This window comes from Hyaena hyaena, unplaced genomic scaffold (genome assembly GCF_003009895.1).
Source record: "Hyaena hyaena isolate Hyena2069 unplaced genomic scaffold, ASM300989v1 scaffold_45, whole genome shotgun sequence".
NCBI classification, from domain to species: Eukaryota; Metazoa; Chordata; class Mammalia; order Carnivora; family Hyaenidae; genus Hyaena; species Hyaena hyaena.
This window is the reverse complement of record NW_024080677.1, coordinates 4,192,176-4,313,800: the sequence shown is the minus strand read 5'-3', so window position 1 is coordinate 4,313,800 and position 121,625 is coordinate 4,192,176. Positions and strand designations below refer to the sequence as shown.

At 43.0% G+C, this 121,625-nt stretch overlaps 3 protein-coding genes across 18 annotated transcripts; all 3 read left to right on the top strand.

Moving 5' to 3' along the window:
* Positions 1-1,033: 1,033 nt before the first annotated feature.
* Positions 1,034-32,507, top strand: ZNF660 (zinc finger protein 660). Of its 10 annotated transcripts, XM_039230337.1 has the most exons (7): positions 1,561-1,593; positions 2,916-3,456; positions 7,971-8,139; positions 9,636-9,733; positions 10,010-10,139; positions 12,378-13,790; positions 27,673-32,507. In XM_039230337.1, exons 2-7 carry the CDS (start codon positions 3,034-3,036, stop codon positions 28,521-28,523), a joined length of 3,084 nt encoding a protein of 1,027 aa, XP_039086268.1. In that variant the 5' UTR covers positions 1,561-1,593; positions 2,916-3,033; the 3' UTR covers positions 28,524-32,507. The 10 variants fall into 10 exon arrangements, with proteins under 10 accessions (XP_039086262.1, XP_039086261.1, XP_039086267.1 ...); XM_039230331.1 differs by lacking the exons at positions 1,561-1,593; positions 27,673-32,507 and adding an exon at positions 1,034-1,119 and having other exon boundaries at positions 12,378-13,950; XM_039230330.1 differs by lacking the exons at positions 1,561-1,593; positions 27,673-32,507 and adding an exon at positions 1,308-1,377 and having other exon boundaries at positions 12,378-13,950.
* LOC120230650 (zinc finger protein 197) lies at positions 27,797-59,447 on the top strand. 5 transcript variants are annotated; one of them, XM_039230325.1, is made up of 7 exons: positions 27,797-27,876; positions 37,132-37,262; positions 46,284-46,753; positions 47,974-48,130; positions 48,793-48,884; positions 49,105-49,231; positions 56,870-59,447. In XM_039230325.1, exons 3-7 carry the CDS (start codon positions 46,355-46,357, stop codon positions 59,185-59,187), a joined length of 3,093 nt encoding a protein of 1,030 aa, XP_039086256.1. In that variant the 5' UTR covers positions 27,797-27,876; positions 37,132-37,262; positions 46,284-46,354; the 3' UTR covers positions 59,188-59,447. The 5 variants fall into 5 exon arrangements, with proteins under 5 accessions (XP_039086256.1, XP_039086257.1, XP_039086254.1 ...); XM_039230326.1 differs by lacking the exon at positions 27,797-27,876 and adding an exon at positions 36,001-36,461; XM_039230323.1 differs by lacking the exons at positions 27,797-27,876; positions 37,132-37,262 and adding an exon at positions 38,052-38,149.
* A 5,540-nt stretch (positions 59,448-64,987) lies between these two features.
* ZNF35 (zinc finger protein 35) lies at positions 64,988-79,048 on the top strand. 3 transcript variants are annotated; one of them, XR_005528095.1, is made up of 5 exons: positions 64,988-65,072; positions 67,672-67,980; positions 69,464-69,608; positions 74,693-77,033; positions 78,680-79,048. XR_005528095.1 is itself a non-coding variant. In XM_039230340.1 (4 exons), exons 2-4 carry the CDS (start codon positions 67,792-67,794, stop codon positions 75,937-75,939), a joined length of 1,581 nt encoding a protein of 526 aa, XP_039086271.1. In that variant the 5' UTR covers positions 64,988-65,072; positions 67,675-67,791; the 3' UTR covers positions 75,940-79,048. The 3 variants fall into 3 exon arrangements, 2 of the variants coding, with proteins under 2 accessions (XP_039086271.1, XP_039086270.1); XM_039230340.1 differs by having other exon boundaries at positions 67,675-67,980; positions 74,693-79,048; XM_039230339.1 differs by having other exon boundaries at positions 74,693-79,048.
* Positions 79,049-121,625: the final 42,577 nt, after the last annotated feature.

The following is a 121,625-nucleotide window of genomic DNA, read 5'->3' as shown; positions in this document are numbered from 1 at the left end:
ATTTGCGAAAACTCTGCAGTGTCTTCTGATGTCTTTTTCTTGTCCTGGCTTGTGCAGGAAACTGAGGGACTCATATCAAGTCCAGAGGCGGGCCCAGAAGCTCTTGAGATGTTGGTAAAGCCTCGTTAGCCCAGGAGGCTGTTACTTTGCACCCTGTAAATGACCTACCTGTTGGGCTACAATAAGCTACATAAGATATAGCTAACTCTAGGGGAAAGGGGCTGATCTTATCTTCTGCCCTTCACCCATGGCCATTAGACCTAGAGGTTGTGGCTTCAGGGCCTACTCAGTCGTGGACCTGTTCACAATTTGCTTCTATATGCAAACCATTTTTCCAGGTGAAGACCACCTGGGTAAGTCCTGCCTCCCAGATACTAGGCTAGACAAAAGCATCTACATTATGTTGTCTCCATACCTTTCCACTTTTTATCTGCTGCTCCACACTCCCTAAGGACCTTTCCTGGGACAGCAGACTGCCAGGGCTGTTTTAGAAAAGAATAGCCACATCCATGGGCCAAAATATCATTCACTGGGCCTGTTTCTTCCTTAGCAAAATGGCGATGCCTGTTGCTTACCTCACTGAAACTCAGATTGGGCGAAAATGCCCTGGGGATCACATATAATGTAACAATAACTGAATGCTCAGGATATGCCAGGCCGTTTGCTTTGTCCTGTCTGTATGTTACTCCCGTCAGCCCTCCTAGCCCTGCGAGGCACGCCGTACGCTCTACATTTTTCGGATGATAAGACTCTGAAGTTGGGTCCATTTCCCAAGGTCAGCAGAAGGGGTCGGGGCAGACCCGGGGTGAATAGACTGAGAGGGGCAGGTGCGCAGCCTGAGCCCTCACTTTAGGCTCCGCCCTCTCTCCCTTCTGAGGTGGCCCCGCCTGGCTCGGGAGCAGCCTGTACGGGTGACCCCGGTCCCGCCGCGCCTCCCACACCCCACCCCCTCTTCTCCGAATGCAGGGAAGCGCGCGCGCCCACCTTCGCCACAAAGATTTCCGGGATCCTGGCGGGGCCGGAAGTGGGCCCTGTCCTTGCTTCCGGCTCTGCCATTGTTTTCGCTTCTGCGGGCCGCGGCTGTGTCGCGCACCCAGGGGTCGCCGCGACTGTACCCCGGTGAGCGGACCAGGGGCGGGGAGGGAGGTGCTGCCCGGGCCGGGGTCGCTGGGTTGGAGCCGCGGCCGCCCGCAGCCCTGATCGGCGACGCCGGCCCGGTCCACGCTTCGCCCCCACGGCCGGCGGCGCGGTCCCTGTGACGTGAGGCCGCCCGTTCTAGAACGAGCCTCCCCTTTGTCCAGTGCCCTTGAGCAGCCGTGCCTGCCCAGGAGCCGGGCACCTGCCCGTACAGCGCTTGACAAGGGCAGACACGGCCAGGTGAGCGGCGCCGCAGAAGCCCTGGTTGAACGCGAAATGTAGGTGGATGCTTTCCCAGCCGTGCACTGGAAGACAATAGGAAGCGTCGGAAGTGGGAGACAGTTTGGAAATTTCCAACGCGAAGTGTCACTTGGAGACTGAGAAGTGCAGATGAGATTAGCTGCTGAGCATTCGGAACTGTTAGAGAAGTAGGAAAATGATCAGAACCTTCTACAGGTGTGGGATTTCAGAGCGGAATTAACAGATTATTTTAAAGTTTTTTTTTTTTTTTTTTTTTTACTTACCTAAATTGAAGCCTAGAGAGAGGTAGCTTACCAGGGGTACTGAGTTGTATGGTGACTGGCCTACACGCTCCAGTTACAATGAAGGTGCTGATTCTCAAGAGTTTTACATGTATAAACTGGATAAAACTTTCCCCCCACTTCAGTATCAGCTAAATGAGTCACATTCATTTGTCTAGCAAATGTTAACCACTGTATGCCCTGTACACACGCCTATATACAAAGAAGACTGGGGAACAGTCTTGCCATTTGAGTCCTTCCGCAAAGTGGGGGAGACAGCAATGTAAACCACAAACAGCATGAGAGGTGCTCTACCAGAGGTTTGAATGAAAAAGGCGCTGTGGGCTCACTGAGGCAATACCCACACTTCGGCTGGAGAGATCAAGAAGGTTTTCGGGTGGGGGTGGGGTTGGGTAGGAAAAGGTCTTGTCATTTTCTGACTCCATTCGGTTTCTTTCCTTTCGTGGCTGTCTAGCAGGAGGGTGTGAGTGGAGGGAGTGAGTGACGAGTTGTGCGTAAACTAGTTAAAACAGCAGTATTTCACTGAGAAGTACAGAGAGGGAGGCTGCCAACTTTCTTCTTGCCTGGGGCAATCAGGAAAGCGTTCAGGAGAAAACGGTATTTGTTTTGGGTCTTGACAGATGAACAGCAGGAGTTTATCAAAAGTTGCAGAAGAAAAATCCAAACAGGGTAAGAGTATGTGTGATGTCTAGCTATGTCTCCAGAGCTGTGGTCTCACACAACAGTGTGCATCTCTGTCACAATAGAGAAGAGATTTGAGCATTCACTTCCAGCATAGGATTATTTACTCCCAACATAGGTTTACTTATAAATACATGTACTCTTTTACAAATTTCAATACACATAAAACATACACTAAGTAGAATTAAACAGCAGCTTACTATGTTCTTATATACTCTTTGGATGACCTTGCATATACCTCATTTGGAGATCATTTCAGCCTTTCTAGTCCGGGCATTTGGAGAGCATTAGAGGGTGTGGCTTGGAAAGAGGCCCAAGGCCGGGTGGTAAGGGCTGTGAATGCTAGGCATAGACATTTAGGTTTTATCCTGTAGGAGATGGGAGCCACTCACTGAAAGATTTAAGAAGGGAAGTCACTTGCAGAGATGCTTAGACTGCCCTGGTTATGTCCTTTTTTGTCCACCCTGGAGCTTTGGTTTTTAACCGTGGACGGTCTGTTATCAACCTGGGGCTGAACATTCTGGGGGTCTGATTTCTCTCTTGGTGTTTCTCTAGGTGACACCCCGTCACTCTATATCCCCAACTCTGAAAAACAGCTCCAGAAACCTGAATTATAGAGCATCACTTTAACTGGACAAACTGCAGCTGAAACCAGCTTCTCTTTGAGGTCACAATGGCCACCCAAGGCAGGGGGACTTTAGGCCTCATCCCTCGGGGTGCTGTTCTCCAGAAGCAGGAGTGGCGCCAGACCATGAAGCAGGAGCCAGGGGGCCAGATGTGGGGTCAGGCCTGCAATCTCCAAAAGAACCACCCTCCTGTCTGTGAAATTTTCCGGCTGCACTTCAGGCAGCTATGTTACCATGAGATGTCGGGGCCGCAGGAGGCACTGAGCCGGCTCCGGGAACTCTGCCACTGGTGGCTCATGCCGGAGGTCCACACCAAGGAGCAGATCCTGGAGCTGCTGGTGCTGGAGCAGTTCCTGAGCATCCTGCCTGGGGAGCTCCGGACCTGGGTGCAGCTGCATCACCCTGAGAATGGCGAGGAGGCTGTGGCTGTGGTGGAGGATTTCCAGAGACACCTCAGTGGACCAGGAGAGGTGAGCGGATGAGTCTAGAATGGCCTCTGGAACCATTCTCTAGTGCTTGAGTTAACCCGGGAGTAGTAATTCTCCATTCCCTAAGCTCTAGGCTGGTTTGCCCGGAGGATTCCTAAGCCAGTTCCATGGATAGAGAAGAAATAGTTTTGTGCATCAAGTGAAAAAATAAAAAATACACCTCCCAGCCAAGCTCTGTGCATCACTTTGTGAAATACCGTGTCGTGAGCCTAGCTTCGGCCTAGAGATCCACACAGTCCTCCTGGCAGGTAGAAGATCAGCACCCTGGTCAGGAAGGGGGAGTGTGGTAGGGAGAGGTAGATTTGGCGGTATGTTGACACCATGGGCCTTCATTTGATAAGTTTCTCACTGCTCACTTCCTCAGACTTCTTAGTCTGTTTATTTCTCTTGCTGCCTTTTAGGTTTCTTTTTTTTTTTAATTAAAAAAATTTTTTTAATGTTTTATTTATGTCTGAGAGAGAGATGGGATGGGGGGCACAGCGTGAGCAGGGGAGGGTCAGAGAGAAAGGGAGATACAGAATCTGAAGCAGGCTCTAGGCTCTGAGCTAGCTGTCAGCATAGAGCCCGACGCGGGGCTTGAACCCACAAACCATGAGATCGTGACTTGAGCTGAAGTCGGACGCTCAACCAGCTGAGCCACCCAGGCGCCCCATGACTTTTAGGTTTCTTATCAGAGGTGATATTTCAGGGCTTCATAATCATTTATTTCTTTTCTAGCTTTCCAAACCCAACTGGGGTCTCTCTCTCTTTTTTTTTTCTTTTCCTTTAATTCTAATTTTGGTTTACCCTATTTCCTAGGGTTCTCTCAAATTTAAAGCCAAGGGAATTCAGGTCAGAGGAAACGTTGGAGAGTCAGCAGCATGACAACAGCGGTGAATCTGGCGTCTAGGACCAGAGCTACTTAGCTCTGTGACCATGTGTATCAGTCAGGGCTTAGCCAAATATATATATAATATATATTTGGGCAATGACATTATTGCCACAAGATGGGTTATGTGGTTATGGGGACTGGCAGGGCAAGTCTGAAATCCATAGAGCGGGCTGTCAGGAAGGGGCGGCTGGAACTCAGGCCCAAGCTGAAGCTGCTGTCTCTACGTGCAGTGTTACTTTTTCATGGAACTTCTAGCTCTGATTTTAAGGTTTTGCAACTGATTGAATCAGATCCATCCAGATGATCTAGGATCATCTCCTTTACTTAGAGTAAACTGAGTGTGGATTTTGCTCACATGTACGAGATGCCTTCACAACATAGATTAGTGCTAAATAGACACATTAAAAGACTCACACATGAGTCTAAAATTTCTGTCTTATAGCTAACTGAGCAGGGTGGATTAGGGTCTCTTCTACTTTTACTCCTTTGTACTTAACCAGGGAAAACCCATATATGAAAATTCCCAAGTACCCAGCATATCATTTTATGCATTGCTTTAAAAAAAAAAATAGTTACAATATTACGGCCTAGGGAATCAATTCCAGTTGATTGGAGTCTGAGGACTAGACCTTTTTCCAAGAGTACCGGCCATGCCCATTTGGCATAAAATCTGTTGTCAACCATTATTTCTTTGGATGCAGAAGTAAACACAGGAATAAATCAGCCATCACCAGGATCTAGAGAGCAACTAGGCTCAACCATGGGCAGAGAGTAGTGGCTGAAGTGTTCTGAGTGAGGAGGGCAGAAGGAAGATTTCCTTATTTCCCACCTTCATTTGCTTAAGCTGAAGAGAACGTTGCTTCCATTAAAACTTAATCTTTTAGGGGCACCTGGTTGGCTCAGTTGGTGAAACGTCCGACTTCCGCTCAGGTCATGATTTCACGGTTCGTGGGTTCAAGCCCCGCGTCTGGCTCTGTGCTGATGGCTAGCTCAGAGCCTGGAGCCTGCTTCAGATTCTGTGTCTCCCTCTCTCTCTGACCCTCCCCTGCTCACGCTGTCTCTCTCTCTCTCTCAAAAATAAATAAAACATTCAAAAATTAAAAAAAAAAAAAACCTTAATCTTTCATCCAGGGAGCCCCAGAAAAAGGTGACTGAGTCACAAACTCAAAAGAGCATGACCTGAACACTCTTGGCTCCTGCCTAGGAGTCTTTGGATTCTTATTTCGTGCAGCCACTATTGTCAACTCATGTTTTCTGACAGGGAAGACATGAAAATGGGACTGTCTTGGGATGCCTGGGTGGCTCAGTCTGACTTCAGCCAGGTCATGATCTCATGGTTCATGAGTTCAAGCCCTGCATCATTGGAGCCTGCTTTGGATTCTGTTTCTTCCTCTCTTTCTGCCCCCTCCCTCTCCCACTCATGCTCTGTCTCTCTCTCCTTCAAAAATATATAAACATTGAACTTTTTTAAAAAAAATACAGGACTATTTCCTAGCATAGGCTCAGAAAATGTATTTATGTCTAGGTGAGTAACCAAGCTTTTTCATGGCATTTTGCCAGGAGGAGATTAAAGACTATTAGGGCAGATCAGAGTGATTCTGCACAGCAGGAGTGAGCATGTGCAAATGTGCACTTTGAGGTTTAAGAGGGTTGTAGAGTAATCCTTGATGAGCTGCAGAGTCATGCAATTTACAAAATGCTTTCATATCCTGTATCTTAATCCAGCTCCTAGTATGCTTACAAAATATGCAGAGAGTAATCATCTCCATTTCACAAGTGATGCAAGGACAGAGAAGTAATTGATTTCTCTAAGATGGCAGACGTAGTGAATGTTCTCTCTGTCCGTGAGATTTAGCCGAAGTGTGGTTATTGCTATTTACTGCCAAGTGTGGAAATCAGAACTTTCCAGCTCCCTAGGTACTAAGCCACTGGCTTTTCCCTAGTATCTTGCTGTTGAATGCCATCTTAGAATGAAAATTGGAATGGGGTTTTCTTGGCTACAGAGTAAAGAAACTTAGGAGTTTCCGAGTCCAACATAATGAACAGGAACTGGACCAGCATTTAATTGTTCGTCACCGTCAAGGTTGTATTATCACAACGCAGCTAGGTTCTGTCTTCTGCCAGTACCCAGCAACTGGATTTACGAGCTGGAACTCCCCTTTATAAGAGTGTCCAGTGGAGAACCCGGGAACCACGACTCCAGGGAGCCTCCTGGTTCTGTCACTAGGCTGGAGACAGATACGGCAAAGGAACGAGTCCCTTCATATTTCAGCAGCTGTAGCCCAGTGGGACAAATCCAACAGGGTTTGTGAAGAAGTTATTTTCCACTATGCACCTATGCTGTACTATGTACGTGCTAGCGCAAGCAAGTGAGCCTCTAAATGGGATTCATTTAGATAGTGTCTTAGGTTTACAGCTCCAAATGCTGGTGAAAAAGTAACCGTGAGATTGTGGGGATGGTTTGATGACAGTAAGCAAGGGTTAGCAATACCTATGATCTGAGGTATTCTCAAGGTCTCTAAAGATGGATGTTACCTGATCTTCTTTGACTTTTTATATAAATTGTTTTGGAAGGATAGTACATATTGAAAACTGGGTTTGCAGGTAACTTTAAAAACTAGCAGTAAGTATTGAAACAAGAAAGCATTAAGAGAAGGTCAGCAAATATTAACTGAACAACAACATTGGGTCAAGCATTGTTCTAGAGGCAAGTGATCACGACAAAATTCTTACCCTCAAAAGGCTTATATTTTACTGGGGGATAAATAGGCAATAAAGGCATAACATAACTAAGATAATTTAAGGATTAAGACATAGAAAATGTAACCAGGTAATTTGAGAGAGAGTGACTACCCTTGCTTTGCCGGTATGGTCAGAGATGGCCTCTCTGAAGAGGAAACACTTTCACTGAGAGAAATTAGAAAATCTCTCGAGGTTTGTCAGCACTACTTTGGGCCATTGCTTCTGCTGTCAGCCTCAGTAGCATTATATATGCACATATAGGTGCATACAACTATCATATTTTATTCCCTAGGTACTTTTTTTTTTTTTTTTTTAAAGTGTGGTTGTTTATGTTGAGAGAGAGAAAGGGAGCAGGGGAGGGACAGAAAGAGAGGGAGAGGGTCCCAAGCAGGCTCCAAGCTGTCAGCATAGAGCCCAATATGGGGCTCAAACTCACAAACTGTGAGACATGACCTGAGCTGAAACCAAGAGTCGGACACTTAACTGACTGAGCCACCCAGGCGCCCCAATTTCCTAGGTACTTCTGATTGGCCTCTTCTGTAGGCTAAGGTCACAGGGAGTGTACAGAATTGCTCTCATGACTCCTTTTTCTAGATTGTTCTTCATAAGCAAATTTGTGTCTGAAGAATTGACAAAATGGAAATCGTTTTATAATCTGGTCTTCAGGCTCCTACCAAGAGGTTCAACAGAGGGATAGCAAGCAGACTTGCATGCTAGAGATTGTGCTTTCACAGTTTTTCCCCCAGAAGGTGGTACTGTTGGGGATGGAAGGACATTGGCTCTTCTTTTCCCTGGCTTCTTTTTGGGGGTGTTTCTTAGAGGTTTTGGGTTCCATACCTTGAAAGGTACTCTTTTGAATCCAATTATAATTCTTTGTCTCTAGGTTTCAGTTCCTGCACAGGAACAGGAAATACATTTGGAGGAGACCACAGCCCTGGGCACAACGGAAGAATCTCTTCCTACCTCACCCCTCAGTGAGGGTTCATCCCCTGAAGCCTGCCGGGAGCCTCCTCATGATCCAGGGACATGCCTTCTCCACAGCGGGCACTCTGGTACTCAGCTCCCCAGCTGTGGCCTCCAGGCCTGCCTCCCTTTTCTCCTCAAGTCTCCTCTCCTTTCTCTCCCTGTCCCCCGCCCTGTCGGAATTCCTCAGTGCCCTGCCCTCTCTCTTCTTTCCCTGGTAACTTTGTTTCTATTGTTTATTCTCTGATCATTCATGTATTTAGCAAGTTTTGGTCAAGCACATGTCATGGGTAAGGCACTCTTGGGGACCAGAGAGATGTGGTACATAGTCACTGCTTTCACAGAGCCTGTTATCCAGTTGGCAGAGAGTGAGTCATAACTGCAAGAAGAGGCATTGTTGTAAGATACATTGAGCGACATCTGTTCCAGGCTTTTGATGCCATGAGAATCAACAGTATGGACATTGTAAACATTGAGAAAAATCACTGTGGGCTGGAGCAGATAGGGGAGGCTTCCTGGAGGAGGAAGCAGTGGGGTTGGACAATGAAAAACGAGGGAGCAGTTGAAGGGGAGAGAAAAGTGGTAGGTACCAGAGCAGAGGATATAAACAAAAACTCTAAATGAGGGCTCCTTGGACCCCACTGAAGTATAATGAGGAAGGACTATTTTTAAGCGCCCAGGGTCTGCTTATACAGGGCCTTAGGGTTGAGGCTAGGAAAATGTTGGTGGGCAAGGGTTGATGTGTTAGAAACAGTATTTCAAGAAGACTGTTCTGACATGTAACCATTGTGGATTGAATGGTAAGACCAATGGCTTAGAACCTCTGTAAGAGTTTAGTGTAGCAGTAGGGGTGTGAGGCAATCATTGAGCAATGTTGAGTGGAATAGAGATGGACAGATGTGACAGACATATGAAGGACGAATCAAGGAGACAGTGAAAAGGAGGGAGAATTAGGGGGTTTGGCCAGTGTTTGGATTCATCGACAGAACCTGGGAAGTCAGGAAAGGAGGATGATGAGAACATCTATTTTAGACTCAGAATTTGAGGTGATGAGGGACACCCAAATGAAATGTCCAGTAGGTAACTGGAAGCTTCTGATAGGAGTCTAGGAGAGAGCTGGGAACTGTGAAAGATGCGTTAGAGCATTAAGAGACGGTGAGAGCTCTGACACAGCAATAAGAGATGCTCTGAGGTCTGAGAGCCTGCAGTGTCCATAATGAGAAGGCAAGAGAAGGAGGTGACACCAGAACGAGGGGCCAGAATGTGAGAGGCGAGTGGGGCTGGGCTGATGCCAGGGAAGCCATGGGGAGAGAAAGCGGGCAGAAGTACAGCTTCCTTCAGAGAGGTTGCAGCGAGTGAGGGCTGGGAGGAACTGCCACGTCTCAGTTTGACCAAGGCCCCTCTGCACCTTCAGAATAGCGCCTGCACGGAAAATTCACAGCGCCCTCCGAAAATCGCCTGTACGGAAGAGGGATGAGAGGCAGCGTGTGGAGCCGCCTGGGCTCTCTTGAATCCACCCAGTGGGACACAGACCTTACTGGAGCCAAGGCCGGGCTTGTTCTCATAGCTTTCTTTCGTCCCTCAGGTCAGTGCGCCTCCCGGGTGCCCGGCCTTTCGCGAGCTGGGAAGTCAGGCGACCAGGCATCAGCAGCAGCAGCTGTGCTTCGGATGGTCAGGCCCCAGGTGAGCTTGACTGTGTGTTGCCTGAGTTCCCAAGTGCGTGGCGCAGGCACAGCGAGTGCTCATCTCGAGGGCTCTGGCCCATTCTGAAAGTGCTCCTGTGGTTTCCCGGCCTGACCGCACCCTCCGGAACTGGGTCCTGCCTGCTGCGTTCACGGACTCTGTTTCATCCCAGCTTCTCTCCCTCCACCACCCCTTTGCCCACCAGGGCGCCACCCCGCGCTCTTGGCACCCATCAGGCCGGGAATATCCCTGAGCAGTAGAAGCTTGTCATTGCAGGGTTCTGCCGCCGCGTACGAGTTCCTGTCAGTGGACTATACTGAGAGGAAGTGGAGAGGTCCGGACCTCAGTCAGAGAGCCGCGTACCGGAGCCTCATGCCGGAAAATTATCGCAGAGTGGCCTCATTGGGTAATGATTCTGTTCCCCGGTAACGTAGTCTGCATTCTTTACGTTTTCTTTGCTATGTGCTGCTTTTTCAAGTTTTTATGATGGAAAGTTGCAAAGGTAAGACAAAGTAGAGAGAAAAGCGTAGTGACCTCTCTGCACTCATCCCTCAGCTTTCTACCTTATCAGCATTGTCTTTAGTTCATTTTTAATTGACCGAAGCTGGTTTGGTTAGACTTTGCAGTCGTAAGGAATAGGGCCCACTCACCTTATTGTAAGTACTGAGCTGTGTTAACTTCCAGTAAGGCTGAAGGAATGGAAACCCTGATCGAACCTGCCAGCTAGTCCATCCTTGGGGAAACCGGGCTCATGGAGCCTGGGCCCTGACCCAGGGCAGCTCAGGGTCCTCAGCAACCACAGCAAATACTTTTTATGCTGGGGAATGTAGTATCTGTTTTCTCCTCGCGCTGCTGCCCGTTTTCTTCACTCTGAATCTTTTGTCCTCTCGTAGCGTCTTCCTGAGTAGACTTTCTGTTCCCCAGTACTTTCTGCACGCCGGGGCTCCTGATGGCTTGGCCTCTCTCCATGCCTCATGTCAGCTTAGAGCTCCTACGTGTTTTCGTTTTCTTTATTTTGCCCTATTTCCAGTTGCAGATTTACTTGGAGAGGGACTCCAAGGGTGGTTCAGCCATTCAGTCTCATCTCTATGTGGGCAGAACTTTGCTCGTGGCCACATCAGAGGCTGACGTGTGAGGTACAGAGAAGCTACACTTGGGGCTGGTGCCCTGGTCCAGTCAGTCGTGGTCTGAGATGTAATGAGACCAGTTACTTGGCCCAAAGCACGGCTGCCTCAGCTTCCCCTTCAGGCAAGACTGAGGCGGGACAGCTTCCTAGAAGGGGAGGTTTTGAGGTCAGGTTCCCTGGATGCACGTCTAGGACAGTAGTCCAATCTGAAGAGGGTGGGTGGGCTTAGGAGTCAAGGAGCCTGTTACCTATAACTTTCCATGTGCTGACATTGCCATTATGGGTTGTGTCCCTACCTCAGATGTGATTAAATGGAACCACCATTTTTGTGTTTAGCCATGACTGCTTGCTTGCTCCCTCCCATCTTTTCTAGATTCCAGAGGAAATATTGAACTGTTCAGTTTCCTATGATTTCCAGATTATCAAGATAGCAAAGACCTATTTTGATTCATATTTCAAATTATTGATCCCTTTATTTTTATAGGAAAGCAGTACTTTCGGTAGAGCCTTCTACCAGTTCAGTGTCCCAGGGACTAGGGGATCCCCACTTTTAGAGTTCTGGTGTCCCCTTCATTGCTTTTCTGAACCTGTGGCTTCTCTAAATCTTGTCATTGGCCTCACATAAGAATCACTTTTTTTAAAATCATTTAAAATGTATATTCATTTTTTGAGAGACAGAGAGAGACAGAACGTGAATGGCTGAGGGACAGAGAGAGTGGGAGACACAGAATCTGAAGCTGGCTTCAGGCTCTGAGCTCACGGACCGTGAGATCATCACCTGAGCTGAAGTCGGACGCCTAACTGAGCCACCCAGGTGCCCTGAGAATCACTTTTTTTTAGTACGTTTGTATCCTAATTGTGTTTACCCACACTGTTTCTCACATTTGACTTGAGGTATTTTCTACTACTCTCTCTCCTGTGTATCTCTGCGGAGAACCATACAGTGGCAGGGTGGAAAGGATGTTAGACTTCATCATTTTACTACGTGACTGTCTTTACAGTCTGCTCTCCTGCCCTCCAGTTGCTCTCCTTTTTTTTCCTTTTAAGTTATTTATTTATTTTGAGAGTGAGAGAGAGTGCAAGTTGGGGAGGGGCAGAGAGAGGGGGATAGCACATCCCAAGCAGTCTCTGCTTGCCTGGAGCCCAGCCCATGACTCAATCCCATGACTACAAGATCACAGCCTGAACCGATATCAAGAGTATGACGCATAACTGACTGAGCCACTCAGGTGCCCCTAATTGTTCTTTTGCATCGAATTTTTTTTTAATTGGAGCAATTAAGAGCTATCAGGACAGAGTCTGTCCACCCTCCCCCACCAATCATCCATTCCCTCTTCATCTTTCTGTCCGTGAAGAAAACTTGAGCTAATTTCCACTTTTGTCCTGTTCCTAATATGTTGCCTCTTAATGTGTCCCCTAATGTGATGGTTTTTTTCAGGTATGTAGACTCCTGATGATTCTGTTTCTTTAATAGGACAAAAAAATGAATAAAAGTTGTTTTCTTCTCTCTTTTGGCAGCGAGTGAGACTAGGATGGAGTGTCCAGATCTGTCTGCAAAGCAGGAAGTTTCTAAAGGCCTGGGGTTATCTGATGGAACATCGGGAGGCCTGTGTGGGGTGGTTTCTAGGGAACCAGAGGCAGGAAATGCCTGCGAAGGTGCTTTAGAGAAGCTGGAAGGGCCACCCTCAGATGAGGAAGGGAGCAGACTGGAAAGTGATTTCTTCAAAGTCACACACGAGGATAAAGGTAAATCCACAAAAGATGGGTGTGATGAATATAAGGAACCAAATCTGTCCTCTAGTGCTACAGAACATCAGAGAGTCCTCAAGGGACAGAAATTTTACCAGTGTGATGAATGTGGTAAAGCTTTCAATTGGATTTCACACTTTATTGGGCACCAGAGAATCCACACTGGAGAGAAACCGTATGAGTGTAATGAGTGTGGTAAGACCTTCAGGCAGACCTCTCAGCTCATAGTTCATCTGAGAACCCACACAGGGGAGAAACCCTACGAGTGCAGTGAGTGTGGAAAGACTTACCGACACAGCTCCCATCTCATTCAACACCAGAGACTCCATAATGGTGAGAAACCGTATAAATGTAGTGAGTGTGCTAAAGCCTTCACTCAGAGTTCCCAACTGATTGACCACCAGAGAACCCATACTGGAGAGAAACCTTATGAATGCAATGATTGTGGTGTTTCCTTTAGTCGGAGTAAAAATCTTGTTCGACATCAGGTACTTCACACTGGTAAGAAACCTTACAAGTGTAGTGAATGTGGGAAAGCTTTCTGTTCTAATAGAAACCTTACTGACCATCAGAGAATCCACACTGGTGAGAAGCCTTATGAGTGTAATGAATGCGGCAAGGCCTTCAGTCGGAGTAAATGTCTTATTCGACATCAGAGTCTCCACACTGGGGAAAAGCCATACAAATGTAGTGAGTGTGGTAAAGCTTTCAATCAAAACTCTCAACTTGTTGACCATGAGCGAATTCATACTGGAGAAAAACCTTTTGAATGTAATGAGTGTGGTAAAGCGTTCAGTCTCAGTAAATGTCTTATTCGACATCAGAGACTTCACACAGGTGAAAAGCCCTATAAATGCAATGAATGTGGAAAATCCTTTAATCAAAACTCTCACCTCATCATACACCAGAGAATTCACACTGGTGAGAAGCCTTATGAATGTAGTGAGTGTGGGAAGGTCTTCAGTTATAGCTCCAGTCTCATGGTACATCAAAGAACCCATACTGGGGAGAAACCCTATAAATGTAGTGATTGTGGGAAAGCTTTTAGTGACAGCTCACAGCTCATTGTACATCAGAGGGTTCACACTGGAGAGAAGCCCTATGAATGTATTGAGTGTGGGAAAGCCTTCAGTCAGCGTTCCACTTTTAATCACCACCAGCGAACTCACACTGGAGACAAACATTCAGGTCTGGCTCGCTCGGTTTGTTAAGACCTGATTTTCTACGGAACTTTGAATTGAGCTTTTTAATATGAAGGATGCACATCCTGATGTCTTAAAACTGCTCCTCAAAATGTGCCATTCTCTGCATACTTTCTGGTGGGTCATGAAGGTAGGAAAGTGGGAGTCACAGTGTAATCCTTTCCCACTGTTAGTAAAGTAAGGACTATACATTTCATGTACTTGTAAGTTCCTTTATTCGTTTGTCCATTTTTTTTCCATTTAATTTGTTGAGAAAATCCGGTTTCTCAGTTATGTATCCCATAATCAGATTGTGTGCTTCTCAAGGACAGAGATTCTGTGTTTCTTAGTGTACTATACCTCCTCCATTTTACCAACTACATAATTCATTTTCTAAGTCAGATTCATTTTTTCCTTTCTCTTGGCAAATTTCTCCCAATATATATTAAAAATATTTTTATGTTTATTTTTGAAGGAGAGAGAGAGAGAGAGCAGGAGAGGGAGAGAGGTAGAGAGAAGGAGACACAGATTCTGAAGCAGGTTCCAGGCTCCGAGGTGTCAGCACAGAGCCCATTGTGGGGCTCGAACTCACGAGCTGTAATATCATGACCTGAGCCCAAGTCAGATGCTTAACCAACTGAGCCACCCATGTGCCCTATCCCTATATAGATTTTAAACTTCCACTATAATCCATACCCTCATCACTTGTGTTCCTTACCTATAAAACCTTTTCTTCCCATCTGCTAATATATGTTCCTTAGGTCCTTCCAGATCCCTCTTTCTTGAAATGTCTTCATCCTTCTTAAATATATATTCATTTGACCTCACTGCTTCCAATTAGCTGGTGCAATTGTTGTTAAATTACCTTGTCAATTCTTCTCAATGTGTATGTGTATACTTTCATATCAACTTATTGTAGGCTCTTTGAGGCTAGGTATGGTATCTATTTCTTTTACCATAGAGATAATAATTTTCATATAGTAGTTTAATAAATAATTTTTTAAAATTCTGCTCTCTACGTGGACCGTCCTTAAATTGGGCCTGATATCCCTTCCTTACCCTAGCTAGACTAGAAGCTTCTAAAGATGGAAGCGACATCTCATTGTAGAATATCACTTATGGGGGCCTCATTGAGAACTTCTGCATGTATTCCTGGACATCTTACCACCGTTACTTCATTGTTGGTTTCTAATACTTTCTTGTGTTTAGGAAATTTCCTTGTATTCCTGCTTTTAGAAAAAGCAAGATAGTACTGTAGTTAAGAACACTGATTTTGGGCCTAGTAACCCTAACTCAAATCCTGACTCCATCACTTACTAGGGTGTTTGGCCCTGGGCAAGTCACCGAGCTTCCTTGCGTGTCAGTTCTTCCACCTGTAAACTACAGCTATGGTTGTGAGTATAAAATTAGTTCATAAGTAAGTGCAAGGCATTTAGAACAGCACTTGGCACATAGTACCCACTATAGCAATTGTTGCATGTAGAGTTGTTAAATTCTATTAAGTTTAAAAAAAAATGTTGGTATATGTCCTCTATTCTTTCTGTAATTCATATTTTTTGACAAGGTTCCAAATCATTGAAGTTTCCTTGAAGTCCTGGAATAAAATCCACTTGTTTGTGGTGATTTTTTTTAAATATAGAGAACTAGATTTAACTTAGTAAGGTTTTGCTGGCTTTCCAAAATGTATATGGAAAGTTTATTTCTCTTTTGTTTTTGGAAATAGTTTGCATAATACTGGAATTATTCCTTGAAGGCTGAAAATAGTGGCCTTTTTTGAGGAGGAGCTAATTGAGGGGGACAAATCTGTAGCAACATTTTGATGTCTTCAGTGGTGTAATCTTTAGGTTTCTCCCTGTGGAAATTTTGGTAATGTATATCTGGGAATCATTTCTACTGGACTGTTAAATAGTGGCATTAAGGACTCCCACTTTATTTTTAAAAATTAGTCTACATTTATACCCAAGAGGTAGTTTAAGTGGTCAGATATGATGTTAAAGGTGCTAGGAACTGGACACTTACCCTCTTACCTCATATGCACATTATCCTCTTACCTCTTATGCACAAAATATATATATATCTATACTCTACATCCCCAACCCTAATTATTCAGCTTTTAAATCTAGTAGGAAAGGTCAAAAGACCATGGGTACTAAAAAGTTACTGAGTAAGACAATACTCAGTACCCATTTCTATACTAAATGGGAGACATTTCTGTCAAGGTATTAACCTCCTGGAGTGTTACAAAGGATACTTTCATGAAAACTTTCACTTCATGAAAACCTCTAGTTGTTAGGGACAAATTGTGAGTATTTACAGGGTAGCTTTTGCTTCATGGAAAAAACATCCCCTGACCCTAACATCAGGACATTTTCTGGCTTGTGGAAGCACTTGTTCCAGCTGTGTAAAGGGAAGGTGTCATGTCAGCTGGCTCTGGGTAACTAATGGTGCGACTATTTGACCTAGAATAGGACAATGTAGATATTCCTCACTGAACCACAACAGTCTTCCCACTAATGTATGCACAGAGCCAAGTAAGATGAGGTATGGACCCCGTGTTAAGGCATGTGAATGCTTTACATGAAAACACAATAAGAAAGAACTGTATGATGACCCACCCCTTTTCTGACCTGTGGGTCTTCCTCAAGTTTTGCTTGTTTAGGAATTGTTGGCTCATTAAAAACAATTTTGTTGTTTTTTTTTCCCACCTTAGGTGGCCCGGTTATAGACTTAAAAGTTTCTAGAAATGAATGTACAGGTGACATTTTCTGATAATCTAACAGGCTTTTCTCCCAGATCCCTTCTAGTTGCATTGTCTTCTATATGAATGATACATTTACAGATATTCAGTTTCCCAACTTGGTCCCATATGGATTGTGTATGGAGATGCACAGAGCCAATAGCTACGCAAGATTTGGCTATAGTGAGATCATTAGACAAAGTAATCACAGGTCAATGTATATCTTCCTCAGACTGAAGAGGGAGTGGTAACCATAGCTGCATGTTCAGGGCCATGGGGCACAAATGTACATGCCCAGCCTTTAGATTGTATACATTAATTATATACTTTCAGTCCCATTTTGGAAGAAAATTGAAAAATGTTATATCCCTCTACTGAGATTCTTTGTTGCTGTCTATGTCTATGACTGTCTCTTTTGCTTCCCAAGGGTGGAGGGGTCAGAAAAATGCAATTACATCATAACTGTAGCGGCCGTGGCGAGTCATAGAGCATGTCCTGATGTCAAGAAGACACCACCAGTGAAGCTCTCTGGTCAGCATTTAGGCTGCTTGGGCAGTGAGCAAAACTTGATGACACTCAGGCTTTCCCTTGGGAACCACAACACTGGTGCCCCTAGGATTTGAGGCCATTTATGGAAAAGGTGACCATGACAGCTGCCATGTTGCTAAATATAAAACCACTAACAACTGGATTCTCTGAGCTGTATGTTTATTATGGACATCTATCCTAGTGAGCACTGGAGCAATGAGATAGTTGTGGTTTTTCTTTAAAAGACTTTAAAGAGCCACTTGGAAAGACACTAGACAATTCACCTCATCTCGGGTTCCCCAAGTATTCCTCTGAGAGTGAACGTGTGGGATACTTGAACAATAGGATCAGGCACAGCTGGGCAATTCTAACCATCTGCAAGAATAAGAGAAGTTGTACATCTGGTCAGGGACCTCTGATTTGTCCAGAGCAATATGAGAGAGTAAAAGTTAATGAACAGCTTGTACTGTAAGTATAAGGTGTGTCCTATCTGCCCTGTCCCAAACAAGAAGCTTTATGCATTCATCTATCAATAGCACATGTTTGTTTATTCATCCATCAATGCACACAGATTGCTTCCATTTCCTAGCTATTGTAAATAATGCTACAATAAACATAGGGGTGCATATATCACTTGAAGTAAAGTATCTTGATCCTTTCTAATAGCCTGAGAGACCTATCTTCACATAGATTGTGAATTTCCAAAGGGAAGCACTGCATTATCACTGTTTTGACCAATAAAATAAGACCTGACTAATTGGATCTTGACTTCATTTACCCAAATATGAGTTGGAATTTCTTTAGTTGGCAATGTCATGATAAAGATGGAAATTGCTGAATATTTAGGCAATTGTGTCCCTCAAAATACCCTGATTCTGAACAGTGATGTCATTTTGGACTGAATGAATAGATTTTTGTCAGAAAAAAAAAAAGCTTGTAGATAAAGGCAACAAGTTGAATGAGGGGCACTGAAATTTGTATTTTTTTTTAAGTGTATTTATCTTTGAGAAAGAGCATGCACTAGCAGGGGAGGATCATAGAGAGAATCCCAACCAGGCTCCACACTGACAGTACAGAGCCCAGTGTGGCACTTGATCCAATGAACTGTGAGATCATGACCTGAGTTGAAATAAAAAATCAGATGCTTGGGGTGCCTGGGTGGCTCAATTGGTAAAGTGTCCAACTTTGGCTCAGATCATGATCTTAGGGTTCATGAGTTCAAGCACTGCATCGGGCTCCCTGCTGTCATCACAGAGCCCACATCAGATCCTCTCCCTGTCTCTGCCTCTCCCACTTCTCAAAAGTTAATAAGCATTACAAAAAAATTAAAAGAGATGCTTAACTGGCTGAGCCACCCAGGCACCCCTGGAACTTGGATTTTTAACATGGGTCCAAGTGATTCTTATGCTTTCTAAAATTTGAGAACTGGGCTAGAATATTAATGAGTAATCATTATCTCCTGGGACCAAACTTGGAGTTAACATCTTGAGTCAGAATTAATGACCCTTCCCTCAAATAAAAGAATACAGGAAAAGCTAGACTTAATTGGTCATAACTGTCTTAATGTACATGAGTATTTTTCTTGAGTGTTTCCTGATATAGTGACAATAGTGTTGTGGACCTGAGTTCTATTTCCAGGATCAACTGGGGGTTGTAAACCTGTATAAGTCTTATCATTTCTCTGAATCTCTGTTTCTCAGTCTCCTTGAAATGCGGCAGGATTGTCCCACCTACATAAGCTAATGGTTAAGAGAGCTCCTGGTACACTCTTATTCCAACTGCCTGTTTGACATTTCCACTTGGATGCCTAGTTGACATCTTTGACTTAACACATCCAAAACAAAACTATTGGTCCTTCTCCCTAAAACCATTCTTTCAGACCACTCTATTTCTAAAAGGTAAAATTACTCTGGCTGCTTACCTCAGTGACTGTAGAGTCATCCTTAAGCAACAAACAATTCATTGAGCAAATCATGTTGACCATGCCTTCAAAATATAGTTGACCCTTGAACACAGGTTTGAATGGGTCTACTTACATGTGGGTGTTTTTTCAATAAATTTACTGGAAAAACATGGAGGTGTAGGGCAATTTGAGAAAACTCACAGAAGAACCGTGTAGCCTATGAATAAAAATAAATTAAGAAAAAATCAAGTATTAATGTTAAAGATTCAGTACATAATACATATAACATACAAAAGTATGAATTTACTTATCTGTGAGCTTTCTAGTCAACAGGCTTAACACTACTTAAGTTTGGAGGGAGTCAAAAGTGATATGTGGATTTTTTACTACACAGAGTCAGTGTCCCTAACCCGTGCATTGTTCAAGGATCAACTTTATACCCAGAACCATTTCTTGTCACCTCCATGATTTCTAAATTAATCCAAGCTGTCATTGTTTCTCATCTGGAATACTACAACAGCGTCTTAATCTCCCAGCTTCTACTCTCACCCACCTACAGAATGGGAAATTTCTTTTAATATTATGTCTGCTAGTGAAACTTCCATGTCAGGTTTTTGTCAGAATGACCAGGGACCAGAAAGAAACAGAGTTTGTAGGAACAAGTTGGTTGGCTTCTTTTGTATCTAATAGCTAATAAACGAATATGTGGCAAGAAAAGAAAAAGGTTAAGGTCATGTCACTCCTTGGTTCCAAAACCCTCCAATATTATTCGTGAAGCATCCAAAGCCCTCATGGTCTATAAGGACTGAAATGTGTGCCCCACCTCCCTCCTGATTACAAGGCCTTTGCTCCTGATGTTCCCTTTGTTAGGAATATTCTTCCCCCAGATGTATTTATCATTGCATCCCTTGACTCGAAAGTAAGCCTCATGAGGCAGCGAGTTCACCTTCACTACCTGGTCTGCAGCGTTTAAAACAGTGACATAGTAGGCACCCAACACGTCTTCTACATGGCCGGTAAGCGGTAACTGAACCTGGCTTTGAGGCTGAAAGGCACGGGATCTGCGGAGCGAACGATGAACGTGACTTCAGGGAGCCTCTCGGATGGAGAAGGGCTTCTCAGCTGATTGGTTCCCCTTCCCGCCCTCACCAAGTCTCTTTCCCTGGCCCCACCCCTTTTAGAGCCTTCTGGATTTAATGGTCTGAACTCTCCAAGCCCTTTCGTCCTCTGAGCCAATGCTTGGGCAAAAACTGGGCGGGAGGCGGGGCCAGAGGTCTCGGGAGGGGGCGGGAGGCTCCAGACTCCGGGGCACAGAGATGCGGAAACCTCCAGATGCCTAGAAGGGCCGGAGGGTAAGGATGGGAGTTAGCGGGGAGGCAGTGACGCAGTTCCTCGTCCCCTGTGTTCCAAGATGTGGGTCGGGCGCTTGCGGTGAGGGGTATGTGGCAGCCCGGAGTGGGGGTTCGGTCCGCGTTCTGGGGGAGAGTGGGGTCACCGCCCGGGGGCCGGGCCTCTCTGGTGGCAGCACGCTTCGGCGACAGGGAGGCGGTGTCCCCTTGGGTAGTTGTGGGCCTCTCCGTGGGCCTCACCCTCCGCTCGTTCGGGGCTGCCCCTTTGTCCGGGGTCTCCTCTCTCACCCCGCGTAGAGCTGCGCGCCCTGGCAGAGCCGGTAGTGGTTACCCAACTTTGTCATCCCCGCCCCTCGTCAGCAGGTGTCCCGGTCACAGCCGTCGAGGTCCCAGCCAGGCTCAAAGGACTCCTCAACCCCTCTTCAACCCGATTTGAATCGGAACACCGGCCCAGCCCCGGGACCGCTGTGTTCCCAGTGAGGAAAGGAGCTCAAGAGAGGAGGACAGGGTTTTGCCTAAGGTTGCTCATTCATTCATTCACTCACTCACTCACTCACTCACTCACTCACTCACTCACTCAACAAATCGTTATTGAGCACCTACCACTGTGGTTACAGTTGTGGACAAAACAGAGGTATTTTCTGGTAGGGAAGAAATGTAATAAGCTTGAAGGGTTAGAAGCCGAGTCTGGGAATCTGGAGGGGGTGAAAACACAAAACAAATTGTGAGGGCTAGTAATTCTAAGAAATTGGTAATTGTTTTAAAAAAAAAACATTCTCCTCTTATCCTTCCTTTAAAGGCTTAGTTTTTTCTAAAGATACTTGACTCTGCAAAGTTCCCGCCTCATCCGTCTGCTGAGAACGTTTGCTGGAAAAAGCTGGATTGCAGTTGGAATGTATTTTGCAGTTAGAGAAGAATATGGGAACTTTTAGATATCAAAGAGAACCAGTGAAAAGGAGCAACGTAGTTTGATAGAATGAGGATTACCTTCAATTGCCGATTTGACTCTCACCAGCCACACAACCTTTGGCAAGTCATTCATCCTCTGGGAGCTTTATTTCCTCATCTTCAGAATGGGACTTGTCATCCTTACTGCTCACAGTTCTATGGGAAAGGAAGTTACCCAGGTATGTGACACTGCCCTGAGTGTCCACTTGGAGTTGAGCTCTCCAAGAACTCAATCATTTCTATCTGTTTACAGTGATTCAACATCCCATTAGGAACTTCCTCACCAAGCCCAAGGAAGATATCAGGCAAGATTTGTGCTGGGCTGATCTTTGGGAGTGAGGCTGTCTGTTCTGGGCAGGTGAGACCTATACTGTGAAATGTGTTATCTGGGGACAATGTGAATCCTACATGGTAGAGAAAGGAGACCACAGCTGAAAGGGAGCACTTCTGGATGGCTGTTTTTTGAGGAGGAAAGAAGCAGAGAAGTGGGAGTGGGGCCTCTGAACCTTGAGGAGTAGAGTTTGGGAGGAAAGGTAATACAGTTGAACTCAAATTTGGGTGTCAGGAGACTTGGACTTGAGTCGCAGCTTTTTTTCTAAGTTTGAGTTTCCCCATCACTACAGTTTAATATTGGACACCAGGAGGTGGTGTCTGGATGATTCATTCTAGCTTCGACATTCTGAGAATCCCTGACTAGGTCAGTTTCTCGGGGAATTGGGGCCACTGGATGGCCACATTGAGATAGCATTGCTGAGGTTGCAAATATACTGTCATGGTGTTCAGACAATTATGAGGCACAAAAGGGATGAACAAGTGGAGGTCAGATGCAATTCTCACCATCCCTACACCCAGATGGAATTAAGAATCTTGAACTTGTTTAGCATTTCAAATCATACAACATTTACTTAGCCTTCTTTGTGCTAAGGTCCACATATGAATACCATGGGCCTTGCTCTTTGGGGCTTAGAGCTGAATGTGTACTTGTGAGGAAGAGTGACACAGGCATACACCCAATTAATTCTAGTATAAGGCAACCCTAGTTTATATTACAGATTTGTTAAGGTGTTTTCTCGAAGTACAGAAATTTCTGTATAGTAAAATCTATCCAATTTGGTCATGATGTCAGGCTTTGTTTTATGTTTAAGGCACAGGCCTTTTTCCTCATGAGAACAAGTAGTCCCTCTGATATTTTCTCCCACTTCTTTTATTTTTTTCCTTTCAGTTTAAAAAAAATTGTTTTATTCATTTTTGAGAGAGAAAGTGAGGGAGGGACAGGGACAGAGGATCTGAAGCAGGCTCTGTGCTGACAGCAGTGAGCCTAATGCGGGGCTCAAACTCACAAACCATGAGATCATGACCTGAGCCGAAGTTGGATGCTCAACTGACTGAGCCACCCAGGTACTCCTTCCTTTCAATATTAAAAATTTTATTTATTTATTTATTTATTTATTTATTTATTTATTTATTTGAGAGAGAGGGTGCGAGTGAGCGAGGGGCAGAAACAGAGAGGGAGAAAGAGCTAGTGAGAGAGTCTCATAAAGGGCAGAGAGCGAGAGACAGAGAGAGAGAGGGAAGCAGGGCTCACCTGAAGTGGGGCTCGAGCTCACCAGATGCAGGACTTGAGCTTATGAACCATGAGACCATGACCTGAGCCGAAGTCAGATGTTTAACTGACTGAGCCACCTAGGCGCTGTCATTTTTATATTTCATTCATCTGTCTGGAATATTTCGGGTATTCCTTCTTATTCCTCACTCCGTTGCAGCTAATCAGTGACCAAGGGCCATGTGACCACTGCTCAGAGGGACCTGAACAGGCAGGTGATGCTGGTGAATTAAAGGAATACAACCTCCTAAGGTAAAACTTCTTTCTCTTTCTGCCATTTGTGAGTTTCTCACAGCCTGAAATGATTGGTGGTCCTGAGATCAAACACTCACCCATCTGCCTCAGGGATTTGAGGGTCAGAAGTCTGGGGGGCCTCATTGGTTCTCATCCATTTAGTTTTATGCACAGTTACTTGGATATCTCTAGTGTCCTGCTGGCTCTGTGGTCTCATCTATTCCTTTACGTCTCCAGCCAAGAGTTCACTTTCCCAGCCCAAGAATTCTTCCAGGTTTTCTGAGGGGATTTTTCATCCAGTCAGGCAGAGGACAGATAGTTAGGTTTCCTTTTGACCAGTTTCTCAGATTGGCTCTCCCTGATCTGATAACTCTTGCTTCCTTCTCAGGTCCCCCAGAAGCACCCTGGGCTTCCTTACAGCACACCCTTGTGCATTTCTCTTTCTCCCTTCCTGCTCATCTAATCAAAATCTCCAGCTCAGTGAGCTTATACTTTTGCATGACTTCTTCTGTCACCTCTTATTCTTAAGTTTGTATTCCTGACATTTTCTTCCTATTCTTGTCTAAAGTGTTTTCTTACATCTTCATCTTTCTTAGTGACACTGCCATTGTTGGTATGTAGACCTGGATCTGATAACCTTGAACTCTTTCTTTTAGTCCATCCTCTGTATCCAGTCTGATAAAGGTGTATGCTTTCCTGGAAATAGCTGGACTTCATTGTTCTCTATCCTGTATTGATCATGGCCTGGGGTCTCACTATCTTATTCATTTGTTCATTCATTCAACAAACATTTATTGGGCACCTAGATAGTGGCAGGCCCTCTAATGGTCACCTGTACTGCATTCCTAAAGTTGTCTCCCAACTCATTTCCTTTTCTCTGTTCCTTTTTTTCACCTCTAACCCATCCAGGCTAATCTTCCTAAAGCATTCTTTTCTTTTTCTTTTTTTTTTTTTTTTAATATTTTTATGTGTGTACCCCAATGTTCATAGCAGCACTCTCCACAATAGCTAAAATATGGAAAGAGCCTAAGTGTCCATCAACAGATGAATGGATCAAGAAGATGTGGTTTATCTATACCATGGAATACTACATGGCAATGAGAAACAATGAAATCTGGCCATGTGTAGCAACGTGGATGGACCTTGAGGGTGTTATGCTGAGTGAAATAAGTCAGGCAGAGAAGGACAAATATCATATGTTTGCACGTATAGGAGGATTAGGTGGAACTTGACGGAGGAACAAGGGGGAGAAAAAGGGGGGAAATGGTGGGGGAAAGGGAGAGAGGCAAACCATGAGAGACTCTTGCATGCTGACAAAAACTGAGGACTGATGGATGTGGGGGGGAGGAGGGATGGACATGGTGGAGGGCACTTGTGGGGATGAGCACTGAGTGTTATGTGGAAACTAATTTGACAATAAACTATTTGTAAAAAAAATAAATAAACATGAATAGAAAAAAAAAAGATTTTTATGTGAAGTATAGTTGACTTACAATATTATACCCTAAAGCATTCTATTTCTAATTTCACTTTTATGTAGGATGATATAAAACTTACTGTTCAAACTTGGTATACTTTTGTTAGTTAAGGGGGCTGCTGTTTTTTTTTTTTTTAATATTTATTTATTATTGAGAAACAGATCATGAGCAGGGGAGGCACAGAGAGAGGGGGACACACAGAATCCAAAGCAGGCTCCAGGCTCTGAGCTATCAGCACAGAGCCCATCGTGGGGCTTGAACCCATGAACGGTGAAATCATGACCTGAGCTGAAGTCAGATGCTTAACTGACTGAGCCACCCAGGTGCCCCAGGGGACCGCTGTTAATGATGCTGGAATAGCAAGTATAAACCAGCACCATTCTGGGACAGCCAGGATATATGGGCACCCTACTTTTAGGTCGCATCTCTTGGATTCTTTTTATATGCCTCAATTTGCCATTCATAGGATACCCAGTTGCCTCTCTCCTGTTTTCTACTTCATGACACTGAGAGAAATATTAATGTGCTGGAATGCGGAGGGAAGTCTGGGGACTAGGGGAAAATGAATGGTGATGCTTGAAAAACTGTATTCTTGACAAGTGATAGTGAGAGAGAACAGCAAGGTAGAAAAAAGAATATAGAATCAGGAAAGAAAATGAGAATGGTTGGTACTCATTTCAAATTATATATCAAATATATAATATATATCAAATTATATCCACGTATGACCCATAATTTCAGTGTTCCGGCTCATATCACTTCAGGCAACTTAATTCTTTTATTCCTTCATTTGTTCATGAAAAAAAAATTTTTTAATGCCTACTATATGGCTGGAACTGTGCTAGATGCTGGGAAAACAAAGGTGAACAAAATGGACAAAATCCCTGCCATCATGAAGCTATGTGATAATGTAATCTCCCACTTATTTCTAAGTACGCTGGCCCTGTGCAAGTCATTTTCCATCTCTTTCTGAGGAAACCATTCCTTCCTCTTCTGGGGCTCAGCCAAAAAGGCATCTTTCCCTGAGCATTCCTGGCCTCAGTAAATCACTCCCTTCCCCAGTCCCTTTCATCTCCTGATTGGGTACTTCATAAATTTTAATTTGGTTTCTTAGTTTTTTGCCATTTACTCTATTGTAAGCTCCTTAAAGGTAGGTGTGATATTTTATGCTTATATGGGCTTGCTTTTTGTTTTGCTATAACAAAATTCTATAGACTGGGCAATTTAAACAACAGACATTTTATCCTAGGAATATATTTCAGGAGGAAGAAAACTTTGTTTAAAGTGATCATGATAGGGGCTCCTGGTGGCTCAGTCGGTTAAGGGTCCGACTCTTGGTTTCTGCTCAGGTCATGATCTCACGATCCAAGTGAGATTGGGTTCGAACCCCAAGTTGGGCTCTGTGCTGACAGCTTGGAGCCTGCTTCAGATTCTCTCACTCCTTCACTGTCTGCCCCTTCCCCACAATTTCTTTTTCTCTCTCAAAAATAAATTAATAAACTTAAAAAAAAGTGATCATGATAGCATTATTGGTAGTGGTTAAGCCTCAGGGAGCAACAGAAATGTCCTACTCTAGCAAATTGGTAGTGTATGATATAGTCACAAAATGATCTTAGGACATTTAAATAGCAATGTGGATGATTACATATGAAAACTTGGAGAAGTCGAATACATAATTATATCTACCATATATTTATGATTATATGCCTATAAATATGGACAAGCCTGGAAAAGAACATAGCAAGAGGAACATTATTATGTATTCATATCATGCAGTCATCTTTCTGTTTTCTTTCCAATCCTCTCCAGATTTGAGACATGCGAGGGTTACCTGTATGTCCCAGGTTTCATGTTAAATTCTTTGGGAAGCTCCTGCTCATTCATGAGATGGGTTTCATGTATTGGCCCCTTTTGGTTGTGCTATCTCCTACTTTTACCCTTTTGCCACTATTAGATACTTTACCATTATACCATGCAAGGTCTTATCAGAGTTTCCCCTGTCATATTTTAGCTAACCTTGTTCCCCAACTCAACCTCTGAGGTTCACACAGTAGATTGAATGATAGTTTGTCAGAGTGGTAGCTTGGTGAGAAGCAGAATGAGCACATTTGGCTAGATTGGGCTACAGAGCAGTCCCTTCAAAGTAGGCTATGGTGTGACTAGGCTCCAGTAGGCTCTGGTATTGGAAGAATGGTGTTACCCCTTATTAAGACAGGTCTTAAGAACAGGGATGTATATAGGGTCCTCAGGTTCATACATGGGCTTAGAGCAGAAGGTGAAATCTTAGTCATACCCCAAGACAATCTCAGGTGCTGATCACTGAAACAATTCTTGAGCATCTATTTTGTTCCAGCCACTATATCATTGGTATTAGGGGCATGGGTCAGCAAGGACGAAAAGCCAAACTGTTTTGAAGAGCTACTGAACTGATCTTTCAGTTTATTTTGTCTGGGGATCAGATCAGGAGTTAGTTAGATGGTTCCAATTCTGGGAGTAGAGTATAAGTTAGGAGGAAACCAGGGTAGATTTTATGCTACTCAGTGCTTATCCTGATCCTGGACCTGTTGGGTTCCTGTCCTGTCTTCCCATAAGCCTTTACCTTGGCTTCTGGGTCTACCCTTATTTTTCTCACCTTATTTGTGATCAGTTCTCTCTGACTTTGAACACTTCCTCTTCCATTTGAGGCCCTGTGATCTACTACATCTTGTTATCTTTGGACAATTCTCCTTCCTCTAGTATAGAGAATGGGTGACATGTGCAATTTCTCTTTCTTCTGTCAGATGGTGAAACTGGGACTGAGGAGGTGTTGATTGCAAAGTATCATTCCTGAAAAATCAGAATCTCACACTTTCAAGAGAACCCCACAGAGATGTTAGCAGGGAGGCCAGAATTAAGAAAGCTCCTCTGAAAAGAAAGAGAAGACTCAAGAGACCATTGTGATGCTTCAGGCAAGAGAAAATGAGGAGAAAGACCAGACACTTCAGACATAAGACAGTTAAAGACAATGAAACACTTACAGAAGTGAGTGAGCAAGAATCTGAAAAAGATGGAACTCAGTGCTTGGATAGTGCAACAAACATGAAAATTCATGCTGAAAAGAAACAGTATGTATGTACTGAGTGTGGGAAAGCCTTTAGTCAGAGTGCAAACCTTACAGTACATGAGAGGATCCACACAGGAGAGAAACCCTATAAGTGTAAAGAGTGTGGAAAAGCCTTCAGTCATAGCTCCAACCTTGTTGTTCATCGGAGAATCCACACTGGACTAAAGCCCTACACATGCAGTGAATGTGGGAAATCTTTCAGTGGTAAGTCACACCTCATTCGGCACCAGGGAATCCATAGTGGGGAGAAAACTTATGAATGTAAGGAGTGTGGGAAAGCCTTTAGTCGGAGTTCAGGTCTTATTTCACATCACAGAGTTCACACTGGGGAGAAGCCCTACACTTGTATTGAGTGTGGGAAAGCCTTTAGCCGTAGTTCAAACCTTACTCAACATCAGAGAATGCACAAAGGAAAAAAAGTTTACAAGTGTAAGGAGTGTGGGAAAGTATGTGTTTCTAATACAAAGATTATGGACCATCAAAGAATTCACACAGGAGAGAAGCCTTACGAGTGTGATGAGTGTGGAAAAGCTTTCATTTTAAGGAAGACCCTTACTGAACATCAGAGACTTCACCGTAGAGAGAAACCTTACAAATGTAATGAATGTGGGAAAGCTTTTACTTCTAATCGAAACCTTATTGATCATCAGAGAGTTCACACTGGCGAGAAACCCTATGAATGTAATGAATGTGGAAAAACCTTCAGACAGACTTCTCAAGTTATTCTGCATTTGAGAACCCACACTAAGGAGAAACCCTATAAATGTTGTGAGTGTGGGAAAGCCTACCGTTACAGCTCACAGCTTATTCAACACCAGAGAAAACATAATGAGGAGAAGGAAACCTCATAAATAACACGTATGGTGGATAGTAGGCATAACTGCTACTTTTTGGAAAAGCAGGTTTTCATTATTATCAACCTTAATTCAATTTCTGAGACTCCATATAGGGGAAGTTACCAGAAGCAAAGATTAAGAGGGATAGTCATGCCAGCACCGTATATAACTGAAGGAGGAGAACTAGATTTTCAGTACTATGGGGTTTAAATGAATAGTGGTCTATCTACATGATGGTTCTGCAGCCATTATAAACATTTTAAAAGAATGTTTAATGCCATGGGCAAAATTATTTGTATAAAATGGAAGATAAAGAAAAAACAAGTTTGATCCAAATTAAAAAAAAAACATTTACATATAGGAGAAAAATGAGACTGAATTAATTAACCAAATGTTAACAGTGAGTAATTAATTAACCAAATAGTTAACCAAAATGTTAACAGTGATTATCATTGGGTGATAGGACTATAGGCCACTTCTATTTTCTTCCATACACTTTTCTATGCTTTTTAAAGACTTTTGTACAATGAGAATGTACTACTTTTATATTCAGGAAAGTACAGTATTTTTTAAATGCAAGAGTACATGCTCATTTTCACTCAGCAGTGTTATGAAGGTACGTAGAACACAGACCTTAAACTCCTAGGATTCCACCCACATACTGGGCTCTTAGTAACAGTGGAACCATGAGGAAGTCATTTCCTTTTAGAGCCTATTTCCTCTTTATTAAGTCATAAACAATACTTATTGGTCTTTTGCAGTTTTAAACTAAGCTGACTTTACAGGTTGTCAGCATGGTGTATAATCAACTTAATCACCGTTAGGTTAAAAGAATCACAAAAATTCACTACATTCTCTCTCACAGTTGTAGAAGGATCTGCAGATAATAGAGGCTTCATTTTCTCAACATTTGTCGACAAAACCAGAAAAAAAATAGCCTCTTATGAAATCAAAACAATTGCAGGTTCATAACCTGTAAAGATGCAGTCAGCATCATCTAAAACTAGGGAAATACACTGCCTTCTCATGTTATGTACAATTTAGTAGCTAAAAGTGTGGACTTTGGGATCAGAGACATGTTCTGATCCCAGATTTGCCACTAGCTTGTCAATTTTGGACAAGTCATTTAACTGTTCTGAGCCTTCAACTTATCTGTAAAAAGGGAGTAACTACCTATCTCACAGAGTTGTGAAGATTTAATGAGATAATGCATGTATTGTGTGACAAGGCTAGCACATAGTGAATGAAAATAGCTTAAGTATGGGACACTGGAGCAGTGTTTCTCAACACGAAGAGTGATTCAGGAAAACCTTACCTAAGATAGCATTTAGGACATTTTCAGGTGTAATGAAGTGTCAAGTACTAGTAGCTAAAACTTTAAGAACATTGATTATTTATGGGGAAGCTTAGAGGTAAGCAGTTCCAAATTTGGTTTGGCAACTGAGCAATTCACTAAACTTAAGTTTTAACTCCATAATTTTCAGCACATTGGCTTTCATTTTTCAAGCCTCCTGGTAGTAAAATGTTGGCCTGGTAGTAAGATGTAAGCTCTTCTCCTCACACAACTCTTTGAACGCCAAGAAGTGAGGAAAGGATCTGTTTGCTTTCTCCCTTTTATTGAGAAAAACCTTTCTCAAAAGAAGGGAGGGATGCTATGCAGTCAGTACTACAGGTGCTCACTAGCTTCCTCTGCCTTTCTTTATGTCTGGCCCTTTGAGAAGGCCTTCACCCATTTTCAACCAGTATTTTAAACCTTTAAGTCCTTAGCTCAAAATCCATCTGGGAATACTTAGAATCTGCTCATTCTTAAATGCAGTCTCCCTCTTTCTTGTATACAATGAATCCCTAAGCCTAATGCCGCTTGTCTTATGCACGTAGTGAAGTATGTTATCCCATAACATTTGTACAAGAAAATTGAGTCTCAGTGAGGTTAGGTGACTGGCTTGTTAGTGATTGGAGTGAGGGTTTGAACTCAGATCTGAGTGTTAAGTCAATGCTTTCTTCATTATACCAAAGTGCCTCTGCCCACCATGGTGGTTCTGTATGTGAGTGGAAGACCAGTTGGGATTCTCCTGAATAGCCACCTCTATGAAAGGTGATTGTAAATGGATAGTTATTTGATCATGGTTTCATAGGGAAGATGCTATCTGACTCCTCTAAGTTTGATTTGTGGTTTATCTCTGCACCTTGTGATTTAGTTTAATTATTATATATTTCTGGCTTGCTGTTACTGGAGAGAAAGAAGCAAAAGGTTGTCAAGGGTCTAGTTGTGTGAAAACAGATTGTTTGGTTTTGTCCTATTTTGATAGGATAGTGGCTTAGGTGCAATTATGTGATGTAATTGTCAGCTCTTTGCAGTTATTCAAAGCAAGGTTTGGAGGCTCTGGAATGGATTTGCTGCATTCCAGGTATAGAACTGGCTAGGCACTTCCCCAAGAGTCTGGGTGGACATGAGTAGGGTAACCTACATGGGTTCTGTGCTACTATAGCAGTAAGGGTCCTTCCATCATTTTTCCCCCTGTCATGTGTCCTTTTAAAATTAAAGGAGGTGTTTGTAATTAGTATTCCATGCCTTTTGTCATGTCAACCATCCTTACCTGCTGATTACCTACATGGAAACTTCCCATGACTAATGTCTACTGGCTGTCAAAACTAAGAAAACAGGCAGTTGGCTTCTTGTGTGCCTGTCAAGAGTTATTTTTGGAGCATTTGTTATTATTGAGCAGAGTTGTTGATTCTTTCTGTGTTACTGAGCAGGTATTCTCAGTAAAATGACCAAAACATTTTCCTATTACAGTGTCATAGGGCCTGAGACTCTTTTGTCCAATAGGCTTTCTTTTTCATCTTAAAAGACTTTTGTCATCTTCAAGAGTAAATACCTTCTGGAAGGATACTGTGCCATCTCAAACCCAGCAATCTAAATACAGATCTTCAGATTTCTTGTCCCAGGCAAGCTATGATAATAGACCCTCACCCATTTTCTAGGCCGATACTTGTCTTAGGCTGCAGGAGTAAATGTTGATAAGTGGGCCCCATACCCTTTCAGATAAATATTCTGCAATAATTTGAACTGATTATCCACCTTCCTCCAGGGACTTTTACAAGAATGCCAGCTGTTTACTTCAGTCAGAGTTTAATTATGAAGTTCTTACCACACTTTCAGATCTTTTCATGATACATTCTAGATTCAGGGTCTCTCTGTTTTTTCCAGCTTCTGGTGCTAATGGAAACCTGGTTGTTGCTTAAAAGGAGTGCTTCCTCTGCAGCCCCTCAATTGTTAGTTTTTGTCTCCCTCGACCCATTTACCTGTCTTTACTGCCATTTCTTGTCTATTTTCCATTAAAAAATGGAATGTGTATTACCCATCCCTGTTTTTATTATTTATTGGCTTCCTCCCCATCCAAGTAATGCCAGGCCTGACCCTGCTTAGTTTCTGAGATCAGACAAGATCGGGTGCATTCAGGGTGGTACGGCCGTAGACTATCTACTGGCTTCCTGTGCACTCACACTTATTCATGTTTTCAGTACCCAGAATATTTCTGAGGAATATGAAGAGGTAACATTTTTAGCCACAGACATCCTGGTTGTGTAGAATTGCTCTTGTGTGGAATAGAAACATACATATATATATGTTGTTGAGAAAGTATAAAAATTTTAGTTGAGAATTTCTTTTAGTTGAGAAAGTATGGAAATTTTATATAGCCTTGATTAAAGGGAAATGTGAAAGATAAAGAATTCTGCATAGAGAGGAGAGAATTCCCTAGGCTTAGAGATATTTTTTATTGATGGTGTATACTATTTTAGGTCTTACTTGGAACCGAGAAGAAAATCAAAACCCAAAAGGGCTTTAAATAGCTGAACAATTCTGTTACATTTAAATCCCATAACACCAAATTTCATGTTTGCTCTGTATTCTCAGTGATAGACTTCCTTCTTATTTTTCTACTTAATATAAACAATTCAATTTAATATAAATAAAATAGTATGTTCATATTGTTAGATTGTTTTTAGGAACTAGACTGTCTTTAGTCACCTCTGATGTTAGAAAACTGTTTTTTCAGGACATAATTATAAATCCTCCAATAAATCTGTTCTTGTTATAAATATCACTGAATTTTTTTTCTTGTTGCTTCCTTTGTTCGGAGTGGGAAGAAAACAGTTCAGTTTGCTTTTCTTTAATCAGCTGTTTTTGGAATGAAGTGATTTGGCTTGTTTCTGATTTAAACACAACATGAAGCTTGTTATTTTCATACTCAGAGTACAGAAATGAGAGCTCTGTAGCCAATGTAAAGTGTCCTTTCTCTGGCCTCATCTGTTTCAAATCTGTACTATTATGTAGCCCTCAGATGGGTGTATAAAACCAGCTGTGTTCCTTGAAGTCCATTTCTGCTCCAGAAAATAGGCTCATGAGGGGGTATAAAGGTAATGGCAGACTCTTCTGAGCAACGCAGATGCAGGACCTGACTAGTTCCCACTCCTCCTACTGACCAGTTAAATGCACATGGCACAGTTTGGCCACAGGGATTGTAGACATGCAAAAGGTGTAACCAGTCTCTGAAACTAAGGCCAGTGAATTCCGAATCTGGGAACTACATGAGGTAACAGCAGGCATACAGATCAGTTTCCCAGGCGCACCAAATGTGGAGCAGAGTCCAGGAAACTGTATGAAATAACACTTTCGCAGTGGGAATTGAAGAACATTTTCCATTAGAAGCCTTGACTCTTTACACAACCACTTTTATAATGATTGTCCATTTTTCCTTCCGAAGAACCTATAAATCACAAAATTATTGAGACATATACCAATGTTTGTATGATCATGACACATTAGCAACCAGTTTACTGAGTAAGAAATAAAATGCTGTCACATTTGCAGTGTTTTACCACAGAATTAAGTGAAGATTCAGGTCTTTAAAAAGTATAATAGAACAGTATATCAAAACATTATCATAAAGCCCTATGGCTGTAAAACAAAACCTAGAAATTCTGGGTAAAATTTAAATATTCTTTTAAATCCACAAAGCCTAAAATGAAGAGGAAGTGGAAGCCAGAAAGTAAGCGGGTGATGATACCTTGGGTGCTGTGAGGCAGTTTGCTGACATCGATCACCAAGAAACGTAGATTTTACCAGCTTTAAGGGTGTGATTTGAATCTGTGGGCTTGTAAGAAGTGGAGGATTGGAACTGAGATTTCCATAAGGAGCCCAGATGCTTTTTTAGGGGTACACCCTCAGTAAAAGCATGCATTTATAAGACAACTAGGATCAGAGGGGCACCTGGGTGGCTCAGTCGGTTAAGTGTCCAACTTTGTCTCAGGTCATAGTCTCGGGATTCACGAGTTCAAGCCCTGTGTCAGGGTCTGTGCTGACAGCTCAAGAGCTTACTTCAGATTCTGTGTCTCCCTCTCTCTTTCTGCCCCTCCCCTGCTCTCTCTCTCTCTCACTCTCAAAAATAAACATTAAAAAAAAGTCAACCAGGAGCAGAGGAAAACAGAAGTTGTGAGACTTGTCATGGGCTTTAGGTGGAAAATAAGTGTCCCTAGGGGCACCTGGGTGGCTCAGTTGGTTAACTATCTGACTCCGGCTCAGGTCATGATCTCACAGTTTGTGGGTTTGAGCCCCCCACCAGGCTCTGTGCTGACAGCTTGGAGCCTGCTTCAGATTCTGTGTCTTCCTCTGTCTCTGCTCCTCCCCTGCTCATGTTCTATCTCTAAAGAAAAGAAAAATCAGAGATCAACAAGGAAATAGAGGACTTGGACACTTTTAACCAAAGAGACCTAATGTACACCTCTAGGACACTGAACCCAAGAACAGCATAATATACATTTCTGTCAACTGCATATGGAATATTCTCCAGGAAAAACCATACAGTAGACCATAAAACAAACCTCAATACTTTTAAGAGAATTGAAAGAATGCAAAAAATGTTCTCTGACCATTATGTAATTACCTGCATCACTCTCTATAAAAAGCTCAAGAATATTCATAAGAACAAAATATATCCAGACCCCAACAAAGTAAAAATCAATATATCTGGCATACACTTACTATCAGGCATGCAATCAAACAGGAATTACAACCTGTATTTATAGATATACAAGATCAGTCAATCAAAACTGACCCAAAACTGATATAGATAATAGAATCAGCCAACAAGGATATTAAAACAGTTATTATAACTATATATCACATAGTCAAAAACCTAGAGGAAAGATTGAACTTTCAGAGATGGAAGGAATAAAAAACATCCAAAATGAACTTCTAGACATGAAAATTACAATGTCTGAGATAAACTATACATTGGATGGAAAGTTTTGTCTGACAGCTTTACCACACTCATTATACTCTTAAGGCTTCTCTCCAGTGTGGATTCTTTGATGCCCAATGAGGGGTGAGCTCTGATTGACAGATCTGCCACATTTACCACATTAATAGAATTTCTGCTCATTCAGAACTCCTTGATGTTCAGAAGGATATATTAAGAGGTTCCCTAAGTTCCTTATATTCAGCATGTCCATCTTTTTTGTGTGTTTTAAACATTCTTGTTTATTACTTCCAAGAAATCACTTTCCAGTTTACTTCCTTCTTCATCTGAGGGTTGGCCTTCTAGTTTCTTGGAAGTATCTTTACAGGGATCTAGCTTCTGATCCCTCAGGAACCACCACACAGGGTCCTCCTGATGTCCCATTAGATGATTCTGATCTTTTAGAAATTTCCTTCTTTGGAGTCAACTCCAAACTCTGCATTCTGTTCTTATCTTCTAACAAAAGAAAGAAGAAAACTACTTTTGCTATTTTTTATTGTCCTGTGGCAAAAACAGAATCTCTAAAAAACCTATACCTCCAAACAAAAACAAAACAACAAAACCCTTCACATTATGGGTAAGGAATGAGGTGACACATTTAAAACAAGAGGGGAAATTGGAAATAGCTCATTTTTTTTTCTTCAGGGACAGAAAAAAAAAATAGAAAAGAGGAAGTTGATAAATTCAGGGGAGTAGAAGAGATATCAGGACAGACAAATGGTGAACCACGATAGTCAAGTTAGAAGGGCAGTTGAAACGCAGACAAGTTTGTAGTGTGATCTTACAGAAGTAAGATCCTTAGTAAAATGATTAACTCTAAGGTCCTTTCCAACCATCGCATTGTTTGGTACCATAGCTCTCAGAGAAGATGTTGAGGAGACAAAAGGTGGCAAGCACCTCAAGTCAAATATGGGAGAAGACAGAGTAATCATGGTCATGATTACTAAACTAGAAAATTATGATTATTTTCAATCAAGTCTTAACCAGGGCCACAAACTATTATGCTATTTTAGTATGTGAGAAGTTGAAGATGTCTGAGTTCCTGACTTTTAAGCCTACCTTTTCCATAGTTGACTACTGTCCTAGCCTAGTCAATCAGAGAAACTAACTTGCCAAAATAATCTTCCAGGAGGTTTCTCTGGCTGAGAAGAAAGCTGAGATAACCATATTTTGTTCCAAAGGACCCTACTTATTCCATAATGGTCCACAGATGATTGGACCAGGGCCAGGCACTAGACCCATGTGAAGCTTATCTCTAGGTTAATCAGCCTCTGCTATGACTTGGGTGGGGCGAAAGCTCTGCCCAGAGATGATATGTAATGGCTGATCCAGCTGGAAAACCTCTCTATGGAAATTCTCAATTGGAAACAGGACAAAAATAAGGTAGTTAAAAGCAGGAACTGAAGGTGAAATGATGTATGGAAAGAGCTAAGCCATTAGGAGCCACAGAAAATAAAGTATGACAGAACAGAAATTAAAATGATGAAGCTATGAGGGTGACAGATTCTTCTTCTTCACAGCTGAGCAGCAGTGGGAAAAGTAGAGAGAGAACAGATATACAGGAAACAACTGAGTTACCTTCACAGTGAAACACTGGGGTAAAGATTCATTTATTTTTGTTGTTGAAGCTCCCAGACTGCCATCCACCAAGGTACATTCTCCATGAGGACCTTTGTCTCACAGTCTCTTCTAGCTAGTTGGGCTTGGATCCCTTCCCATGTGGTAAGAAATTTTAACCATAGATACCTCTTTGACCAGGGATACTTCTTTTTCCTCATTACTGTACCATTCAGGAGGATGAGATGTGTTAATAAAGCTGGCTAATCCATGTCCCTATGTAAAATCCTATCTAACCTAGAAGTTAAAGAATTGTCTCCTGGATCCTTTGAAACAAGATAATCAGTCTTCAGTCAGACTGGTACATGGGTTTTCACAAAATTGGGCATTCATGAAGAACACACTCCTATTTGAATCTATAATGTTTATTATAAGTTTAGATTTCTCCAAATGCAGAACCTGAGATAAGGACTTAGGGATAGGTAGGTTATTTGGGAGGTGATCCCAAGAAGCTGAAGAGAGAAGCAGGAAGAATAAGACAGACAATAGAGGAAAAGCCAATAAAGTGTGAGTTATTGAGTGATTCCACCCTGAGCAATTAAGGCTCAATCTCATTTGGGGTCCCCTAAGGACCCATGTGGGATGTAGCTGAGAATTTTCTTGTCAAAGCACAGGAAGCTTGGGCATTTATGCACCAATTCTTATTTGTCATTCTTTTAGGGTTGCTCTTGGAGTTGTTATTCTTTCTCACCCACTTCTTCCAGGCAGTACCTGAAACCTGGCTGGAAGAGAAAGCCCCGAGACAAAATAGCCAGTGATGTCATGGTACCCACTGGAGATGGAAGATGGTCAAGATGGTTAGAACCATTTCTCAAGAGTTGTGAAAAATTCACAGGTGGGCAGAGGTGACTGTGGTATACAGAGCACAGATGGCATATTCTTCATGTAACAAGCAGAAGCTGCTTTTAGTATCTGACTTAAAAAATTTAGTGTCTAGAAATAATCCCTTCATCTGTGTAGTAACTACTTCCAGTACTTTTTCCAGTTATTATTTTCCAGTACCCAAAAGTATCTGCACAATCTCTTGGACTGGGAAGGGCCGCCGTTACAGTTTGTGCTGCTCCCCAGCCACTTCTTGCTTTTTTATTTTATTTTTATTTTTTTAATGTTTATTTTTGAGAGAGAGGGAGACAGAGTGCAAGCGGGGGAGGGGCAGAGAGACAGAGAGAGAGAGTGGGAGACACAGACTTCGAAGCAGGTTCCAGGCTCTGAGCTGTCAGCACAGAGCCCCACCCGGGTCTGGAACCCCTAAACTTCGAGATATTACCTGAGCGAAAGTCTGACGCTTAACTGACAGCCGCCCAGGCGCCCCACCATGACCTTCTTTATAGAAGTCCAAGTGGTACAAGCTAAGACGGTAGGTTCAGCTCCTTTAGGAGGCATCAAGTGTCCCGAGGGCCCGAGCCGTTCTCCACCGTCGCATCCCTCAAGTGTGGGACGCAACAGCCTGCACCCGCTCGTTCGGAGGAATGAAAACCCGAGCGCCGAGAAGCCCGGCCATGCGCGCCTACTCCGGCGAGAACGAGGGAGGGATCATAGAGAGGTGGCTTGCCAGAGCGCCAGGGAGGGGAGGGGCTGGCGGGCAACCGGAAGTAGCGGGACCAGCCGGTCAGCCATTATTCTGATCCTCGGCCGCAGTTGCGTGCGGTCCCCGTGTCATCTCCTGGCGTCTCGGTGCCCAGGCGGCGGGGCCCCAGCCCGGAGGCGCAGCGGGAGTCCCCGGTGAGCGGGGTGAGCTGGGTTCGGGTGGGCGGCCCGAGATGCGGGCGTGAGCTCCCTGGGGCAGCGCGCACCCAGCCGACCCCTCCCGGACACCGACCCCCCGCACAGTGCCTCCTCAGTTCCGTGCTGGCGTCGGACGCCCCGGCGTGGACTCGGGCAGATGCCGGCTTGGCGGAGGCAGTGAAGACAGCGTCCCAGGGTCTGTGTGTGTCTGTGGTGCTCGGGCCAAACAATGAGGACAGCTCAGTAGCCAGGCCTTTCTGCTCTTCCTCAGTCGTTGCTGAGGCTGGTGGACACAGCTTGGGAGTCCCTGGAGCGGTGGCCCCAGACTCCAGGGACTTTTTTTTTTTTTTGGTAGGGATGGATTACTTTTTATCTTTTAATTTTGTGGTATCATGGCGTTTAAAACGCAAACTTACACCACCCATACCTCCATTACTTAAGGGAATATATGTAAATGTTTATTCATTTATTTTGAGAGGAAGAGAGAGAATCCCAAGCAGGCGCCGCTCTGCATCGTCAGTGCAGAGCCGGGTGCAAGCCTCCGTCTCACCAACCGTGAGATCATCACCTAAATGAAACCAGGAGTCTGTTGGTGCCCCAATGGAGTATTTCTTCTTCTTCTTCTTTTAATGTTTTATTTATTTCTGAGAGAGAGAGAGACAGCATGAGCAGGGGAGGGGCAGAGAGAGGGAGATGCAGAATCTGAAACTGGCTCCAGGCTCCGAGCTGTCAGCCCAGAGCCCGACTTGGGGCTCGAACCCACGAACCGTGACATCATGACCTGAGCCAAAGTCCGACGCTTAACTGACTGAGCCACCCAGGCGCCCCCCCAATAGAATATTTCTTAAAGCTAAGTACTGACACTGTAAACTCGGAATAAGTGCCGTCTTTTGCAAGAAAAGTCATTGCCAGCCCCTCTTAGTCACTGTGTATAGGAACTATTTTTCGTTTTACAGTTTGCCAGATTAAATCTTTATGATGAACTCGTGTTTGGAAACTATTGCTTTTTGAATGGGTGTTGTTTGGCTTTCAGAAGCCTTTTAGATGGAAGTATTTTGGGTTTTTTTAAATATATTTTTTAACGTTTTATTTCTGAGAAGGAGAGACAGCGTGAGCAGGAGAAAGTCAGAGAGACAGTAGGACACAGAATCTGAAGCAGGCCCCAGGCTCTAAGCTGTCAGCACAGAGCCCGACGCCGGGCTGGAACCCACCAACTGTGAGATCATGACCTGAGCCGAAGTTGGCCGCCCAACCAACTGAACCACCGAGGTGCCCCTAGATGGAAGTATTTTGGACTTTTGGAATTAAAATCCCTGATTTCAGAATTTGTTCCCACAAATACCCAGTCGAATGGCCTTGAGTGAATTGCTTAGCTCTTCAGAGCCTTCTTTTGTTCTTTTTTATCTTTTTAATGTTTTTTTTTTTTAATTTTTTTAAATTTCTGATAGAAAAACAGAGACAGCATGAGAAGGGGTGGGTCAGAGAGAGAGAGAGAGAGGGAGACACAGAATCTGATGCAGGCCCCAGGCTCTGAGCTGTCAGCACAGAGCCCAATGCAGAGTTCAAACCCACAAACCGTGAGATCATGACCTGAGCTGAAGTCAGACGTTCAACCAACTGAGCTTCCCAGGTGCCCTTCTTTTGTTCTTTTTTTTAAACTTAGAGTTCACGAACGTTTTGTGGGAAGTAAACAAAATGTGTGGTTTTTAAAAAATTTTTTTTAAAAATGTTTTTATTTATTTCAGAGAGAGAGACAGCATGAGCAGGGGAGGGTCAGAGAGAGAGAGGGAGACACAGAATCAGAAGCAGGCTCCAGGCTCTGAGCTGTCAGCACAGAGCCCTATGTGGGGCTCAAACCCAAGAACCGTGAGATCATGACCTGAGCCGAAGTCGGATGCTTAACTGACTGAGTCACCCAGGCGCCCTACAAAATATGTTTTAAGATTTATTTGTATCTATGAAGGAAGAAAGGAGTTCTAATAATTTACTGTAGAAGATCCTGTTTTCCCCCTTTTTATTTTTCTCAAAATAAACTTTATGTTTTAGAGCATTGTAGTTTCACACCAAAAGTGAGCAGAAAGCACAGAGATTTTCTATATACTTCCTCCCCCCATTTATGAACTGCTTTCCCCACTTACAACATCCCCCACAGATGGATACGTTTGTTAAAATCCCTGAACCTACATTGACATGTCATAATCACCCAAATTCTAGAGGCATTACATTAGGATTCACTCTTGGTGTTACACATTCTGTGGGTTTGGACAAATGTAAAATGACATATATAATGTCTCCACCATTATGGTATCCTGCAGAATGGTTTCACGGCCCTAAAAATCCTCTCTGCTCTGCCTGTCCCATCCCTCTCTTCTCCCACCCCCTGGCAACCATTGATATTTTTACTGACTCTGTAGTTTTACCTTTTACTGAATGCCATGTATTTGGAATTATGCAGTAGATAGTCTTTTCAGATTGGTTTCTTTCACTTAGTAATGGGCATTTTAAGATTCCTCCACATCTTTTCATGGCTTGATAGCTCATTTCTTTTTAGTGCTGAATAATATTCCATAGTTGGAATGTACCACAGTTTATCCATTCCCCATCTGAAGGACATCTTGGTTGCTTCTGGATTTTGGCAGTTATTAATAATGCTGCTGTAAACGTCTGTGTGCAGGTTTTTGTGTGGACGTGTGTTTTTAACTCCTTTTAATAAATACCAAAGAGCATGACTGCTGGATGATATGTTAAAGATTATGTTTAGTTTTGCGAGTAACTGCCAGAACTGTCTTCCAAAGTTGGCTGTACCGTTATGCCTTCCCACCAGTAATGAAGGAAGAGTTCCTGTTGCTTCACATCCTCACCAGCTTTGGGTGCTGTTAGTAATTCTGGATTTTGGCCATGTTAATAGGTGTATAATGGTATCTTACTGTTTTAACTGGCATTTCCCTGGTGGTGTATGATGTGGAGCATCTTTTTATGTTCTTGTTTAGAATGTGTATATCTTCTTTGGTGAGGTGTTGGTTAAGGTCTTTGGGCCATTTTTTAATTGAGTTGTCTGTTTTCTTATTGTTGAGTTTTAAGAGTTCTTTGTATAATGTGTAGAAAAGGTAACAGTCCTTTATCAGATAAGCGTGTATTTTGCAAATATTTTTCCCAGTCTGTGGTTTGTCTTCTCACACTCTTGACATTGTCTTTCACAGCAGAAGTTTTTTTTTTTTTTTTTTAATGTTTTATTTATTTCTAGGAGAGAGAGAGAGAGAGAGACAGCGTGAGCATGGGAGGGTCAGAGAGAGAGGGAGTCACATTCTGAATCAGGCTCCAGGCTCTGATCTGGCAGTCAGCACAGAGCCCGACGCGGGGCTCGAACCCACGAACCGCGAGATCATGACCTAAGCGAAAGTCGGACGGTTAACCGACTAAGCCACCCAGGCGCCCCTCACAGCAGAAGTTTTTTAATTTTATCAAAGTCCAGCTTTCATGAATCACACTTTATGTGTTGCATCTAAAGAGTCATCACCATACTTAAGATCATTTAGGTTTTCTTCTATGTTGTCTTCTAGGAGTTTCATAGTTTTGCATTTCACGTTAAAATTTTTTTTTGATGTTTATTTTTGAGAGAGAGAGAGACAGAGCATGAGTGGGGGAGGGGCAGAGAGAGAGGAGACACAATCCAAAGCAGGCTCGAGGCTCCCAACTGTCAGCAAAGAGCCCAATGCAAGGCTCAAATTCACAAACTGTAAAATCATGACCTGAGCTGAAGTCAGATGCTTAACCAACTGAGCCACCCAGGAGCCACTTACATTTCACGCTTAGATCCATTTTGAGTTAATTTTTGTGAGAGTGTAAGATCTGTGTCTAGGTTATTTATTTAGTAAGTATGTGTATGTCCAGTTGTCTTGGCACCATTTGTTGAAAAGGCTATCTTTGTTCTATAGTATTTCCTTTGCTCCTTTATCAAGTAACAGTTGATAAAGACTATATTTATGTGCCTCTATTCTGGGGTCTCTGTTCTGTTCCATTAATTTGTGTGTTCTTTCACCAATACCTGTCGTCATGTTGTGTGGTGTCAGTCCTTCTACTTTGTTCTTCTTGAATGTTCTGTTGGTTTTTCTGGGTCTTTTGCTTCTTCTATGAACTTTAGAGTGAATTGGTTGGTGCCCATAAAATAACTTGCTGAGATTTTGAGTGGAATTGCATTGAATCTGTAGATAAATTTGGGAAGAACTGGCACTTTGACAATATTGAATCTTTCGTTCTATGAATATTGAATAGAAATCCTTTTTGAAAGTTCCTTTCCATCACTCCCAAATCAATTACCAAGAACTGCTCAGTTTTTCTCAGTTGTTTTATCTTACTGCCGCTTAGTTTAGAACTTCATCGTTTGTTTAGACTTACAAAAACTTAACTGGCTTTCCTGAGATCCAGTACTCTCTCCCCCATCATTCCTCCCATATAGATTTCTGACCTGGTTAGTTAGTACTTCTTCACACTCAGGGTGGGAAAGGCCTTTCTTTTATTTATTTATTTTTATTTTTAATTTTTTTTTTTATTTCTAGGAGAGATAGAGAGACAGCGTGAGCAGGGGAGGGTCAGAGAGAGAGGGAATCACAGACTGAAACAGGCTCCAGGCTCTGAGCTGGCAGTCAGCACAGAGCCCGACGCAGGCCTCGAACCCACGACCGCGAGATCATGACCTAAGCAAAAGTCGGACGCTTAACCGACTAAGCCACCCAGGCGCCCCGGGAAAGGCCTTTCTAACTATGACACAAAACCCAGAGCCATAAAAAAAGAGAGAGAGAGAAAAAAAGGGTTGATTACATGGCAAAACAAATATAAGCAAAGTCACATGAGATATATGGCAAAAACATGACAAAAGGAAACACTTGCCACTCCTATTGTAACAAAGGACTAATTTTCCTTTAAAAAATGTGTACGCATAAACAAGACCAAACATTCAAATAGATACATGAACAAAAGATATGAATAGTTCACAGAAAATAAAGTACAAATGACTTTTAAAAATACACTCATTCATTTGAAATGCAAGTTAGATTTAGTGGAGGAGTGAGGACAAAGGCACTCCCATATCACTCATGCTGGGAGTGTAAATTGTAAATTAGTCCAGGCTCAATGAAGGCTGATGGGTAATATCAAAATTATAAAGTCACATAAATTTTGATCCAGCAATTCTACTTAAAGGAATTTTCGTGTATATGCCTACACACATGCAAATTGGTGTATGCCTAAAGTTTTTTGTGATAATATTGTTAATTAGAAAAGATTGAAAACTGCCCATCTGTGATGGAGTAGGTAAATAAATACGTCCATACAGTGATACTATGCATCAGTAAAAAGACAGGAGGAGCTATTTGTGACAGGAAGAGCTATATGTGATAGGAAAGATCTCTAGGGTACATTTTTTTTAAAAAAGATTTTATTTTTAAGTAATCTTTAGTAATCGACATCCAACATGGGGCTTGAACTCATAACCCCAAGATCAAGAGTTGCATGCTGCACTGAATGAGTCAGCCAGGCATTCCTAAGATACATTGTTAATTGAGAAAAGGATGATTCAGTACATGGTTCATGGTGTTATATCGTTTATGGAAAAAAAAAATATATTACACGTTGTTATATGTCTATATACACATAATACACATAATAACTGTAAAGATAACATGAGATACATAAGAAACTAATGGGGAGAGGGAAACTACACAGTATGCATTTTATAATTTTAAATTTTGAACCAATATTACCTATTTTAAAAAATAAGAAAAAATATAAAATAAAATCTCTTTATTGTCTGCTTATCACATATAGCATGATCACTTCTTTGTTCTGCCTCTTAAGAGCCTTTAGAATTTGACTTCTGTTTACTTTTCCACTCTACTCCTGTGGCCTTACCTCCAGAGTTTACTTTCCTTTTCTGGTTTGCAAAGCACATTTCTTTTCTTGTGGTTTTTTTTTTTCTTTCTTTCTTTTTTCTTTTTGTGCAAAGCACATTTCTGATAGAGCTGACTGTCATTCCCATGCTTTTGAAAACATAGTTTTTTTTATTCTTGGAATGGCTTGCCTAATACTCCAGTGGTCTTTTTATTTTTCTTTAAAGCTCAATCCAAAATTACCTCCCATGAATTCTTTCTGTGCTTGTATGACCTCCTATTAATTTTACTTATACATTGTATTGAAATTGTGTTTACATTTCTGCCTCCTCTGCTCAGTTATACACATGCTCCTGAAGGGTCTGAGTGTTAAATAAAATTAGTGAGAGTGCTTTTATATGTCGTTGATAGTAATTTAACTGTTATGATTTTAAAAGCTTAAAACTATTCACATCTTCCAGCCCAACAGTTTTTTTTCTGGGAACTTTTCCTGAAAAAATAAGCAGAGTTCTAACCAAAAATGCATTATCAAGGATATTCATTGTGGCCTAATTTATAATAAGAGGAAATTATAAATAATTTAAATGTTTAACAGCAGGGGACTACTTAAGTATGAATAGGCTCATATGCTCTTAAAATAATGGTAAAGACCATGTGGTATCATGTTCACAAGATAACATGTGAAAAGCAAGTTACCCAGCGGTACTGTTGGCTCCAATCTTGTGATCCAAATGGGTGCAGTGAGAAATGATCAGAAGAGTATAGTACAAAACAATAGTGGTGATCATTCTCCGGTTTTGTATGTCTTCTCTGATTTTACAAATTTTATGTTTTGTAATAAGAACAATAAATGTTGTTTCTAAAAAAAGATTTTTAGAGAGCAACAAGCCTAAGTTTTGCTAATAATAAAATGTCTAGTGTATCCAAATATTTTGATTAATGGATGAACAATTTTCAGAGAATTCAAAGCTAACTTAGTTCAGCCTTTCTTTGTTAATTGAGAAGGTGTTAGGATTTTGTCTTATGTGTATCAGGATTAAGACCATACTTGTTAGGGGCACCCGAGTGGTTCAGTTGGTTGAATGTCCATCTTCTGCTCAGGTCATGATCTCGTGATTCATTAGTTCAAGCCCCACGTCGGGCTCTGTGCTGACAGCTCAGAGCCTGGAGCCTGCTTCAGATTCCGTGTCTCCTGTCTGTGCCCTCCCCTACTTGTGCTGTCTGTCTCTCAAAAACAAACATTAAAAAAAAAAAAGGCCATACTTGTACAGAACATAAGACAGAGTACTAGTTAAAGAAGGATAATAACTAACTTTTGAGTCCATATACCAGGCACTGTTCAAAACTTGAAATGCATGTAGATATCAAATTCTTACACAAGTCTATGAGATAGGAACTGTCATTACCCCTATTTTGTAGGTTAAGAAACTGAGACTCAAAGGGGTGCTTGGGTGGCTCAGTCAGTTAAGCATCCACTCTTGGTTTTGGCTCAAGTCATGATCTCACAGTTCTTAGGTTTGAACCCTGTGTCTGGCTCCATGCTGACAGTGTCGAGCCTGCTTGGGATTTTCTCTCCGTCTCTTTCTGCCCCTCACCTGCTTGTGCGCATTCTCTCTTACTTTGTCTCTCTCTCTCTCTAAATAATAAATAAACTTAAAAAAAAAAACCCGAAACTCAAAAGTGAGGTAACTTATTCAGGGTCACACAGGAGTAGCCAGGATGCCCATTGTTAGAGTGGCAGATAAAGGATTTATTATAATTAGGTGGAGGAGACACCGTGAATAAAGACTAAAGGGATTTGGGGGCATGTGGGTGGCTCAGTCTGTTAAGCATCTGACTTGATTTCGGCTCAAGTCATGATCTCAAGGTTTGTGAGTTCAAGCCCTGCATGGAGCTCTGCGCTGAAAGTAGAGCCTGCTTGGGATTTTCTTTCTCCCTCTCTGCTCTTCTGCTCATGCGTACTCTCACTCTCTCTCTCTCTCTCTCTCTCTCTCTCTCAAAATAAATGAACATTAAAAAAAAAAAAAGACTAAAGGAATTTCATGTCTTTGATTGTAGCAGTGGTTTGGGTAACATGAGTGTCTGTGTCTTCAGAGCCTTGGGCAGGGGCTTCTGTCAGAGGAAGCACTGTCCAGAGCCTAGAAACTTACGTTCAGGGAGGTTCTCTTCATCACTGGAAACTGGGGGCTCGAAAACTTGGTGATTTCTTTGGGTAATGTTGTCAATGATTTCTTGAGGTCTTCCAGATGATGTTCTCCAAGCTTTAAGAAAGAAGCCAAGCAAGGATCGAGGGGGCTTGGAGAGGAGCCTTTCTTAAATGACAACAATGACAAGAGAAAATTGGGCCCACAATGCTCTGAGACAAGAGGGTCTTGTTAAAGGGAAGGATGATACCTGGAAATGGGGAACCAGCTTCCAAGGAAGCAGCTCCTCTGTTTGGGAGACCTCCCACCTTCACTTTAGACAGTTACGTTACCATGAGACCTCTGGACCCCAGGAGGCACTGATCCGGCTCCGAGAGCTCTGTCGTCGGTGGCTGAGGCCAGAAGCACGTACCAAGGCCCAGATCCTGGAGCTGCTGGTGCTGGAGCAGTTCCTGAGCATCTTGCCCGGGGAGATTCGGACCTGGGTGCAGATCCATCGCCCTGGGAGTGGTGAGGAAGCTGTGGCCCTGGTAGAGGAGCTACAGAAAGACCTCGATGGACCAGCACTAAAAGTGAGAAGGGGGGAGGGGAGAGAGTTTGGGATGGAAGGAAGGAGAGAATTGAGCCAGGGCAAGCTGTGCTGGAGGGAGATCCTGTGATTTTCAGGATCAGTAGCACATTAGCCACCCTAATGCTTATTACAGCAGGTTTGTGAGCTGTTTCACATCATGGCAGATCTGCAGAGAAATGGATTTATGGCTGGGGACCTTAGGCCCCATTCAGAAGTAGCACAAGGGCATTGACTGTGCTTTATCCTTCTGCGTGATGCTTGCTAATGCTGAGTTTGGTTCAATAATCCGAAGAACATAATGTTTCCAAGTATCCCCTATACAGAAGCATATGTATTGTTTGTATTAAGTCTGGAACGATGGTGTGAGCCTGGTGTAAAAGGCAGTGGGGAGCAAGAATGAAGCTTTCTAAATTTGGCAGTACCTCCCCATGTGGGCCCCTACTGGGGATTCTCTGACCCAAGGGATTGGGTTGAGATATTTACTTCTGGAAAGATTTTATATCCTTGACCATTAAATTGGGATTTTAATATATTTCCTAGTGTATGTGAGATCTCTTTTCTGTCAATCTGTAGTCCACTAGAAACATTTGTACGTAAGAAGTCTGAAGCATAACTTAAACTTGGGAATGGTGCCAGCGATGGGCTTGTTTATTTTAATCATAAAAACGAAGAATTTTAGAACTGTTTATTTCCTTATAAAGTACTAATCCATCCTCATTTGAGAGATAAGAAAATGGAGACAGAAAAAGGTTCACCCGACTGCCTTATGTCAGGTATCTAGCTAGCAACTAAACCATGTGTAGGCTCTGGTGTTCTTTGTCTTGGAGCAGGAAGGGAGAATAAAGGGGTAAATAAGTGGAAGAGTATATTGAACCCAAGTCTGATCTAAAACCAGGTCTAGAGCTAAAACCCATTCCCTTGTGATGTGTTACTTCCATTTACTTCCATTCACTTCTTAGCCCACACCCAGGTTTGGCTTTGTTTCCACCGTTCTGTTCAGTGTCAGTGGGGGGAGGCCACCGGTGCCATGAGTGAGGCTAGAGGGCCCGTTCCATTGTTCTCAAGGCAAAACTTTGCTGCGGTTTTGATGCTCCATGCTGGAGGTGTGTCTCTGATCTCAAAGTTCTAGATTGTGGGCAGAAAGAGGTCCATGATGGTTAGGCAAGTTCATTTTCTGGAGGTACAAGAAGAGTCAGCTTATTTTGTTTTGCTTATTCTCAGGTTCCAGTTCTTGTTCAGGACCAGGACATTCTCCAGGAGGGGATGAGCACTGCGGGAGCAGCCGTTCCTCATGCGCCCAGTGGCAGCCACGTAGCTGAAATTTGCCAAAATCCTTTTACTGACCCAGTGGTGTTCAATCTCCAGGATCCTCAACATGGTACTTAGTGGCCCTGGCTTTGGACTTGCTCAGGATCTTTATTATGCCTCATTCCCATACTTCCAGTTAGTTGCTTCCTCTCCTGTCTTATATATGAAACCCTTATGGTACCAAGTTCTTTCTCCTCTTCCCTACTTGTCCCTTCCTGGGTCCCTCTGACCTTTAACATTTTTTTTTAAGGTTTTTATTTATTTCTAGGAGAGAGAGAGAGAGACAGCGTGAGCAGGGGAAGGTCAGAGAGAGAGGGAGTCACAGACCGAAACAGGCTCCAGGCTCCGAGCTGGCAGTCAGCACAGAGCCCGACGCGGGGCCCGAACCCACGAACTGCGAGATCATGACCCAAGCGAAAGTCGGACGCTTAACCGTCTAAGCCACCCAGGCGCCCCTCCCTCTGACCTTTAATTGTTGCTTTTTTTTTAATGTTTATTCATTTTTTTTTTTTGAGAGAGGGAGAGAGAGTGCAAGCAGGAGAGGGGCAGAGAGAGAGAGAGAGGGAGACACAGACTTACTCAGAAAAGGTTTGTAAGTCATTGTATAGCCATCACTGTCTAGACCTGGGAGTCCTGGGTCTTTCTGGATTCCTTGTTTGTCGAAGATACAGGACGTGGAGGAGTTGGGAGGACCAGCAGAAATTTCACGTGTAGCTTTCTGTCCTTCCTCAGATTCTCCTGCCCCTGAAGCTTCTGCCCTTTCCCAGGAAGAGAACCCAAGAAATCAATTAATGGCCCTCATGCTCCTAACAGCCCAGCCCCAGGTAATCGTCTTTCCTTCCTAAGACCCTCCCTGCACTACCCTCAGGGGCCCTCTGTAGTCTGACTGTTTGGGGCCCAGCCAGTTCTTGTCTCTAAATCACAGTCCATGCGTTTGGAGGGTAGACTTTATGTGGCGTTTCTTATGACTCTTTGGCGGTTCTTGCTCAGCTCAGTAGGGGAGGTCCTGGGTGTGGATAATCTCACATATACCTATGATTTCAGGAATTGGTGATGTTTGAGGAGGTGTCAGTATGCTTCACTTCAGAGGAATGGGAGTGTCTGGGCCCGATTCAGCGGGCCTTGTACTGGGATGTGATGCTGGAGAATTATGGAAATGTGACTTCCCTAGGTAAGGACTCTTCCTTCCCATCATTCTTAACTTTATTTCATTAGCCTTTGTTTTCTGACTATGAAAGTAATATATTTTGGAACACAGAGAATATTAGAAAGAAGAAAATATAACTTAAAACATTTTTTTAATGTTTTATTTATTTCTGAGAGAGAGAGAGAGTGTATGTGTGAGCAGGGGAGGGTCAGAGAGGGAGGGAGACACAGAACCCGAAGCAGTCAGCACAGAGCCTGACACGACCCACAAACTGTGAGGTCATGATCTGAGCCAAAGTTGGATGCCCAACCGTCTGAGCCACCCATGCGCCCCGAAAATATAACTTTCTTAAAACCACTGTAGACAACTACTCTCAAAATTTTGACATATTACCTTTCTGTTTTTTTATATGAGTTTTTTATTGGCTACATAATTTGTGCCATAATTCAGCCATTTCCTTATTCTAGATAATTCTCTAATAATCATCTGTCTCTATACCTGAGGTCTTTCTGTGTTTCTCATTATTTTTTAGAAGTAGAATTACTAGGCCTGAGTTTTTGAATTGTCCTATGGTCTGGCCTCATACTGCCAGATTGCTTTCCACAGTGATTTCTGGGACCCCAAGGAGTGCTACGTAAGAACACGCCTTTTACTCTGCCTTTATTGATACTGTGTAATCCCATTCTTTTACATTGTTGCTGATAGGATTTTCTAAAGTTGTGTCTTTAGTGCATTTCTCTGACTAGTAATAGTAAGAAAATTTAAAAATATTTAGTAGCCATTTGTGCTTCCAGTAGGCACTAAAATATCTATCGTGGTGCAGATGATGGGATTCTGCCCTTAGCTTATGGTGGTTTGGGAAATGAGCATAGAAAGAATAAAACAAAGCAGAGTAAAATAATTGGAATAAGAGTGTGATAAACCTTTTGAGATGGAAATGAAGAGGACAAAGCAACCAGTACCATTTCTGGGATTAGGAAAGGCCATAAAAGAGGTAGCTTTGGGGGCGCCTGGGGGGCTCAGTCAGTTAAGCACCCAACTTCGGCTTTGGGTCATGATCTTGTGGTTCGTGGGTTTAAGCTCCATGTCAGGCTCTGTGCCGACATCGCGGAGCCTGGAGCCTGCTCTCCTGTGCCTCCTGTTCTCTCTGCGCCATCCCCCCCCCCCCCCCCCCCCCCGCTCATGCTCTTTCTCTCTCTGTCTCTCAAGAATAAATAAATGTTAAAAAAAAAAAAAAAAGGTTAACCTTGTGCTGGACTTTGAAGAAAAAGGTAAGATTTTATTCAGAGAAATAAACATTAAAAATTGAGGAATCAACTAATGCACTGATCTAATTTATACTGAAATACAGATTTATAGTATCAGTTTAAATAGCTGCATAGTATATAGTATTCTATTGTCTGTGTGCCATGCTTTACTTCGACATCTGTATGATACTGAATTTTTGTTTAAGAACATTACATGCCTTTCTATTTGTTAACTGCTGCCTTTATGTTTCAGGCCTGTTTAAAATTGTCTTCATCTGGATCTTGTATATTTCAAGTTACATTGATTCTTTGGAATTGGAGTCTTTTCTGATGTTTTCTAATTGAGTATGGTTTATGTATATGAAGATACTGATTTTTTTTTGCTATGTTGCAACCTTACTATTTTATTGCCTACAGTAATTTGTACTGTATATTTTTACACTTAATGAGGATATATCGTTTACTATCTCAAATGTGCTGATAGTGGGCCAAACATTCTGTAGATTTTATATTTTGATACATGTTACCAAACTGCTTTCTACCAGTGATATACCAAATTTACATTCCCATGAAAAGAGCAAAAGAGGGCTCATTTCCCTTATATGTGCTAATGACTTGATCAGTGTTTTAATTCTCTGCTGGGTTGGGGCAGCTGGGTGGCTCAATTGGTCAGCTCAGGTCATGATCTCACGGTTCATGGGTTCCAGCCCCGCATTGGACTCTGTGCTGACAGCTCAGAGCCTGGAGCCTGTCTTCGTATTCTGTGTCTCCCTCTCTCTCTGACCCCTCCCCTGCCAACGCTGTCTCTCTCTCTCTCTCTCTCTCTCTCTCTCTCAAAAATAAATAAAACATTGGGGCGCCTGGGTGGCTCAGTCGGTTAAGCGTCTGACTTCAGCTCAGGTCATGATCTCATGGTCTGTGGGTTCGAGCCCCACGTTGGGCTCTGTGCTGACGCTGGCTCAGAGCCTGGAGCCTGACTTCGGATTCTGTGTCTCCCTCTCTCTCTGATCCTCCCCTGCTCATGCTGTCTCTCTCTCTCTCTTTCTCTCTCTCAAAAATAAATAAAAACATTAAAAAAAATAAAACATTTAAAAAAAGTAAAAATATAAAAATTTCTGCTGGGTAGATGACAAATACTATTTTTTTGGGTGCCATATCTTTGATTAGTATGTGGGGAAGATTAAATTTCCTTATAATCTGCAGGCCATTGACAAATACTTGGGGCAAATACAGAATGTAACATTTCTCCCTACTGTCATTTTACCCCCTCTCTGAGCTAGCTGTCAGCAAAGAGCCCGATGCGGGGCTTGAACCCACAAACTGTGAGATCATGACCTGAGCTGAAGTCAGCTGCTTAACCAACTGAGCCACCCAGGTTGCCTGCTCTCCCTACTGTCTTAATGTTAATGCCTTACTGGAGGGAAAACAACCTTAGTTTGACAATAGCTAGACCTCTAGTAGCTAGTATCTTCTTTAGCATATGAAAGTCCTTCTGGAGGCTTCCCTTTTGTCTTTACCTTCCCCAACTCCATAATATATTACCAGTCACCCTTCACAATCCTAGTGCAGCTCTTTCTGCCTAATAGACTTACCTTTTTGCACCCCTCCTCCAAATCAATCAATCAATTTATTCCTAAATCTTTTATTCTTTCTTAGGCTGTTTTTCTTAATTTCCCTTTAAGATCGTTCAGTGCTATTGTGTAAGAAATCCCACTGATTTTTGTTTATTGATCTTGTGTCCTGCGACCTTGCTGTACTTACTTAGTTCTAACAGGTTTTTTTTGTAGACTTTTTAAGATTTCCTTCTTTTTTTCTTTTTTAAATGTTTATTTTGTGAAAGAAAAATCGTGAGCAGGGGAGGAGCAAAGAGAGCGAGAGAGGAAGAGAGAGAGTCCCAGGTAGGTTCCTCACTGTCAGTGCAGAGCCCTACATGGGACTCCATCCCACTAACTATGAGATCATGACCTGACCTGAAATAAAGAGTTACGTGCTTAACTGACTGAGCTACCCAGGCTCCCCTTTTAATATTTTCTACATATAAGAGCTTGTCATCTGCAAATAGAATAGTTTTATTTGTTCCTTTTCAATCTGGATGACTTTTATTTCTTTCTCTTGCCTAATTCCCTGGCTAAAACCTACAGTATGTGTTGCATAGAAGTGACAAGAGCAGAAATCCTTTTCTTATTACTGTTCTTACAGAGAAAGCATCAGTTGTTCACCTTTAACTATGGTGTTAGCTTTGGATTTTTTTGTAAGTCTCCTTTATCAGTTTGAAGAAGTTCCCTTATATTCCTACTTTGTTATTCATGAAGGGGTATTGGATTTTTACCAGATGCTTTTTCTGCATCTCTTGAGATGATTATGTGATTTTGTTCTTCAGTACATTGATATGATGTATTACATTAATTGACTTTCCAATATTATACCAACATTGCTTTCCTGTGATAAATCCCACTTGGTCATGGTATATAATTTTTCCATGTGTTGCTAGATTAAGTTGGCTAGTAATTTGTTGAGGATTTTTAGGTCTATATTCATATATTTGTAGGTTTCTTTTCTTTTGTGATATCTTTTTCTGGTTTTGGGATCAGGGTAATTCTAGTCCCACAGAATGAGTTGTGAAGTGTTCCCAACTCCTGTTTCTTGGAAGAGTTTGTGAAAAATTGGTATTAATCTTTTTTAAATTTTTTAATGTTTATTTATTTTTGAGAGACAGAGACAGACAGAGAACAAGCAGGGGAGGGGCAGACAGAGAGAGAGACACAGAATCTGAAGCAGGCTCCACGCTCTGAGCTGTCAGCACAAAGCCCAATGTGGGGCTCGAACCCAAGAACCGTGAGATCATGACCTGAAGCGAAGTTGGACGCTTAACCAGCTGAGAGACCCAGGTGCCCCGGTATTAATTTTTTGTAAAGGTTGTTAGAATTCATCAGTAAAACAGTCTGGGCCTGGGCTTTTCTTTGTGGGTGGTTTTTTTTTTTTTTTTTTTTTTGGATTACTGAGTCAATTTCTTTTTAGAGATCTGTCAGATTTTCTATTTCTTTTTGAGTCAGTTTTAGTAATTTGTGTCTTCCTAGGAATTTTCCCATTTCATCTTGAAATTAAGCATTTCTGTTATTCCCTTATAATTCTTTTTGTTTCTGTAGTATTTGGTAATGTCCAGAGAGGGTAACTTTTGGGCGTAAGAGTATAGAAGAGGAAGAACAATTCAGGAAGAGAAAAAAACATGGGCACTGATAGAAAAGCAAGCAAAAACATGACATGTTTGGGCATCTGCATGTAGTTCTCTCTAGCTGGAGTCTAGGGCCATAAAGAGCACTAGTAAGAAGTAAAGCCAGAAAGATAGACAGGCAGTAGGTGAGGGCATCTCTTGGGCTGTGCTGGTTATTTTTGCTTTATCCTATAGGCAGTTAAGAATCATTTGTTTTGAGGGGCACCTGGGTGGCTTAGTCGGTTAAGTATCCGACTTTCGCTTAGGTCATGATCTCGCGGTTCGTGGGTTCGAGCCCTGCGTTGGGCTTTGTGCTGACTGCCAGCTCAGAGCCTGGAGCCTGTTTCAGAGTCTGTATCTCCCTCTCTCTGACCCTCCCCTGCTCATGCTGTCTCTCTCTCTCTCTCTCCTAGAAATAAATAAAAATGTTAAAAAAAAAAAAAAAAAAGAATCATTTGTTTTAAACAGGTGAGTGACATGGTCAAATTTACTTATTGGAAAGATAATTGGCAATAGAGTGGATATGGATTAAAGAAGAGGGTAGGGTTGGAAGTAGGGAAGCCTGTCTATTTCTTGTAAGCTTCATTCAAGATTGCAGAAAGTAACCAGCTTCCTCTATCAATCTGACATTTTTCTACCAAGTCCTCTAAAGCTCCATATTCCTACACATTGTCTGATTTCCATACTGAAATTTCAGATAGTTTAGCCAGCAAATTACTGTGTATGAAAGAACTGCTGATGTCCCTTTTTTTAAAAAGAATTTTAATCATTTTTTCCTTTCAAGATATTTGGAATATTGATATGAATTTTAAGATTTCTGTCTTTTTGTTTTTAAGTAAACACTATGCCCAAAGTGGAGCTGAGACTCATAACCCCAAGATCAAGAGCTGCATGCTTGGGGCACCTGGGTGGCTCAGTCAGTTAAGCGACCGAATCTTGGTTTTGGTTGAGGGCATGATCTCACAGTTTGCAAGTTCAAGCCATGCATCTGACTCTGCGCTGACAGTGCAGAGCCTGCTTGGGATTCTCTCTGTCTCTCTCTCTCTTTCTCTCTCTCTCTCTATTTTTCCTCCCCCGGTAGCTCTATCTCAAAATAAATAAACTTAAAAAAAAAAAAGTTACATGCTCCACTGACTGAGCCAGCCAGGCGCCCCAAGAATTGCTAATTTCTTTTTTCTTTTTTTTTTTTAATATTTTTTAATGTTTATTTATTTTTAAGAGAGAGGGGGGCAGAGCACCAGTGGGGGAGGGGCAGACACAGAGAGGGAGACACAGAATCTGAAACAGGCTCTAGGTTCTGAGCTGTCAGCACAGAGCTTGATGTGGGTCTCAAACTTAGGAATAGTGAGATCATGACCTGAGCCAAAGTCGGATGCCCAACTGACTGAGCCACCGAGGCGCCCCTAGAATTGCTAATATCTTAAACCATTTTTCATCTCAGTTAACCACTTGCAATACTTCTACTCCTAAAAGCACTTCTACCTCTTTAAAACACTTCAACTTTTCCCCTTAAAGAGAATCTTCCTGGGGCGCCTGGGTGGCTCAGTCGGTTAAGCATCCGACTTCAGCTCAGGTCATGATCTCATGGTTTGTGGGTTCGAGCCCCACATCGGGCTCTGTGCTGACAGCTCAGAGCCTGTTTCAGATTCTGTGTCTCCCTCTCTCTCTGCCCCTTCTCCACTCATTCTCTGTCTCTCAAAACTGAATAAACGCCAAAAAAAAAAAATAAAAAAAAATAAAAAGAATCTTCCTGAAACCAGCATCTTGCTTAAACTATGAAGCCATTCATCTAGTCACTGTGGACAAGGAAACTGGAGGAACAGTACTGGATAGGACACCTTCCCACCCCTCTACCAGGTGAATAGTGTGATTGACAGTCCCGCCTGAATCCTGGAGAAAGGGGCAGTCAAGATGAGATGGGAAAACCTGACCTAAGAATGTAGTTTAAGTTAACATGTATTAGGTATTTGCTATCCTTACCTTCTCATAAATTAAATAAGTTTATAATGAAATAAAATGGGTGCTCCTTTCCTATATCTTTTCTCCCTATTTAGGTAGAACAGTGTTGTTCTACTCTAGTAGAAGATAATATTACTATTATTCACATTACTTTACTTACTAGATAATTTGGGGAACTAGTTCATATATTTTTCCTCACATTTGGATGGTGAAAGTAAATTGTCAAAACATTAAAAAAAATAAGTTCACATTTTACAATATTTTAGAACATCAGAGTAGAAAGCAACTTTGGCAGTTTACTAGTTCAGCCACATCATTTTATAGATATGTTCATGTTTTTATAATGCCTCTATATTTTTTCTTTTCACTCTATTTCTTCTAAGTGAGTCTAACTCAGACCTGATGTTTTTGTGAGATTTTAAAATTTCCATTTCTCAATTTTAAAAGGAATAGAGTGAATTGTATATGAAGTTTAAGCATTAAGTTTTTTAGTGGATTTTTTCCTGTAGTTTACTTGCTTTTAAGTAATTAAAAAATATTTTTGCACTTGACTCTTGAAAAATTAAAGATTGCCTTTAGGGTCCTTAGGTATATTTTCTCTCTGTTAGAATTTCCATCTTCCTACCATGAAGAAAATAAAAAATAATTCTTTATAAGCCAAAATGACTCTCCCTGTTCAATCTGACATCCTGAGCCTCGTGTCTGAATCACCTACACATCATCTTATGTTCTCTCTCTGGTTTTTTCTTGCATCTATTTACTCAACATCATTTATATTTTTCCATCTGCTCCCTGAAGATAAAGAGCTTAGAAGTGTCTGAGTGACTTCTTTGTTAATCCACTTAAAACCTTGTCATTGTAGGGGCGCCTGGGTGGCTTAGTTGGTTGAGTGTCCGACTTCGGCTTCGGTCATGATCTCACGGTTCATGGGTTCGAGCCTTGTGTCGGGCTCTGTGCTTACAGCTAGCTCAGAGCCTGGAGCCTGCTTCAGATTCTGTGTCTTCCTCTCTCTCTGACCCTCCCCTGCTCGCTCGAGATCTCTCTCTCTCACAAATAAATAAAAACATTTAAAAAATTAAAAATCTTGTCAATGTAGTATTCTGCTATGGCCCTTCATCTAATGAAGTGTCTTCTTTTTGTGTTCGTATAAAAGTTACCTACTGTGTGTTTGAAAATCATTTGAAGATCTTGTTCTCACTAACATAGGGACGTGGTAACGTTTGCATTTTTAATTCCTTTTACCAGAATGGGAGACCATGACTGAGAATGAGGAGGTGACACGAAAGCCAAGCATTTCTCAAAGGGCAGATTCTCAGAAAGGAACATCCAAAAGACTTCAAGGAAGTGTTCCCCAGACCCTCGATTTTGAGGAGGAATGTGATTGGCAAATTGTGGCAAGTCAGTGGGGGACTGAATCAGGGGAAAGAGATACACTGAAGAAAGGTCCCCTCTGTGAACGAGATAGGAAGAAAAAGGCCTTACCAGAAAAACAAGGCCAAAAGTGGAAGGAATTTGGAGAAAGCTTGACTTTAGGTTCAGCTCTTTCTGAAAGTTTAATAGGTACTGAAGGAAAGAAGTTTTATAAATGTGATATATGTTGTAAGCATTTCAATAAAATCTCCCATCTTATAAACCATCGGAGAATCCACACTGGTGAGAAGCCTCATAAATGTAAGGAGTGTGGAAAAGGCTTTATTCAGCGCTCAAGCCTTCTAATGCATTTACGCAACCATTCTGGGGAGAAACCTTATAAATGTAATGAATGTGGGAAAGCCTTCTCTCAAAGTGCTTATCTTCTCAACCATCAAAGAATCCACACTGGAGAGAAGCCTTATAAATGTAAGGAGTGCGGAAAGGGCTTCTATAGGCACTCAGGCCTTATTATACATCTAAGGCGCCATTCTGGGGAGAGACCTTACAAATGTAATGAATGTGGGAAAGTTTTCTCTCAGAATGCTTACCTCATTGACCATCAGAGGCTCCACAAAGGGGAAGAGCCTTATAAATGTAACAAGTGTCAGAAAGCTTTCGTTCTGAAGAAGAGCCTCATTCTACACCAGAGAATCCACTCTGGGGAAAAACCCTATAAATGTGATGAATGTGGAAAAACCTTTGCTCAGACCACTTACCTTGTTGACCATCAGCGACTCCACAGTGCAGAGAACCCATACAAATGTAAAGAATGTGGAAAAGTTTTCATTCGAAGCAAAAGTCTTCTCTTACATCAGAGAGTACACACAGAAAAGAAGACTTTTGGTTGTAAAAAATGTGGGAAGATTTTCAATTCAAAGTCAAACCTCATTGACCATAAGAGGATGCATAGCAGAGAGAAACCATATAAATGTACTGAATGCGGGAAAGCCTTTACTCAGAGTGCTTACCTTTTTGACCATCAGAGACTCCATAATGGAGAGAAACCCTATGAATGTAACGAATGTGGGAAAGTTTTTATTTTAAAGAAGAGCCTCATATTACATCAGAGGTTTCACACTGGAGAGAATCTCTATGAATGTAAGGACTGTGGCAAGGTCTTTGGTTCTAACAGAAACCTCGCTGACCATGAGAGGCTCCACAATGGGGAGAAGCCCTATGAATGTCGAGAGTGTGGGAAAACTTTCATTATGAGCAAAAGTTTCATGGTGCATCAGAAACTACATACACAGGAGAAATCCTACAAATGTGAGGATTGTGGGAAGGCGTTCAGTTACAATTCAAGTCTGCTCGTACATCGGAGAATCCACACTGGGGAAAAGCCCTTTGAATGCAATGAGTGTGGAAGAGCTTTCAGTTCTAACAGAAACCTCATTGAACACAAGAGAATCCACAGTGGTGAGAAACCCTATGAGTGTAATGAGTGTGGTAAATGCTTCATTTTGAAGAAAAGCCTCATTGGACATCAGAGGATTCACACGAGGGAAAAATCTTATAAATGCAGTGACTGTGGGAAAGTCTTCAGTTACCGCTCAAACCTTATAGCCCATCAGAGAATCCACACTGGTGAGAAGCCCTATGCATGTAACGAGTGTGGGAAAGGCTTTACTTACAACAGAAACCTTATTGAACATCAAAGAATTCACAGTGGTGAAAAAACCTATGAATGTCATATATGTAGGAAAGTTCTTACCTCTAGTAGAAATCTTATGGTACATCAAAGAATCCACACTGGAGAGAAGCCATATAAATGTAATGAGTGTGGGAAAGACTTTAGTCAGAATAAAAACCTTGTTGTACATCAGAGGATGCACACGGGGGAAAAACCATATGAGTGTGAGAAGTGTAGAAAATCTTTTACTTCCAAGAGGAATTTAGTTGGCCACCAGAGAATCCATACAGGGGAGAAACCATATGGGTGTAATGATTGTAGTAAAGTTTTTAGGCAGAGAAAGAACCTTACTGTACATCAGAAAATTCATACAGATGAAAAACTCTGTGAATGTGATAAGTCTGAAAAGGAATTCTCTCAGAATTCAAACCTTCACCTGCAGCAAGAAATCCATAGTGTGGAGGGATTCTCTTGGCTCCAAAATCCCAATGAGTCTAAGACAGAGATTCAGAAAATCTAGAGTCATATGTAAGATGGGATAGAATCCCAACTTACCTAAGTCACTGTTAGACAAATGGCAGTATATCATTCTTGCAAGGAAAAAAACATCATGATAGACTCTCTTGTAAACCAGTGATTTGCACGTGAAAGAAAGTTAATCTAGACTTTCAAGACTGCAAAAAACATAAACCAAATTCTAGTTAAAGAATACTTTGTTCTAGACCATTTGTTATGACTCTAGAAAGGGACCTTAGAGCAATTAAAGACTCTGAAAAAATTTATGAGATGTAATAATGTAGTTGTAAATGATAGCAAAAATATTTTTGTATAAAAAAATAGACATTGTTTCTGAAAATGTGTATATTGTACATTCTAAAAATTGCATCACTGCAACAGAAAGTCTCTGTTGACAGTATGATTGAGACATGTCAGACATGGACTTCAGTGGGCAAGAGTCTGCTGTTTGAGGACAACTTAAGAAGAGTACGAGATTTGGAATTGGAAGACCTAGGTTTAGGTCCTGGATCTTTCTCTTACTAGCTATGTGATGTTGTTAAGTCATTTTCTAGGCCTCAGTTTCTCTGTCAGTCAAACGTTGATATAATGCCTACCTCACAGGGTTTGAGGATTAAATGAAAGGATGTTTGTGAATGTACTTTGTGAAATAATCTAGTTGTCAATAAAGTTGGATAAAAGAGGTATGGTCAAAATCTGGAACATGGCATAATGTAATGTTTGTTCATTACGTCAATGAACAATTGAATCCAGGAACCTCAAAAATACTCATTTTTATAGTAAAAGGAAGGATGGTGGTGGATAAGTATCTTTGGATTTTAATAGTCTAAAGACTTTTTTAAAATACACCTTTCAGAATGTTTGAGTTAATAGATAGTATGCCTAGTTTGTTTTGATAGGAAAATATTGGCTTATTATGGAAAAACAGTATTATGTTCAGCTGTTAACACAAGCCAAGGAAAAGTATTTTCAAACCTTCAAATTCGAAACCTAGCAGATGGTGAATGTCAAAATGGAAGGACAGTCCTATATTGCTCTCCCTGTTCATAGGGGAAAATCCTTAGCCCCAACCCCTTAGCTAATGATCCCTGCCACTTTATTCTCAGTTCTAATCAACATTTCACTGGCATTTCATATATAAACATATGCTGACATATGAAAGCTTGTTAAGAAACAACATCCTGTTCCACTACTCAGTTTACTACATAAGTTTCACAAAGAGCCGAGTTCTTTTTTTTTTTTTTTTTAATGTTTTATTTATTTCTGAGCGAGACAGCATGAGCAAGGGAAGAGGGTCAGAGAGAGAGGCAGACACAGAATCTGAAACAGGCTTCAGGCTCTGAGCTGTCAGCACAGAGCCCGACGCGGTGCACGAACCCATGAACCATGAGATCATGACCTGAGCCGAAGCCAGATGCTTAACCAACCGAGCCACCCAGGCGCCCCAAGAGCTGAGTTCTTAAAGCTCTCATTAAATCAATTGAGAATCTATCTCTGAGTAATTAAGCCTATCACTCCCGAGGAACCAATCTTAGATCTAATTCATCCTGTATTCTTGAGTTGCTAATTTTGTATTGTAATTTTCAAAACTCCCAGCTCTGTAATTGGACTATAAAAAACCTTAATATCAGGATTGTGTTTCTAATATTAGTAGTATTAAAGTGGTGTGTTGATAAATGTTACTAATCCAACCCCTAAGTTCCTTGAGGTTTGGTTCCTCATTAGACTGAAAGGTACACAGGAGTGAAAAACGGAAGGAGCCTGAAATTTAAAGTCTTAAGGCCCAGATATGAGTCAGCTTCTGCCACTTTCCTTGGATAAATGCCTTCATTTCTTGTAGCCTTGATTTCCTTATCTGAATAAACAGGAGGGAGAATATCTACCTCACAGAGTTGTTATGAGATAGTGAATATAAAGCTGCTTTATATTTGTGCTACAGAAGAATCACTACTGGTTGTATAATAATTACAAAGAGAAAGATGTACTTTAACAATGGGGAAGCTGGCATTCACCTCTAAACCAGTTAAAATATAACATCATTAAGACTGAGACAACCTACGTAACGTGCCTCCTCATTTGATGCAATAAGCCAAAAGTGTAACCTGAATTTATCAAGCTTCTTAGACCTGTTGCCAGGAAATACAGGAATCAGAGGAACAAGATAAAGGGCACCACAAGAAAATTTAGAACACATGATATTGTATAAGAAAACTGCACTGGATTCTTCAACAATATGAAAAAGGCAGGATGTGATAATTGTTGAAGCTGAATGAGTTTTGGGAGTTCATTATACCGATGTCTGGTTTTGTGTGTATTTCCAGAATGAAAGGTATAAAAGTGGGTGAGGGAGGTTGTTTTAAAAGGTATTAAAGAGATGTAAGACAGGAAGAGTCTCATACAAATGACCAATTGATTTTTGGCAAAGGTATAAAAGCAATTTAGAGGAAAGAGCCTTTTCAACATGCTGCTGGTGCAATTGGATACCCATAGGCAAATATACATACATACATACATACATACATACATACATACATAAATACATACATAGGAACTAGGACTAAGCAAAGAATTCTTCGATTTACATCAAAAGTAGGGTCCTTAAAAGGAAAATGATAAATTGGACCTCATCACAATTAAAATAATTTGCTCTGCAAAGAAACTTTAGGGGTGCTAAGATTTTACAGACTTGAGAGGAATATTTGCAAACCATATATCCAACAGGATTTGTATTTAGGCTATATAAAAAAATCTCAAAACTCACCAATAATAACTTTAAAGTAGAAAGTGGACAAAAGACATGTAAAGCCATTTCACCAAAGTATAGATAGCAAGTAAATGAAAAGTTGTTCACCATCATTAGCCAGTAGGGAAATAAAAGTTAAAAATCACTGTACATCTATCAGCATACCTTAGGAAAAGGGAAAATATAGTGTTACTACATGTTGGCAATGATACAGAGTAACTAGATCTCATGTTGTTGGGATTGTTAAATGGTACAGACACTCTTGAAAATAGTTCGGCAAGTTTTTTTTTGTTTTGTTTTGTTTTAGCCCCCCGCCCCCGCCTCTTTTTTAAGAGATAGCATGTTAGTGGGGGAGAGGTCAGAGGGAGGGAGAGAGAATCTTTTTTTTTTTTTTTTTACAAATAGTTTATTGTCAAATTAGTTTCCACATAACTCAGTGCTCATCCCCACAAGTGCCCTCCTCCATGCCCATCCCTCCTCCCCCCCACATCCATCAGTCCTCAGTTTTTGTCAGCATGCAAGAGTCTCTCATGGTTTGCCTCTCTCCCTTTCCCCCACCATTTCCCCCCTTCTTCTCCCCCTTGTTCCTCCGTCAAGTTCCTCCTAATCCTCCTATACGTGCAAACATATGATATTTGTCCTTCTCTGCCTGACTTATTTCACTCAGCATAACACCCTCAAGGTCCATCCATGTTGCTACACGTGGCCAGGTTTCATTGTTTCTCATTGCCATGTAGTATTCCATGGTATAGATAAACCACATCTTCTTGATCCATTCGTCTGTTGATGGACACTTAGGCTCTTTCCATATTTTAGCTATTGTGGAGAGTGCTGCTATGAACGTTGGGGTCCATGTGCTCCTATGCCTCAGCATTTCTGTATCCGTTGGGTAAATTCCTAGCAGTGCTATTGCTGGGTCATAGGGGAGTTCTATTGTTAGTTTCCTGAGGAACCTCCACACTGTTTTCCAGAGGGGCTGCACCAGTTTACATTCCCACCAACAGTGTAGGAGGGTGCCCGTTTCTCCACATCCTCGCCAGCATCTAGAGTTCTCTGATTTGCTCATTTTAGCCACTCTGACTGGCGTGAGGTGGTATCTCAGTGTGGTTTTGATTTGTATTTCCCTGATGAGGAGGGACGCTGAGCATCGTTTCATGTGTCTGTTGGCCATCTGGATGTCCTCTTTGGAGAAGTGTCTGTTCATATCTTCTGCCCATTTCTTCACTGGGTTGTTTGTTTTTCGGGCGTGTAGTTTGGTGAGTTCCTTATAGATTCTGGATATTAGCCCTTTATTTGATATGTCATTTGCAACTATCTTTTCCCATTCCGTTGGTTGCCTATTAATTTTCTGGGTTGTTTCCTTGGCTGTGCAGAAGCTTTTAATCTTGATGAGTTCCCAATCATTTATTTTTGCTCTTGATTCCCTTGCTTTTGGGGTTGTGTCAAGTAAGAAGTTGCTGCGGTGGAGGTCAAGGAGGTTGTTTCCTGCTTTCTTCTCTAGGGTGTTGATAGTTTCCTGTCTCACGTTCAGGTCCTTTATCCATTTTGAGTTTATTTTTGTGCATGGTGTGAGAAAATGATCTAGTTTCATTCTTCTGCATGTTGCTGTCCAATTCGGGAGGGAGAGAGAATCTTAAGCAGGCTTCATGCTCAGTGTAGAACCTCATGTGGGGCTCGATCCCATGACCCTGAGATCATGACCTGAGTCAAATCAAGAGACAGTTGCTCAGTCAGCACCCCATGTTTGGCAGTTTCTTACAAACCCAAACGTGCACTTACAATATAACCCAATGTTCGTATTCCTGAGCATTTATCCTAGAGAAATGAAAACTTATGTTCAGAAAAACAGGAACATGACTATTCATAGCAGTTTTATTTGTAACAGTCAAAATCTGTAAGTAACCCAAATAGCCTCAACAAGTGGCTAAAGCAGTATTATATCTATACCATGAATACTTATTACTCTATAATAAAATGGAATGACCTATTGCTGCAACGACAAGTGAATCTCAAGGATATTATGCTGAGTGGAAAAAAAAATCTAATCTCAAAAGGTTGTATTCTGCATGATTCTATTTACATGATATTCTAAAATGACAAAACTATATAGAGATGAAAGGTTAGTGATTACCAGAGGTTGGGGATAGTGAGAGGAGACAGCAGGGAGAGGGAGGGATAACACTTAGGAAGGTCTTTGTGGTGTTGGGAAAGTTGTGTATCTTGATTGCGGTAGTGGTTACACAAACATACATGTGATAAAATGAAGTAGAAGTATACACAAACAATGTACAAGTGTCAACATCCTTATTTTTATACCAAACTATAATTATGTAAGTTGTGCCTGTTGAGGGAAACTTGGGGAAGGGTATTATTTTTCCAACTTCTTATTTTGAATTCAAAATAAAAGGTAAAACAAAATCCTAAAAAAGCCATAACCAAATGCACTGTGTGAAACTGACTTGGAAGAACAAAATTATGAAATATATATTTAAGGGTGGTTGGGGAGATTTGAATATGATTGGATATTAGGTGATAGTAGGGAATTGTTCATTTTCTTTCCATTATGTAATGTATTAACGTTTGGAGAATATTATGAACGAATGCATATTGAACTGTTGGAATGAAGTGTTTTGAAAAAAAATTTTTTTTCAGTATATACAGAGAGATAAGGCAAACGTAGGCAAGTGTTGAGTCCAGATGGAGGATACAGGTATCCGCTGTACCATTCTTTCAACTTTTCTGTACTGTTTGAGATTTTCAAAATAAAACGTTTGGGGCAAAATTATCAGGGCTTTCTACAGACGAATGCTTTGTAGCTTCAGGCTTCTGTGTACACGCCTCGCCCGACTACTGCCGAGCCAGGGGATGTCCCCTTTCCTGAGGCTTTAGGGCCACAGACCACCTGCACCCTCCTGGGCACTTCCACGCCCATCCCCGCTCCGCAGAGATATTGGACACCCATCGAGAAGACAACACCTCCGAGATTCCTAGAGGGGCCGGCCTGGGGACTTGGGAAGCCGGAAGCCCGTCTCCAGGCACTTCCTGTCCGGTCATTGTTCTCGCACCGGTAGGCGCGGGCCGTCTGTTCCAGCCTATGTTCTGCTACGGAGTCCGCGAGCTCTGGCCAGGCCTTTTCGCGGTGCACGGTGAGTGGGCTTGGCGGGACAGGACACGGGCCTTGGTGGCGCGGAAGGGGCCATTACAGGGGCGCCCTGCCGCGACCTGCCCTTGGGGGTCCAGGCCTGTCCGTCCGCGGCCGGCTCCGCGTCCCCCTACTTCGGAAACACAGCTGCAGCCTACCGGGGGTCTTTCCTGGAGAAGCTTGGACCAGGGGCCGGGCTTACCCCGGGAATAGGGATTAGGATATGGAGGTGGGGGAGGTGGGTTGCCACGTTTGGAAACAGGGAGAGGACACTGAAAGGGAAGTCCTTGATCAGGGACTCTGCATTGTGGGGCTGGAGGCGGATTTGAGTTTGGTCAGCAGCCCCGTAAGAATACTCAGTAGGCAGTCTGGCTTATACACAGGTGAGATGAATGTTTAAGGCCTTTCCACCTGGTGGAATTCAGTTCTAGATAGAATAATCATCCAGAATTGAGATTTGCTGCAGTAATGAAAGTACTGTTGCGTTATTCAGGAAATTGTACACTAAGTTGCCAGTAAGTTGATACAGGAGAAAGTATGTGATCAATAGTAGCAAAAGGAGACATAATAAAATTTAGCGTCCCTCGCCCCATAAGACATCTGAAGGGGAATAGACAAAATGTAATCTATTTGTAATAAACTAAACTAGTAAGGTTGTTTTACCCACAGATTAAACAACAAAGACCCGCTGACCTGGCTGTGATAAAGCTGTATGGTTAAGTTGGTGATGGTGTGATTTGATGTCTTTTTAGAAAGCAATTTAGCACTATATGTCAATCATGAAATCCTTGAACCAGTAGTCTCTCACTTGTAAAGGAATAATTAAGCAGAAGAAAAAACTATTTGCACAGAAAAAATTTTTTAACATTAAATATTAAGAAAATAAACTGGAAACAATCAGAACTCCTTTCACTAAAGCAATGGCTCATAAATAGTATTGGTTAAGTAAGTTATAATGTATTTAGAATTCCAGAATGAAGTAACTCTATATGTAGGTGTATTGAAAGATCCATCCTTTTTTTTTAAATGTTTTATTTATTTTTTTAGAGAGAGAGAGCATGAGCAGGGGAGGGTCAGAGAGAGAGGGAGACAGAATCCGAAGACAGGCTCCAGGCTCTGAGCTGTCAGCACAGAGCCCTATGCAGAGCTCGAACCCACGAACCAGGAGATTATGACCTGAGCTGAAATCAGAGGCTTAACCAACTGAGCCACCCAGGTGCCTAGAAAGATCCATCTAAGACAGTGGAATACTATGTGAAATAAAGGCATTGAGTTCAAAAAACAAAATGCAACTTGCTAAAAAATGTACATACAAATGCGTTCTAATTTCTGTTTTGGGAAAATAAGCAGTATGTGTAAAGGTGAACATATCTGTATGGAAATGCAGAGAAAACACTGATGACTGATAATTACTGTGTGCATTTGTATGTAGGGTATATATTTGATTCTATGTATTTATTTATTGATCCTTTTTGGATGAGAATGATAGAATTAACACTATAGGTTATTGTATAGCTACTAAAAGTGATAAGTAGGAAGAATGGCAACATAAAACATTTTTTTTAATCTTAAGAGTAATATTAGTTATATTAGACAGTAATGTTAGACAGTTGGAAGAAATGGAAAAAGTAAATATCAAACAAAAAGAATCTCAAAACTATCTGTAATTATATCACCCAGAGATGACCATCTCTAAATGTTGGTGTCTAGACTCTCAGACCTTTTCTTGAATTTCTTTAGTTCATGGTATTGTATATCTTTGGCAATTAAAAACGTTCTTTGTGTTGTAATATTCCTTCTAAAAAAAAAAACCATGGTGGGGTGCCTGGTTGGCCCAGTCAAGTGTTTCACTTTTGATCTCAACTCAGGTCATGACTTCAAGCCCTGCATTGGGTTTTGCACTGGGGATGAAGCCTACTTAAAAAAAAATAAATAAACAACCCCCAAAACAAACAAAACCAACCCATGGTGGTAATTAAAAAAATATATATATTCCTATAGTTAAAAACAAGAAGTGTATAAGTCATAATTGTTAGTGTGGTTGAAGGTTTTCCCTTAAAAGAAGTATCTTAAATTCTGTGCTCTACAGTGGTTATCTCTTTGGAGGTGGAGTAGGGTTGATTTTTCTTAGTTATTTTCTGTATTTTTCTTTTTTTGAGAGAGAGAGAGAGAGAGAGGCAGAGCACGAGTGGGGGAGGGGCAGAGAGAGGGAGACAGAATTTGAAGCAAGCTCCAGGCTCTGAGCTGTCAGCACAGACCCCATGCGGGGCTCAAACTCATGAACCATGAGATCATGACCTGAGCTGAAGTCAGACGTTTAACCGACTGAGCCACCCAGGTGCCCGTGTATTTTTTAAACTTTTACAATAATAATATGTTAACTCTATAATCGGGAAAAAAATAAACATGATATAAAGCTGTTTGTAATGTGATTATTATGGGAACAAATTACATGTTTGCCTTTGAACCGTTTCCATCCTATGAGGGAGGAGTAGAGCAGACCCTTGTTGCGGTGGCTACTGTGTACGCACTGGGCAGCAATGCCCTTAATGGCATCCAGGCACACCTTTGCTCGATGCTAACAATGTTTTCTGGTTTTTCAGTAGACAGAATCATCCTGGCCCTGAGAAGAAACTCAAGAAGAAGAAACTTAAAGATTAGATGGGGCTTGACCTCTGCTGGGCATCCCCCAGCTATAAGAGTTCCCCTCCTGAGCAGAGAAGATGACCGCAGAACTGAGAGAGGCCATGGCCTTAGCCCCCTGGGGCTCAGTGACCGTGAAAAAGGAGGAAGAGGAGGAAGAAAACTTCCTAGGTCAGGCATCTAGCCATGTACACTCTGAGAACATCAAAGTCTGGGCTCCTGGGGAAAGTCCCCAGACAGACCTTGCTTTATCAGAACAGGAGGAGAAGGTAAACAATGGTTTTGGAGGAGGGAGGGAAGAGAGACCTGAACACCTCAAGTGCTTTCAGAGGAAACTGTGTTCCTCTGCTTCCACACCTGCAGTATTATTTTGAGGGTAGGGCTCTCGTCTATAGTCCTTTAGTATATAATAGAAACAGTCTCTTCTTGATGGGACATTTGGTCCTTTCTATAAACCAGTGGTTCTCAAACTTTGCTGCACAGAATTACCTGGGGAGCTTTTTATAAAATCGTGATGCTCATGGCTACTTGATTCCAATTGAATGAGAATCTTGGCCTGGAACCCAGACAGCCGAGATTGGGGGGGTGGGAACCCAAAAAACTCTTGGGGCACCTGGGTGGCTCAGTCGGTTAAGCCTCTGATTTTGGCTCAGGTTGTGATCTCATGATTTGTGGGTTTGAGCCCTATGTGGGGCAACATGCTCAGAGCCTGGAACCTGCTTTGGATTCTGTGTCTTCCTGTCTCTCTGCCCCTCCCTAACTCATGCTTTGTCTCACTCTCCTGCGTGCACTTGCATGCTCTCTCTCAAAAATAAATAAACATTTAAAAAATTAAAAAAAAAACCAAACTTTTCAGTGGACTCTAGTCAAGTTTTGATAGCTCTAACATATGCTTCTCAAATTTTAATATGCATAGGAATCACCAGGAGGTCTTGTTACAATGCAGGTTCTGATTCAGGAGGTCTGGGTTAAGAGTCTGCACTTCTCAGGGCGCCTGGGTGGCTCAGTCCATTAAACGTCCGACTTCGGCTCAGGTCATGATCTCACGGTTCGTGGGTTTGAGCCCCACGTTGGGCTCTGTGCTGACAGCTCAGAGCCTGGAGCCTGCCTCAGATTCGTTGTCTCCCTCTCTCTCCCCCTCTCTCTCTGACCTTCCCCTGCTCATGCTGTCTCTCTCTCTCTCTCTCTCTCTCTCTTTCTCTCTCAGAAATAAATAAAACATTAAAAAACAAAACAAAACAAAAAACGAGTCTACACCTCTCACAAGCTCCCAGGTGGTGGTGATATATGGATCCACTTTGAGTTGTGGGTCGACATACTACCCTGTGGTCCTTAGTATTTTCAGAAACACTCCCTAGTCAGGTGAGCTGAGGAGCCCCAAAGATCACAACCTTGCTTCTTTGATCTTTACACCTCAGAAAACTCTACCCTGGAAAATCTCCCCGTGTGTTGCTCTCTTGTCATGCACTCACTGGCAAGTTAGGCTTGGATGCCACAGTGGCCAGTGATGTGAAATCACAGAGATAGAGAAGAAAGTCACAGCCTTGATTCTCTGCCTAACTCACTTTGGGGATCAGAGAAGACTCTGCCTTTATTTTCTATTTTTGTTGTTTTATTAAAAAAGGTTTTTTAAAAATGTAAAAAAAAATCTTTTATGGACTCTAGGAATAGGTACTTTTATGTTCTCATCTTTAATCATACTGCTTCCCATTGACAATTTTCTCAGAAATCCACCTGTGTGCTTATCTCTAGGATCCAAACATGTTCTGGAACATGGCTGTAGTCCTGAAAGCAACACAGGAGGCATCTGCGGCCTCAGCCCTTGGCACCTTCTCATTATCAGGGACTCTGGCCAAGAGTGAGAGACTGGAGACACATGGGAACATGACTTCTCTAGGTAAGGTTCAACCCCCTGGTTCAGAATCTCAACCATTGGGGTTTCTCAGAATCTGTTCAGACACTGGTGGCCTGGTCTCCTAGCTTGAAAAACATAGAGTATTGAGGTATTGAAACTACCAGGGAGAGCTATGCATTTGTCACAAGGAATGCCTTATTTTGCACACAGGCTTAAGACACCAGAAAACACAGGCAAACTCCAAATTCACCTTTTAATCCCATTTATTGTTTCATATTACAGAGACCCATCCTCTTCATATGCTCTGTTTATCATAGGTCGGTGAGCCTGCAAGAAAAGCTAGCTAAGGTAGGAAGGGTCAACTTCTGTGGTGATTTTGAGGAAATGCCCTGGCGATGTTTTGTCTTTATGATCTTTGTGCAGATTCCAGAGGGTTTTGAACAGTTGTGTCAGTCATATTGGTGTTCAAAGTTAGGCCTTCATGGCTTTATCACCTGGTTTTCTCTCTAAGCTGGGACTCAGGATATATCTGACAAGCAATGGAAGAAACTTACCTATGAAGGAGTGAAGTGTAACTGTGGGCCAAGAATATGGTAGCTGTGGGTCCTGTGTTGTACAAGTAAACCCTGCCTGACCGCTAAGTCCCCTCTGGCACCCACATTCTAAGTCTGCCGGGTACAGAGCTATGGATGAATATTTTGAACCCACTCTGCTCCCTTCCTCAGGTGGACCAGGTCACTCACTTTCTTAAACCACTGTTGTGGGGAAGCTTAGGATTACCACCTTTCATTTTCTTGTCTGTTCCTTAGTCATTCCCCCTAACTTCAGTAGTTTCTGTTGCCCACTGTCTGCTCCCTGTTCCATTCTCTCTGGTGTGTCATCGCTTCTTTCCTGTTCCCTTGCTTTGTCAGTCATTCACTGTCTGAACTCCAGCAGTGGCACCTATCTACTAGGAATGGTGACTATTTTCCTTCTTTGTCACTTACCTCAAGACCCTGTTCGCAGCCAAGGTTTACCTTTCTGTGTGCTGCCAGATGTTTGCATAGCTGTAGGTAACAGCAGGGACGTGAGCTCTGGGAATTAAGAGAGAGATCTGAGTGTGGTTGCTCTCCTGCTTTTGATCTTTTGATGACTCTGTGACCTTGAATGAGTCTTTTCTCTCTGGACCTCCCTTTCCTGTTCTGTCAACTAGGGTGAATTGATCCAGTGGGTACAGGATTTGTTGGGGGCATGCTTACTATGTGTTGGGTAGCATGATGGGTGTTGGGGATACACTGAATAAGACACAGTCTTGCCCCCTTTTTTTCCCCAAGCTCCCACACAGGTGAAAGAGAATATAGTTTCATTTTGATGACAAAATTGTATAATATACATGAATGTGCTTTGGAAGCTTCGATGTGTTACTGGGTTATTAATATCAGAGAGTTTTATTTACAGTTTCCTATATGTTAATTAATATTGACTTCATTAAAGTTTATGCATTTAAACCAAGTTTTTAAGCATTTAAACCTAACTCATTTTTATTTCACTTCTACATCTAGAAAAATTTTTATAAAAATGAGAACATACTTTTTTTAAAATTCACATTCAGTTAAGCCTCAACTTTTACAGATTAAATTTTTAAACTTTTTAAAACAGGGGTGCCTAGGTGGCTCAGTCTATTGAGTGTCTGACTCTTGATGTCAGGTCAGGCCATGATCTTGTGGTTCAATGAGTTCAAGCCCCCTGTCGGACTTTGCACTGACAGTGCGGAGCTTATTTAGGATTTTTTCTCCCTCTCTCTCTTCCTGTCTCTCTGCCCCTCCCCTGCTCACATGCACACCACTCTCTCTAAAAATTAAGAAAAAAGAAAATTTTATACTTTTTAAAAGATTTGTTCTACCTGTATATCATTTTTTATATAAAAATTTCCTTATTTCTATGATCTTAAAATATATAAAATATATTAAATTTCAAATTTAATATATCCAATTCTTTAAGACATTTCAAACACCTAAGTAGGCAGATTTACAAATCTTACACATATAGCACATGGCTTTTGTAAATCTAATGAATTTGTAATGACATACAAAATTCGTAAATTATCTTACATATGTCGGAGTACATTCACCAGCTAAGATGGCAGGCTTGTATAGCATTTCATATCTCTTCTTTTTAAAAAAAAAAAAAAATGAAAAGTATTGATTTCAAAACTTATTACTTTGTCTATGCTCTAGTAGATCATAGGTGTGTTTTTAGTTTATTTCGATACTTATTTCTGTACTTTACTAGGGTTACAATAATCTGTCAAGATCCAAAATAGCATTTCAATCAAGCCAGGGGGACAGGTTCTAGGCTGATGGCTAATTAGTAACCCAAGGGGATTTGAGCTTGAGTACACAGAATGGGCCTTCTTTCCTTTTCTTAGATTCTGGGCATTGGCTCAGATCCTAGCTCTTACTTCATCCCTGCGATGAAACTGTTAGATAGCCACTACATGAAGACCTTGTAGGTCACAGTCGTACCCACTTCTGTATTAATTTTGACATAAAGCATGATGCAAATGTAAAGAATTGTTATTCTAATTGGTTCAGTAGTCCCCATCCATCTTAGTCTTTCATGTCTTTCTAGTGTTCTAAATCTAATGGTAAAAAGAGTAGGAGTGAGGTTAGGGAACACAACACTTCATAGACTGAAGTATTCTTCAACTTTGGTTTTGTTGGAGAGATTCTTGGTGGGGACGGGGGCCCCCAGTGTCAGTGATGAGCGATGCTAAAGGAAAGAAGAAGGAGATGGAAAAAAGCAGAGAGGGAGACATTAGAGGGGAGATTAGGTGAGATGTATGGGATAAAGAAAAGTAGAGAACATAGAAGAAAGTAATGAACAAAAGAAAAGCAGAAAAGACATGAAACCATACAGGGGGAAAAATCAGAATATTTCACACACAAATTTTAAAAATAAAAACCAAGAGATGACAGATGAAGGGGCGCCTGGGTGGCTTAGTCGGTTAAGCGTCCGACCTTCGCTTAGGTCATGATCTCGCGGTTCGTGGGTTCGAGCCCCGCGTCGGGCTCTGTGCTGACTGCCAGCTTAGAGCCTGGAGCCTGTTTCAGAGTCTGTGACTCCCTCTCTCTCTGACCCTCCCCTGCTCATGCTGTCTCTCTCTCTCTCCTAGAAATAAATTTAAAAAAAAAAGATGACAGATGAAGAGGCAGTAGAGGAAAGGGGTAGTGGGAAAAAAGTCACAGATGGTGACTAAGGGTGGTGAGCACTGAGTGGTGTATGGAATTGTTGGGTCAACATGCTATACACTTGAAACTAGTATATCAGACTATGTTAATTATACTTCAGTTAAAAAATAAAGGTAAAAAAGACGATGTAAGGGCAGTAAATCTATAGGGAGAAAAATAGATTTAAGAAAGACCTCAGAACGGTAGGAATAGAAATAACTGGAAAAAGACTAGCATTTCAGAGTTTGTTGTTACATTCAGTGCTCTGCTGTATGCAGCCCTCAGGCATTCCCTTTTTCCAGCACTGCCCATCCTACCTGAATGATTGTGATGGGAGGGTCGGATTACTGTTGTCATAACCGGGCAGCCAAACTGGGCTGGTTCCCTGCCCCCCGTGTTGCTCTATACCCCAACACTCCTGTCCCACTCACTCATCTCACAGGTTAGAGAGTTGTGCTGGTCTGTGCTGCTGGAACGTTGTGTAGACGCTGGATTCCCCATCTGCAGTCGCATCATGACCTGCAGCTCACAGCTTTCCTGCTCCCTTCTAGGCTGACCCCACCAGTGGGAACACCCCTCTCCTCTGCCAGTGTGCCTCCCACTGCTGCCTGCCCTTGTTTCGTCTGCCTTATCTGAGTAGTGTTCCTGAGCTCCGTTTATTTAAAGCTTTGCGGAGGGTTCACTCTGCCAGCACTAGGCTGTATGGATGGACATTCCAGGATCAAGAGTGGTGGGGGTAGAGAGGAGGCAAATAAGATTATGGTGTTGCTGACTGCATGACTTCTTTTTGACACCGTTAGGGTTCTGAAGCAGTGTAGAGCAGCTGGAAACCAGTCAGTTTTAAAACTTCAGAAAGTTTTGGTGTTTTCCTGATATTGACACAATGGAGCAGGCTATATCATGACCCACACTTAGAAAGGTCAACTTCCCTTGACACAGGCTAAGCTGTTTGTTCAGTAGGATTCAGCTGTTTATTCTGTTCACCATTCTTTAGTCCCTTCTAGTGTTGCCATCTATCACCCCTCTCCCCTAAGGATCATCTTTGTTCCTGGGCCCCAACACTTGGACTCACAGCACTCCTTGTCAGGCTCAGAGTCACTGCAGACCTCACAGAGCCCCTTCCTGTGCTCCATGGCTGTTCTCGGACATGACCGTAGAGTAACTCAGTTAATCTCATGATCTTATGAGATAGGTACTCTTAGTGTCCGTATTTTAGAGAGAAGGAAACTGAGGCACAGAGAAGTTACTAGCCCAAAGTCCTGCAGCTGGTAAGTGGCAGAGCAGGGATTTGAAACCAGGCGGTCTGGCTCTAGAACTCATGTTCTTAACGTCTTTGCTGCATAGCCCCTTAATGTTTCAGGTGCTCTTAGCTGCTCTGGGCCTTTCGGCATCCAGTGTGACCCTCTCTGTCCATGCTTATCCTTTCTTTGATATCTAGCTTCCTCATACACAAAAATCTAAGTCACATAGATCTTCATTCCTAGGGAGGGACTCTCCTTAATTAATTGCTGAGTTGTAAGCAAATTCACACTAATTGGCTAAGGTAAGAAGGCAAGCCTGGGGAGAAACTAGTGTCCTTCATAACTGGTCTGAATGGCAAGACCAGTCATCATACAACCAGGAGAGATGTCTGCAGATAACTTCCCGGGCATGAGGCAGTGGGTTAGATGTCTGGTGGAAGTGGGTGGAAGTGCCGGAAAGACCATGAGTCAGTGGATTCTGCTCTAGGTGTGGGAGAGGGCGTAGACCTGGCAGAAGAGCTTACAGAGAGGTGACACGCGGGAGATACTTTTCCTTTGATGAAGCCATTTTACATACACTGAAGTCACATACTTCCTGACATGTATCACTTCGTGATCCTCTTCTTTTTCTAGGCCAAAATAAGTCGACACTTGTACTTTCTATTTATTGTTTCAGGTGCAGAAACCAAGAACCCACAGTTACTGGTTCCAAAAACTGAGATATGTGATGAAGCAGAAAAACCCTTCATAATACCAGGAAGCATCCAGAAAGTTAATCCTCAAGGACCTGAGTTAGGAGAAGCCTGTGAAAAAGGGAACATGTTAAAGAAGCAGAGGATCAAGAGGGAAAAGAAAGATTTCAGAGAAGTGACAGTGAAGGACTGTCACGTACCTGACAGCTTCAAAGTAGAGGGAGACCAGAAATGTCTGGAATCTGGGGAAAGGTATAGCCTTAGTTCTAGCTCTGTTAAAAATCAGAAAAGCCAGCCTGGACAGAAGCCTTTTACGTGTAGTGTGTGTGGAAAAGGCTTTAGTCAGAGTGCAAACCTTGTAGTGCATCAGCGAATCCACACAGGGGAGAAGCCCTTTGAATGTCATGAGTGTGGGAAGGCTTTCATTCAGAGTGCAAACCTTGTGGTGCACCAGCGAATCCACACTGGACAGAAACCGTATGTTTGTTCAAAATGTGGGAAAGCCTTCACTCAGAGTTCAAATCTGACTGTACATCAAAAAATCCACTCCTTAGAAAAAACTTTTAAGTGCAGCGAATGTGAGAAAGCCTTCAGTTACAGCTCACAACTTGCTCGGCACCAGAAAGTCCACATTACAGAAAAATGCTACGAATGTAATGAGTGTGGGAAAACGTTCACTCGGAGCTCCAACCTCATTGTCCACCAGAGGATCCACACTGGGGAGAAGCCCTTTGCCTGTAATGATTGTGGCAAAGCCTTCACCCAGAGTGCAAATCTTATTGTGCATCAGCGAAGCCATACTGGTGAGAAGCCATATGAGTGTAAAGAATGTGGAAAAGCCTTTAGTTGTTTTTCGCACCTTATTGTGCACCAGAGAATTCACACTGCGGAGAAACCTTATGATTGCAGCGAGTGTGGGAAAGCCTTCAGTCAGCTCTCTTGCCTTATCGTGCATCAGAGGATTCACAGTGGAGATCTCCCTTATGTGTGTAACGAGTGTGGGAAAGCCTTCACATGTAGCTCCTACCTGCTTATTCATCAGAGAATTCATAACGGGGAGAAGCCTTACACGTGCAACGAGTGTGGCAAGGCCTTCCGGCAGAGGTCGAGTCTCACTGTGCACCAGAGAACCCACACTGGGGAGAAGCCCTACGAGTGTGCCAGGTGTGGCGCGGCTTTCATTTCTAACTCGCACCTCATGCGACACCACAGAACGCACCTTGTCGAGTGACAAGTGCTTGTTACTCCAGGTGCTGATCATAATCCACTGCCCCCTCAGTGAATACATCTTTGCCATTTTGTTCCTCTAAAAATGAGGCGCGCCGTGTTATAAGTAGCAGTTTTCAAGAATGCAGCACAGAACACAAGACAAGCGTTTCAGAGGCTGACTTAAAGAAAGTGAAAGCTAAGCATCTAAAGGCAAGGACTGTGTTGTAAACTCTGCCCTCAGTAGTCCTGTTTGAAATGGAATGTGGCTTTCTTAAAAATGGGTCATGCAAAGCTAAGTGATAAAGATCCTGTTTGAGGAAAGGTATTTTTAGCTTAATTTTGTTTTTTGAACCTGCTAGTTTCTGAGCAACAGGCAGGTTATTGGTATAAGTCTGCCTGGTGGAATTCTGAGCTTTGAACCTTGTATTCTAGTATTTGGGTTAAGCAGTGATTAATTAAGGAAACCACTTGGGGTAGCAATTCACCAACAACTTACCTATGAACACGTACTAGTTTTCCATTCCTTAGGTAATTTAAACATTAAAATCAAACAAACAAAAAACACCCTATTAACTGTCTACTGCTCCTAAAATGGATAGAAGTAGGAAAGAGCTGTTTCTCTTACTATCTATGACTCGTGAACCTTGGTAGAGTAAAGCCCTGGGGACCTCTGACGAGTCTCTTCTTGACCATTCCCCAGTCTGCATGGCCAAGCACTTGAGGATTGATGGAGACCACACACGGGGGCCACAGATGCACTGGGCTGTATTCATTTGCTAAGATCAACAACTCTAAGTGACCCTAACTTCCATTGCACTCCTATCGGAGTAAGATGCCTGTAACACTCCCCTTCCCAGATAGAGGAGTCAAAGAATAAAGCTTGCCAAGAGGCATGCCCATGTTGTCTATGCTCATTCTGCTTAGGCTCAGCCAGGGGTCTCAATTTGGGTGTTATTCTCACTTTCTGGCTGGTCTTTAGAAGAACTAATGGAGTCCTGATTCTGAGAGGGAAGAGGCAGAATGGGACTCCTTAGGTCTTAATTTGTTTTTTTTTTTTTTGAGAAGTTCAAAGGTATTGGAATGTGCAAACTTAGAAGGATGAAGAAACTGGCTAAGGTAAGATAATCTTTGTTACCGTTGAGCCTTTATTCTTAGTAAAATGATTTATAAAACTATGCAATAGGTAGTTATGTAATATTGCCTTGTATTGATACAGAAATGAATTCTTTAAATTTGATTACGCACCTTCATGTATAAAAACAAGATTCCTAGCACTTCTCTCATGCTTTCACATAGATCCTTACCTTAATCCTTAGAACACTGCAAGAATTGTTTGGTCCATCTATCTGAGAGTGGTCAAGCAGCAAATAGCAGCCTGCATTCAAATCCAGGATTTCAATCTGGGTTCTCTTTGTTCTGCCATGCTGTGTGTCTGACCACCTGTAATCCTCACGTGGATCTGTGCAGAGCTTGAGAAAGGGGTATATGGTCTCATTTTCAGGTGAGGAAGCTGAGGTGACAGATTTTGGGATGTGCCTTAGGCAGAGTAACCAGTAAGCAGCAAATCTGAGAGCGATTTGAGTTTCCTAAGTTCTGGATCTGTCTCTTCACCCCATTCAGCAAGGAAGCGCATATCATAAATGCCCCGCCTGTTGATAAGCAATCTGGTGTGACTCTCAATAGAAGTCCCACCATTGGGACTCTTAATGGCTCATTTGTATTTTACAGAGCACTTCCCGTGTACAGAAGGCATACATATAAACAGGAAAGCTTGTTTATTTTCTCTTCCCCTTTCCCTTCAATCATGGTGTTTTATCAAAGCATGTGCACCTTTTCCCAGTTGCACTGTCAGTCATACACAACTATGAGAAATCAGTAGAACTCAAAAATGAGAATCAAAAATGCTCATGTCCTCACTGACCCTGACAGTCTCTATTCTTGTCCCCTAGCTAGCAGTGGAGAGACCCAAGGATAAGACCATGTGCATAATAGGAACAAGCTTAGGTCTCCCCCCACCACACACACAGGATCAGGAAGCCCAGAAGAGAGGGAGAGCAGGTCTGAAGATTTGGGATAAATCAGTGACCTGGACCTATCAAGAGACCAAAAGTACTTTCCTGAAAAGTACCAGCTGGGACTTATGACCATTGCGGCAGTTAAATTGTTTTAGCTTCACATCATGTGTTCATCCTCATAACTGAATGCTCATCATGGATGATTGTGATTTCCTGGCTTAAGGTTGCTATTCATAGGCAATACAGAAAAGGCTACTCAGGTGATTGTGAGGTGAAGGTGAAGTTTGATTTGGGAATCAGACCCAACCTCGCAGTGAAACAGTGTTTTTTCACTTGGCTGCATGTTAAAATCACCTAGTGTGCTTAAAAATTTCCAGTCCCATAGCCAAGTATTTTAGTTCTGGAGGGGAACCCAATGTGTTGCCAAGGTAATGGCCACTGTAGTCAAATAAAGTCTGTAGGCCACAAATACATGTGATCAAAGATGGAGTGGGGAAGCCGTAGAATAAAGGTCTGGATGTGTAGACACACTATAGTGTTCTGTGTGGTTTCAGCAAAACAAGATGCTAACAATATTGGCTGTACTGGGTGTTCTGTACCTTGGCTGTGAGGATTCTCTGACTGACTCTATTTGTATTTAAGTGATACACTATTTATTTATATGAGCAAACTTAAGTTTTATACATACTTTTATATTCCTCATTCAACAAAATGACTTTTTACATTTCTACTGTATTTCATCTCAAGGTCTGGATTTCTACAAATCTGCACCCAGGTTCAGGACCTCTAGTCCTTCACAAATCATGTGAGCCTAGTGGACCAGATCTTTATCCAAATAACAACTCTTGCTTCCAATTCAACTCCAGCCCTCAAAATAAATTACAGCCCTCCTTTTTCTGTATGGTTTCTGATAAATGAGAAGGGACTACTCCTTTTTGACAGAGTTGGTTTAGGTTTTCCTTTTCCCAGAGGTCAGCTCCTTCTTTTGTTGTTAACTCTTAAGCCCTGTTTCTTAAGTTGTCAAGAGCTATCAAAGAGCCAGACCAGCTGATGGGTATTAAGAGCCAAGAAGTCTAGGGGCACCTGGGTGGCTCAGTCTGTTAAGCGTCTGACTTCAGCTCAGGTCATGATCTCACAGTCTGTGGGTTCGAGCCCCGTGTCAGGCTCTGTGCTGACAGAGCCTGGAGCCTGCTTCACATTCTGTGTCTCCTCTCTCTGCCCCTCCCCCGCTTGCTCTCTGTCTCTGTCTCTCAAAATAAAGACATTAAAAAATTTAAAAAAAAAGGGGCGCCTGGGTGGCTTAGTCGGTTAAGCGTCCGACTTTCGCTTAGGTCATGATCTCGCGGTTTGTGGGTTCGACCTCTGTGTCAGGCTCTGTGCTGACTGCCAGCTCAGAGCCTGGAGCCTGTTTCAGCCTGTGACTCCCTCTCTCTCTGACCCTCCCCTGCTCACGCTGTCTCTCTCTCTCTCTTCTAGAAATAAATAAAAACATTTTAAAAAATTAAAAAAAAACATTAAAAAAAATTAAAAAAAAAAAGCCAAGAAGTCTCAAATGAGACGAGCAGCTGTGTATTAAGTGGAGCACAGTGGTGTGAAAGTGATAATGAAATCTTGTATTTTGGGGGGCACAGATGAGAGACTCTTCATTGAGATACCCACACCCCTACACCCCTCAAACATTTGCCCATGAATTCCTCCAGGCTCAGGAAGAGGTGTTTTGGACAAAGCTAATATTCCTCTATGTTCTGGGTCCCCTCCCGTCCTTGCCTGGGCAGTTGTCCTACCACATCTGTCACTTCGCTTGCTCCTCCATTCTGTGCTCAGTCTTTCTGGGGTCACAGCCCCTTTGAGGAACTCATGGAGGTTGAAGATCCTCTTCCGGAGAAATGCAGAGAGCACATACAGTTTTGTGCTCATTTGTAGGGGGCCAGATAGGCTTTCTAAGGGCAGTTCTTGGCTGCTTTAGGGTGTAAAGTCACACTTGGGAATGCACTACATAATTATGAGTGACATTTATTTTTAATTTATTTTATTTTACTTAAAATGGCCTCCACACCCAGTGTGGAGCCTGATAGGGGGCTTGAACCCTGAAATTAAGACCTGAGCTGAGGGGCACCTGGGTGGTTTAGTCAGTTAAGCGTCTGACTCTTGATTTTGGCTCAGGTCATTATCTCACAGTTCATGAGTTCAAGCCCTACATCAGGTTCCATGCTGACAGTACAGAGCCTGCTTGGGATTTCTCTCCCTCTCTCTCTCTCCCCATTTTCTCACTCAAACTTAAAAAGTTAAAAAAAAAAAAAAAAAAAAAAAAGACCTGAGCTGAGATCCAAGATTCAGTTCCTTAACCAAATGAGCCACCCAGGTGCCCCACTACCAGTGACATTTTTTTTAAAAAATGAGGTCAGAACAAACTGAGGACTGATGGGGGTAGGAGGTGAGGGGAAGGGGGGTGATGGGCATAGAGGAGGGCACTTGTGGGGATGGCCATTTGTGGGAATGAGCACTGGGTGTTCTATGGAAACCAACGTGACAATAAACTATCTAAAAAAAGTGAGGTCCGGGGGTGCCTGGGTGGCTCAGTCATTTAAGCCTCTGACTTCTGATTTTGGTTCAGGTCATATTCATGGTCATGAGATGGGGCTTTGCACTGGGCAGGGCGTCTGCTTAAGTTAAGATTCTCTTTCTCCCTCTGCCCCTTGCCTACTCGTGTATGCTCTGAAACAAAAAAATGAGGTCAGATTCTCTGGGTGTTGCCCAATCAACTTTTTCAATCTTGCTTTTCCTGGATTTCCTCCTTCAACAGATGGCAGCATTATGCCCCAACTGGAAACCCAGGAGGTATTTCTGGTTTCCCATGTGTCATTCTCTTATAACAGTACTTCCTATTCACTCTCTTTGTGGCAAACATGGTGCTAGTTTGTGGAGTGCAAAGGCAAACAAGGTCTATCAAATTCTCTTCTGATATCTCCTCGGAAACCTGCCTGGACCCCTTAACATGATTTGCTAAGCTCCTCACTTCCCACACACCTTTTACTTCAACCTGGAGGCATGTGCTTGTTCTGTATGCCTTTGCTCACACTGTCCTTGGTGCTTATTACCACCACTTCCTACTCTACCTCTGTCTACTTTGCCTAACTTTTTTTCTTTTAAGATTTGATACCAGTCCTGTCTCTGAGAACCCTCTGACTCCCCTGTAGCAAGGATACATTTAGAAGTATGGAAGAGCATATGGTATGTATCCACTCTATGCTTTAAAGTGAAAAGAAAACAACAACAACCTGGATTCACAATTATGTATACAGTACAATTCTCATTTAATGTTGTTAGATATACTACATGCTATTAAAAAGTAATAGGTAAATAGCCTGAAGGAAATATAAGAAAATGATGTAAGTGGTTAAGTGACTTGTTTACAGACATACAGATAGTAAATTGCAGAGCTTAGGCTCAAACCTGGGCCATATAGATTATTGAATTATGGGTGATTAAAAATCTTTTTTCTCTTTTTAAGTAATTTCCATGTTTTCTCTAAGGAACAAGAATTTTAGAATCAGGAAAAAGTTATTATATTTAAATATTTAGTTTTAGTATATTAACTATAAACAGTATTTCATTTCCATATTTAAGATGTGGGATATACCCTGCCATTTCTTTCTTTTTCCCTTTTTAACCTCTTTGTCTCTGACAATGTCCAGTCTGATAATTCTTGAGCTCTATTCTTTCTTTTATTCTTTGTTTATTGATTTATTTTAAAAGTATAAAATAGCATGGAGGAGGGCACCTGTGGGGATTAATACGGGTGTTATATGGAAACCAATTTGACAATAAACTATTAAGAAAAAAAAAGATAAACAGCATGAATGTTATTCTGACCATGTAAATGTTCACTGCAGATATAAGTAGCTTACTATGATTGTATGTATATTTTTGAAACAGCATTTTGTTTTTACTGGAGTTTCTAGTTGCCTTTTTTTCTTTTTATACTGATTGATTTTAGCACACTCTCAGTTATTTTCAGATTCTCTATTCAGTTAGGTACTCTGTTGAGTCCCCCTTTTCTCTTTAAGAAACCTCCAGCCTCCTGCTCTGGTCTGTCCTTGATGTTTTCCTGGCCACTGTTTTCTTGTTATACTGGGCTTCATTGTGTTCTGAATTGTACTGTTCATATTGTAAATTGCTATTTGTTCATTTACTCTCTCATTTTACTGCAGCATATCTTCACGTGAGTTGCTAAGAAAGAGTATATGGAAGACAAAATGTTGAGTGCTTAATATATCAAAAACATCTTTCTCTGCCCTCAAGCTAGATTGGTCCTTTGGCTCTGAAATTCTACGTGGAAAAATTCCCCCACAAGTTTGTGGAGGTTTATTCCAGTCTGATTCTAATTTCTTTGACAGTCAATAAATATTATTTGTATTCCTGTGGTCTGTTCCCCTACCCCCATGCCTGGAAGCTTTTAAGAGTTTCCTCTTTATTCTTTGTGCACTCAATTTCCCAGTATACTCCATGGAATATTTCAATCTAGCAACTCAGGTATTTTTATTCTTGGAAATGTTCTTGTGTTACCCCTTTCCATGTATTTTTTTTCCCCTGTTTTTACTTTCTGGAATTTCTGTCAGTCAAATGTAGGACCTTGCGGATTGATCCTAAACTATTTTCTATGTTATTTCCATTTCCTTGTTTTGTGCTATTTTCTTGGACAATACCTTCATTATTTTTCAGCCTTTCTAGCAAATTTCTTATTTTGGCTTAATTAATTCTGAAATGTCTTTTCTGTTTGTTCTTTATTTGCAGCATGCTATTCTCATTTTAGAGATACTCCTCAAATCTGTTCTAATTAGAAGGTTTCCAATTAAAGGTTTCCCTGCCATCTGATATCTCACCCTTTCATGCCCTTGACCCTGGGCACTTTTTATCTTTGTTTCTCTGGTTTACTTTAATTGGAGACTTTCCTCAGATATGTTGTGATTCTTAATGACACACACAAAAGTGTCAGAAGTCCAATGGAGACCTCTGTGTGTGGAGTGGGGAGCACGCTTTTTCCCTGGAAACCTCTAAATGCCAGAATGCTGAAATCTTTAGTCTGGGACTCATCTGCCGCATTAGCAGGAAATCTTCTGATGTTTTTGTCTGGGGTTTGGATGCTATAAGTGCTTCTCTAGGAATTAGAAGAGAATCAAGTGTTATTCTAGACCTTCAGTTAATGCCTTTATTTTTCACCTCTCTTCTCCTTCCTTAATGTACCTGAGATTTCCAAGGCCCTAGTTGCTCTGGGGTTTGGCAGGGTAGATCAGTTACCTCCTTCCATTGTATTGCCCTCAGCAAGTATCCCAAGCTGTTAATTCCTCCATGCAACTTTCTCAGTTACCAGTTCATCTGTTTTACATCTTATAGAAATTTATTTGCCTTATCCCGTTATTATTTATACATTTTAAGCCATTTTAATCTATTATCGTTTCAGGGGAAGTTAAAACATTTAAAAAGAATGTTGAAATGCTTTGATATAGTACTACCACTTAGCTGTATTTGAAAAATGAATGTTTTGACATTTATATACTTGTCAGTGTTATTTTACAAAAAATGAAAACAATCCAAGTAACTCGCAGTAAGGGAATGATTAAGCTATGATATGATGAAATATTATGCAACCACTAAAGTAATCAAAAGAATTATTTAGTGATATAAAATGTTTATGACATTAAATGGAAAATACTAAGTACAAAATTAAGTGGTGGGTACAGAGAGCCCAGTTTTCTGAAATATGCATACATAGAAAAGACTGAAAATAAGTATATTGGTGACTAACAGTGGTTAAATCTTGCTGTGTTGTCTCTATTTTCTACAGTAATCCTCAATTACTTTTATCACCAGGAGGGAAAAAGCAAATAAAAAAGATCATGTCTTGTACAGAGTAGTGAGGCCTTTTGAGGGAGTGTGATCGTGGGGAGTAGTAGAATAAGAGACTGGGGAACAAAGTGCCCAGTTACCAAGGACTTCATGCCTGGTGAAGGAGTTCAGCCAGGAAATATATGTAACCTCAGTGTTTGTGACATCCAGTTGTGGCTGGAGGGTAGTGGGGGAAAAGGGAATCCTGGAGACCATACAGATGGCTTTTGTCAAACTCCAAGGGAGATTCTGACCCAGGCAGTGGCAGGGGGCCAGAGAAGGGACAGATGGAATGATCAGGCCTTAGGGGCATGAAAGATCAAGCAGCAAATCCCCAAGGCAGAAATCAGCCTACACACTCTGGTGAAACCTGACTTGTGACAAATGGGGCCTGGCCCAGATCTGAGAAGCCCTGGTTTCCGTTTGGCTCTCTGAGGCCGCCCTGTGTTCACAGTGGTTAATACTTCTATGGTGTTGGGTGAGGATTTGGGGGAGGCAACCCAGGTCCTAGCCGGCTAGTAGTAAGGTAGTAACCACCTCCTTAATTGAGGGGTTCCTGTGTGGGAAGCTAAATGCCAGATGTCCTTTAATTCGTTTAGTCCTTTCCTGAGGAGGGAAGTTCTCTTAATAATCCCCATTTTCAAAGCCAGTAGTCACAGTCAGGGTTAGAATAACTCTGAGGCCAAACAAACCTTGTGTCCCTTTCTCCCAAGCTACTTTCTCAGTGTCCCTCCAGAGACCCTTCTCATCAAAACTTACAAAAACAAGCAATGAAGAATAAGTCCTCCTCCACGCCCAGAATACCCCAGGTTATTAGTACCCTGGAAATAACTGTTGAAAATTTCTTGATCCTTCAGAGAGAGTCCATGCATTTATAGTCATAGGTATCCCCCTTTGAAACACACAAATAGGAGCTTAGGATACACACTGTTTTTTTTTCGTTTAGTGTGTCTTGGAGATAACTCTGTATTAGCCTATAAGATCTACCTCATTCTTTTTTTCTTTGCCATGTGATATTGAATAGTATGTTTGTACCATGACTCATTTAGCATGTCCTGTTGGTGGGCATGTAGGTTCTTTTCTATCTTTTGTTTTACAGACAATGCCATGCTGAATATCCCAGCACACCATCTTGTATGTGCAACTTTGTTTGCAGGATAAATTGATAAAGAGTATAGGTGCATTTGGTATTTTGATAGAAATTACAAATGTGGTTCCCACTATGTGTATGAAAATGCCCATTTCCATGAGTCTTATATAAAACTATTGTTTTCTGGTCTGATAAGTGAAAAATGCTCTCGTGTTTTATTTTGCACTCAAATATGAGTGAAACTGGATATCGTTTTGGGTGTCTAAAAAGTTAATGTGTTTTTCTTTTTTCTGTGATTTGCTTGTTCATATTCTTTAACAGTTTTGTGTTGGGTTGTTGATCCTTCTAAGAATTGGTTTATAGAGACTCTGCTGTAGTAAAGAAATTACTTAACTGTCAAATGTGTTGCAGATATTCCCCAGTTTATAGTTAGTCCCTTAATTTTAACTGTTTGGATATTTAAGATTTAAAGTCAAATCATAGATTTCCCCTCTTCAGGTTTTACATTCTCCTGTGATTTTGCCTAACCTTTTGAGTTAGGTCATTTGAAATTCATTTTGGAGTAACAGGACTGAGTTGGGTCCTGACCTCACCGCCTACCCCTTTTCCTCTGGATCAAGCAGGAGGAACCAGCTGGGAGAACCATAAAGACGAAGACTCCTCCCATTTCCCTAGAGCTGCTAGGCAAAAGCCTGCCCCTGCATGCTTCTGCCCTGGTGGGTACCGTCCAGCGGCCCGGCCCTGAGGTCCGTGCTGGGCCCAAAGGTGCTGCCTCCTTGCACTGTGGTTAACAGAGGGCAGAAGTCACAGGGGAGGGAGTGGCATGGGGAAGAGACAGTGAAGGTAGGGGTGGAGAGGCCACATTCATGCACAAGGGAGAGGGAGGACCTGGCAGTAGTCCTGAGCTGGGAGGGGCGTGTTGAAGAGAAAGTGAAGGGTGGGCTGCAGCCTCAGGTCATCGAGGTGATAGAATAGTTTGCAACTGGTGTAGGGGATGGAGGCAAGGGCCAGCTGGGGGAGAATCAGCAATAGATGGAAGGAGCAAAGACATAGAGCAGGTGGTGGGCAGAGAAAGGGGTCAGATGAGGTGGTGTGGGGAGTTGGGGTAGGTGGTTGGAAAAAGAGAGGCTCAGTCCAGGGCAAGGGAAGCTGATTTCTTTGGCCTTGGGTCGGCAGGGCAGGAACCAGGCCATACCACTGGGGACAAGATGATTCTCTCAAATGCATTCTCTAGAATACCACTCACTTGCCTAGAACCCAGGACAAATGCCTAACCTCTCCCAAACTCAGTCTTCCCTGCACTTCTTCCAAGATGAGTGTGAGGCCGGAGTAAATGAAGGATTTGAAAATGCCTGCCATGTTCCTGTTGGAGAACAGCATGGCATGGAAAGCCAAGCCTTACTTGAGTGGGAAAACAGTCTTACTTTCTTTTCTTTTTTTTTTCTTCAATGTTTATTTTTTGAGAGAGAGAGAGACAGTGAGCAGGGGAGGGTCAGAGTCAGAGGGAGACACAGAATCTGAAGCAGGCTCCAGGCTCTGAGCTGTCAGCACAGAGCCCGATGTGGGGCTTGAACCCAAGAATCGTGAGATCATGACCTGAACCAAAGTCGGGCGCTTAACCGACTGAGCTCCCAGGCGCCCCTTAAACAATTTTACTTTCAGAGTTAAGCATAGGATGCAGTTCACGCTGACAGCCTTTTGCATAGATGTCAATAGGACATCTTGAGCAGTCTTTTTGTTGCTTTCTAGTGGTGGTGGGCCCTGAGCTAGGCAGAGACGAGAGCCAGCAAAGAGCTCAGCCAAGCATAATCTGGCCCTTGGAGCTGAGCTGGATTCCCCATCACTGCTGCTGGAAGAGTTGTTCCAAATTTACCAAAGCTTAGAAAGTAATAAGCAGAGGCCTTGGCTGAGGAGAGGACAGAAAATGGGGAGAGATGTGAAGTCCTATCTCAGGTCCCAAAAAGGAAGTCCAATGGAGTCCAAGGTGCCACTGTCTGCTGAGGAAGGAGCCAGATGGTCCTGAGGCCAAGGAATCATAAGAGGATGATAGCCCAGGAAGTAAGTATGGCAGGGCCTGGACTGGAAGCAAGAGCAGAGTGGATGGTCCCTGGTCTCAGACAACTATGGGGCTGGAGTGGCTTCCAGAGGTTGGGGTAGTTTGGGGCACCTTTCCTTCTTAACATCTTCCTGGGCACCACTAGGCCTTTGGAATAATAAGTGCTCACTGTCATAAGCTGTGTTCATGCCTGGTCCCAAGGCTGGCCTCACCTCTTTCAGGAGCAGATAACCCTCCTGGGATGGGCCAGGTCTGGTGAGCGTGTTTATGGTCCTTTTCGGTGACAATTTCTGAGCCCAAAGAAGCCACCATCAGGAACAACTCAGGGCTTCTTCTCTGCTGTCACTTGGGGTTGAAAGAACGTGACACACAAATGAGGACAAGTCCTGTGAACCTGAAGGTGGAGGAGCGCTGGCCCGTGGCTCCGGCCTTGAGAACACCACCACCACGACAGGGTGGACATTTCTCAATGGCGTTCAGTTGTCCACAACTGAAAGTGAGAAGTGGGAAGATGGGCTTTCCCTAGAAGAGGATGGTTAAAGGAGCAGGGGCTGCTGGGGTATGGGTGGGATTCATCTAGTCTTCTCATGAGCCATACTTTGTTTCCCTGTGGGGCCTGGGCCCTTGATATGTTGATATGTTAGCCCAGATGTGTGAGGCTCAGTTGTTTATTAACTTACTATCCAAGTGGCTAGTTGGTATCAAAAGCCGAGCACCAAGTATCCATGAGGGGCCTTTCAGGACTTGCTCTGCCTCTGAGCATTTGCATCACCTCAGGTAAGTTACAAAACTTTGAGTCAGTTTTCTCACCTGTCCGGGGAAGCAGCATTTCCTGCCCTGCTAGCTTCACAGGGTGGTGTGCATCAAAGGCGACTGCATCAGGACAGGGCTCTAAACTGTTCAGTCATATATAGTATTGCTGTGAGTATTAACCCGGCTGATCTTGTCTGAGAAGAGAAGGTCTGCTCTTTGGGAGGGATATATCAGTGAGCTGTTTAGTGCTTGCATCCCCTCCTGGAGGTGACTCTTTGGTATATATGTGTCTTTTTTGCCTTCCAGCCCCAAACCTTCCCAGAAAGTTTACCATGTCCCATTGCCCATTAGCCAAGGAAGAGGGAGAACATTTTATATTTAGCCTTAACTCCCCCATGCCAAATGTAGACTTTTTCTGACATTTCTTTCCAGGTCTCAGACCCAGCCTGGCAACAGTAGCCTAAGATCTTGGATGAGCAAGCCACCTGAGAGCAAGACCAAGGCCTCCTCTGACTTGAGCTCTCTGAGGCCAACTGCTGTTTTGCTGGGGACCCATCTGGTTCCTGCGCTGAGGGCCGCTGCTGGGGTAGTGCTGCTGGGGCTGAAGTGGGGAACCTTAGGCTGGGTAAGGCTGCTTTCCACTGGTGTTGGCCACCACCTCTCTGGAATGAGTGTAGTACTCTGATACCCTCAACAGTGTGGGCCTCTTGGGACACAGGCTTCAGGGCCTGGCCTTTCCAGAAAGCTACCAAACAGGGTCCAAGTGTCACCAGAAAGGCGGTTTCCCTCCTGGCCAGTTAGCAAATATCTCTGAGAATTACATGAACATGCTGAGCTGTCAGTGGAGGAAAGTGCCAGAGAGAATGTGGCCCATGGCTCTGTGAGCAGACTTGGCTCTAGAAGCCAGGCTAGGCTAGAGGCTACAAGAGTTCTGTTTACCAGATGCTGTCAGCCCATTATGGCATCATTATTTCACATTGATTAGACAGGTTGCTTTCCTGTGCCACAAACCCAAATGCTTTATAATAACCTCAATAAACAAAGGACCTGTTACAACAGTTTGTAACCCCTTGTTTAGTTGTGACAGTATGGCAGGCACAGTGGCCCTCAGGGTAACTCACTCCACAACTGGTCATTCAGAGCCTTCCTGCGCATTTCACCAGATGTGCACTAGTATGGAGTATTCTGTGACCCAAAGGAGGCAGGACAGAAGCACTTTTACCTCCTGTCACTCGTGAGGGCAGAGACTGTGCCCCCAGCATTGTGTCCTCACAAAAATTTGGCACAAGTACACCAGGTTAAGAGAGCTATAGGCATAATGGGATTCAGCTGCTGCTCTGCAGAACAGCCTAGCTGGGAACGTGGGATGGACACACGGGAAAGAGAAACCTAATTCGCCAAAATACATTGAGGCCACTGCAAAAGAAGTGGGGATGTATGGCAGAGATGGTCAAGTGTAGAGGAGGGGGCAGTCACTGAGAACTGTGGGAGTGGGGATGGATGAAGACTCCCTGAAGGACGTGTGACCTGAGCCAGGGCCAGATGATGGATGGGTAGATGGCTAGGTGGGTGTGTGAATGGATGGTGGATGGGTGGAGGGTGGATTAATGGATGGATAGATGGGTGAATGGAAGGTGGATGTGTACATGGATGGATGAACAGTTACGGTAAGTAGACAAGGATTGGGTGCTCCAGGCCATGAGGAAGATGAAACAAAAGACCCAAAGACAGGAAATCTTTCTTAGGGAGCATGGGTATGACCAGCAGACTCAGGGAAGTTGATAAAGGGATTGGAGAATGGGATGTAAGACCAAACAGGGCTAGGACTGGAATGAGGCAGACACTAGCCATCACTGTCCTTGGAACAGTTCTCTGCTCTTTGAGAATATGCTCAAAACAGAGAGGTCACACCCTTTTTGGGTGTTGTGCTCAAGTCTTCCCCTTCATGCTCTCCTATGCCCAAAGAGGGGAGCCTTGGCTGCTCTGCTAAGGAGCTTCTGTAGCATTTTCACATCCCCTTGCTTTTCTAGCCATTTCGAAGGCATAAGCTTGTGTGCCTTCCTCAAGCATGTGCCTTCTGCCCTGCCTTATTTACTGTGGCTTTGGGGTAGAAAGGGAGCTATGCGTGTACCTGCCCAACACTTGGGAGGATCAGATGCTCTGCTGTCTCTTCCTCCCTAGACTAAACTTATGCGCTGTGAGGCTGGGGATCTACACCTCTCTGCCTCTTCCAGTGCCAGGCCTCAGCACCACCCTTCTTCCACATAGCACCCTTCCCTCCAGGTAGCATCCATGTTCTCCCTTTCTTTGATCTCATGGACTCCTGAGCTTTCTCTCAGGAGTTCTTGTCCTGTCTCTTTGGCTAGCAAGGGGACCTGGGCAAGCTCCTAGACCCCCAGAAACCTATTTTCCATATCCAAGTCCTTCTCTGACCACCCCACTTGCTGCTTTGGTCAGTTCCCAAGACACGCTGTCTCTTCTTCTGGCTTGGCAGTCTATGTTTGTAGGCACTGCCTTCCCTGGGCAAATGTCTAGTGGCAGTGCCATTCCTGCCTTTTCCCCAGAATGCATGCTTTCCTTTACTGCCCTTTGTTTTCTCATTTTTCTCTACCTATACTCTGAAACCATGGTGCATGTATAAGAAAATTATGAATTTAAGTACTTTGCTCCCCCACTTTTGATGTTTCAGGAGACTCAGTGGTGTAGTACTTGTGGCCTTTCTCTGACTGGGCATTCATTCTTGTCCCAGGACAGACAGGGATTAGATTTGATTGGTGAGTTTGGAAAAGAAACTGACTTTGAGAAGCCAGTCCTCCTCCTCTCTCTCTCGTTGTCCAGTCTGTGCACAGAGACCGTGCATTTGCCCTCTTCCTCCTTGCTGCAGGTGTTACAAGAGGTAACCCATTGTAGTCCAGGGTGCTTAATGCTCTCCAGTCCTGGGACTTGGTGTTAGTCACCCCACTTGCTGGCAGCTTTCAGCCACATTTGTCAATATCAGCTTTTCAGTAGTAAAGATTATATATTGGTCTCCCCATATCATATTTCTGAAGCAGAAAATTACATTAATGGCTAATACCTAGCACATTAATTAATTTAGTTTTTACAGTGTTGCCATAGAAGAGGTATTAGCATTAACCCATTCTACAGATAGGCACAGAGAGGTCAAGTAACTAACTGGTCACGGCTGAGGTGGGAATTGGCCTCATGGAGTTTGACGCCAGAGACCACACTGTTGGACTCAGGACAATATTCCCCCTTAAAGAGGGATGTTATTTATTGGGTTTCCTCAAGTCTCGATATAGTTTATTTCCTATCCTGAATATAAAGCTGTATTTTTATTTGTTTATGTTATATATTATTTGTTTTTGTCCTCTATGTTTTGTCCAGATATTGAGACCAAAGTTAAGGAGAGTGTGGTTCTGAAACACAGCGAATCTAAAGTGAGAATTCTCTGGAAGACCCCAGGGTGAATTTCCAGAGGGCTGTGCATTTAGGGTCAGAGAAGGCAGAAGCAGGCGGGCAGAGCATTCTGAACAGCCTGAAGACAAGCAAGGGAGTAAAGATGAGCCAAGCAGCAGCCAGACCCCAGCAAAAGAAGAGAAAATGCTTCCCAGGAGAGAGGCCACGACTATATGGAACTCGGGGGATGTGACTCAGTGCCAGTCTGGCAGCCCCCAGCAAAACTCTGGGGGCTGAGTTTGGCAAGGCATCTGGCTAGAGCTCCGCCCTAATTATAGACCAGAGAATGTGTACCTGGAGAAGCGGTGCAGGTGTGGGGACTATAGGAAGGCCTGTGCTCGCAGCTCCCACCTGATCCAGCACTAGAGGGCGCACATGGGGGAGAAGCCCTTGTCCTCAGCATGCAGTAAGGCCTCAAGCCAGGGCTGAAGCCTCACCGTGCACCAGGGCGTGCGCATGGGGGAGAAGCCCATGTCCTCAGCATGCAGTAAGGCCTCAAGCCAGGGCTGAAGCCTCACCATGCACCAGGGCGTGCGCATGGGGGAGAAGTCCTTGTCCTCAGCATGCAGTAAGGCCTCAAGCCAGGGCTGAAGCCTCACCGTGCACCAGGGCGTGCGCATGGGGGAGAAGCCCTGTGAGTACCCAGAGTGCAGCACAGCCTCCACCTGCTGCACCTGCCTCCTGGTGTACCAGTGGACCCACACGAGTGAGAGGCCCTAATGCTGCACACACTGAAGGAAGGCCTTTGGCCAGAGCCCCCACCTCGTCTTTCAACAAACCACTCATACCCAGAAGAAACGCCAGCCAGCCTCCCTGATCAGAGCCTACCCAGTGTGATGGAGTCAAGGCTTCAGGTCCAACACTGGATCTAACTAAGAGGAAGCTGAGCCCTTGTCATCAGCCTTGCCGTTTGCCAGGTGCTGCAAACAGGCTGAGGCAGGTTCCCACAAAGACCTCCATTGTCTTTGGAGACAGGATGCACACACACAAACAGAAATGACTGAAGGACACTAGAAGACAAGACATCATCAAGTGCCGATATGTGTGCAGAGAAATCAAGGTCCACATGGAGGGAGCACTGATGCGGCCTTATGGGAGAATGGGCTTGGCACTGGGTTGGTGGGGAGGAGCCCAGGGTGGGTGGCTATGGGGTCACCGGGACAAGCTTGGATGCACATGGGGAGGTAGGAAGACTCAAGTCAAAAGGCCTGGTGTGTGGATGCTACAAACCAAGGCCAAGCTCCTCCGCATAGGATTTTGCTTCCTACACCAGGGTGACCTTGTGCAAGCCGCTGAGGAGTCTGAGCATTTTTTTTTTTTTTCCACCATCCAATGCAGGAGTTGGATGTGAGGGGCTTTGACTAACTTCTCCTTTGATACCTATGACTTCCAGAGCTATGAAGTGTTTGTCAGAATAGGGTCTAGTGGAGAGGGAGGTGTGGGGAGGATAAAGCTTGTGGTGACTCAGGGTAGACTGGTAAGAAAGGAGGAAAAGGAGACCACACGGAAGGCAGCAAGAGAAATCTGTTTAGTTTGGGCTGAAGGAGCTTCCAGACCTCTCTCTTTAGTTACTGTCCATTCATTCAGCCCTAATCTGACTGTGCTGAGGAATCCACATGAGAGACCTGGTCCTTAAGAGTGAAGTCCAGCAGGGGAAGTAAGAAGAACACAAGGCAGAACATGCTGGTGGCAGGACGGCCAAGGATCATTGTGGGAAGTTGAGGGGAGAGTGGAGTGTGAAGAAAGCAACTTGAAGGGTAGGTACGATTTCAGAACCCGATGGGGGGGATTGTTCCTAGGAGAAGGATTTGTTGGAAAGCAAGGAGTATGTGGGGATGCCGTGTATGGTCTTGGCTTGAGAGACAAAGACAGCATGTTATGCTCTGGATGCTTGGAAATGCTTGTTCTGCATGAGCTGTAGTCTAGGTGCCTGAAATCCTTTGCAGCATTCACTGCTTTTGTCGTGTGGAGGTTTTGTGTATAAAGAAAATGCCTGTGCATCCACTGTCAGTCTGTTGGGCATGGAACGCCGCTGGTGCATAATCTAGGAAACACAATCTAGCACCTGATGTTTCGGTTGCCAGCAATATCATATGGAGCCCTGGCGGGAAACAAGGAGTTGAATAAAGGCTGATTTACAGCGGCATGGCAGAGGATGGAGACATGCCAGACACCAGCAACAGCTGGAGCCCGAGATGGGTGGGCGCCAGGGGAAGGAACCTTTCCCCAGGAGCTGTGGCTACAGAGGGGTGGCCACTATCAGAGTCATGGTGTCAAAGCAGGGAGGGAGCAGACATGAATACCCCATCCCTTCCTCTGACCTGCTGGTGCCTCCTTCCAGAACCAGGAAGCTGGAGGTAAGATAAAGAGAATCAGGGTGATGCCATCTACTGGGACCTGTGCCTCAGGGCAGAGAGGCAGAGGGTGGATGTGGGGTGCAGAGAATAAGCAGCACTGAGTAGAGAGAATTACAGAAGAACCCTTCCCGTGGCATGTAGTAAGTGGCAGAAAAGGGATCTGAACCCAGGCGTAGGAGTGTCTATAGAGTCTGGGCGCTGGACACGGGGGGGTGGGGACTTCCCTCATTTTGGAGCGAGTCAGTGAGGAGGGAAATGTCAGGCAGAACAACAATCAAAACGTTCCAGTATCCCTGGTTTGGAGAGGGTTCCTGAAGTCCTCCTGGTGAACGGAGGTGGGGATATCTAGGGGGGGGGGTCCCTGAGTGGGAAGCAAACTTTCCTGTGCAGCTGTGCCCCCTGGGTGGACAGTTTCTAAGAGGTCCTTGGTGCTTTCCAGAGCACACGGTCTCTTTGGGACTCTCATTGATTCCTCACACTTCCCTGCGTTTCAAGAGACTCTACTCAGTTTCCCATCTCTAGTCCTTTCAATCTGACATCTCCCAGGGCCTGTTAGGCTCCATGAGAAAGAATTGCCAGCATTTCATGGGACTAAAACCTCCAAACACTTGCCTCTGCCACATCCCAATCTGTGTTCCTCCCCAAGATCTTCCTTTTCCCTGTGGGTTAATGTTGGCAGTGCTGTAAGCACTTGGGATAAGATCTCTGGAATCCCTTGCTGCACCTTGCTCTGCACCCTCAACTAGTCATATTCTGGCAGATAGACATGCAGGTCACCTCTAGCAGGTCTTTCCCATGGCTGCCTCCACTGTTCAGGTCGTGCTCCGGACTATCACGCCACCAGCCTCTCACCCTTTCACATTGCCCCCTGTCTATGTTGTACATTCTTTAATCAAGGGAAGGGGTAAGGAAAGGTTGGGGGAGAGCTGTTAAGAGCCTCAGAGAACATACCAACAACTAGCAACTAATGCCGGGAGTGGTTGAAGAAACCCATACCTCCAAGCCATTCCTTAATCTCTGGCCCTTGACGGCAATTCACATCAAGAGGCAGGGTATGGAGTCAGGCAGTGTACATGTGTCCTTCTTTGACTTCTTTGAACTGGTTGTAACAGTGTATTGGTTCCCTTATTATTAGCAGGTAAAACAAAATAAGAAATGATTTTGCCTTTTTTTTTCTCTTTTCTTAATCATCTTTAACAAACCTCTCCTAAGTTCCTTTTTGGACTGTTGGAAGCAAGGCTTATCCAAAACAGCAAAACCCAAGGCATTGCTGAGTGGACACTGACCCCTGTCCATCTGCGGTAGACTGTACAGCTATTGTTTTTCTTGCCTAATGCGCTTTCTCCTTCTTCTCTGGTAACAGACTCCATACCCTGTTCATGGGGGAAGTACATGCTCTGGCCAATGGCAATACCTCATTCTCGGCAATTGTGCTTGATTCAAGGGGGTAGCATGGTGCATAAATACGAATAATCAGAATTCTATTCCTGGGAATAAAGGACTTCTTGGGGAAAAAGGTTGGTTTGTTTAGACAGGTTTACCTTATCGTAGGCTCCCTATGAAACAGTCTGAGGCAAAGCTTACATTGGGAGATGCAACCCCAGGGAAGCAAGAGAAAAGGAAAAAAGGTAAGTCATGTGGGGATGGAGAAAAAGTAAATTCAAGGTACTGTTTTATTAAGCTAGCTCCAAGAAAACCTAGCCAGTTGTACAGTCTTTTATTTATTTATTTTTTTGACCTTGAATAAGATCTTCTTTTATTCTTAGTTATTCTTTTAATGAAATGAGGATAACAGAGCATATAGATATATATAGTGTGTGTTTTTTTTTTTTTTTTTTTGTACAGTCTTTTAGAAGAGCCTTGCAGAACTACCAAGTCTGGGACAGTCCATCGGGTAGGGGTGGGAAGACAGGGATGGAATTTATCTGCTAGCTCTTGTCTCTCAGTGAAATTCACCAAAAAGACATCAAGTCCCTCACACCGCAGGACTGTATTTCTTGGTCTCTCTTGGCAGTTGTTGGGGAAGCTAAATCTTGCATCCGATAGTGTGACAATTTATATCACAATTCGTGGAAGGAGCCAACCCAGGTTAGGTTGGACTGGAATTGGGGAGTATGTCTTGTCTTGGGTGCTGAGATTCTGGTTATTATGGATTCTGAGTTCTCTCAGTGCACTCCCAGTCCCATCATCCAAGAAGTGTCCCAGCCCCTGGTGTATACCAGGCATTATTCTGGGTGTTGGGGATACAGCAACAAGCAAAACTGTTTCCGCCTTCCTGAACTTGCCTTCTAGTGTGCTGGGCAGACTAACACATGGAAAGGTAATATGCAAAATGGAAATAGGTACTATGGAGAAAATAAAAGAGAAAGAAGGAGTGTTGGGCCCAGGAGTGCTTTTATAAACAATAGCACAAAGGAAATAATTTCTGATAAGATGGGTGTGTGTGTGTGTGTTTCTGTCTGGCCCTGCATGCTCTTTTTAATTATTTTAATTTTATTTGTGCCAGTATAGTTAACATATAGTGTTTTATTGGTTTCAGGTGTCCAGTATAGTGATTCAACAATTCCATACATCATCCAGTGCTTATCATGACACCTGCACTCCTTAATCTGCATTGCCTATTTCACCCATCCTTCCACCCACCTCCCTTCTGGTAACCATCAGTTTGTTCTATACAGTTAAGAGTCTGTTTCTTGGTTTCTCTCTCCCTCTCTCTGCCACCCCCCCCACCTTTGCTTGTTTATTTCTTAAATTCCATATATGAGTGAAATCATATGGTATTTGTCTTTCCCGGACTTATTTTGCTTAGTATTATACTGTAGCTCCATCCATACCATTGGAAGTGGCAAGATTTCATTCTTTTTTAAGCTAATATTCCATTGTGTATATAGGTAACACATCTTCTTTGCCCATTCATCAGTTGATGAACACTTAGTCTGCTTCAATAATTTGGCTATTATAATGCTGCAGTAAACATGAGGGTGCATGTATCCTTTTGAATTAGTGTTTTTGTATATTTTTGGGGGATTACCTACTAGTGAAATCTCTGGATCATAGGATAGTTCTATTTGTAACTTTCTGAAGAACCTCCATACTGTTTTCCACAGTAGCTGCACCCGTTTGCATTTCTACCAGCAGTGCAAGAGGATTCCTTTTTCTCCACATTCTCACCAACACCTGTTGGTTCTTGTGTTGTTGACTTTAGTCATTCTCACAGGTGTGAGGTGATATCTCACGGTGGTTTCCATTTGCATTTCCCTGATGATTAGATGTTAAACATCTCTTCGTGTGTCTGTTGGCCATAAGGACTTCTCTGGAAAAACAAGCCTGCTCAGGTCCTCTGCCCATTTTTAAATTGTATTATTTGAATTTTTGGTGTTGAGTTGTTTAAGTCCTTTTATATTTTGGATATTAACTACTTATCTAGCGTATCATTTTCATTATCTTTTCCCATTCAGGAGGTTGCTTTTGCTTTTGTTGATGGTTTCCTTTGCTGTGCAAGAGCTTTTTATTTTGATGAAGTCTCTGTAGTTTGTTTTTGCTTTTGTTTCCCTTGCCTGAGGAGACAGACCTAGAAAAGTCTTTACTGCCTATATTTTCTTCTTGGAGTTTAATGGTCTCAGCACTCACATTTAGGTTTTTAATCTGTTGTGAGTTTATTTTTGTGTATGGTGTAAAACAAGTGATACAGTTTCATTCTTTTTCATGTAACTGCCCAGTTTTCCCGGCATCATTTGTTGGAGAGACTGTCTTCCAATGATTGTATATCTTTTCTCTTTTGTCATAGATTAATTGACCATTTAAGTGGGTTTATTTATGGGGACCGTGTTCTGTACTATTGATACATGTGTCTATTTTTGTGCCAGTATACCCATACTCTTTGATTACTATCGTTTTGTAGCATATTTTGAAATATGGGATTGTGATACCTCCAGCTTTTTTCTTTTTTCTCAAGATTGTTTTGGCTATTTGTTTTGTTTTTTTGTTTTGAGGTTCCATACAAACTTTAGGATTATTTGTACTAGTTCTGTGAAAAATACTTTTTGTATTTTGATAGAAATTGCATTGAATCTGTAGGTTAATGGGGATAGTATGGACACTAAGAATATTAAATCTTCCAATCCATGAGCATGAAACACCTTTCCATTAGTTTGTGTCATCTTCAATTCAATTTTTTTCATCAATGTCTTTTTTTTTTTTTTTTCCTTTGGAGTACAGCTCTTTTGCCTGTACTTTATTGCTTAAGTTTATTTTTAGGTGTTTTATTCATTTTTGTGCAGTTGTAAATGGGAATATTTTCTTAATTTACCTTTTTCTACTTCTTTATTAGTGTATAAGTATGCAACAGATTTTTGTATATTAATTTTTTTATCCTGTGACTTTACTGAATTCATTTATGAGTTCTGATAGTTTTTTTGGTGGAATCTTTAGGGTTTTCTAATATAGTATCATGTCATATGCACAGTGACAGTTTTACTTCTTCCTTACCAATTTAGATGCCTTTTATTTCTTTTTATTCTCCGGTTGCTACAGTTAAGACTTTGAGGACTATGTTAAAGAAATGTGTTGAGAGTGGACATCTTTGTCTTGTTCTTGACCTAGAAGAAAAGCTATCAGTTTTTCACAATTGAGTATACTAGCTGTGGATTTTTCATATATGCCCTTTTACATTGTTGAGGTATGTTCCCTAAAATCCTACTCTGTTGGAAGTTTCTATCATGCATGGATGTTGTACTTTGTCAAATACTTTTTCTGCATCTATTGAAATGATCATATAGTTTTTATCCATTTTCTTGTTGATGTGATGTATCAAGTTGATTGATTTGTGAGTATTACCAATCTTGTATTCCTGGAATAAATATTGCTTGATGGCAATGAAAGATCTTTTCTTAATGTTTCAAGTTTTATTTAAATTTTAGTAACATTCATTGCAATATTGGTTTCAGGGGTAGAATTCAGCGATTCATCACTTACATATAACACCCCATGCTCACCGTAACAACTGCCCTCTTTAATACGTGTCACCCATCTAGCCCATCTCTCACTGACCTCCCTCCATCAACTCTCGGTTCTCTATTGTTGAGAGTCTCTTGTGGGTTTTTTTCACCTTTCTCCTCTTTTATTTCCCATCTTTTCCATATATTTAGCTGTTTTGTTTCTTAAATTGCACAAATGATTGAAGTTATATAGTATTTGTCCTTCTCTGGCTGACTTATTTTGCTTAGCATAATATACTCTGGCTCCATCAACGTCATTGCAAATGCCAAATTTCATTCTTTTTGATGGCTGAGTAATATTCCAGTGTGTGTGTGTGTGTGTGTGTGTGTGTGTGTGTGTGTGTGTGTCTTCCTCAGTTGATGTACAGTTGGGCTCTTTCCATTATTTGACTGTCTAAACATCGGGGTGCATGTACCCCTTATAATCTCAATTTTTGTATCCTAGGTATTGGGGCAATACCTAGTAGTGCAATTGCTATATTGCAGGGTAGTTCTATTTGTAGTTTTTTGAGGAACCTCCATACTGTTCCTCAGGGTAGCTGCACCAATTTTCATTCTCATCAACAGTGCAAGAGGGTTCCCCTCTCTCCCCATCTTCACCTATACTTGTTGTTTCTTGTGTTGTTAATTTTAGCTCTTCTGACAGGTGAATGAACATCTCTTTATCCATTCATAAGTCAGTGGACATTTGGGCTATTTCCATAATTTGGCTGTTGTTGCTAATGCTGCCATAAACATCTATCAAGGTGCATGTGTCCCTTTAAATCAGTATTTTTGTACTTTTTTTGGTAAATAACTAGTAGCGCAATTGCTGGGTCGCAGAGTAGCTCTATTTTTAACTTTTTGAGGAATGCCCATACTGCTTTCCAGAGTGGCTGTGCCAGTTTGCATTCCTACCAACAACGTAAAAGAGTTTCTCTTTCTTTGCTTCCTCTCCAACATCTCTTGTTGCCTGAGTTGTTAATGTTAGCCATTCTGACAGGTGTGAGGTAGTATCTCATTATAGTTGTGATTTGTATTTCCCTGATGATAATTGATGTTGAGCATCTTTTCATGTTTCTGTTATCCATCTGTATGTCCTCTTGGGAAAAATGTCTGTTCATGTCTTCTACCTATTTCATAACTGGATTATTATTAATATTTTATTATTTTTGAGTATTGAGTTTAAGTTTTTTATAGATTTTGAAGACTAACCCTTTATCTGATGTCATTTGCAAATCTCTTCTCTCATTCCATAGGTTGCCTTTTAGTTTTGTTGACTGTTTCCTTTGCTGTGCAGAGGCTTTTAATCTTGATGAAGTTCCAGTAGTTCGTGTTTGCTTTTGTTTCCCTTTCTTCAGGAGACTTGTCTAGTAAGAAATTGCTATGGCTGAGGTCAAAGAGATTGCTGCCTATGTTCTCCTATAGGATTTTGATGTGTTCCTGTCTCTCATTTAGGGCTTTTTTCCATTTTGAGTTTATTTTTGTGTATGGTGTAAGAAAGTAATCTATTTTCATTCTTCTGCATATTGCTATCCAATTTTCTTAACACCATTAGTTGCAGAGACTGTCTTTTTTTTCCGTTGGATTTTCTTTTCCTGCTTTATTGAAGCACATAATTGGTGTGGGTCCATTTCTGGGTTCTGTGTTCTGTTCCATTGTTCTATGTGTCTATTTTTGTGCCAGAACCATACTGTCTTGATGAATACATCTTTGTAATATAACTTGAAGTCCGGGATTGTGATGCCTCTAGCTTTTCTTTTCTTTTTTAGGATTGCCTTGGCTACTCAGGGTCTTTGTGGTTCCATGCAAATTTTAGGATTGTTTCTTCTAGTTTCATAAAAAATGTTGATGGTATTTTGATAGAGATTGTATGAAATGTTCCTAGGTATCTTGTTTTTCAGGGCATTTGTAAATGGGATCGATTCCTTCATTTCTCTTTCTGCTGCTTCATTATTGGTGTATAGAAAAGCAACAGATTTCTGTAGGTTGATTTTATATCCTATGATAATACTGAGTTCATGAATTAGTTCTAGCAATTTTTGGGGGGAGTTTTTCAGGTTTTCTACATATGGTATCATGTCATCTGCAACTAGTGAAAGTTTGACTTCTTCCTTGCTGATTTGAAGGCCTTTTATTTATTTATTTATTTATTTATTTATTTATTTTAAATTTTTAATGTGTTTTATTTATTTCTAGGAGAGAGAGAGAGAGACAGCGTGAGCAGGGGAGGGTCAGAGAGAGAGGGAGTCACAGACTGAAACAGGCTCCAGGCTCTGAGCCGGCAGTCAGCACAGAGCCCAACGCGGGGCTCGAACCCACGAACCGCGAGATCATGACCTAAGCGAAAGTCGGACACTCAACCGACTAAGCCACCCAGGCGCCCCTGAATAATTCTTTTAATGTACTGTTGAATTCAGTTTGCTAGTATCTTGTTGAGATTATTGCATCCATGTCCATCAGGACTATTGGCCTGTAATTCTCTGTTTTAGAGGGGGTCTTTGGTTTTGGAATCAATGTAAGGCCTCATAGAAGGAATTTAGAAGTTTTCTTTTTCATTTCTATTTTTGGAACAGTTCGGGAAGATGAGGTATGAACTCTTTAAATGTCTGGTAGAATTCTCCTGGGAAGCCATTCTGGCCCTGACTTGTTTTTTGGGAGATTTTTGATTACTGTTTCAGTATATTTGCTGATTATGGATCTGTTCAAAATTTCCATTTCTTCTTGTATCAGGTTTGGTAGTTGTATGTTTTAGGAATTTATCTATTTCTTCCAGATTGCCCAGTCTTGGCATATAATTTTCCATAACATTCTGTTGTAATTGTTTTTATGTCTGTGGTGTTGGTTTGATCCCTTCCCATTCATTCATGATTTTACTTATTTGGATCCTTTCTGTAGTCTGGCTAGGGGTTTATCAATTTTGCTTATTCTTTCAAAATACTATCTCTGAGTTTCATTGATCTGTTCTCATTTTTATGTGTGTGTGTGTGGTTTCTTTTTTGTTCGTTTGTTTCTATAACATTTATTTCTGCTCTAATCTTTATTATTTCCCTTCTTTTTCTGGCTTTAGACTTTACTTGCTGTTCCTTTTCTAGCTCCTTTAGGTATAAGGTTAATTTGTGTATTTGGGATCATTCTTGCTTCTTGAGATAGGCCTAAACTGTAATGTAGTTTCCTCTTAGGACGGCCTTTGCTGCATCCCAAAGGGTTTGGACTGTCATATTTTAATTTTCTTTCATGTACTTTTAAGTTTCATCTTTACTTTTCAAGTTAACCCATTCATTTTTCAGTAGGACACTCTTTAACCTCAGTGTAATTGTGGCCTTTCTAAAATTTTTCCTGTGGTGGACTTCAGGTTTCATAGCGTGTTGGGTCTCCAACTATGCATGGTATGATATCAATCTTTTTATACTTGTTGAGGGCTGATTTGTGATCCAGTATTTGATCTCTCCTTGAGAATGTTCCATTTCCACTTGATAAGAGAATGTGTATTCTGCTGCTTTAGGATAAAATGTTCTGAATATATTAAGTCCATCTGGTCCAGCGTGTCATTTAAAACCATTGTTTCCTTGTTGATGTTCTGTCTCCATTGTTGTAAGTGGGGTGTTAAAGTCCCTTACTATTATTGTATTATTATCAATGAGTTTCTTTGTTATTAATTGATTTATATATTTAAGACATGAATATTTACAATTTGGCACATAAATAGTTACAATTGTTAGATCTTCTTGATGGATAGACCCCTTAATTATGATATAATGCCCTTCTTCATCTTTTATTGTAGTCTTTGGCTTAAAATCTAGTTTGTCTGATATATGTGTGGTGGTTCTGGGTTTCTTCTGGCAAAACCATGATAGATGGTTCTCCTCCCCTCACTTTTAATCTGCTGATGTCTTTAGGTCTAAGATGAGTCTTCTCTAGCAGCATATAAATGGATCTTGTTTTTTTATGCAGTCTGTGTCTTTTGATTCAAGCATTTAGTCCATTTACACTCCAAATGATTATTGAATGATATGAATTTAGTGCCATTGTGTTGCCTGTAGAGTTGGTGTTTCTGGGGATGTTCTCTGGTCCTTTCTAGTCTTTGCTGCTTTTGCTCTTTTGTTTTTTTTTTTTCCTCCACTTGTAGAGTCCCAATTAAAGTTTCTTGTAGGTCTGATTTAGTGGTCATTAACTCTTTTATTTTTTGTTTGTCTGGGAAATGCTTTATCTCTCCTATTCTGAATGACAGGCTTGCTGGATAAGGAATTCTTGGCTACATATTTTTCCCATTTAGCATATTGAATATTTCCTGCCACTCCCATCTGGCCTGTCCAGTTTCTGTGGACAGATCTGCTGTGGACCTGTTTTGTCTTCCCTTATAGGTTAAGGACCTTTTTTCCCTTGTTGCTTTCATGATTCTTTTGTCTTGAGTATTTTGTGAATTTGACAATGATAAGCCTTGGCAATGGTCAGCTTCTGCTGAATTTAATGGGAGTTCTCTGTGCTTCTTGCATTTTAATGTCCATGTCTTCCCTAGATGGGGAGTTTTCAGCTATAATTTGCTCACATAAACCTGTCCCCTTTTCTCTTTTCATCTTCTGGGACTCCTATGATACAAATGTCATTCTTTTTTAATAAGTCTCTGAGTTCTGTAAGTCTTGTATCTTGATCTTTGGCCTTTGTATCTCTCTTCCTTCTAGCTTCATTATTTTCCATAATTTTATCTTATGTATCACTGATTTGCTCCTCTGCTTCATCCATCCTCACAGTCATGGCTTACATTTGAGGTTGTATCTTGTTTATAACATTTTCAATTTTGGTTTGACTACACTGTAGTTCTTTTTATCTCTGCAGAATGGGATTCTCCGGTGTCTTCTATGCTTTTTTTCTTTTAAGCCCAGCTAGTATTCTTATAATCGTGGTTTTAAATTTTAGTTCTGACATCTTACTTACATCTCTGATCAAATCCCTGGCCATGAGTTCTGTTGTTCATTCTTTTAGGGTGAGTTTCTCCATCTCATCATTTTGTCCAGAAAAGAAAAGAGCAAAGAAGAAAAGGAAAACAAACAAACAAACTAAACAGATCCTGGGTGCGTTTTGATCTCCTTGTTAAAAGAATCTAGATCCAAAAATAAATTTTAAAAAAATGAAAGAATATGTATGTATATATTAAAAGTGTATATGTAAAAATAAAAAATAAAGTATTAAAAATTAAAGGTTTTGAACAAAATAAAATTCAGAAGAAGAAATAAAGAATAAAAGTAAAACAGAATTTAGATCCTGTTTCCCCTAGAGCTGAAGCTTTGTGGCACTTCAGTCCACAGACTTGGTGCAAGGGAATTGTTTATGCTGGTCTTTTAGGGAGGGGCTTGCTGTGCTGGTTCTCAAGCTGACTTGTTTTAGTGGAAATGTGCCTCTGGAGTGCAGGGGGTGGGGTGGGGCTTGGTGTAAGTGGCTCCAGTCTGTTCTAGGTGGTGTTCTTTTGCTCACAGAAGGCTTTTAGCTCTCAAGGGCAGAATGAATATTCATCCTGGGCAGCTCCCCACTCCATAGCCCAGGAGCTGAATGTTCGCCCCCACCCCCACCCCCGCCCGCTCTTTAAGGAAACCTCACAGAAGAGCAGTTAATCACCCTTCTTGTGACCCCTGTCTCCACCAGAACCCTGGCCTTCACCCAGACTGTGTTCAAGCTTCTCTCTGCCAGTTGATTTCCTTGGTGTTCAGAATGATTTGATAACTATCTGTATTCAAGGGATGAGATAAGCTTAGGATTTCCTTACTCCTCCACCATCTTAACTCCTCCCCCCTCTTCTAAGCTTCTTGAAGTCTTTAGGTGTTATGTAAGGACCAGAGAAGTTTTTTTTTTTTAATATTTTTATTTATTTCTAGGAGAGAGAGAGACAGCGTGAGCAGGAGAGGGTCAGAGAGAGAGGGAGATACAGACTCTGAAATAGGCTCCAGGCTCTGAGCCGGCAGTCAGCACAGACCCGGATGCGGGGCTCGAACCCACGAACCGCGGGATCATGACCTAAGTGAAAGTCGGACGCTTAACCGACTAAGCCACCCAGGCGCCCCAGGACCTGAGAACTTTTAAGCATATTTTAAATGATTCTTCATTGTAAATTTTTATTTTACATTAGAAATTTCTTCTGAGATATTTCAGGATCAGGTTGTATTTTCCCTACTCCAACCCTCGTGTTACACCTCCCTTTCCAAAGAAGAATCACCAAGAACAAAGCTCACAAAACACAAAAGGAGTTGGTTATTCAGGTTTATTTTAGTCTGGCCGGACGGCCCCTCCTGAGCACCCGAAAAGTCCTCGGAAGAGCACCCCGTCGAGCCATAGGTCAGGGTTTATATAGGGAGAGAGGCGAAGCCAGTGTATAGAAGTGAGAATTTTGCGGTTAGAGGTGGGGATTGCTTAACGTTTGCTTGAAGAACATGTTTGACCATTTTAATCACAATGTTCATTAAAGATTTACATCTCAGGCTTGCTGAAGCCCGGAGGAGCTAGGTTCCTCAACCCCTGACCTTTTACCCGAATAGAGTTTGAGATCAAACAATGGTTGGTATTTCCTCATTTGCACACCCCTCACCTTTTGGTCCAAGGGAGTTTTTACACTGGCATCAACCATTTCTCCAAAGAATACTGGTTCATTAAAAAAATTTAAGGGACGCCTAGGTGGCTCAATTGGGTTGAGCGTCCAACTTCAGCTCAGATCATGATCTTGTGGTTTGTGAGTTCAAGCCCTGCGTCAGGCTCTGTGCTGACAGCTTGGAGCCTGGAATCTCTTTCGGATTCTGTGTCTCCCTCTCTCTGCCCCTTCCCTACTCACAGTCTGTCTGTCTGTCTCTCTCAAAAAAGAATAAATGAACATTAAAAAAAAAAACTTTAAAATAAAAAAATAGGGGCACCGGGGTGGCTCACTTGGTTAAGCATCTGACTTCAGCTTGGGCCATAATCCCAGAGTTTGTGGGTTCATGCCCCACGTCAGGCTCTGTGCTGACAGCTTGGAGCCTGCTTCGGATTCTGTGTCTCCCTCTCTCTATCCCTCCCCCACTTATGTTCTGTTTCTCTGTGTCTCAATAATAAACATTAAAAAATAAAATAAAAATTTAAAAAAATTATTTAAAAATCAACATCTGGTAAGGCAATACATATTCTTATTGCTACTGAAGTGTCGTTATTTCTAGGTTATGTGCACTGACAGGCCTTCAAAACATATGCAATCCTATGCACACACATACACATCTATGTATGTATGTATCATCTATCAATCATGTATCACCGTCTGTCTTTCTATATCTATCCATCCATCAAAGCACAAATTTATACTGATACCTCTGATTACAATCCAGTACAACAATGTTCATTCTACCCTTCTCTCTTTCCTTGGTTGTACTATATTTATTTGATACGGAAAATTTCTGTTTTTTTAAAAATTCAGACTGACTTGTTCAAAATATGGTTTTCCAAAGTAAATTTGGGTTCTCTTTACCTCCTATATAGTTATGTAGTTATGTTGTTTATTTCTTATACAGCTAGGCTTATTTACTATAGTATGTATTCCATTTTGCATTCACCGCACTAAATGGAATATAATTTTTTCCTTCCTAACTTACTGTATTATTCTCTCTTTGTTGTATACAGTTATATAAGTTCTGGAAAATGCATAGAATTGTGTATACATTAACACAGTGGTGATTGAACATGGTCCACACATGGACAATGATTTCAAATATATAGTTCAATGCATTTTGACAAACGCATACACCTATGTAACATATACTCCTGTCCACATCCACAATATTCTCAGTTGGTCAGCCAGTGGGAGGGGTGACCTGAAAGCCAAACAGGGAGTAATTACAAAGAAACAAGTGCTGATGGTGGTGTGGAAGGAGCAGGTAGTCTGGGGTGGAGATTCCTAGGCAAGTGGTGTGTTCTAAGACACACCCCAGGTAAGCACAATAACTTCCCATGCTGCGGCAGTCGTGTGTGAAGGGACCAGAGGTGTGATCCCCACCACAACCACCACCACTGTCCTGCCAATGAAAACAGTAATAGTCAGACCCCAGCGTCCTTGAGCTACAACCTAGGTGCAGGCCAGCATCCTCAAGCCCCATCACAGACCCATGGGTGGCAGGATAGTAGTGAAACAGGCTGAGTCATGTAAAGTTTGCTGTGAAGGAAATTCACATAAGAAACAGCCTGAAATTGGAAAGACCAAGAAAATTTGTTGTCTGTATCCTGGGTGGATTTCATGACAACTTAGCTCTATGGAATCTGAGTTGACTCTAACTCGATTTGCTCCAAGTCTGGGGCTAAATTGGGACAATGTTCAAGGGAACATTTGGAGAGGATTACAGCCCTGAAGCGGCGCTTTTTCCATCAGGACCATCTTTTCACTCTGAGACTCCTGAGAACTATTATTTTAATTGTTTCCCCCTTACACATTTTGCCACCCTTGGCCCTTCAAGATTTGTAGATCTTGCCACCTTGGACCTCAGGATTTGTAGATGAGCTTTCTAGGGGTGCTGTGCAAGGTGACTTGATTATGCACATAAGCCACACACAGATCAAACACATCACACACATGCACACGTACATGCACCCCACATGTACCACATGCACCCACCCCACAAAAGAAACACATGATGTCCACCTATCCTGCAAGCACAGATACATGATCCATACACCACACCCACCACACAGATACACAACAGATGCCATACACACAAACTCCACACATACTTCATGCACACTCCACATATACCATAATGCGTACCACACATACTTCCACACATCACAGACATTACACACATACCGCACACTTGGAGACAACCCAAATTCACCGCACCCATTCCACACTTAAACCACACAAACACACACGAAGTACGCACCATGCATACCTCAAGACACTGCACAGCCCACACATATAGCACTTCGCTCCATCCCACCACCCATAGGCTGCATACCACCATAAACACATCACACACATCACAAAACACACCATACCAAGATTGCACTTATACTACACCATGCACATACACTACACACACAACACATACAACACTCATGCCACTCATGTCTTGTACATTAAAACACATATACAGCAGGTCACACAAAGCACATGCTCAAGAAACACAAAATCCCCCACATAAATGTCATGCACATGATACATATGCCACACCACACACACACACCACAAATACACCCCATGCACCACAGATTCTGCATATGTACCACACACGTACCACACATGCACTGTCCAAAACATGCATAGGTCACATGGAAACACACAACACCCACAACAGACATATACCCCACATACATCACATATACACCACACATACAAATATACACACCTCACCTATCAAACATACATATACACCACACATGTAGTAAACACACCCTCACTCAAACACACCACACATACAGCACAGAGGCATACCATACAAATAATAGAAACATACCAATATATACCACATGCATACTCCACAATATACCACACATGCCCCAATCATAACACATATGCACCAGAAATAGAGCACACATGGCACATAGACAACACACATACCACATAAATGCCAAACATTCACAAGATATATAACACACAAACACCCCCTATGCACACCAGTCACACCACACCAGCACACATGTCACACCAGCAAATATGCGTAACAAAGATCGCCACACATAATACATATGACACACATACCCCACATGTACACCACACACATAAACACCTGCACCATACAAACACCGCACACACAACATTGTGCCTCACAAGTACCACATAAACACTACACGTGGAGAACAAACACATCAGGGATATATCATCACAACTCATACCATACATACAGCCCATGTGAACACACATAAACCATCTATATGCCACTGACATCACACACTCTCCACACATGCCACACAAATACCATAACCACATGCAACACCACAGAGATACCATACTTATCACACAAAACACACAAAAGCACTTATATCACAACCACTCACACACAACACACACTTACCTAATACACCCAAACACCACACACATACCAAAGTATCACAGAGACACATCACACATGTCACACAATAACCACACATACAGAACACTCACTTGCATTTACAGCACACACAATATCCTTATGACACACACCACACACAGCACGTATACACCACACCTCTATTTCACACACATTCCATACCACACACACAGCCTTCACACAACACACACCTCAAATAGACCAAATACATGGTACACACCATACATACATTAGACACAGCACATATACACATATACACCACACACTCACCATGCCTATACCACAAACATCCAACACAGATGACCTGCCCCCCTACACCCAGTTATACCCCCTCCAATAGTATTACCACACTCAACATCTATACAACACATAATTACCAAACAAACTACCAAACATATCCCACACATTCCAAACACACCACATATACAGAAGACACACGCCACCTTCTCCACACATAAACTACACATATACCACACACACTGCACATACAGACAAAATCATGACACCTATACCACACACCTACACCGAACACACAGCACACATATAGTACAAACACAAACCTCACATGATGCACGATTACCACATAAACACATCACCCATACACCACATACACACATCACACATGCATCACATACACACCAGATACCTTCTACAAATACTATACACAATAACTGTACAACATACACATACACACACACCAGGCAAACCACATATACACCACATACACAACAAGCATATCACACACAACACACTTAGAGTACACAGACACCACATATACTGCCAACATGCCATGATCACACATGTATGACCTACACACACCACATTTATATTACACAAACCCCACCCATATGCCACACCACAAAACCATACATGCACCACATACACAACACCCACGCCATACAAAGACCACACACAAGTATACATTACATGTGGAGCATACACACATGGCACACATACCACAACCACAACACATACCACACTACAGCACACTTTGAGCACCTATACACCACTGACACCATACACACACCACGCACACTACACGTGTAATATGCCATACACAGACACAAGCTACATATTTACCACACATGCCGTACATACAGAACAGGCAAATGCACTTAACCACAACCACGCCCAACGGATACCACACACACCACATATGTAACCCCCGACACACCAGATACTGCCTGAAACCACACTGTTTCAGGTTAACTGCCTGAAACCACACTATTCAAGTGTCTTTCATGTAGCCTTTCACATACATCTCACAGGCAGTTTTTTGGAACATTGTTTATTAGTGTGTGTTGGGAGAGCTAGGGTGGCAGCAGGGTAGCCCCTATCCCTTGAACATAGCTAGACCACTAGCAAATCATTCTATCTACCCCAGAAATTAGCTTGAAGACTGACAGAACCAAGTCCGCAACTACACGGTGAGAAGCCACATCAAAGAAGGTAGGAAGTGCAGAAGTGGTTTGGGACTGAAGCACTCAGGCACACAAGAAATGCACTGTCTTAGCGGCATTGAACTCAAAGCAGCTGTCACTGAGCATTTTAGATGAATGTAGTAAAAAAGTATTCTTAACTTCTCTGTATAAACCCTAGGAAAGAGCTTTCTCCTTAACTGCCTGAAATGACAGCGCACGTTAAGCATCTTTCATGCAAGACCTGAGATAGCCAGCTTGCTAGGAGAGTCCCTTCCTTCTCAACAGTCTCCAATTCTCATCTGTCATGAAGAACGCTGGTCTTCCATGTTCACCACTTTGCTCAGTTTTCAAGGGAGATTATCCTTAGGGTCCATTCAGAGTTGGGCTCTCTGAGGAATATCCCCTGCTTGGAAATGTGGAGTCTGGTGAAGTCCTTGTAACTGTTGGGTAGGTGTTGCACAGGACTCCCTTTTAGATCTGTTTCAGAACAATATGGACATCCAGAGGCCTAGGGCATTTGAAGGTACCCAGTGGAGAACATTTGAGGGTAAAGTGGGCCAGAGGGTTTGGAAAGGAGTTAGTAGTCTCTTTTCTGGGGTGAGTGGAAATGAAGTTAGACATCTTTGCAGATTGATTCCATTTCATTGGAAATGTAGAACATTGACCCCCCCTTGGGGCCATTCCCTTCCCAGCACTATTTTTTTCTAATTAGGTCTCTGTTCACACTTAGAAGCTATGGAGCTCTCACATACTCAGCCAGCACCTAGGAAGAGGCAGGGAGTTGCCACTTTGGTCCTGTGTTCAATGAGAGGGACCAGGGTCAAATATCCAAAGGGAAGATGGCCCGTTAGTCCCTGCACACTTGGTGCTTTACCAGTTGTGCTATGGAAGGCAAAGGAGAACCAGTTGACCTCATTCCCCTGGCTGATTGAGATGTCCTCATCTTGACTACAGACAGTTCACACATGGGCAGAAGGCTCCAGGAGCTGGTGAGTGCAAGAAGCACCCTTTCCAGGAAGACAATGCCAGGTTCTGGTTCCAGACCCCTGAGCAACAACAGCCAGGAGTACCCTACAACCCAGCAGCTCAACCACTGCTGTTTCTATCCATGGATGGGAAAAATGGGGAAGACAGAGCCAGGGATTTCAGGCTCCTACTGCAGGAAGAATGCAGGCCAGTTGTTGACAGGTCTCCCAGATGTAGCCCTTAATACTCCACTAACATCTCGAGGGAAGAACTATGGCCCATCCGCGGTTTCTCTTTACACACAGTTGTCTTTTTTGGGAAACAACACTCTCCATGGAATCCATTCAGAGTTAGGGTCTCAGAGTAATAATCTATTAAAAAACGGTGCTGCATGGAATTTGTCAGAGCCACTTCTTTGAATAATAGTCTCTTCTTTCAGCATCAGAGTCCGGTGGTTTCCTTGTGGTTATGATATAGATATTGAGATGGGCCCCTCTCTCAATTTGGTTTTAGAATTATGTGACCATCTCCAAACGTAGGGTGTGTGAAGATTCCCAGGCAGAATGCTTATAGGTAGGCTTAGCCAGAAGTTAGGGGTAGATCCTGCCTCATGTGTGCTGAGAGGGTGAGGGGAGATAGATATCTCTTTCCTCGATTTGACCCAGTAGCCTTTTGAATGCAGAACTTTGACTTGCCTGGTAGTCATTCCTATCCCATTCCTATCTGCTTTTCTAACTTGACCTCACTTCACACACCAAGACCATGGGCTGTCCAGTAAATAAGCAAGTTCCAATGATGGACATGTAGGTTCCAGAACATTCCCAAGTCAAAGCAGGGCTCTCACAGTCTGATATTGCTGAAGGGAGCTATACATTCTGTCCTTGAGCCCTCAGTTCATAGCAGGCTACTGTGTCATGGAAATGGGTAGCCACATGGACCCCTGAACCTAATTGATGGACATACCCTCATGTGGAAGAGGAGACAGACTGTGCATGTGCAGCATGCTCCATGACCTGACCAGCGCACAAAAAGCCTTTTGAATGTATCCTGCACCAGGCCTTGTTCCCACCACTTGATCCTCCCATGGAAGCACATTCTTGCTATCTCAGTGTCTCTAGGGCCCCTATCTTCTGATATGATGGACAGAAGCACACAGCCACTGTTTCCCTCTACTTCTTAAGGGAGAGTGTGGGTCTCTTGCTCACAGGGCTCCAGGTGGCTCCGGTGGCTCCCTTTGGACAACTGTAGCCAAATCCCACAAAAGGTCTTCTGATTTCTGAGCATGCCAGCTTGCTAATATATTGTTAGTTTATTCTAAACATTATCCAATTCTCATCCTTAATGAAGAATGGTTGCCCTAGGCTTATCAAGTCTCATGGCATGGATTTTTATCCATCAAGGTTTGTCTTGGGCTCCATACAAATTCAGTCTTGCACAGAAATAGATCTGCCTTGCGAATGACCAATCCCTTGTGGCTTGTGTGACAGGTTGATGCAAAGGGACTGGTATATCAGTTTCAGGACTACAAGGACATCCAGAGACTTAGGGCATGGAAAGGCAACCAGTCGAGACCTGTTTTTCTGGAGGATGGACCAGAAGTATTAGGTGCGAGCTGGCCTTCATACTGGGTTTAGGGGAAATGAAGTTTAACATGTCGCATCCACATTGATCACATTCTCATTGGATGGAACTCATTTTGGTCCTGGCCGCAGCCAGCCATTCACTATCCCTTAATGTCTTTGTTATTCAGTCTTTGTTCACCCATACAAACTATGGAGCTGGCACTCACTCAGCAGGCACCAAGGGGTGGGTGCCGGCTACCCACTCGGTCCTGTGCTCAGTGACAGCCATAAGCATCGACTATCCCCAAGATGATTGCCCTCCTATCCCTGAGCTTTGTGCTTGGCTGTTTGTAGCAGGAGGTGGAGGGAGGGAAGCCAGCTTGCCTCATTGCTCTGCATGATAGAGGGATTTTCCTTCTGAAAAGCAGACAGTTCACTCAGGAGCAGGAGGTTCCAGAAGTTTGGGAGCCCAGAAGGAGCCCATTACAGGAAGAGGGCCCAAGGCCCTTTCCACACTTTGGAGCCACAGCGGTGGGTGGGGTGAGGGGCTTCTGCGGTGACAGCACTGTCACTGCTCACCATTCAGTGATGGGAAAAGCAAGAAAAGCAGAGTCCAGGGCTCTCTAGATCTTTGTGACGGAAGGAGGCAGGCCTTTTACTTTAAGGGCTCCAAGATGTAGACACTAGATGGTGCTTGTGCCTAAGCATTCTGCTATTTCTTCTTCCCCTAGCCAGAGTGCCAGGAGCTGGTATTGGGCCCTTCCTTCTCCACATAATTCCCCTTCCAGTCTCTGAAGCGCTCTGGCCCTCCTTATCCACCTTACACATCTTTGGTCTTTTGTAGAAACAAGGTTCTTCGCACAATCCATTCAGACTCTCACAGTCTTATCCTCTGCCTTCCATCTGGGAGTCTGGTTGGATATTGTGACTATGGGAGAGATTCGACCACAGGACTCCTTCTTCACTACTTCATCAGTTTCAGAAACATGTGGTCATTCAGAGGCCCAGGGCATCTGAGGCGTCCCATTAGAGAATGTTTCTGGGCAGGCTGGGCATGAGATTTGTTCAGGGACCTGGTCTCCTTTTGGGGTAGGGTCAAATGCAGTAAGACATCTTCTTTCCAAGTGGATCCCAATTTCCACTGGGTACGTTGAGCTTTGTCCCTCCTTGCACCCATTTCCTACCCTGGCTCCATTTCTGACTATTGTGTTTCTCCTTTAGGAGCCATGGAGCCATCTGTCCCTCAGCTGGCACCCCTGGGTGGCCACAAACTCCCACTCTGCTCCTGTGCTCAGTGAGACCTACCAGGCTTTGAACTGACAAAGGAAAGATGGCCTTCATCTCTGGTCTCTGAGTGGTTGGTGAGTGGCCTTCTCTGCTTTGACTGGTTAAGGGGAGGGAGCCAGCTTTCCTCACTGACCTGCATGACTGAGTTGCCTGCATTCTGAGATGAAGACGGTTTGCACATGAGCAGTATGGACTGGCAGGGGGTCAGCACAGGGAAAGCTCTTTGAGAAACAGGGAGCAAAGTCCTTAATCCATACATCTGAACAGGAGCCAGCAGAACCAAATGGCTACAGATCACACACCGATACCTCCGTCAACTGTTAGAAAAAGTGAGAGGGAGAGACATAACCAGAAACCTCTGGCTCCTGAGGAAAGAATGCAGACCTCTTGACGACAGCTGCTCCCAGGTGCAGCCATTCAGAGGGTTCCCTTTGCATACCCCCCCACCCCAGGCATTTCTTTTTCCAGATTCCACCAGGTTGATAGGAGACTGTGCTGGGTACTTCATTCTCCACCTTTCCCGCGTCTCATATGTGATGAAGCATTCTTGCCATCTGTCTTCATGCCCACCCATTACCCTGTTTTTGAATAAGGTTCTGAATAGAACCATTGTCTGAGAGTAATATGCCCTTCTTTCGGCTTGTGAATCCAGTGGAGTCCTTGTGATGGTGAGATAGGTATTGCAATGGGTTCCTCTCCATTTGGTTTCAGAATGATGTGACCATCCCCAAACCTAGGATGTGTGAAGGTGCCAAGGCAGAATACTTGTGGGTAGGGTCAGCCATGGGTCAGAGGGCAGCCCTCATATGTGGGAAGAGGCTACGGAAGAGAGATCATCTCTTTCCTCAATTTACTCATACTCATTTGAATGCAGAACTGTGACTGGCCTGGGAGTCATTAGGAGCCCATTGCTGCTTTTCTACTTTGGTCTCAATTCACACACCAAGACCTTGAGGCTGTCCAGTACACAACCAATGTCCGTGGATGGGAGGGGAGTCTCCAGGCAGTTCCTGAGCCAATGCAGGGCTCTCAGATTCTGATGTCCCCGTCCCTGTCCCTAGCACTCCTGTCCCTGAGCCCTTAGTGCCTAGCAGGCTCCAGTCACCAGGGAATGGGTAGCCACCTTGACTCCCACCCCTCATTGATGGGGACACCCTCATTTGCCAAGAGTCAATCTGTGCATGTGCAGCTTGCTGCGTGACCTGATCAGCACACAAAACGCCTTTTGAACAAATAGCGCACTAAGGCCTTGTTCCCACCTTTTGATCACTGCATGAAAGCACATTTCTCATAACTCGGAGTCACTGCTGCCCCTGTCTACTGACATGATGGGCAGAGACACACCAAGAGCCGACACTTCCCTCCACTTGTGAAGGAAGAATGAGGATCTCTTGCTGACAGGGCTCCAGGAGGCATCCTTGGAGTACTCCTGCAGCCGAAGCCCACAAGAGCCTTTCTGAACTCCTGACCAAGCCTCCTTGCTGCTCTCTTGTGCTCGTCAGCGTTTTCTACACATTGTGCAATTCTCTCCCTGAACGAAGATCTCTGACCCTGGGAGTATTCTCTGACCCTATGTTCTTATTTTTCCTTTAGATGAACTGTTTTTTATTATAGCATTCCTGATGGCACATGTGTGGGGGGTGTTTTCCCCTCCATCATCAATATTCTAACTCTCTGGACACCAAGTGAGTGTCCCACAGATCAGTTTAGTTCTGACACGACCCACAGTTAGTGTCAGACCCCACAGCTTAAGACCTCTGCCCCACTTCAGATGCCAGTCAGGAGTCCCAGGCCTCTGGTACTTCTGACTGTCGGAGTTCATACGATTCCCTCCTCAGGTTTGATAAAGTACTGGAATGGCCTGTAGAACTCAGGATAACACTTTACTTACTGTTAGCAATTTATTATGAAGGATACAACTCAAGAGCAGCCAAGTGGAAGAAGCGCAGGAGGGAAGGTGTGAGGGAAGGGGCGAGAAGCGTGCGTGCCCACGCCTCTCCAGCGCATCACCCTCCAGCACCTCGATGTATTCGCCAGCCTGGAAGCTCTCCCAACTCCCACCCTTTTAGTGTTTTCATGGAAGTTCGTTATGTATGCATAATTGGTTAAATCATTGGCCTTTGGTGATTAACTCAAACTCCAGCCCCTCTAGGGAATGGGGGTGAAAGTTCAAACCACAGGGTTCTTGTCACATGGTTGGTTCCTCTGGTGACCAGCCCCAATCCTGAAGCTCTCTAGGAACCCCCAGCCACCAGTTTTCATTAGCATACAGAAGGACACTCTACCTCCAGAGATTCAGAGGGTTTTAGAAGCTTCCTGTGTGGGGAACTGGAGAAAGACCAAATGTTATAACAGAAGATGCTCCTGTTATCCTCATCACTCAAGAGAGTTACAGAGGTTTTAGAACTTTATGTCAGGAACTGGAAAAGAAGACCAAATAAACACTTTTTATATCATAATATTACATCTTGTGTCTGTGTAATAGCTCTTTAGGGTTTTAGATTAAAAATGATTTTCCTCTAGAACTTTGTCGGACATCCTCCAGTGCCCTTACTTGATCTTATGATGGACTAAGTACTATTGGTAAAAGCAGGTTCAGGAACAGAATTTGTTGAGTTCTCTGTGCCAGCCACTTTACACATGTCTCATTTCCTTTTCCCAGTATTTCTATTTTCAGAAGAAGCTGACTGAGACATGAAATGAGTTCATTCATTGAATAAATATTTTTGGAGTGCCTACTGAAGGAGTTCACAGTCTATTTGGGAAGAAGGACACTGAAAAAGCCCACATGAGCAGTAGAGTGAGTGCTGTTACCGGCTAAGCCTGGGGAGTCCAGAAGACCATCACCCAGAACATCAGAAAAGACTTATTTAGTGACAGCTATTCTAAAACCTGAAGGATTAGGGACAATATCTGAAAAATCAGATACTTTTGAAGGGTTTTTTAAAAATGTTTATTTATTTTGAGAGAAAGAGTGAGGGAGAGAGAAAGCATGCACACAAATACAGGCAGGAGAGAGGCAGAATGTAAGAAGGAGAGAGGGACACCTGGGTCGTTCAGTCAGTTGAACATCTGACTTCAGCTCAGGTCATGATCTCACAGTTCATGAACTTGAGGCTTCCATTGGGCTCGCTACTGTCAACACAGAGCCTGCTTCAGATCCTCTGTACCCTCCTCTCTCTGCCCTTCCCCCACTCATGCCCTCTCTCCCAAAAATGAATAAGTATTTTTTTTTTTTAATGCAGGGGGAGAGAAAGAATCCCTTGCTGTCCACACAAAGCCCAATGTGAGGCTCTGTCTCACGAACTGTGAGATCATGACCTGATCAAGAGTGAGATGCTTAACTGACTGAGCCACCCAGGTGCCCTGAATGGGGTTTAACAAGTAGAACCATGTCATGACCAGATTCAGATCTTAGATCACCCTGGCTGTTGTGCGGGAAGAAGGGAGCAGAGGGGACCAGACTGGAGACCAGGAGAGTTAGGAGGCTGCCACAGTGATCCAGATAAGAGGATATGCGGAGGAAGGCGTCAGTTATGACCCCCACATGAACGATTTGGCTGACGGGCTAGAGAGTGATGCTGCAACCATGTTCCATAGGGTTCGTGAGGGAGAATGTCACCACCAAGACCCTCACTGGCCCCCTTTCTTCACAGGAACGTTAACCTTATCCTTTAGAGGCAAACAACAGGAAGAGCTGTATTGGCCTAGACCAGTATGAGCTTGCCCATTGGCTCACACGTGTGCACACAGACCATGGAGTGTCCGACAGTTAGCTCTGCCTTTTATAATGTTAAAATCTCACCCAAAAGGAGCACAAGCATCATTAACACAACACAGAATGCACGTTTAGGCATGTTTTCTAAGTACACCTGTGCAACCTTATGCCCACCTTTATGCGTGATGACAAAACTCCCCACTCCGAATATTCATCATAGCCCTAAATAAAAAGAATCCACTCAGGGAGGCTGGGTGGCTCAGTTAAGCATCTGATTTCCACTTAGGTCATGATCTCCCGGTTCCTGAGTTGAAGCCCTGCACGGGGCTCTCTGCTGTCAGCGCGGAGCCCGTTTGAGATCCTCTGTCCCCTGCCCCTCCTCCGATTGCTCTCTTTATCTCAAAAATAAATAAACTTAAAAAAAAAAAAAAAAAAAGAATCCACTCACTCCCACTAGGGGAAGTCACAGCTTTGGAAGTTATTGTCCGTAATCTCTTTTGCCGCAAATAAAGTTTCCTTTGTGTGACAAATCCACCCGGTGTAGTCTCTACCTGTAACTCATTAAGGAACGAACTCCCCTTAGTTCGGTTACAATGCAGTTTGTGGGGCGGAAGGGACAGGGCAACCGTGGAACGTGGAACATGAGGGTGAGGGAAGGATGACAAGATCAGTCTGGAACATTTTGAGTTTCCACTTGGCTTGTGGGTTAGCCAAGTAGAAGGAAAGAGTAGGCAGGTCGAGACACAGGACCCTAGCTCAAAGCTATCTGCACAACGCCTGGCCAATAGGCAGCACTGCTGTGACTAGTATTCTATCTGGACTGGAGAGATACGGGGGTGTGTTATAGGAGAAGTGGCAACAATACGCAGGAATAACCATAATGTCACCAACAACAGAGCGAGCACTTACCCTGACTTATTTACGGCGGAGAACCAGAAGTTGCACGAGTCGACACTAACCACTGCACCGAGTTTATGGGTTCGAGACTACAGCCGTTCCCAATGAAGAAACAGGCACAGTGTCAGTAACTCACACAGGCCATACAGTGAATACAGGTGGTGGCGCCGTGATCAGAAGGGCGACGGTGAGACCCGGGACTTGGCGATCTCAGGTCACAGTCCAGTAGCCACTGGGCGGAAAACGAGGCCAGGAATTCAGGAGGAGGTGAATTACAGCCGGCTCGCGGACCCCCCGGGGCGCGGGCGCGGAGCCACGGTCGCAGTCGGGGCGCGTGGGGCGCCTCTGGCTCGGGCCCGCGGAGAGGGCCAGCCCCCCGCTTTCCTAGGGCGGCGTGGCACCGGGTAGCACCCCAGCTCGCGCTTCCGCCTCGGCTGCGATCTGCGGGCCGTACCGGCTTTTCTGCGCCCCGGAGCTCTGGCCTCAGGGCCCACAGACATCGCCGGAGGGGCCCCTGCCCGCACCCGCGCCACCGACCCTCCGGCCCCGAAGAGCTGGCCTGACGTCCCCCTGCGGTACCCCGGGTGAGGGCCGGTGACGTGTGGGGTCGCCCGCTTCTCGGGGTGGAATGTTCGGACGCCCGTCGGGTCTCGGGTCAGGTCGCCCCCTGGGACGCTGAGCGGCGCCCTCCTTCCCCTTGGGGCCAGATCACCACTGGGATTTTGTCCTGCAGCCCGTGGTTGGTCCCGGGCCCCGTTACCCTACCTTCTAAACGTTCATCTGGGGACTTTGCCGCCAAAGTCATTAAGTACATTACCAGTAATTCATTCATAGTGGGCCAGGGATTTTCTTGAAAGCCACAAAAACAGTCCTTGACTCCTGCTTCGCAGACATTCTTTAGAGGAATCTTCACCCTTGCTAGGCAGATTTGTCGAATTTACAAAGTAAACAGATTCAGCGCCCCATGAACCACCGGAGCAGGGGTGTTGAGAAAATCCAGAGTATCCTAGAAATTCCGTTTCCAATGAGAAAAGCAAAGAGACTGAGGGGGCAGAGGTGGGGAACAAGGCAGGGTCAGCCTCGCTGTGATTCTAGCTCTTAGCTCCGCAGGTGCTTGTTTTTCCAGAGGGCAGTGCATGAAGCCAGGGGTCATCAGCCGTGCACAGACTCTGCGGTCCCCGGTGAGCTGAGCTTTCTTCCAGCTTTCCACATTCAGAATAGATAACAGTCACTACAGGAACAGGAAGTAGTCGGACCTGGCCAGCCCCATGCTTAGCTTTGCGTCCATCAGTTGAGTATGGCAGACGAGTAGGGGAGGGGATGAGGGTGCATAGGTAAACTTGGGAGGAGCAGGTTGGTTGGGAAAGTGGGAGGCAACAAACAAGAAATCCTCCTAGAAAGTGAGAATCTACATCCATGCAAATATGGACCACGCAGGTACGTTTCACAGGTGAGCAGCTTCGGCATCCCCAAAGGGCATGCTAGAGAGGCACAGTCTCAGGCCCCAACCCAGATCTCCTGGATTAGAATCTGCTTTTGTACAATTCCTGGGGAATGAATGGGCAAGTTAAAATTTGGGGAGTGCTAGTGTGCATCACACCATACAGAGGAAAGCTACCTCCTGTGTTTAAACAGGTGCTCCCACGGGGGGAGTTTGCCCTGCACGTCACAAAGTCAGGGTACAGCGAAGCCACCACTGGAGCCTTTGGAGGGTGTGGACTGACGAGGGAGGTGGATCCTTGTTGGAATGCTGAGTGTGGAGCTGAAGCCCGTGCCTCCAGCCCATTGCAAAGACTACAGCTTAACCTCTAAGAGGGCCTGAATCCCTTGTTGGTGCAAATTCATGCACTGGAGGCTGTTCTCCTTCCAGAGTGTTCTTGGCATGAGAGAATGATTGCATGGGATTTTTCTCCAGCGTCCTAGATCATGTAATGTGAAAGCTGGATGTCTCATGTCATGGAAGGGTCCTGTCATTAGAATAATAAGAATAATGTGTGCATGGCTTTTTCTGTGGGGCACTGGACCATCTTCATCAGTTCTGCTTAAGTGTCAGCCCGTAAGCCAAAATTAGTTCCAAGACAGGAAATGTTTAAACACCTGTTGGGGCAGTCTCTTTTCTCTTGGTGCTTTATGTGGTGTATAGTAGTCACTCAGGGTTGGGTTCCAGTCAGGAAACCCCAAGCGATAGTGGCTTAAACGACACAAAGTCTTCTCTCCTATGCAAAAGAAGTCAGAGCAAGGCAGTCCAGGGATTCTGTGGCAGTGCCACTGTTCACACACACCCAGGCTCTTTCTCTTTTCCTGCTTCCCCATCCTAGCCCTGGCTCTCATGCTCAAGGCTGCTTCAGGGTCCAAGGTGGCTGCTTGATCTCCAGCTATCATTTGTGAGTTCCAGACAGAAGAGATGACCAAAAAAGGCAAACCTCTCAGCAGTTTGCACTCTCAGGAACCTTCCCAGAGAGTCCCCACCAGTTTTTACACTTGTATTTCATTGGCCTCACTTATAGTTGCCAGAGCTGGGAGCAACCACAGTTAAAATTAGGATTGTTATAAAAAAAGAAAGGGAGGGGGGAAAATAGACACACACACACACACACGTTTAGACAACTGTCAGTCTTACCTACAGGCTCTATGAGAAACATTCCTCTAATCTCATCTGTAGTTGTAAATGCTCAGATTTATGTAACGCCATTTGCCAGATGATATTTTACTTCTTTTTTTTTTCCATTTTAACTATTTTAATTGTATAATGCAGTACCGTTACTTTTATTCAACACTACTATCTTTTTAGAGAACTTTTTCATCATCTCAAACAGAAATTCTGTACCCTTTAAACAAAAATTCACCATTCTGCCCTCTTCTCAGCCCTAGCAATTTCTTTTTTTTTTTTTTTTTACAAATAGTTTATTGTCAAATTAGTTTCCACATAACACCCAGTGCTCATCCCCACAAGTGCCCTCCTCCATGCCCATCCCCCCCTCCCCCCCACATCCATCAGTCCTCAGTTTTTGTCAGCATTCAAGAGTCTCTCATGGTTTGCCTCTCTCCCTTTCCCCCACCATTTCCCCCCTTCTTCTCCCCCTTGTTCCTCCGTCAAGTTCCTCCTAATCCTCCTATACGTGCAAACATATGATATTTGTCCTTCTCTGCCTGACTTATTTCGCTCAGCATAACACCCTCAAGGTCCATCCATGTTGCTACACATGGCCAGATTTCATTGTTTCTCGTTGCCATGTA

Coding starts and splice junctions, on each gene's coding strand:
- ZNF660 (XM_039230337.1), top strand. CDS start 3,034: ATGGCCACCCAAGGCAGGGGGACTTTAGGCCTCATCCCTCGGGGTGCT. Junction 3,457..7,970: donor ACCTCAGTGGACCAGGAGAG/GTGAGCGGATGA, acceptor CTTTGTCTCTAG/GTTTCAGTTCCTGCACAGGA. Junction 13,791..27,672: donor AACTCACACTGGAGACAAAC/ATTCAGGTCTGG, acceptor CTGAAAAGAAAC/AGTATGTATGTACTGAGTGT.
- ZNF35 (XM_039230340.1), top strand. CDS start 67,792: ATGACCGCAGAACTGAGAGAGGCCATGGCCTTAGCCCCCTGGGGCTCA. Junction 67,981..69,463: donor TATCAGAACAGGAGGAGAAG/GTAAACAATGGT, acceptor GCTTATCTCTAG/GATCCAAACATGTTCTGGAA. Junction 69,609..74,692: donor TGGGAACATGACTTCTCTAG/GTAAGGTTCAAC, acceptor TTATTGTTTCAG/GTGCAGAAACCAAGAACCCA.
- LOC120230650 (XM_039230325.1), top strand. CDS start 46,355: ATGACAACAATGACAAGAGAAAATTGGGCCCACAATGCTCTGAGACAA. Junction 46,754..47,973: donor TCGATGGACCAGCACTAAAA/GTGAGAAGGGGG, acceptor GCTTATTCTCAG/GTTCCAGTTCTTGTTCAGGA. Junction 48,131..48,792: donor TCTCCAGGATCCTCAACATG/GTACTTAGTGGC, acceptor GTCCTTCCTCAG/ATTCTCCTGCCCCTGAAGCT.